Here is a 142,861-nt window from a genome sequence, read left to right as displayed (position 1 = left end):
TATATAAAAATAAATCTTACATAAGACAAATTATGTTACCGATTCATGGAAGTCATGACAATCTCAAAATAACTATCATATATATTAATCAGTATTACGAAAACAATGTTATTTTCGTTAAGCTTATGTGATTACTATTGTACTAAAATTAATTCTATTTTACCCTTAACAATTTATGTCTTTATGCAATTTGAATTATGCTTTCCTAAAACTATGTTGTAATGAATGTCTACTTAATGAAAGTATTTTGCTTTTTTTTTTTCAATTTAATGTGTTAATGCAATAATTTCTTTTTTAAATTTTATATAGCAAAGTGTAACTTGAAAAATTATCGGCGTAATGTTACGACTCGTGCGAATGCACGAGTCTATTACTAGTTCTAATGAAAGTGTGACAGACACAAAATATAGCTAACTCCCGCGGTCAGAATTCAAATTTAATTAGTCAATATTTATTTTTAATAGTGAGATGGAAATACTCCCTATTTCTCATTCTACATGCCGAGAAAGTATCTCTCTCTCTCTATTTCTATCTCCCCGCCATTTTAATTATAGTATTTTTTTAATGAATATCAAGTTTTTTAATGAATATCAACCTACTTTGATCTTGTTTTTATTCTCAGACTTTTTTTTTTAAAGTACCATACCACAAAGAAACGATCTCCGTACGTGAACGTCAAATGAGAAAATTTGAGGATCTCTACTCACATGGATAAATTAACATCTCTACAAAGGTTTGAATAATTAATGTTTATGAAATTTTTTATATAGGAATTGTAAAAAAAAAACATAGATTATAAAAAATTAAAATGAGATGTTTTCATCATCTCAAAATCTTCTATTTTGTTTTTGGTTCCTAACCAACATAATTTTGATATGATCAACAATATACTTTTTTCTTAAAAATTAAATTATTGTTGTCAATAAGATTTGAACAACGGGCCTTGTGCTAATAAGGTAGTTTCCTAAAAAAAATAAATAGATTTCCACATAATATTATAAAAATTGAATTATTGTTTTTTTTTTGACTAAAAATAAAGGATATTCATTCATTCAAACTGATAGAATACATCGATGTAATACAAATTCAAATTTGCTAAAAACAAAAAGGATGAATCTGCAAACAAACTCACAGCATCCATGTTAATAGAATAAAACGGCAAATTACATAAGCCTACATATATGACTATATTGAAGTGTCTGGAATGTCCATGCCCCCAGATCTGCAGCGTTAATGACACAAAAGTCGACATTGGATAGATTTGTACTTGATCAGATCTAATCCTTCAACCTGAAACAAATGAACACCGCACAAAGACGGGAAAACAAAATACACCGCACAGGGACGGCACAACAAAATACACCGCACAAGGACGGGATAACAAACAACCCAAAACCAAACAAATATGTGAAAAATCACACTTATTTAATAACGAGAAAGAAAAAACAATTTGGAGGGGTGATTTTAGGTCAAGATTTGACCTGAAATCACCCCTCTTTAATAAACTAAGAAGAAGAAAAAAGGTGACAAAAAATTGAATTATTGTTATCAATGAGATTCGAATAACAGACCTTATGCTAAAAGTTCCGCATAAGTAAAAGCTCTATAATAATGACGTAGGATTTTTCTTTTGAGAATGTTGAGAGAGCTCTGTGGTAATCTCGTAATGTATATTATAGAGATTATAGATATTTAGTTGTTAATAAAACATAGAACATATATATTTTGTATTTGCCCGCCTAATCCTTCCAACCTTTCAATTTCTATTTTTTTAATTAACTTCCAAAAATAAAACATTTCAGCCTCCTTAATCCTTAATTCTTATCCTTAATACTATTAAGACAAGAAACATCAAGGCGCCTAAATCATGTTTATTAGCCCGCCTAATCTCTCCAACCTTCCAATTTCTATTTTTTTAATTAACTTCCAAAAATAATTTCAATGCATCCTTAAAATATTAAGACAATAAACATTAAGGCGCCTAAATAATGTTTATTAGTCCGCCTAATCCTTCCAACCTTCATTCCAAAAAAAAAAAATCCTCCCAACCTTTCCATTTTTATTTTTTTTAATTAACTTCCAAAAAAAAGATTTTAATGCATCCTTAATCCTTATCCTTAATATATTAAGACAAGAAACATTAAGGTGCCTAAATCATGTTTATTAGCCCGCCTAATCTTTTCAACCTTTCAATTACTATTTTTTAATTAATTTCCATTTTTTTTCAACGCATTGATTTTCAACACATTCTTATTATCTTAAGGAGAATGTTAACATGTGCATATATGGCACATGTTAAGGTAGTAAAAGTAGAAATTATGTCTTAGAATTTGTGCATTTTAACTTTTCAAGCATTAAATGTCTTGTATCATTAAATGTTAAATTTCTATATTAAGATACTTTATCATGTGCCATATATGCACATGTTAACAAGACCCTTATCTTAATCCTTAATATATTAAGACAAGAAACATTAAGGCGCCTAAATCATGTTTATTAGCCCGCCTAATCTTTTCAACCTTTCAATTACTATTTTTTAATTAATTTCCATTTTTTTTTTCAACGCATTGATTTTCAACACATTCTTATTATTATCTTAATCAAGACAATAAACGTTAAGGCGCCTAAATCATGTTTATTAGCCCGCCTAATCTTTTCAACCTTTCAATTACTATCTTTTTAATTAATTTCCATTTTTTTTTTCAACGCATTGATTTTCAACACATTCTTATATATAACAAACAAACAGACCATATATCTCTTGAATTTGTTATGCACATACAACTTATATCTCTTTGAACATATGCTTTGCGTTCATAATTTTGTTTCTAGGTATAGTATATGAAAGGATTTTATATAGGGTCAGATCAATTGTCGCAAACTAGTTTGACACTAAATGTTACACCTCTCAATAACGTTTTAACCAATGTAAATTTTATAAAATTCACCATTAGATTGAAATTTTATATCATATAGATCATTTGTGTAAAATTTCAGATAAATCCAAAATTATTTCGTCTTTTTTTATATGCCGTTAATCTTTATATGTCGCAATAGCATATCAAATGATTTTGAATTTGTCTGAAATTTTACATAAATGATCTATATGATATAAACTTTCAATCCAACGGTGAATTTTATAAAAATTATATCGGTTAAAACGTTATTAAGATGTGTAATACTTGGCGTCAAACTAGTTGGTGTCAAAGATTATATCGAGTTATAATATGTATATCTTCATCTTTTACTTCAACGCATATCTAATTTACAATTTCAACTTATCTCATTATCATCGCAGAAAATAATAGTAACAGTAATTATATATAATTAACAATGGTGTTTGACGGAGAAGCGGCGGCGTCGTTGGTGAAGGAGCTGAGGTTGAACTTCAATTCCGGTAAGACAAAAAGTTATGAATGGAGAATATCACAGGTGAATGCTTTTTTGGAGATGGTTGTTGAACAAGAGGATCAAATTGTTGAAGCTCTTCGTTCTGATCTTGCTAGACCACCACTTGAAACTGTTGTCTATGAGGTACTAGTAAGTGATTAAATTTTAATTTAAATGTTCTCTTCATGCTCAAGTTACTTTCATGTTAATGTCTTCACGATAAACGTGAATGTATGTCACGAAAATCAAGATCTTCTAGAAAGGCCGTAACAAAGTAGCTGCTAACTTTTTTAACCGTATTCTCATCACCTAATTACTATCGAGATATTCTTGCATCGTCATGAGACCAAAACAATCACATTTGGTCACACATTCTAAAGTTTTTTTATTTTAGGTAAATTAAGAGCATTAAGAGACGAGTTGAGATCCTCTCCATTTCTTATGTTTTCCATTTCTTCCATTACCAAAGTTTTTAAATATTTTGGGGTGTATAAATGACATTTGGACCCACTTGATGTCATATTTTTGCATTTATATTCCCAAAACTATATAATAATGGAGGAAATGGAAAGAATTGGAAATGGAGAGGATCCTAACTCTTAAGAGACATCATAGAGACTAGTAGACATCAAAGAGACACTCTAAATGCAACAAATCTTATAAATTATTTAAATAATATATATTATTTAGTTATTATTTTTTCTAAATTTACTTTTTTTATATTTGTGAGACTAAAAAATGACCAAACTTTTGGGTCCATATAAAACTTATTCATTACTACCTCCATTCCAAAAAATATAAGATTTTTTTTTTTTTTGTAAATGTTTGATGTGATATTATATTCTTTTCAAAGTTTAAAGTGTATTAGTTGAATTTTTACAAAAATATAAAACCATCGACCAATCATTAGTTGGTTTGATGGTGATTGACGCTGAACTTGGTAGGGATGACCACAGTTCGATCCTTTGCAATTGCGATCGGGAGATGATTGTAATCACTTATGTCAGAACTGACCTCCGAACTAGATTATGCGGTCTAGTGGGCCAGATCCTGATAGTGAAAACCATTTTTTATTTATTTATCTCAGTTAATGATTAAAGGATAATTTTATAAAGAGAATACATATTATTGACAAATTTAATGCAAAACAATTTTTTTTTCTTAATTTTTGTATTTTTGTTGAAATCAAATACATGAATATAAATGAAAGAAACCATCCATATTTTACATACAAAGATCAGTTTTTTTTAAACTTATATTCCATCCAAAAACAGACTAATATAAAATTATTAATTTTGTCATCTACTATTGAGTTGGAAGAGGCCCAACAAATAGGGGGATTCTAGGGTGGGAGACCATCATAGGTCGCTCACCAATGAGCCATGTGTTTTGTGAACCGGATTGAATGTGTATATGATATTATGGTGTATTGTTAGTATTATATTATTTTTTATTTTTGAAAAAAAATTCTCGATTTTTTCGGAAAAAAAGTTTTTAATCTTTTTTGGGGAAAAATTTTTCGATTTTTTTTTCGGAAAAAAGTTCTCGATTTTTGGGGGAAAATTTTCGATTTTAGATAAAAACAATTCCGGAGGTTTTGTCTGAACAAAAAAGTTTCCGTTCTTTTTTCGGGAAAAAAGTTCCGATATTTTATTCGAAAAAAAGTTTCAGATATTTTCCGGAAAAAAAGTTTCCGATATTTTTCTGGAAAAGTTCTAATATTTTATTCGGAATTTTTTTAAAAAATATTTTCTGTTTTTTTCACTCTTTTTTGTATCAGCAATACTTTTTCAGATGAACATTTCGAAACTATTTTCCCCAAAAAATCGGAAACTTTTTTCCGGAAAACATCATAACTTTTTCCAGAAAAAATCGAAATCTTTTTTTCGGAAAAAATCCGAAACTTTTTTCCCGAAAAAAAACGGAAACTATTTTTCCAGAAAAACTCCGGAATTGTTTTTATCTGAAATCGAAACTTTTTCCCTAAAAAATCGGGAACTTTTTCCGGAAAAAAATCGATAATTTTTTCCCGAAAAAATATCAAAAAAAAAAATTTTCAAAAAAAAAAAAATTTAATACTGACGGTACACGATAATATCATGTACACATTCAATTTAGTCTAGAAAACACATGATTGTGAGAGAATAGAATCCGCCCAACAAATAAAGAAAATAGACAAATTTTAGTGAGTCATATGTGTCCCATCATATTTTATCTTATTTTTATTTTATTTCATTTCATTTCAAACAATCTAAATGATGAAACTCAGAATCACTTCGTCCCATTTCACTCAACTACATCACCATCCATGTATAAAATCCAAAATATCGAGTAACTGAACAGTTGTAATATTTGTAACTAAACTAAACAAACATATTATGGAATTTAAACCCTTAATTGATGCAATTTGTTTTGCAGATTGGTGTGTTTAAAAACTCATGTGAAGTCACGCTAAAGGAATTGAAACAATGGATGACACCAGAAAAGGTTTATTTTACTTTAATTTCTTCAGCATGAGAAAGAAAATTTTCATTTATATTGCTTATATTATATATAGTATATTTAATTTTCTCGCATGAAGTTCTTTTAATTATTTCAGGCTAAAACTTCCATCACAACTTTTCCTTCTTCAGCTGAAATAGTACCTGAACCACTTGGTGTTGTGTTAGTCATATCTGCATGGAACTATCCATTTTGTAAGTTCACCTTTCATCTCATTCGATTTTCTTATCTGAGCATATCTACTGACATAAACACTTGTTACACTGTTTGTGAGGCTGTTTGAGACAGTTTATAGAAACATCTTATGACATGTCTATAAGTAGTTTTCAATTTGTTTTCATATGCTTTCCCGAACAACTTTCGTATATGATAAATACTTGTTCTCTAAGCGCAACCCACTTGGGATGACCTAGCGGTGTTGGCTTGGGACTTTGGAGTGTGCTCCTCTCAATGTCTCATGGTTTGATTCTCTTTGGTGCCAATTTTGGTGGGGCGTCCATACAAAGTAAAAAAGGCATTGGCTTAAAATATTAGTCAATCCTCATGCCGACTACCGAGTTTTAAAAAAAAATAAAAACTTATTTTTTAAGTGCTTAATTAAGTTGTTTATCCATGTCCTGGGTTCCATGTTTTTGAGCTGATATTTTCAGCTTTTTGTTTATTTGATAATCTATGAAGACTATAATATCACTCTCTATATCTTTTCAGTGTTGTCCCTCGATCCAGTTGTTGGAGCTATAGCAGCTGGTAATGTTGTGGTTCTAAAACCATCAGAAATTGCTCCAGCCTCCTCTGCACTGCTGGCAAAATTGTTAGGGGAGTACATGGATAATTCATGTGTAAGAGTTGTGGAGGGTGCAATTGATGAAACTACTGCATTGTTGCAGCAAAAGTGGGACAAAATTTTATATACCGGTTTGTCTTGTTTCTCATTGTTCTGTTTTTCTTGGATAGTTATGAATATTTTTTTTTCTCATAGACAAAATTTATATGCAATTGGCATGCCTTTTCAAGTTATATAAATATTTCCTAGTATAAGTAATTCTTGAATTTTCAGGTAATGGAAAAGTGGGAAGGATAGTAATGGCTGCGGCTGCAAAACACCTTACACCAATTATTCTAGAGCTTGGAGGAAAATCTCCAACTGTTGTTGATTCAAATGTCAATTTAGAGGTATTGAATAAGGCTATGTTTGGATTTACTTATTTTAGTTTATCTACTGACATAAACATTTGTGGCTCGTGAGACTGTTTGAGAAAACTTATGAAAACAACTTATGACATATCCATAGACCATAGGTTGTTTTCAGCTTATTTCCATAAAGTTTTATGAAATAGCTTATGAAATCAATTTATAGATTATATGAAAACAATTTGATTTTATATGATAAACGTTTATATCATGAACGCTTAGTTAATAATTTATTCAAATAGGCTCCAAGCCTTAGCCTTTGTTTTTCTTTTTGAATTAGTGATTACTTGTTACATTACCATAACCTTCTTCCTTCAAACTCATTATTGACTTAAATTAATTTGTATTTAAAAGGTTACGGCTAGGCGGATAATTTCAGGTAAGTGGGGCTGCAACAATGGACAAGCCTGCATTTCTCCTGATTACATTATAACAACAAAAGACTTTGCTCCCAAATTGGTATGAATTTCCTATGTAGTTATCGATTAACAATTCTAAGTCTCTATCTTTGTGTATCTAATGTTTGGTGCCTCTCATTTCCAGGTAGACGCCTTAAAAATTGAATTAGAAAACTGCTTTGGAAAGAATCCATTAGAATCTGTTGATTTGTCGCGTATTGTGAGTTCTAACCACTTTGCTCGCTTGACAAAGTTCTTGGATGATGATAAGGTTTCTGGCAAGATTGTTTTTGGAGGCGAAAAGGATGAAAGCAAATTGTAAGCTCTCTTCTCGCTTCTCACTTAAGTTTAGTTGTTTTAGCTTGACTATAGTACAATGCAATGGATCTTGACACTATCAAATTACAGGAGGATTGCTCCGACTCTTTTATTAGACGTTCCTCGAGATTCTCTTATAATGAGCGAGGAGATCTTTGGTCCATTGCTCCCCATCATCACGGTAAGTTCTCAAATATTCATCGATAACTTCATCAGCTTGTGTCAAATTTAAAACAATGGAAGATGAATTATAATACTTGCTTTCTTGCTTGGAACAGGTGAATAAGCTGGAAGAAAGCTTCGATTTCATCAACGAAGGAACAAAGTCGCTTGCTGCATATTTATTTACAAACGACAACAAGTTCAAGGAGGAATTTGTGAAGAATGTTTCTGCCGGGGGTTTGCTTATCAATGACACTGTCTTACATGTAATATTTCTTATTTGATTTTCATGAATGCATAATTTAGTTCTTATATATGGAAGATTATTTATATCTGTTTTTTCCTTTTCCTTGTCCAGCTTGTGGTTCATACATTGCCATTTGGGGGAGTTGGTGAGAGTGGAATGGGTGCCTACCATGGAAAATTCTCTTTTGACGCTTTTACTCACAGAAAGGCAGTTCTTTATCGCGGTTTTACAGGCGATGGTTCGATAAGGTATCCACCTTACACTGATACAAAGCAGAAAACGATGAAGGCTCTAGTCGCGGGTGATGTTACTGGTGTAGTCCGTGCTCTTTTTGGATGGTCCTAGGCTGAAAATATATTTACAAATGTGGCCGCTCCCTGCTGCTACTGATGTATTATTCGTTCGGATTTTATTGTATTTTATTTTATTGTGCACATTGATTTCATTGTTACAATATTCGAAATAAACTTATTAAGCTAGGCTTGTGCTTGGTAACTGCAAGGTTGTTGATATTTGATACTTCTCCGTAGAGTTTCCACCATGGTTTTAAATTACAGTTGCATTGCGATCCTTGATATAACGTAGAAATGAAGTCAAATTTGGCCGATGCAACTTATACTCTATTCAACAACAAAAAGGCCATCATAGATAAAAAATGCTTTTATTAATCAATAAAAATTCTGTAAAATACTAAAAATATCACATTTTTGATTATCTGAGAGGTGTGTTGGAAACTCAACAATAAATTTAACTATCAACTTTCCTCTCTTCCCTGCCGCGCTAGAGATTGGCATACCTTGATCACTGGTAATCTTCTCATAGCCAGGGTATATAATATCATCTACTGTCAAATTCATATTCTCTCCACCCAACAATGGCACTGATATTGTACCACATGTAAGTGCCTTTAGTAAGGGAATTTCTACACATAATTCTAAATCATTTCCTTCTCTTCTAAATAATTGGTGTCCTTTCTCAGATATAGAACAAATGAAAACACAAACATATTCATAAGTCATGTCTAAAAAATCATAACGATTAAATGCGTTTTTAGTTTCTTAAAGTATGTCTATGGTCTTGGTCCAATAGCTAACTATGTCAATTAGAAAGCCTACATATAAAAGCTACGGAATCTTGTTGGCAGGATTCTTACTTATGACAATTAAGCACAAGTAGCATAGAAATTAGATCTCGGCAGCTGCAATATGGTGCTGCAACTGTATGGTGCTACGAGATACTCACCAGCAGCAACCTCTGCTGCGGTGCCTGCTGCACAATTCGAGCCCTTCAATTAATCCAACTTTTTATTTTATATCCCAATTGTTGGATTAATCGAAGACTCAAATTTAGCATCAGAGGTTGCCACTGCTGAAGATCCAAATTGATGATGGTGCTGTAACTTTCATTACCTGCAACATCTTTGGGTTAGGTCGTGCATTGCCATGTCATCGGTAGATCTCCCCAAAATCTGGTTGATTAGTTTCTTCATTTCACTTTTTTTCTGGTGGTCTCGGAGCACGTCACTCCTTCCTATAGCTTATTTGGCTTTTATGCGTCTGAGTTATTTGGAACGAAAGAAATTGGAACGAAAGAAATCAACGATTATTCCGAAACTCAGAGCAGTTCTTACCTCAATTGTTGGACAAGGTCAAACTTTATTCTTACTGGTGGTTGAAGACAACAAATTTCTATATAGTTTCCAACTATCATAGCTAATGGTCGAACCCGTTCACTTGTCTAGGCATGGTGTAACTTTGTTTCTCGATTGTTTTTTCGATTTTCCTATTATTGTATGCGTAAACTCTTGTAGTCTTTTTTGGCACACCTTGTGCCGAAGGGACTCTATTTGGTTGATTATTATTTACTCCCTCCGTGCAGTGGCGGATCCAGAAATTTTTTCTAGTGGGGGTTAGAAAGTATAGTGTATATATTTTGATTTAAAAAATTACGAACTTTTATAAAATACGGGAAGAAAAAAAATCAAAAGATATTAGGAGAAAAGATGGTTGATGCTTAGATGAATTAAGAAGGAAAAAGAGTAAAGTTAAGATAGAAATGAATTTGGATCCTCTAATGTTCTTTCTCTCATGCTTCCATTCAACATCAATTTCCACCATTCATTTGTTCTCTCTTTTCTAAATTATTATCTTTTCATTCTCTATCAATTATCACTCTTAGATGAGGAAAATGAGAGATGGTAGTACCAAAAAAGCATGAGAAGATCCAAACCCGATAGAATGTGTGTGGAAATTAAATAGTTGATGTAGTGAAAAGTTGAAAAATAAGAAGAAAAATTTATAGCGAGTAGATAATAACTTAGTCATGGGGGCTTATAAAATTTATATTACTAATATTAAAGGAAAATTAAATTTTTTGGTGAGGGCTTGAGCTCCCAATACCTATTACTTGCATCCGTCTCGTCTTCCGTGATACTTTATAAGCAAAAATGCACTTTCTAGGTTCATTGTATATTTAATGTATTAGACCAGATACATTAAATATAAAATGAACCTAAAAGTGTATTTTTGCTTATAAAGTATCACGAAGGGAGTATATCATTTTGACTTGTTAAGAAAAAAAGACTCTTTTAGTATACAACACAATCAAAATGATATAAGGCAAATGACTCCAGGAGTATTATACGATTTTGAATGCAAATGCTTAATTAGAAAGAAAAAAATTATATATTACTAACAAGTAATCTTTACGAATGTTACGTGATACTTTTGCAAATCATGAATACTAATATGTTATCCCGTGCTGTTCACAGGATTATTATTTTTTGTAATGTTATTTATTTTAAAATATTATTTGAGTAAATTGGTTTAAAACTCTGCGATAAAATTGAGATAATTTTTGCATCATATATGTTTAAGGATGTTACAAGATAGAGTGAGATGAAGAGTATTTCTTCGCTTCTCGTTCTGCACTATTAGAATATTCTTTCTTTCATCTTCATCTCTAGAACTATATAAGGACCCTATAAATTATAAATAAAAAATTTATAGATTTTAAAATATGGATATATTAATTTATAGATTTTAATATGGATATATTAATTATAAATAAAATTTGGTTTCTCATAGATTTCATCAAATGAAGATTTTTTTCCTCCTGTACCCCCACTTTTTAATTTTATTTCCGTAATACCCCCATTCTAAAAATAATTATGGTAATACCCCTGTTTGGGGACAAATCTGCTGCGCAGCAAGCACCTGCACATGGCGGAATTGAGAGTCTCGCCATGTCAGTGTGTATGGCGGAAATGGCAGGCTAGCCATTGACTAAGGATGGCGGAAATGGCAGCTTAGCCATTGACTAAGGATGGCGGAATTGGGAGGCTAGCCATTGACAAAGGATGGCGGAATTGGGAGTGATGCCATTGACTGGCATCGATTTCAGTGCCTTGTCTTTTCTTTTCTTTTTTTTTCACGTTTTTTACGCCCAAAAATGGGCTTTTTTTTTTTTTAAAATATAATTAATAAATTTAAACATTATTAATAAAAATTAAAATAAATATAATAATTGCGAAATATATTTTATTCGAATAGTAGTAATAATACACACTAATACTACATGTGTCCACCGGTGCCACAAGGGGGGACGATTACGAGGACGAAGTCCAAGTCCAAATTTTATTATGTCATTTTTTTATGTTTTATGTTTATGTAATTTTATTAACGATGTAATCCTAAATTTAGCAATTTAATTTTATTTACTGATTTCGTATGAATGTGGAAAATAATATATGTGTCTTTTGTTGTGAAATATTAAAATATAATATATTGATAATAGATAGAAAAACACATAGAAGTTACATAAAAAATAAAATTAACTACGATTAATTAGAGGGTCCGGCTGCATTAGGACATTCTCGATAGTTATGACCCGGCACTCGACATAAGCCACATCGGAACTCTCTTTTTTCAAAATCGTCCATTTCAGTGTGGATGCGTGTCTTTTTGGGACGTCCTCTCTTGGTTCTTTTCATATCGGCGCGAGGACAAACAACGTCACCTTCATAAATGGGCCATAAACTCTTGCGTCATACACAGCATTTACAGTGGTAACTCGGTACACGTCGTCAATGAATGCTTCATATGAAATGTTAGCATGATTACATGCAGCAATAACATGCGAACATGGCAAGTGTAACGCCTGAAACTTTCCACAGTCGCACATCTTTTCTCTCAAGTGTACCCAGAAATGATCCTTTGGTCGGCCTTCATGGGGATCCTCAATTTCCTCCACTGAGAAACTATAATTTCGCCGATCAAACTCAGTGACGATACATGAGTTTGACTTACCGAGTGCATCTAAAATCTTTTCTTGGCAAGCTTCAGTATATTGCTGACCAGAAGCTAATACAGCGGCCGACTGTTTTCCTCGTTTTGCAAAGAGTTTCGCCAGCCTATAGTAGGTTGCTTGGACCAAAGCTGTGATCGGTAGGCCGCGGATATCCTTAAAAACTGAGTTCATTGCCTTGGCAAGATTACTTGTCATGTGACCCCACCGAATACCTCCATCGTATGCTTGCGTCCATTTTTCTTTTGGGAGATTATCAACCCACTCTAAAGCCGCTGTATTTTTCTTCAAAATCCTATGCCGCCAGTACAGGAATGTAGCCTCGCTTGGTGCATACCCTATATTGAAAAGAAGAAAAAAAAAGTGTTTAGTTTAATATGGTATCGAAGTCCTTTTTTAAACGAACATGGAGTTGTTTGGTATGAAGAAAAAAAATTGCAATGCGATAATGATGTACGTAAAATGTTTGAAATTATCAAAAAATTTCAAACATTTATCGGGCCAATTGAGTTGTATGTTCAGTTTGTTCGATCGGTCGACGAAATTATAGAACTATGTCAAACACCATCTTCTGATAATTGTATGCAACATCTTTAATGTATATTTAAAAAAATTTAATCTATGTTGAATTGCCTCCTACTTGTGCCATTTCTTGCATGAATACTATTATGACAGATAAATTTGTAAACACTACTTTTATTCAAAAAAAATCTACTAACACTTACACTCCTTCACTACTAACAATTACAATTACTACTTTTATTCTCAACCACTATCAATCACTCCTTCACCACCACCCTCTCACTATAAATAAACTACCTTACTACACTAATTTTCCACACTTCTTCTTCACTACAACTTCTAAACTTACTACATTTAATCTCAACTCTTCTTCTTCACTACAACTTCTAAACTACATTTTAGGAAAGCAATCATGCGTGATTTCCAATAATCATAGTTGGAGACACCAACTAGAAGCGGTGGTCTGCTTACAAGCCCTCCTTCTTTGTCCATGTTGCCAGACATTCTCCCTGGAGCTCACCCTATAACCAGAAAGGGTGCCTGCTCTGATACCAATTGAAATCTGGCACGCAGTGAACACAATGCTGCACAGGATGCTATAGCATATGTTGCAGCAAGACAGTCGCAGAACACAGTAAATAAATAAATAAATTGCAGAACAATAAATAACGCAGATAATTGTTAACCCAGTTCAGTGCAACGTCACCTACTCTGGGGGATACCAATCCAGGAATGAATCCACTATAATAGCTCTAGTTCAAAGCCCTCGACCAACACCCGGTACTTGACTTATCACCTAGACACTACCCGTGCAATCCTACCTAAGAACCTCTTAGATAATGAGACCCCGTCCCAAATTCCCTCTAACAACACATACCATGTTGCTGTCAATAATAACGATCAAGATGGAGACACTCTCCTAGAAACTAGACCACACTCTTGCTTAAAAGCTCTTGAGTGAATCACACACACTAACTCCGTGCTTCAAAGCTTAGGAGCAGCTTACAATAAACAACACAAACACAGTCCTAAACTTGCATCAGATTGACACAAGAAAGGCTGACAAAAGACACAAACTCTAAACCCTAAAAACTCACACTTTGTAAAGAACACGGTTTAGAATACATGAGTAGAATAGCTTGAGGCTTCACATATTTATAGTCTTCAATTGTCTTGATGGGCAAGCTAGGTCTTCAGACAAATACAGCTGTAGGAATTGTGGCCAACCCTAAATTATTTCCAGAAATATAATTCATGTTGTACCAAACAAAAAAAACGCCAAAAATATAATATAATTATATTTTTGTTTTAAATAACATTCCTTCAGCCGACTTCAATAAAACTTGCTGAGCAAGGCTCGTTTTGCCTAGACGCACGTGCCTGAATATATAATTGAAGCAAATCTTGACTCAGATTTGAAATAAAAATTCTGCACGAAAACAGAGCTTCAGTATGCTGTACTATAATGCTACAACATCTCAGTCCAGCATCTGGCTGGTTGGCTTTTGCAAAATGTAGCCAATCAAAACACCAACACATATATCGCAGACCCACCATCATTTACCTTTAGCCAACAACAACAACATAACTCTACCCCACAACAACAACCATTCACCCAACATCCGATGTCGATGTCAATTAGTGATTCCGATTTTGTGACCCCAATCCCACAAACACGGAATTTCTTCACCTTCGACCACGACACCTTCGAATCACCAGGAACACAACGTTTCAATGATAATTTCAGAAATCTATACCAATCCGGTGATTCTACACAACCCCAACAAACCCAACAACCCCCTCACCATCAGGATACGTGGACACAATTTTCGGGCGATTATTTAAACTCGACGTGGGCTCAAGGTCAAGGTTCTGCATCGATTCCGGTTGAACCCCCCTCTCCAGCAACAACAGCTTTAGCTAGATCTTTTTTTGGAGTGCAGGAGGATAATGACGCCGATGATGAAGAACAATTTGGACTTGGACTTCGTCCTCGTAATCGTCCTCGTAATCGTCCTCATAATCGTCCCCCTTGTGGCACCGGTGGACACATGTAGTATTAGTGTGTATTATTACTACTATTCGAATAAAATATATTTCGCACCGGTGGACACATGTAGTATTAGTGTGTATTATTACTACTATTCGAATAAAATATATTTCGCAATTATTATATTTATTTTAATTTTTATTAATAATGTTTAAATTTATTAATTATATTTTAAAAAAAAAAAAAAAGCCCATTTTTGGGCGTAAAAAACGTGAAAAAAAAAGAAAAGAAAAGACAAGGCACTGAAATCGATGTCAGTCAATGGCATCACTCCCAATTCCGCCATCCTTTGTCAATGGCTAGCCTCCCAATTCCGCCATCCTTAGTCAATGGCTAAGCTGCCATTTCCGCCATCCTTAGTCAATGGCTAGCCTGCCATTTCCGCCATACACACTGACATGGCGAGACTCTCAATTCCGCCATGTGCAGGTGCCTGCTGCGCAGCAGATTTGTCCCCAAACAGGGGTATTACCATAATTATTTTTAGAATGGGGGTATTACGGAAATAAAATTAAAAAGTGGGGTAATTCTAATGAAAGTGTGACGGACACAAAATATGGTTAACTCCCGCGGTCGGAATTCAAATTTAATTAGTCAATATTTATTTTTAATAGTGAGATGGAAAGGCTCCCTATTTCTCATTCTATACGCCGAGAAAGTATCTATCTCTCTCTCTCTCTCTCTCTCTCTCTCTCTATTTCTATCTCCCCGCCATTTTAATTCTATTATTTTTTAATGAATATCAACCTACTTTGATCTTTTTTTATTCTCAGACTTTTTTTTACAGTACCATACCACAAAGAAACAATCTCCGTACGTGAACGTCAAATGAGAAAATTTGAGGATCTCCACTCACATGGATAAATTAACATCTCTACAAAGGTTTGAATAATTAATGTTTATGAAAATTTTTATATAGGAATTGTAAAAAAAAAAAAAATCATAGATTATAAAAAATTAAAATGAGATGTTTTCATCATCTCAAAATCTTCTATTTTGTTTTTGGTTCCTAACCAACATAATTTTGATATGATCAACAATATACTTTTTTCTTGAAAATTAAATTATTGTTGTCGATAAGATTTGAACAACGGGCCTTGTGCTAATAATAAGGTAGTTTCCTAAAAAAAATAAATAGATTTCCACATAATATTATAAAAATTGAATTATTGTTATCAATGAGATTCGAATAACATACCTTATGCTAAAAGTTCCGCATAAGTAAAAACTCTATAATAATGACACGTATGATTTTTCTTTTGAGAATGTTGAGAGAGCTCTGTGGTAATCTCGTAATGTATATTATAGAGATTTAGTTGTTAATAAAACATAGAACATATATATTTTGTATTAGCCCGCCTAATCCTTCCAACCTTTCAATTTCTATTTTTTTTTAATTAACTTCCAAAAATAAAACATTTCAGCATCCTTAATCCTTATCCTTAGAGTGTGTTTGGATGGGAGAATTTTTTGAGGTAAAGTAATGTTTTGAGGGAATTCAAATGATTTGAGGTGAATTCCATTGTTTGGATGAAAATTTGAAGAATTTTCAAAATGATGGAAATTTATGAAGTATTTTGTTCAAGTTATATTTAGAGAATTTCAAAATGACACATAAAACCAAAGAATTTGAAATTCCTTCTTCTTTATAAACTTTTAAAAATTACTAATTGATTGTAAAACCTAAAATTAGCCGAAAAACCTAAAATCGACGATAAACGCTAAATCGGCCGAAAATCCAAAAAATCGGCAGAAAAAACCTAAAATCGTCCAAGAGGCCAAAAATCGACTATAAACCCAAAAATCGGCAGAAAAACCTAAAATCGGCCAAAATTCAAAAAATTGACTATAAACCCTAATATCAGCTGAAAACCCAAAAAATCGGTCGAAAAACCAAAAATCGACCGAAAACCCAAAAAATCGGCCGAAAACCTAAAATCGGGCAAAATCCAAAAAATCGACTATAAACCCTAAAATCGGCCGGCAACCCGAAAAATCGGCAGAAAAACCTAAAATCGGCAAAAATTCCAAAAATCAACTATAAACCCTAAAATCGGCCGAAAAACCAAAAATCGACCGAAAACCCAAAAAATATGCCGAAACCTAAAATCGGCCGAAATCCAAAAAATCGACTATAAACCCTAAAATCGGCCGGCAACCCGAAAAATCGGCAGAAAAACCTAAAATCGGCCAAAATTCCAAAAATCGACTATAAACCCTAAATTCGGCCAAAAACCCAAAAAATCGACCGAAAAACCAAAAATCGACCGAAAACCCAAAATCGGCCAACATCCAAAAAATCGGCTGAAGAATATAAAATCGTCCCTAAACCCAAAAAACTCGGCCGAAAACCTAAAATTGACCCAAAATCCTGAAATCGGCTATAAACCCCAAAATCGGCCGAAAAACCTAAAATCGACTATAAACCCATTTTTCGGCCGATATTAGGGTTTATAGTCGATTTTTGGGTTTTTCGGTCGATTTTTCGTTTTTCGGTCGATTTTAGGGTTTATAGATGATTTTTGGGTTTTTTGCCGATTTTAGGTTTTTCGGCCGATTTTTTGGGTTTTGGGTCGATTTTTGGGTTTTCGATTAATTTTTTGGGTTTTCAGCCGATTTTAGAGTTTATAGTCGATTTTAGGGCTTTTGGTCGATTTTAGGTTTTTCACCCGATTTATGGTTTTTGACTGATTTTTGGTTTTTCCGCTGATTTTTTCGGTTTTCGGCCAATTTTTCGGTTTAGGCTCGATTTTATTAAAATAAATAAAATTAAATGAAGGAAATTCAATTACATTATTCAAACAAAGAATTTTACAATTGATGGAATTTCAATACTTTATCCAAACACTGGAATTTGAAAATCAAGGGAATTCAATTGAATCAATTGAATTACCTAGTATTTAAAATCCCTTGAATTTCTAGAATCCCTCATCCAAACACTTTAAATGGGTCCACAATGGAGAAATCCAATTTTGAGCACCTAAGTGGGTCCCGCGTATACACATCACTCATTTATAATTTTTTAATAATAGTACCTAATAAACACTTCATCTCTCCAACCCAGCACCTCTTAAAAAATTTTAAACATGTCCCACAAATAACTTCACATCTCATCAATAACTCTACATCTTTATAAATGAGTCCCACAAATTCTATTAGGTATTATGAGAGAGAGAGAATGCTGATTTGAGAAGTGGTACCTATTTGGTACTAAAATGTGTTGTGCTCCAATGGCAGTACCTAATAAGTACCATAAGTACCTAATAGGTACTACACCTTTGGAGATGTTCTTAATACTATTAAGACAAGAAACATCAAGGCACCTAAATCATGTTTATTATTAGCCCGCTTTCAATTTCTATTTTTTTAATTAACTTCCAAAAAAAATTTCAATGCATCCTTAAAATATTAAGACAATAAACATTAAGGCGCCTAAATCATGTTTATTAGTCCGCCTAATCCTTCCAACCGGGTGTGGTTATGGTGCATAAGCCCAAACTTATGCACCATGCATAAATTTGCTTCCTACACCCACCATATTTGCTTCCTATACCAAAAGTCAGCCCAAACCCAAAATTAGGCAATCCATTACTCGCGCCCCCCATATACTACCCCATTACTTGCGTGCCCCCCATTTGCTTAGCGCACCCTCCAGTTTTTTTTTTCTTTTTTTCCTAAATTTCTTGTGAGCCCCCCAATTTTTTTTTCCTCCTGTAGATTTCTAGCGCGTCCCCAATTTTTTTCCCTCCTCCAAACTTCTAGCGCACCCCCCCAAATTTCTAGCGCGCCCCCGTTTCCAATTAAATAATAACTTTTGTTCCTTTGAAGTATATATTATAAAAATCCATTTTTAATTAATTTTCGTCATACACCCCCTCGAAGCCCAACATAATAACGAATGGTTCATGTATATATAAAGCATACTTGTCAAACATACAATTTAATTTTAAGTTTTATCAATCATAATCACAATATAAATAAAATCTCATACATTAATTACACACATATATATATATATATATATCGATTTTTCTTTACAATAAAAAAATGATCAAATCCAATATCTCATGCATACTATCCAAATTTTTTTCAACTAAACTAACCCTAATTGCTTTATATGATTTTTTGCTTTATGTAGCATGGTTTTGTAAAATGGTTATGTGATGTTTTACTTAATAACAATGGTTTCAGTGTATAATATCTTGACACTAATGCCCATATGAAACCATTTAACTAAAATAATAGTTTCACTTTTTAACTCTCTGAAACCATTTAATCAGCATAATGGTTTCCAGGATTTTTAAAACCATAAAAACACAATATTGATTTCAATAAACACATAAAACCATTTTATAATACAAATGGTTTCACTTTTTAACTCTCTGAAACCATTTAATCAGCATAATGGTTTCCAGGATTTTTAAAACCATAAAAACACAATATTGATTTCAATAAACACATAAAACCATTTTATAATACAAATGGTTTCACTTTTTAACTCTCTGAAACCATTTAACCAGCATAATGGTTTCCAGAATAATTGTAACGAAAATTCAAACTTATGGTTTCACTGTTGTAACGAAAATTTATATTCTCGAGGAAAACATACAACCAGAGAGAGTGACTGGCCTCAAAGGGTCTCAAAATATTCAAATAATTTTGTATAAAATTCAGCGAATTTTTCAAGAAATATTAATATTTTTAATAACATTTCTTCCTCATTTAAATAATTCAAAATAGTTACAGGTGTCCAAAAATTCCCAAAGAGATACCCAAATTTCAAGAAAATTATGTATTATTTTTATATAAAATAAAATTAAAAAAACGGATTTCATAGGAGCCACACGCGCCTCCACGCGCCTCAGCTGCGACTAGGCGTAGATGACGCGCACTGTTCATCTCCATCTTCACCCGTTTCTGCAATTCGCGGGTCACGCGACCCGGTTCGTTCTATATTGTTTCTCAACGGGAGACGACGAACCTTATACCGTTTTGATCGTCGTTCGATTTTAGAGAGATACCTTATGTTATTTTCAAAAATAGATACCTCATGGGAGAGAACGGAGGGAGCGAACGCGCGAGAGAAAAGGTTGAAGAAAGGTTGAAGAAGAGTGACTAGGATTATTACATGTGTAAGGCTCATCTAATGGTTGGAAATGATTTATGCACCATGCATAAATTTGGACTTATGGATATTAACTTTTGCCCTTCCAACCTTCATTGCAAAAAAAAATAATCCTCCCAACCTTTCCATTTTTATTTTTTTTAATTAACTTCCAAAAAAAAGATTTTAATGCATCCTTAATCCTTATCCTTAATATATTAAGACAAGAAACATTAAGGCGCCTAAATCATGTTTATTAGCCCGCCTAATCTTTTCAACCTTTCAATTACTATTTTTTAATTAATTTCCAATTTTTTTTTCAACGCATTGATTTTCAACACATTCTTATATATAACAAACAAACAGACCATATATCTCTTGAATTTGTTATGCACATACAACTTATATCTCTTTGAACATATGCTTTGCGTTCATAATTTTGTTTCTAGGTATCTTATTATTATTTCGCTTCTCTTCATTTGCCATGCATGTATATCCCGCGCCTGGCAAGGGAAAAGGGACTTAGTATAGTATATGAAAGGATTTTATATAGTGTTAGATCAATTGACGCAAACTAGTTTGACACCAAATGTTACACCTCTCAATAACGTTTTAACCGATGTAAATTTTATAAAATTCATCATTAGATTGAAATTTTATATCATATAGATAATTTGTGTAAAATTTCAGACAAATCCAAAATTATTTCGTCTTTTTTTATATGCCGTTAATCTTTATACGTCGCAATAACATATCAAATGATTTTGAATTTGTCTGAAATTTTACATAAATGATCTATATGATATAAACTTTCAATCCAACGGTGAATTTTATAAAAATTATATCGGTTAAAACGTTATTGAGAGGTGTAATACTTGGTGTCAAACTAGTTGGTGTCAAAGGTTAATCGAGTTATAATATGTATATCTTCATCTTTTACTTCAACGCATATCTAATTTACAATTTCAACTTATCTCATTATCATCGCAGAAAATAATAGTAACAGTAATTATATATAATTAACAATGGTGTTTGACGGAGAAGCGGCGGCGTCGTTGGTGAAGGAGCTGAGGTTGAACTTCAATTCCGGTAAGACAAAAAGTTATGAATGGAGAATATCACATGTGAATGCTTTTTTGGAGATGGTTGTTGAACAAGAGGATCAAATTGTTGAAGCTCTTCGTTCTGATCTTGCTAGACCACCACTTGAAACTGTTGTCTATGAGGTACTAGTAAGTGATTAAATTTTAATTTAAATGTTCTCTTCATGCTCAAGTTACTTTCATGTTAATGTCTTCACGATAAACGTGAATGTATGTCACGAAAATCAAGATCTTCTAGAAAGGCCGTAACAAAGTAGCTGCTAATTTTTTTAACCGTATTCTCATCACCTAATTACTATCGAGATATTCTTGCATCGTCATGAGACCAAAACAATCACATTTAGTCACACATTCTAAAGTTTTTTTTATTTTAGGTAAATTAAGAGCATTAAGAGACATCATAGAGACTAGTAGACATCAAAAAGACACTCTAAATGCAACAAATCTTATAAATTATTTAAATAATATATATTATTTAGTTATTATTTTTTCTAAATTTACTTTTTTTATATTTGTGAGACTAAAAAATGACCAAACTTTTGGGTGCATATAAAACTTATTCATTACTACCTCCATTCCAAAAAATATAAGATTTTTTTTTTTTTTTTTGTAAATGTTTGATGTGATATTATATTCTTTTCAAAGTTTAAAGTGTATTAGTTGAATTTTTACAAAAATATAAAACCATCAACCAATCATTAGTTGGTTTGGTGGTGATTGACGCTGAACTTGGTAGGGATGACCACAGTTCGATCCTTTGCAATTGCGATCGGGAGATGATTGTAATCACTTATGTCAGAACTGACCTCCGAACTAGATTATGCGGTCTAGTGAGCCAGATCCTGATAGTGAAAACCATTTTTTATTTATTTATCTCAGTTAATGATTAAAGGATAATTTTATAAAGAGAATACATATTATTGACAAATTTAATGCAAAAACAATTTTTTTTTCTTAATTTTTGTATTTTTGTTGAAATCAAATACATGAATATAAATGAAAGAAACCATCCATATTTTACATACAAAGATCAGTTTTTTTTAAACTTATATTCCATCCAAAAACAGACTAATATAAAATTATTAATTTTGTCATCTACTATTGAGTTGGAAGAGGCCCAACAAATAGGGGGATTCTAGGGTGGGAGACCATCGTAGGTCTCTCACCAATGAGCCATGTGTTTTGTGAACCGGATTGAATGTGTATATGATATTATGGTGTATTGTTAGTATTATATTATTTTTTATTTTTGAAAAAAAATTCTCGATTTTTTCGGAAAAAAAGTTTTTGATCTTTTTTGGGGAAAAATTTTTCGATTTTTTTTTTCGGAAAAAAGTTCTCGATTTTTGGGGGAAAATTTTCGATTTTAGATAAAAACAATTCCGGAGGTTTTGTCTGAACAAAAAAGTTTCCGTTCTTTTTTCGGGAAAAAAGTTCTGATATTTTATTCGAAAAAAAGTTTCGGATATTTTCCGGAAAAAAGTTTCCGATATTTTTCTGGAAAAGTTCTAATATTTTATTCGGAATTTTTTTAAAAAATATTTTCTGTTTTTTTCACTCTTTTTTGTATCAGCAATACTTTTTCAGATGAACATTTCGAAACTATTTTCCCCAAAAAATCGGAAACTTTTTTCCGGAAAACATCATAACTTTTTCCAGAAAAAATCGAAATCTTTTTTTCGGAAAAAATCCGAAACTTTTTTCCCGAAAAAAGAACGGAAACTTTTTTTCCAGAAAAACTCCGGAATTGTTTTTATCTGAAATTGAAACTTTTTCCCTAAAAAATCGGGAACTTTTTCCGGAAAAAAATCGATAATTTTTTCCCGAAAAAATATCAAAAAAATTTTTTCAAAAAAAAAAAAAATTTAATACTGACAGTACACCATAATATCATGTACATATTCAATTTAGTCCAGAAAACACATGATTGTGAGACAGTAGAATCCGCCCAACAAATAAAGAAAATAGACAAATTTTAGTGAGTCATATGTGTCCCATCATATTTTATCTTATTTTTATTTTATTTCATTTCATTTCAAACAATCTAAATGATGAAACTCAGAATCACTTCGTCCCATTTTACTCAACTACATCACCATCCATGTATAAAATCCAAAATATCGAGTAACTGAACAGTTGTAATATTTGTAACTAAACTAAACAAACATATTATGGAATTTAAACCCTTAATTGATGCAATTTGTTTTGCAGATTGGTGTGTTTAAAAACTCATGTGAAGTCACGCTAAAGGAATTGAAACAATGGATGACACCAGAAAAGGTTTATTTTACTTTAATTTCTTCAGCATGAGAAAGAAAATTTTCATTTATATTGCTTATATTATATATAGTATATTTAATTTTCTCGCATGAAGTTCTTTTAATTATTTCAGGCTAAAACTTCCATCACAACTTTTCCTTCTTCAGCTGAAATAGTACCTGAACCACTTGGTGTTGTGTTAGTCATATCTGCATGGAACTATCCATTTTGTAAGTTCACCTTTCATCTCATTCGATTTTCTTATCTGAGCATATCTACCGACATAAACACTTGTTACACTGTTTGTGAGGCTGTTTGAGACAGTTTATAGAAACATCTTATGACATGTCTATAAGTAGTTTTCAATTTGTTTTCGTATGCTTTCCCGAACAACTTTCGTATATGATAAATACTTGTTCTCTAAGCGCAACCCACTTGGGATGACCTAGCGGTGTTGGCTTGAGACTTTGGAGTGTGCTCCTCTCAATGTCTCATGGTTTGATTCCTTTGGTGCCAATTTTGGTGGGGCGTCCATACAAAGTAAAAAAGGCATTGGCTTAAAATATTAGTCAATCCTCAGGCCGACTACCGAGTTTTAAAAAAAAAATAAAAACTTATTTTTTAAGTGCTTAATTAAGTTGTTTATCCATGTCCTGGGTTCCATGTTTTTGAGCTGATATTTTCAGCTTTTTGTTTATTTGATAATCTATGAAGACTATAATATCACTCTCTATATCTTTTCAGTGTTGTCCCTCGATCCAGTTGTTGGAGCTATAGCAGCTGGTAATGTTGTGGTTCTAAAACCATCAGAAATTGCTCCAGCCTCCTCTGCACTGCTGGCAAAATTGTTAGGGGAGTACATGGATAATTCATGTGTAAGAGTTGTGGAGGGTGCAATTGATGAAACTACTGCATTGTTGCAACAAAAGTGGGACAAAATTTTATATACCGGTTTGTCTTGTTTCTCATTGTTCTGTTTTTCTTGGATGGTTATGAATATTTTTTTTCTCATAGACAAAATTTATATGCAATTGGCATGCCTTTTCAAGTTATATAAATATTTCCTAGTATAAGTAATTCTTGAATTTTCAGGTAATGGAAAAGTGGGAAGGATAGTAATGGCTGCGGCTGCAAAACACCTTACACCAATTATTCTAGAGCTTGGAGGAAAATCTCCAACTGTTGTTGATTCAAATGTGAATTTAGAGGTATTGAATAAGGCTATGTTTGGATTTACTTATTTTAGTTTATCTACTGGCATAAACATTTGTGGCACGTGAGACTGTTTGAGAAAACTTATGAAAACAACTTATGACATATCCATAGACCATAGGTTGTTTTTAGCTTATTTCCATAAAGTTTTATGAAATAGCTTATGAAAACAACTTATAGATTATATGAAAACAATTTGATTTTATATGATAAACGTTTATGTCATGAACGCTTAGTTAAGTTGTTTATTCAAATAGGGTCCAAGACTTAGCCTTCGTTTTTCTTTTCTAATTAGTGATTACTTGTTACATTACCTTAACCTTCTTCCTTCAAAATCATTATTGACTTAAATTAATTTGTATTTAAAAGGTTACGGCTAGGCGGATAATTTCAGGCAAGTGGGGATGCAACAACGGACAAGCCTGCGTTGCTCCTGATTACATTATAACAACAAAAGACTTTGCTCCCAAATTGGTATGAATTTTTTCCCTATGTAGTTATCTGTTAACAATTCTAAGTCCTTATCTTTGTGTATCTAATGTTTAGTACCTCTCATTTCCAGGTAGATGCCTTAAAAACGGAATTAGAAAATTTCTTTGGAAAGAATCCATTAGAATCAGTTGATTTGTCGCGCATTGTGAGTTCTAACCATTTTGCTCGCTTGACAAAGCTCTTGGATGACAATAAGGTTTCTGGCAATATTGTTTGTGGAGGTCAAAAGGATGAAAGCAAATTGTAAGCTCTCTTCTTGCTTCTTACTTAAGTTTACTTCGTTTAGCTTTAATATAGTACAATGCAATGGATCTTGACACTATCAAATTACAGGAGGATTGCTCCGACTCTTTTATTAGATGTTCCACGAGATTCTCTTATAATGAGTGAGGAGATCTTTGGTCCATTGCTTATCAATGACACTGTCTTACATGTAATATTTCTTTTTTTATTTTATTTTCATGAATTTATAATTTAGTTCATATATTTTTGTCATGCAACATTATTTATATATGTTTTTTCCTTTTCCTTGTGCAGCTTGTGGTTCATACTTTCCCATTTGGGGGAGTTGGCGAGAGTGGAATGGGTGCATACCATGGAAAATTCTCCTTTGATGCTTTTACTCATAGAAAGGCAGTTCTTTATCGCGGTTTTACATGCGATGGATCAATAAGGTACCCACCTTATACTGATACAAAACAGAAAACGATGAAGACTCTAGTCGCGGGTGATGTTATTGGTGTAGTCCGTGCTCTTTTTGGATGGTCCTAGGCTGAAAATATATTTACAAATGTGGCACATTGATTCGTTCTGATTTTATTGTATTTTATTGTGCACATTGATTTCATTGTTACAATTTTTGAAATAAACTTATTAAGCTCGGCTTGTGCTTGGTAATAGCAAATTGGTTGTTAAATTACAGTTGCATTGCGTTCCATGATATAACGTAGAAATGAAGTCAAATTTGGCCGATGCAACTTATACATCAGTCATGTCGCAGTATCGAAGCCATCAATTTTTATTTTATTTTTTTTTAATTTGCAGTTCAAATCACGGTTGCAGACCTTTTTTAAAAATTGTGGTTTTTACATTAAATTTCTTCCGTCCCTAACTAGAAAGTGTTGTTCTCTTTTTGCGGCTTACCGTGCTCTAGAGGTTGAGAACTTCACTCTATTCAACAATCAAAAAGGCCATCATAGATAAAAAAAAAATGCTTTTATTAATCAACAAGAATTCTGTAAAATACTAAAAACATCACATCTTTGATTATCTGAGAGATGTGTTGGAAACTCAACAATAAATTTAACTATCAACTTTCCTCTCTTCCCTGCCGCGCTAGAGATTGGCATACCTTGATCACTGATAATCTTCTCATAGCCAGGGTATATAATATCATCTACTGTCAAATTCATATTCTCTCCACCCAACAATGGCACTGATATTGTACCACCAGTAAGTGCCTTTAGTAAGGGAATTTCTACACATAATTCTAAATCATTTCCTTCTCTTCTAAATAATTGGTGTCTTTTCTCAGATATAGAAAATATTATGTCTTCTGAGTATGCATTAGGTCTCTCATTTCCTTTTCCTACAAATTTAATCTTTGTTCCTTTTGTCCAACCTGGTTTTACATTTATTGTTAGTAGTTCCTCCTCTTGAACTATACCCCTGCATAAAACAAATGAAACAACAAACATATTCGTAAGTCATGTGTAAAAATCATAACGTTTAATAACACTAACGATCAATCAATCAAATGACGGGGATGAATATATACGAACCCGTTATCTGTGAGTACGTCTCTTCTGATCATGATCTTTTTCGTGCAACCATAACACAACTCTTCAAGGGTACATTCAATATTTTTCTCTATTGGTGGGGGTTTTAGCATCCCTGATGAATTAGAATACATGATTGGAGTACTCTTACGACTGCTACCATTTCTTGACTTCAAATGAGGAGGTTTTCTAAGACTTCTACTGCTGTTCAATGTACTAGGAGTATTATCAAAATTTTCCATGCTCTTGCTTTTGGCGTGATTCGTCCTTTTTCTGTTGGTTGTGTTGTTTCTTGACGTAGAAGCTATTGAATTGGAACGCGGATTGTCTATGCTTCTGTGCCTACCTAAACAACACGCTATTCCTAGTCTTGATCTTGATCTTGAACTTGTCATTTGATCATCGTCGCTCACATAATCTCCATTCATATTTTTACCCGATTTGTTATCTACAATAGTTTCCTGATGGATAAATAAATATCATTGTGAATACTTTTACTAGATTTGGAGAATTTCTATGGTTGAAAAAACCATTCTTAAAATTAAACGTAAAATGAAATCATATAACAATAATTTTTTGTTACTAACATCTATGCGCGATTTGCAAAAACAAATCATTATTAATGATGACATACATACATACATACATACACGGAAATATTTGACTCAAGAATGTGTTTGATTGGAAATAAAATGTATACCTCGGAAGTTTGGTAGCGGCGTCTCGGGTTATCATCGGTTGAGGATAACGATGATGATTTTTTACGACAAAACCTTGTTTTGATGAATGATTTGTATGCTTTGGAAGGATAACGAATTGGGATTTTGGCAAACACCATGAAAGAGATGCAATGTAAATTCAAGAGTAGTGACAATGTCCAAAAGGTGAATGCTTGGTGAACCAAATGTGGGGTATTTTCTAACATACCCTTTTATTAGTACTGTCTCTAATTAGGATTTAGGAACCAAATGTCGTTTTGATTTGTTTGAACGTATACCATTTCCTGAGTAGTTGTTTTAAGATAAGATTAAGTAGGTGGAATTTAAAAACTACTCTAGTTTGACCAACAAAATAATATTACTCCTGTAAAGTTACCCTTTTTTTTTTTTTTTTTTTTTAAGTTACCTTTAATCCTTTAAGTTTTATTTATTTATTTTCTATTTCGGTCCCTTAAATACAACGTTAGATGATTTGGTCTTCATTTTTTTTCTCTTGTTTTATTTTGGGTTTTAAAGTTATAAATGTTGGCTGATTTTAAAGATTTTTTGTTGTTAAATCGGTCTCTAAATGCGAGATTTCTAGTTGTGATTATTTTTACTTCGGTTGTGCTACAGGTTCACCAAATTCGTTTCTAGGTTCATATTCTTTAACCATAACAAAAGGCAAGGTGGAAGATCAAGCATCTTTATAAACCTAAATCCTAAGAAATCAAAGTATCACGGGTCGTCTTCTATTCTTTCTTTTATAATCACGATAATCAGAAGAAAAAGATGATCAAGAGTTGAATCCGGATTTTGAATTGAATAGAATACCGATATGAGAAAAAAAAAGGAAAAGGGAAATGAGATATGAGAAAGAAAGAGTAAAAAAGAGACTTTGGTTCAAAATTATTTTCAAACATTTTCGAATTCTTTTTTATTCTATTATTTATGAATTTATTTTTACAATATTTCTGTTACTAATCTATTCCTATTCACAGATTACATTGTAATATTCCAAATTTTTTTTTTAAGTGTTATGGTTTGAAATTTTAACTAAAAAAAAATTGTAAGAATGAAATCAAATGATAAAAACGGTAAATTCAAAAAGAACAAAAATTGTTTGTAGAGGTGAAAATAAATTTTCCACACAAGTTTGTTAGGGAAGGTTAATAGGCAATATTTATGTGGAACCCATATATCTCTTTCTTTCCTTTGCCACTTTATTTTGTTCCAAACAAAGGAAAATGTTTATTTCCTTCAACTTTCTCTTCCTCACACCATCTTTCAATAGAAACAAACATACTGTATGTATTTTAAGCGGGAAAACTAAAACCCAAGTTGGATCAGTGCCAGTGGCATCATTTTTTTTATTTTTTTTTTCTTTTCTAAATTAAAAAATAAATAAATTAGAACTGTGTGTAGCAGTGAGACAGAAAACAAAGCATAAACCAGAAAAGAGCTCTAGTAATTAGTTAGGGCATAATAACGATGGCAGAAGATACCTATCCTATGGAAATCGACATCGCCGATAAGGGCAAATCCGTCTTTCCCGCCGGAAACCCTTCCTACAGCGGCAAGGCTTCTCTCTGGGTCGAAAAGTACCGTCCTCAGTCCCTCGACGACGTCGCTGCTCACCGTGACATTGTCGACACCAGTAACTCTCTCTCTCTGTCTCTATAACTTTCCCTTTCATTTCTAGGGTTTATCGTTTTCGCGTATTATTTATTGTTTGTTCATTTATGTGTGTAGTTGATAGATTGACTACTGAGAATAGATTACCGCATCTTTTGTTGTATGGTCCTCCTGGAACGGGAAAAACTTCAACGATTCTGGCCGTGGCGCGGAAATTATACGGCGCGCAATATCATAATATGATTTTGGAGCTTAATGCTTCTGATGATAGAGGAATTGATGTTGTTAGACAGCAGATTCAAGATTTTGCTAGCACTCAGAGCTTATCATTTGGGTTCTCTTCTATAACTTTTTTGTTTTAAGTTTGTTATTCTTTGATTTGCTTTGTTGTTATGTGCTGATTGTTTAACAGTTTAAGCCATAGTGTTTAACTTTTTGTTGAATAAGGAGGAAATTAGTATAGTTCTTCACTTATCCTTGCCTTCTCTGTTCAGGTTTACTGAATTGTTAGGGTTCAGTAGTAATTAGTGAGTTCCTATTTTCTATATTGGTTCATTGTTCAATTCAGAGGTTCTATATTTATTTCCTTTCCAATGTTGCTAAATAGCCGCTATAGCGGCGCTGTATCAGTATAGTGTATTTGAATTTGGACAAACCACTATTGTTCTGTGATACTCCCTCCGGTCCTATATACAAGAAAAAAAATTAGTTTCTAGATTCATTGTAGAATTAATGTATCTAAACAATATTATAGTCTAGATACATCATTTCTACAATGAATCTAAAAAGTAAAAGTTTTCTTATATATAGGACTAGAGGGAGTATATAAATTGTTGTGAAATAGCTGCTATAGTGGCGCTATAACACTATTGCATAGCGGAATTTTAACAATCCGCTATTTTCCGCTATCCGCTTGACAACACTGCTCCTTTCTGAATACCGGATAACTGGGGCATTTGTAATGTAAACTATTTATCCCCGTTAACCTGATATCTACTCTTAAAAGTATAACACCACTAAAAACGATACAAGGATATTTATATGTTCCTTCCCGTCCATGTCAATTTTCAGTCATGATGGTTTTAATTTTTAAAAGCGTTGTATTTTTACATGGATAAAGTGTAACCCAGTCTCAGTGTAGTTAAATAACAGCTATAACTTAGCGGAATTTGAACCAATTGCTATTTTTCCGCAATATGTTATTTAGTACGAAATGTTGTCAAATAGTGGCGCTATGGTATTGCTGCACAGCAGGATTTGAAACTGCTATTTTCCGTGATCCATGATTGACAACACCGGTGTAACCAGGATTTGGGATTTCTGTTATTTTTGCAAGTGTACTGTAATTGCAACCATTATGCATCTAACTATGTAATATTTTCTTTTTGTTAAGTGTCAAGCCCTCTGTAAAACTGGTCTTGTTAGATGAAGCTGATGCCATGACTAAGGATGCTCAATTCGCATTACGTAGAGGTGTGCACTAAATATTATACTCAATCTAGCTTATGTATATAGCATGAATCCAGTACAGTTTCTTGACCTATAATACTCTTCATATTCTTTTGATGCAGTTATTGAGAAATATACAAAAAGCACTAGGTTTGCACTTATCTGTAATCATGTAAACAAGATTATCCCAGCATTGCAATCAAGATGCACCCGGTTTCGGTTTGCCCCTCTTGATACTGTCCATGTTACCGAAAGACTGAAACATGTTATCAATGCCGAAAGGTATGTTTCCTTCTCTATTATTATACAGTCTGCGGTTGTTAGTTTCAGTCAGAAGATGTCATTTGCTGTGTTACATTTATCTAGAAACTCTTCTGTGGGAATATCTGATTATTCCATTCTCATAGTTTATGTTAATGTTTTAACACCCATCGAATGTTTATCTTCCAAATGCTTGAAGATTGGGCTTTTTCTGACAGCTAACTTTTCTTAAAAGAAACTAAATTATGAGGCCCGTGCAAGAGAGCAAACTAAAAGAATCGAATATTATGTAAGCGAACAGAGTAAACCAGAGTAATTACATAGCATATCAAACTCATCGTGTCTTTCTTTTTAATCACACAGATCTTTTGGCTTTTAATCCATCATAATTCATAACATAATATTAAGTATCCTTAAATGATTGTAGTAATACTACTTAATAGAGCTTCTTTATTTATATGAATAGATATGAGTATTCAAAGCATAAAAGACACTATATTGTTGAATGCAAACCATAGTATGATATGAGCAGTTTGGGTCGAGGTTTCAGTTTATATTTTTTTAAATATATGCTGATTCTTACAATCATGTGTATTGATAACTGAATCATGGGTCCTCTATAGAGGAATGTGTATGAACAGAACTACTCCATGAAAAGGGTTATTATATGTTGGGAACCCAAGCTGAAAAACAGTAAAATGAGACAAGGAAAAGCAAATAACAGTATGAATTGTGTTTATTAATGATTAATGATGAATTGGGAAAATACAGAGAGGGAAATGACCCTGATTCCGACCAGAGCTGAGCTCCCATGGAAAGCTAGAGCTTTCCATTCATACCTAACAACTTAATTCTCAAAGATCATCCTCTCAACCCCTCCTCTATCCCTTATGGCTTATACAACGGAATGGATACACAATTCTCAATTCTCTCTCCTCAATCCAATCTAACAGAGTTATTCTATACTTCCCCTTTTTCCCCTTCTAGAATAAATCTCTAAATCTTGGCCCCATTGGATCTGTGGTAAATTGCCTCATCAGGATTCTCCCTTATGTGACCTCTATCATTAGATATGCCCTTTTATACTGATAATTGAATCATATGATCAGGGTTCTCTACAGTGGAACTGCAGGTGCAGTCAGAGAGATACATGGAACACATACTGAGGTGTTTTGTAGATTAGTCTGATTCTTTTTAGTTAGTTGATTAGTCTGATTGAATTTTTAAACTTATCTTACTAAGGAGTTTTGTAGATTTTTTAAAATGTTGTGAGGATTGAGGAACCAAAGTGATAGTGTGATACGTCCAGTAAAACTTACCATGTGAATCACATACTGTCTAATGTAAAATGGAGTCGTAATATTGGAAATTTGGAAGATTGTAATACATGCCGATCCTGTTTCTTTGAAATGTCTCACTTCTTTGCCCTTGCTATTAGATAACCATTCCACAATATTTTTATAACATTGAATATTCTTCGAAACATTGATGTTCCAATAACTTGCAATGTGTCGATGACTAATGTTTTGGAGTTTGACTAGGCTTGATGTTGAAGACAGTGGCTTATCTGCTCTTGTTCGGCTTAGCAATGGTGATATGAGAAAGGCATTGAATATTCTTCAGGTGGTTATTTTAAGCATTTTTTCTTACATTTAAATATAGTACAGCTTGTTCTTATGTTAATATCTTCGTATAAAGGAGTAGATGTATTTGTTGTGGAGAATCAAACTATTTTGTTGGAATGAGTACCAGTACTACTCAGTTTTAGTATCTAACCCCCTCTCGCTTACATTGACATTTGACACACTTGGGTATCATGGCTGAAACAAAATTAGGGAAGCTAGTTATACATGGAGAAATCTTGAGATGACAAGTGATAGAGACTTGACTGTGAAAGTGGGCCTTGACTTTGGCCCAAGACTAAGGTGTGATGAGGTGGCATGAGTGCATGGAGAGCATGAGAACTTACTCCACTATATAAGGAGTGTTATGCATAAGGAATAACTTAGCTAGAATTTCAGTTAGAATTAATGGGATCACTTTTAGTGATTTGGGGCACTTAGTGCTTTGGGGCTAGTAGACTCTCTCTACTAGTTTGTTACCTTTGTTATTTTCATTCTCCATTTTCATAAACTGTGTAATTGTTTAACTGTTTCAATCAATACAATTACATATTTCTCCATTTCAATCTTATTTTCATTATTTGAGATCTAGAGTTCCATCAATTGGTCCGACCTACCGGATCCGACGGAGAGCCAGTGATGGAGGACGTTTGGACTATGAAGAAGCAATTACCAGATTTTATGGGGACGGATCCTATTGGCTAGATCACTGCGGCTGAAAGGTTCTTTGAGAAGAATGAAGTTCCCTCTCGCGATAAGCTTCAGTGGGCTTTTATGAGCATGGAAGATAAAAAAGCGATGATGTGGTTTTATTATTGGTGTGAAGAGAATCCAGATGCAGACTGGAATTCATTTTCTATAGCTATGATTAGAGAATTTGGAGTACAAATGGTGCAAAATCAAGAATCAGAGCCGAAGGAAACAAAAGGTGCAAAGTTAGAGGAGAACGAGTTCAAATTCAGTGTTGAATCAGAAGCAAAAGATGACCAGACAAAAGCAATGAATGAGGTGCAAAGAGGAAAGGAGCAGGCATTTCTCTTTGAGCCACCGAATGCCGACCTTTATGTGGTGGCTAACGAGAACCAAAGAATCAAAGCAGTTGCCGTTGAACTCCGACCTCCACCAGAACCACCAAACGCCAATTTACATGCACGGATCTCTTCAAGCTCCGATCTGCAAGGAAGAAAGGAGAAGATGCTTGTTCTCAAACCACTGCCGGAGCCTCCAGATGCCGATTTGTTCGCGGCGGTCACGGAAATCAAACAGATCGGCGATGTGACGAACATAAAGAACGGAATCGCACAGATTCCGGTTGCTCCCAAACCACCTATAAAACCGCCGTACACGGGAGCCGGTATTGTGGTGACAAATCGGAACTCGCATGCGTCGACATCAGAGAAGCAAGTTGTGGGATGTCCGGACACGATCTCACCAAAACCACCAAATCATGTAGGCCTCACACAATGCAAAATTCTATCTACAACAGCAGATTCTCATCTTCACAAATCTGTGCCATCCGTTTTGCACGTTAATGATTTATTACACGTGTCATCATCAGGTCAGTGCACATCCCTCCTTCTCTCTCATGTGTCATCCAAGGGACACCCTTTACCACTTGCTACCTATCATGGTTACACGATGCAATCAGAGCTGTCCAACACAATAGAATGTGAATTGTGTCAATATTTTAATCCAATGAATCAGACCCAATATATTTTTGGTTTGAATTTTAAGGAAGTGGCAATATGGGCTGGAATAGAATTACTGGGCTTTAATAGCAACTGGGCCATAAGAAAGGATAATGGGAATTTGAAGCTTAGGAGGAAGGATCACGTTTCAGCTCTACATTATGAGAAAAAGGGGGTTTCATGTAGAGAACAATTATCAAATGCAGAAGACACTTCTTTATTTTTCAAGTTCATTGAAGATAATAACCTTGGCCATTTTTCAAAACCTCGAGTGGCAGCTGATAAAGAAAATTACAATTTTGTAATAAATCCCACCAATGGTTCATGTGAATTTTCAACTAACTCTTTGATGATTCGAATGGATGATCATGATGCACTCATAATTTGTGGGGGAGGAGTTGAAAGGTCCTCAAACATTGAAATATTGCTGAGAGGTGAGAATGTTCTTATGTTCATTAACAAGGAGAGTAGAGAAAGGATCATGGATAGGAGACATTTTTTCCGAGTAGCTCTTGCATCAAAAAATGTAACAATGGAAGTTATGAAGCTTGACTTAAACTGGCTTGTGCTTATTATGTTAAGTGTTGTAATTGGCTTGGCTTGGCTTGTTGTGACGCTAAAAATGTCGAGATGGAGGCGAGTCCAGCAACTAATGCATTTTTAAGCTTGCATTCATGTATTCAAGACAGGGCAGCAAAGGTACTAACATTCCTTATCATTCACAATGGGATCCTTGAAGGGGAATGTAGAAAGAAGATAGCCACACTGAATAGTCAAAACAACAAAAGGGAAGTCACATCACTGATGTCTACTCTTCAATTTGAGAATTGTACAATAGAGGATATAGTAAATGTTGGTGTGGTCTGGTTCTTGGGAATTGCAGAGGAAACAATATTTCATATATTGGATGCTGCAAATAAATTTGCTCTTGTTTCAATATTCAATGTATTAGATATATGGAATGATGTTTTGGTGACTGTTTTAGTTGAGATGCATATGAAACAGGGGTATATTTCTTGTGCACATGGGGTTGTGGTATGGAAGGCATTGATAGGAATGTATGGAAGGAAGGGAGAATGTGAGTATGCTTTTGAAATGATATTCTTCTACTCATCGGTGTTGACCAGACAATGGGATCCGGGGAAATTTAATGTTTTTTTGTCAAAGGCTGCTTATGAATTTTGTTGGAGAATTGTCTTCATTTCTCATGGGGCTTGTATCCATATTGTTGTAGAACCATATGATCTTGCTTTGTGGAATACAGTTATATGGGGGTATGTAAGTGAAAGAAACTTTGTACTTCCTTTCAACATGATGTCGTGGCATTATTTTTTTTTGGTGAAGCAACAATACTTGATAGAATTCAATTTTCCAATGGTAGTTGTTGCTGATACTGAAGTTTGCTGGAGAATGTTCTTCATCTTTCATAGATTGCTCAACTTTGTATTTGATAGAGGCAAGTTGGATGGATGCAAAATTTCAACCTTGAGGACAAGGTTGTTTGAAGGGGTGGGTATTGATAGAGACTTGACTGTGAAAGTGGGCCTTGACTTTGGCCCAAGACTAAGGTGTGATGAGGTGGCATGAGTGCATGGAGAGCATGAGAACTTACTCCACTATATAAGGAGTGTTATGCATAAGGAATAACTTAGCTAGAATTTCAGTTAGAATTAATGGGATCACTTTTAGTGATTTGGGGCACTTAGTGCTTTGGGGCTAGTAGACTCTCTCTACTAGTTTGTTACCTTTGTTATTTTCATTCTCCATTTTCATAAACTGTGTAATTGTTTAACTGTTTCAATCAATACAATTACATATTTCTCCATTTCAATCTTATTTTCATTATTTGAGATCTAGAGTTCCATCAACAAGTGCTAATTTCAATTTTTTCACTCAGATGAAATACATGATCTGAGACTGTTTAATTCTTGAATAACTTCTGTACTTTAGACTATTTAGAGTTATTTACTTCAATAACAAGCAATATATTTATTATATCCTGGATTCGATTTTTGGTACAATGATGTATTTTGTTGTTATTTTAAAAAAATATTTACATGCTGATGCACTGATGATTTTATATATGCCTTGTAAACTTATGTTTCTTGTGTCAACTAAGCCAAAATGATAAATGCTTATACTCCTATAAAATATCTTTCTTGGTTTGTTTTCCATCTATTATTGCTACAATTATTATTTTAGTTGGTTTCAAATGCGTTTGTATTCTTTGTTAAAGTTTGACTGTGGCTTGCATGTTTCTATATTATGCAAGTTTCCAGGACAACTACCAATTTATAGCTCTTAACTGCATAAAGTGTTATGAATTATTATATCCTGAATGATTGTGTCTGTGTCAGTGGATTCTAGATGACATTTGTTTTGCTTTGATATTTTTGCAGTCAACACATATGGCCTCTCCGAAGATAACAGAAGAAGCTGTTTACCTTTGCACGGGAAATCCATTGCCCAAAGACATTGAGCAAATATCTTACTGGCTTCTAAATGAACAATATTCAGATAGCTTTAAAAGTATTCATGATTGTTTTTAATCCTTTATAAATGGATTTAATATTTATAACCATTTTATGATTCTTATTTGCATTAATTTCAAATAGGAATACATGATATGAAAACGAGGAAAGGACTGGCTCTGATTGATATTGTAAGAGAAGTGACAATGTGAGTTTTATATATCATACTAATGTCCAACTTCCCGTTAATTCATTTTATTGATCTTATTTATGCTGTATTGTTGTCACAGGTTTGTCTTTAAGATTAAGATGCCTCCAGCCGTTCGAGTGCAGCTGGTGAATGATTTGGCTGACATAGAGTATGTTTTGTTGCCTACTCTTTTACGTGTCATTTTCCTTCCGCTTGATCTGACAAGCATATGTCTAACATCAGCATTTATCTATTTGTTAAAAAATTGTTATAACTATTTGTAAGGCTGAGAAGAAGATCTTATTGCTTGAAATGGGAAAGAATCCCTGTTGACTGCAAACAATGGCAGCATTTCAGGGTCTGCCTACCTCCCAATGCCAAAAGGCCCTAATTTTCTCAACTAACAAGAAAGATCACACTTTAAGGCTCCCCTGTTATTTATAGGCTACATGCCTTACCTTCTAATTTTCTAACTTTTATTAGGCTATGAGCACACATATCAAAGGCCTTTAAATAAGCTTTTAGGTGTAGTCAATCTTTTATACCTTTGCAAAATGAATAGGCTGAACCTGGAAACTGGAAACCCTGTCTTAGGTAACAAATCAGGCTAAGGCTGAAATTCGCAAAAAAGCTTGAGCTTATATTGACTATGTCTAAATTGGCATAGCCTGTTTCCTTCTTGCACAGTTAGAATTATTATGAAAGAACAGCAATAATTTGGCTAAGCTGATTTTTATTTTTTTTTTAATTTTAAATTTTTTGGCCTAGCTTATCTTGATAGAAGATAAAATACATTTTCCTTTGTTGTCTCCCCCTTGTTTTATGCAATTGGAAATCAGATTCTTATACAGAAAAATGTATATGAGCTGTGTAGCAAGACTAAATATTTTCACACATTGCATATCTTAAATTTGTATGGGAAGAGCTAGTCATAGTCGATATGATACTCAAATCTAGAGCTGTAAAAAGGGCCTTAAGGGGCCGGCCCTTTAAGGGGCGGACCCACTTATTCCTGATTATTAATTTTATTTAAATTTTAAACACAGTTTTTTTAGGGTGCCGATCGTGGACAGTGCTGATTGAAGAAAAAGAGAATAAGTTCACGACACTAGAAAAATTGTTTAAAATTTAAATAAAATTAATAATCAGGAATAAGTGGGTCCGCCCCTTAAAGGGCCGACCCCTTAAGGCCCTTTTTACAGCTCTACTCAAATCACACTATACATTCACACAGACAGCAAATCTCAAATGACCATTTGTACTCCTACTTGTATGCTTTGTCATTCTCATGCATCTATGCAGTAGATATGTAGTTTGGATCTATAGTAATTTATGAAAATGCCTGAAATATAGACATCTCCTGGCCCCTGTTATTTCCCTGTACCCCTCTTTATACTTATGGCCCCTGATATTTTGCTTTGACTAATTAGTCATTATGTATGCTAGACATCATCACATGATATTGAAACATAGATGTGTGAATATAATATGAAATTTTAATTATAAACATGGATCTAAGATGGTATGTTTTCTTTTTGGTTCTTAGAAATATATCCGTGCCTGTCATAATCAGAATGAAATTTCATTCTTGCAGGTACAGATTAAGTTTTGGGTGCAACGATAAGCTTCAGCTTGGATCAGTTGTTGCTTCATTTACACGTGCTAGATCTGCACTGGTTGCAGCTGCTGCATAACCTTCACCAGGATATGATGATGCACTGGTGTGTTATATTCTCAAATTAAAAGTAGATATATTCCTAATTTCTGTGCATCAAGATATTTCCCCATTCCCCTGTACATCGTAAGAGGCATCAGGATGATGCTGTACTGATGTAAAATCGTTTGGCACTGGTGACTGCTCTGATAGTGCATGTTTCGTCTTTTAACTTTTGGAGACCAAATTAAATTTTATAAAATCCAATTAAGGCCAATGGGACTAAATATGCACGGTAATGTGAAATACTAATGAGATGAATATCACAAACTCTAGGAATTACAGTACTTTATAACATTGGTCTGCTGGATGAAATAAGAGAGGATGAGTTGAGTGAAGAGATTAGTTGTTCATTCAAATAATCTAATTATTTCAACCAAATACTTTTTCCTGAAAAAGTTTCTTGTTGAAAAGACAAGCGTCTTCCTTTCGTATTCATAAAAACTACTACCTAAATCTCTCACCACTGCCACACGATGTTCATTTATTCTATTCCTCTAGTTTTGTGATAGTAATCGACCATACCAAACCTGGTGATTTTAAGGATTTTAAAGATTGTTTATTGGAAAAGTTAATTTTCGGTGCATTGAATATTTGAATGCACAATTTTTTCTATAAAAGTTTCCGTTTTGGCAATAAATAATTTAATTTCTATTTGTCACGTTCACCTACATAAAAACCAAAATTTCCAAAGTGAAATAATAACAACATTCGATAATTCCTGTCAAAGTTAAATTAACGTAGAACTTTCTGGCGTTTTCTGTCCAAGACATTAACTTGGAACATTACCACGTTTTCTGTCGAAGACAACACTTGTAATACATCCAAGAAGTATTTATAATGTTTGTTCTTATATAGAGAAAAGATACTAGTCATCTTTATCATCCGAAAATGCCTTATTCTGGCGGTAAAATGTCAAAAACAATATTACGGACAATGCTTTGTTCTGTTTGACTCCAGGAGAAACATGTTCACATGATTGAACATGGCTTACAATTACGACTAATGTCTTCTGTCTAATTGAAAGTTTTGAGGTTATAATATTTTCAATAATTCACCTTTTTAAATTATACAACATAACAATTCATTTGTACATAAAATAAATATAATGATCCACTTACTTCAAGACTGCAAATTTAACCATTATATCATCTTTTTAAAACCGTTTTGACTTTTTTTTTTTTTACAGTAATGTAGTTTTGACTATCAATGGCATTAATATAGTTTTGTTAAAAAGCCAAATATAAACCAGAAATAAAACAAATATAAAATTGAGGAGTATACAAAAAAGGTGTCACGATAAAAAGAAAAAAGGCCTACTAATACCATTTTTTTTACTGGACTGAAGTAGCATACAAGGAACGAGTACTAAATAACTACGTAATTTAGGATACTAATTATATACTATAGTAGAAGATGCATAGTGAGAGTATATTAATTTAGGATGTCAAAATTGACATTCTATCAACATGAACATGCTATATGCCCTACCTACATCCTACAATAACTATGAACATGCTAATCCTAGAGACAGATAAAACATGCACCTTTGGTCACATCCTTATCATACAGGGATGTACCAAACAATGCACAATAGTAACCCCAACACATGCATTTGCAGCTTCATTTGGTTTAATTTTTCCCTTCCCATATCTTCCTTTGGCTTAGGCTTAGGAAATTTACGCTCGCACAGGCACAGTCATTGACATTTTGGAATTTGATCTCCATGCAATCAACATTGTCACATTCACGAATTCAAAAACATCTTGAATTTGATCGAACCACTGATGTTTCAATGACGTAAATGCGGTGAATGTTGACTACAAATGATCTGAGTCCAACATTTTGTCTCGTGCTACCGTGCGATGCAGTGATTCCGATTGTGTGCCACCTAGGCTCATTGGTGTCACAAGTTTTTCAGTCTTTATCTTTCAAATGTTCAAAAGGATTTGGGTAGGTACATGAACATATCCTGCAAAGGAGACATCTGATTATTGGTCTGAAATTGGGATCCAAAACCACTGTTAAGAGTTGCATCCACGTAATTAAAAGGAAATTCAAGGTTCTTTTCCCACTCGTTCCACTTAGGCTCGCTTTGCACCTCACTAGCAAACTCCGGTGACACCACGTGTTCTGAGCAGCTCGAATCGGTGTGCAGCTTAGGGATAGAATCCGAATTGTCATAATACATGTAATCCCTAATTCCCGCTGTTGTTTGTGGTGGAGGATGCGGTGGAAGACCGCCTCCACGTTTCAGAATCTCCGGCTTCTTGTCTTCAAATTCCGAGTGTTCAATTTTCCGGCTAACAACACCGCTGCTTGGTTGTTTTTCGATAGTACCCTTCTTGTTGTAAATACGGCAAAGCACCCAATCATCCAACTGCAAAATCATATAATCGTTAGATTAATTTCGTTTCATTTTTTTTTCTGAAAAAAAGAAGTCCACATATTTTCTTATGAAATGCAGGTCAAAGAGATAAATAGAAACAAATTCTATAATTGGAAAGTAATAATTGATTTGTTTCGCTAAAAAAAGTAATAATAGTTGGTTGGGAAATCAATTTAAATACTATTTCAATTAATTATCTGATTCAATATGATGTTAATATCTAAGGATATGAAAAATCAATCAAGTGATCAACTAGTGAAGGTTCTTGGTGTTGTTATCACATGATATAAAAGGTTAACCACATTTCTTCCACCAATTGCATGTTTGTGTTGTGACCTTTAAAAGTAAGGGACCCAAGGGCCAAAATTGTAATTTCATTCAATATCACTAATCTTGATCTTAATTATAGAAATTAAAAAAGTTATATGTAGATATTTATATTTATACCCTTAAGCTGTTCTTTTTGCGAATGGATCGATCTACGTCAGCCAAACGATACTCATGCATAATCCAATTGGTTTTATCACCTTTTGGTGCTTTACCCGCGTAAAACACCAACGCTTTTTTGATCCCAACCGGTTTAGGATGACCTATCGGTTTATCTGCCCCGGTTGCCTTCCAATATCCAGACCCAGCCGCCCGGTTCGGCCTTGAACCGTTTGGATATTTTCTGTCTCGTGGCGAGAAAAAGTACCATTCCTTTTCTCCATAAGAAGCCATACCTATAAAAAAGAATAATAATAATAATAAGATAAGATAAAATTAATAAAATTAGCTTAAATTAAAATAAAAACTAAAACGTCCATAAATCCTAACTCAACTAATAGTCAAAATTGTCGGTGTCGAACGTTAGAATTGAGGTTCGAATCCTGGACGTTATAGAAAACTAGAACAATAAAAATAATCTAATTAGAAATTGAATTACCAGGAAGGTCCCAAGGATCATATTTATAGAGATCAATTTCGGCGATGATCGGAACGGCGATAGGTTGAGAAGTGCATTTCCGGCAGAGATAGTGCATCACGAGCTCCTCATCCGTAGGATGGAATCTGAAGCCCGGTGGCAATTGAAGCTCGGATGCCATTGTGTTTTTCAGTGTATGTGATTCCTAAAGATTTTGTACTAAGATCTATGATTTGGTAATTAATGAAATTTGTATATTGTATGGTTCTCCCTAGCTAGCTATATCGAAGAATACTAAGAAGAACAACGGTGGCGGCGCTTGAAACTTATCACATAAGGGAGAGACGTGTATTTATAGGAAAAAATAGAGTTGACACGTGCTGTAGTAGCTAGTCGTTTCTAGAATACATGTGAACGATAGTGCTGATATGATAAGCGTGAAAAATGTAGGGCCAAAAATATTTACATAAAGTTGTGAAATTAATCATTCCATGTGTTAGTTCATAGTTAAGGTAAAAAGAATTTCTCACTTGTACAAAAAAAGAAAAACAGAATTTGTCACTTTATTTCAACATTATATAATCTATAGTAAAAAATGTTAACATGTGTCCATAAACTTATGAAATTAACATAGTTGATAAAAACATTAGGTGACAACTTGGGTACCCATTCCTACAAAATGGGTAGAATAGCCCATCTGAGTTGGCAGCATCAAGACCATTCATTTATTTTTCATCATTTATGTTATAAAAAATTTATAATTTACAATACTAGTAACTCAAAATAGTTTAATTGCAAAAACACCCACTAAATTTTAACACTAAATTTTCATTCCATCCATCTTCATGTTTGCAGCAATCAACTTCTTCATTTTTTTCAACTATAAACAAAAACAATTCTTCTTCTTTTTCAAACTCCTGGGTTTTTTTTTTTTTAACTAGCAAAATTTTATTAAAAAGCACTTTGAGTACGAGCAATACACAACGGACACATGACAGGAACAATTAGAACCCATCAGAAAAACAAAAAAGCAGTAACAATGAACCACCACACCTCTCCCTAAACACAGCAACCTAACAACAAGAGAAGCAAAAAATGGGTAATTTTCGTTTTAATTGTTTGTCAAAATTTCGAATCTTGATATGCCATAAACTGAAGTGAAATATTAGAAAGGTTTTGTAGAGAATGATTTTACGAATCTAATGAAACAAATTTCGTGTTTTTTGGACAATCATAAAGGGAGAAATCTAAAAAAAACTTTTTCTTTCATGGAGTTCAAAGATTTACGAATTTCTCTGTAAACCTCACTTTTCTATGTTTAAGACTTGATTATTTTGTGTTAAGATTATTAGAAATGTTATTTCGGTCGAAACCCACAAAAAATCATACGAAACGGTGCTGAAAAACGGATTATACATGTGCTGGAGCGCTACCCGGATTTTGACCCGTTTCTGGTTCGTGGGTCAACCCGCTAGAGGTTGAAGATGATACTATTCATGAGTTTACCAAGCCTACTTGCGGATTAGAGAGAGTGCGAGAGAGTGTGATTGCTACGAGCGTCCATTTTTTATGCCGTTTTTTGCGTTAGGTTCGATTTAACGAGCTTTATTTTAGTAATATTTTTTCTAAATTTTTTGTTGCGTCGAAGATATTTTTATAAAATATAACACCTTATATTAGTTAATTAAATATTTTTTAAAAATAAATTATTATGAAAAAAATATGTTACAAATATAATACTCTCTCCGACAATTATTATAAACAAAAATTCAATTTTTATGTTCATTGAGTAAGTGATATATCTAATATAATATATGGATAATATACATTAGTTATTCAATTAATCAAAAATATAAAGTTTTACTTTTAATAGTAACTAGAGATTCAATTAGTTATGTTACGGGTTGTCTGGCTTTCAGGCCGGCCCGATTTTTTATTTTTACTTTTAGTGTTCAAACTCAACATTATAAATAACAAAAAAACAACTACACTATATTGTGCATACCAAAATTAGAAAATCAAATTAATGTAAATCATAGTAGAGCACATGAGAAATTATTAAACAACCTATTTTTTTTTTGTCACGAAGGAGTACGAGCAACAAACCGATCAAATCATATGATCAATAATTCCCGCGCCCTATTTTTACTCATCCGCTACCTATATGTTTTTCGCGCGTCCTATTTTTACTCATCCGCTAACTAAGAGTTTCTCGTGCGCCCTATTTTTACTCATCCGCTAACTACGAGTTTCTCGCGCGCCCTATTTTTACTCATCTCATACCTAGGAGTTTCTCGCGCGCCCTTATTTTACTCATCCGCTACCTACGCTCGTGCGCCGTATTTTTACTCATTCACTACCTACGAGTTTCTTGCGACCCTAATTTTACTCATTCGCTACTTACAAGTTTCTCGTGCGCCCTATTTTTTTTACTCATCCGCTACTTAAGTAGTAAAAATGAGAAATTTGAGGAAAATACACCGTTCGATACTCAAGTAGCGAATGATATTTGAAAAACTCGTACGGTGGCAAAAGAAACTCTTATAATATAAACTAAGTTCAAATCATCGAAAACAAGTTACTTATATTTATGTTTTAAGTTTTTTTATTAAAATTTATTTGGGCTTACGGGCCGCCCATGGCCCATCCGGGCTAGCCCATATTTTAACCGGACTTTATCGCGTCGGGCTAAAAAGCCCGAAAACAATTCGGGCTAGAATTTTCAAGGCCCAAACCCGAGGATAATCAGGCTAGACGGCCCGGCCCATTCGGGATAGCCCATTTTGCCAGCTCTAGGCTGTTAAAATTCTTAGAGATATATTTATTGGACTGGATGAGTTTCGTTAGCCTAATGGGCTCGGTACACCTAGCCTGTTTTGCAGACTTGCAGTAGAGTAACTTTGGCATAGAGAGAGTGTGTTTGTGAGAGGTGGTGGGTACTTAATGAATCTGAAACGTGTATAAAAATATAATAACTCCTCTCATTTTTTTCCCCTCCTAGTATCTCTCAATTTTTAGAATAAAAAATTTGATAAGTTTTTGACGGCTAAGGCCGCCAGTAAGTTTAAAGAAAAAAATTGATAAATTTTTGACGGCTAAGGCCGCCAGTAAGTTAAAGACTTTTTCTTAAATATTTTTTTTTTTAAAGTTTTTGGCGGTTTGTTTCATTTACTGGGGGCTTAGGCCGCCAGTAACTTACAGAGGGCCTAAACCGCCAATAAATTTTGTCGGTAAATTGATGTTTTCTTGTAGTGAAAACATGGGGCCAACAGGTAAGCCCTAAATTATAGGCCACATTAGGGATGTCAATTTGCATCCGTCAGAGCGGATCCCCACGGGGATTGCCCCGTTCGGAGTTTTACATAACCAATAATAAGTCACTTTACATTACCAAATTATAAGTCACTTTACATTACAAATAAAATATTTAATGTTATTTCCCCTCTTATATCCTTAACTATTTATTACTCTTTCTTTTTTCAATTCTTCAATTTATCTTTTCTATACCATTAATGAAGGACAACTTTGTAAACTAACTCATAATTTTTTATTTTCCATACAACATTAATTACATTTCTTAATTTGTACAATATGGTCAAAACGACATATTGTGGTAGCGATTTTGTGCACTTGCAGAAAAGTTCCATCAACTATCATAAGATTTTTTTTTCTTCGATGAAACGATCAAAGTTAGTAATTAGTCGTTAGTGTTATTTTTTTCTACTTCCATTAATTTGCAATAGAATTGGTTTTACGAGAATGTCATATACAATTTTATGTGGGAGCATTTGATAATATATATTACACTTCCTCTAGTCAACGTTAAAAGTAAAACTTTATATTTTCGATTTATTGAATAACTAATGTATATTATCCATATATTAGACTAGATATATCACTTACTCAATGAACATAAAAATTGAATTTTTGTTTATATTATTGTCGGAGAGAGTATTATATTTGTAGCATATTTTTTTCATAATAATTTATTTTTTAAAAATATTTAATTAACTAAATATAAGGTGTTATATTTTATAAAAATATCTTTGACGCAACAAAAAATTTAGAAAAAATATTACTAAAATAAAGCTCGTTAAATCGAACCTAACGCAAAAAACGGCATAAAAAACGGACGCTCGTAGCAATCACACTCTCTAGCACTCTCTCTAATCCGCAAGTAGGCTTGATAAACGCATGAATAGTATCATCTTCAACCTCTAGCGGGTCGACCCACGAACCATAAACGGGTCAAAATCCGGGTAGCGCTCCAGCACATGTATAATCCGTTTTTCAGCACCGTTTCGTATGATTTTTTGTGGGTTTCGACCGAAATAACATTTCTAATAATCTTAACACAAAATAATCAAGTCTTAAACATAAAAAAGTGAGGTTTACAGAGAAATTCGTAAATCTTTGAACTCCATGAAAGAAAAAGTTTTTTTTAGATTTCTTCCTCTATGATTGTCCAAAAAACACAAAATTTGTTTCATTAGATTCGTAAAATCATGCTCTACAAAACCTCTATAATATTTCACTTCAGTTTATGGCATATCAAGATTCGAAATTTTGACAAACAATTAAAACGAAAATTACCCATTTTTTGCTTCTCTTGTTGTTAGGTTGCTGTGTTTAGGGAGAGGTGTGGTGGTTCATTGTTACTGCTTTCTTTTTTGTTTTTCTGATGGGTTCTAATTGTTCCTATCATGTGTCCTTTGTGTATTGCTTGTACTCAAAGTGCTTTTTAATAAAATTTTGCTAGTTCAAAAAAAAAAAAACCCAGGAGTTTGAAGAAGTTGATTGCTGCAAACTTGAAGATGGATGGAATGAAAATTTAGTGTTAAAATTTATTGGGTGTTTTTGCAATTAAACTATTTTGAGTTACTAGTATTGTAAATTATAAAATTTTTATAACATAAATGATGAAAAATAAATGGATGGTCTTGATGCTGCCAACTCAGATGGGCTACTCTACCCATTTTACAGTGATGGGTAGATAAGAATTTGCCAAAACATTATCTTTTATATGTAGGGATTGAGTTTGAATTCAGACATCTTTATAGTTGAAATTTCTAGCTATTATATTAGTTGATAAAAAAATAATATTAACATATGTTTTAAAGAATGTGTCTAAGAAAAGTAAAAGAGAAACTATATTTTCGAACTTGTACATTTTTTTGGTTATTAAAGAATTTGTGCATTTAATTTTGTAAATGTTAAATTTTTTAATATTAAATATAAGTTTTCTATTTTTTAATATAGACATAATGAAAAACTATAAGAAACGCGCACACACATAGTGGAGGAATCAAAGTTCAAACTTCGATCATATTGTCCGATATAACAATTTCAATATTTTCACCTGTTAAACTAAAATTTGTGAACCAAATTTTCTATATTTAATAAGACCATAACATACCCTTTTATTTTTATTTTTTTATAATGGAATGTAATATGACCCTTTATTATATTCCATTCTGATTCCTTTTACATTATGTTTTTCTCGTTTTATTTTTCTTTTTAAATTCATTTTTTGAGGTCTATTTTATTTCATGGTAGGTTTTTAATAGTATTGATTTTTATTTTTATTTTTTAGATGAATTGAATTTGAACGATGAATGAATAATAAGAAAGTGGGTGGTGTGAGAGTGACAAGTGTCATGGTATGAAGATGATGCGTGCGTGTAGGGTGGGGCCCACGTGGATGATTTTGTCACTGCTTACGACATTAGTTTTGGATGGTGGTGTGAGACAGTCGATGGGGCCACCGTCGATCAAGTTGATGGAGTCGGCGCGTATTTTTGACTTTTTGTAGCAGCACAATTTTTAACTGTGGATTGAGTGTACACGTGGCATTGGAATGTGAATTTTCGTTGGATTATCTATTGGCGTGATTTATGATTTGTACATTTTCGTCGACTACATGTCCCCACCTAACCGCGTTAAATCTTGCGGCTCCTGTCCTTTCATTCTTTTCCCTCCAATTTTCACCATTTTAGTTTCACTCACTTGTAGTCTTGTACTACCAGATTTTTACTCTTTTTTACTACACACAATCAGATAAAAATACCACTAAAATTCATTAAAATTTATTGTAAAGAAATAATAATTTAAATTTGGATGTAGGTGTCAGTTTTAGGGTTCGTTTGGTATGAAAGAAAGTGAGAAGAAAGAAAATTACGTAAACCTATGAATGAATTTTAAGTTCATTCATTAGTTTGCGTAATTTTCTTTTCTCTCATTTTCTTTCCATCAAAACAATCAGACATTTAATGATATTGATATTGTAACAATGCAATCTATTTATATAATCTAATACTCCCTCCGGTCCTTTTTATAAGGAACACTTTGAAAAAATCACACAGACCAATGAAACACATTTAACATAGTTATTTTCATTTAATACTCTTACAAATTTAAATTTATTCCATGTATACCCTTAATTAATTACTCTTTAACTTACTTATTTTTAAATTCTCTCTCATAATAAATAAGGGCATAAGTGAAATTGAACATTTAAAACATTTGAAAATTGGTCAAAGTTTCTTATAAAAAGGACCAAATTTTTTTCCCAAAATGTTCCTTATAAAAAGGACCGGAGGGAGTATGAAGTACTAGTACATTTTTTACAAATTTAAATTATACAATGACATTATTTTACTATATTAATTTTATATATTTTCACAAATATTTATTTATAATTGATTCATATAAATATATTTTCATGTTACAATGTCAATAACATAAAATATTGGTTTCCTTCAAAAAAAAAAAAAAATATTGGTTCAATCGACAAGAAATTAATTTATTCTACAAAACGTAACTTTAATAAGAGTTTGAGATCTCTTTATAGTTAATGATCATTGATCGATATATATATTCTATGAATATTATTTTATTATTGTAATAATCTATATTTTGATTATGATGAGCTTGAAATTTCTTCAATCAAGTTTTATGTTTTTATTTTGGGTAATGCTAATCCGTATCTTCGGTGCACTGGTTAAAGAAACAAAAAAAAAAAAAAATAACATTTTTTAGATTTTTGAGGCGTTGACTGCATACACTCAATATCATATTACTATATTTGTTTCCTTAAACAATGCCCCCGCTCCTGGAGGCACTGTTTAACATTTTCCTTTTATTTTTTATGTTACAATCGCTCTCTCTGAGTAATCAAATATCAGCGGTCTTTGTTATATGAAAATGTTTTTTTTTTCATAGAATATTTGATATATAACTAGTCTAAATCATGGACCAAATACATCAAACATTCTATGAAATTGGTTATGCTAAACAGTACTCCCGTGACACTAGTTAAGTATACTAAAAATTGAAACAAATAATAAAGTTAATGATGAGAGATAACAACTTTTTATATCATTAAAGCATTGAATGCACAATTTACGAGATAAAATTTTCTTATTTGTATCCTTGACTAGTGTCTCTGGGACACTATTTAACATTTTCAAAGTAAATTTTAGGTAGAACTTCTCAGGGAGTCTTTTTTTTTTGGTTACAACTTCTCAAGGAGTCTATGAACCTAAAAATAAATTTTAGGGAGTTTATTAAACTTCTCACATAGTATGAAACTTAATTTACTTTAATGTAATTTATCCTTACAATTTATAGCATTCAAATTATAATTAACTATCCATTTAGACACCAAAACCTCACAAATTCGAACCAATGGTAAGCCTATTAATCGAAGAACCCAGACAGATTTAATCCAAGTCCTAGATATTGTCTATGTCTATTATGTTGAAGTGAAAATTATATACCTGTCAACAACCCCATACATATTCAATTTCGTTAAAAACTAATAAGGATGAATCTGTTTATTAGTTTTTAGCGAAATTGAATATGTATCTATTTTGGTTGATGTACTCTCTAAAGATTTGAATGAATATATTTTTTAGTATAAAAAAAACTTAAAATGGAACATTAAATTTAGAAAATTGATTACACGTGTAATTAGATTTGACGAAGGGTGGGAAAGTTAGGAGGAAAGTTCCCAAACCCAACCCTTTATTACTGTTTATTTTTTAATTCTTATACTATTTTGTTTTTTCTGAACATCTTTGTCCAGTGTCACAAAAGGTATAGTGATGTTTATTTTTGAGATAAAGGTGATAGGGGCAAGGGCTTGGGTGGATAGATCATAGATGTATCTATTGCCGCATGGCTTTCGGTTTTCGGTGCTTGATTGAACCAAAATCTTCAAATGCTGTTGCGTTTCACCTGGCCATGTTTTTCTTTTCTTTTTTGTCTCAGCCATTTATCTATTTTTATTTTGTTCTGACCGGCCTAAGGGCCATTCACTTCATGAAAACACGATTTAAACGTCAGAGTGTCCGTAAGTACAATCCCCCTTCAGAACAACTGTGCAATAAAGATAGACGCAAATTAAAAACTTATAGATATGTTAATATGATTCACTTATTAAAAAAGTTAAATATGTTTTTGGTTCCTATAGTTTTCCAGAATTTTCATTTTAATACCTAAAGATTTCTTTCACACTATATAGTCTTGAAAATTCTGAAAAACTATAGAAAGCAAAAACTTATTTAACCTTATTAAAAATGAACGAGAGTAAGATAGAGAGTAATAATGGAAGTCCTAATATTTTAAAATTTTCAACTAGTACTTCAGATATCGTATCAAATATTATTATTGATGCGTGTTTGATACTTCTAAATAAATATTAGCCAAGTATTCAGCGAATAAACCTTGTTTCTTTATGATAGGAATGGAAGAGTGAAAACCGAAACAATTAGCGTTAACTCTTAAGTTGCGAATATTAAACCAAAATGTTCTTTTTTGAATAGCAATAATGAATAATGAAGTCATTTCTTAAAAGCATATCCAATAAAAATATCATAGAAGTTTCTTAGCAATAAAATATTCACGTGAGATTTTAATTTCTATAAATTTAATCAAAATTACTTAGTATCTCGGAAATGAGAGATATGAAATATGTAAGGCTTATGTTATGGGTGTAGCTCTTTAAAAGTGGTAGGAGGGTCGATTTTGGGGATGAGGGTAATGAGGGTTTTAGATATGGAGGGATCAAATGAGCTTGATCCATCTCACAATTTGACTCAAAAGTTTAAATTAATTGCTTTTAGGTAAAAAAACTAAAAATCCATCTCACACATTTTGTATTTTTTTTGAGATTTAACGGAAAAACTGTTTTGAAATAATAAAAAAAATCAACTCAACCACATTTTATCCAAACATATTTTAGTTTTGAAATTGATTCTTAAAACCAAATACTAAAAGCTCACAAACATCCGAGCGAATTTTTAAGATTATCAAATTGTCTGAAGTGTTGTTTGTCAAGTGTGAGTGAGCTCAAAATTTTAAATTTGATGGAAAAATAGATGTTCATATATACGTATGGAAAATTAAATTTTAAATTTTAAATTTGATGGAAAATTAAAATTTGATGGTCGTTTGTTCCCACTGTAAAGTGTGCATATATACGTATGGAATGGAACTAGAGTATTTCTAGTTACATATTATTATTGGAATGAATTGAAGTTTTTAGTGTTACAAGTTTCATATATATATATATATATATGTGTGTGTTTTTGCTAACTTAGACTAATCTAAAAATATGAAGGTCTAAGTTAGCAAAATGCACATTTATTTATTTATTGTTTCGACAGAAACACACTTATGTCGTAGATTATTATTCAATAAAGTAGCAATACAAAATAACAATCATGTTAAAACTCAACTAATAAATCATAGAAAAAAAAATATACTTACAATCACTAATTTTAATTTTAAAAATTTTAAAACTAAAAAAACAGGAACCAACTTAAGAATTAAACCAACTCTAACAGAACTTACACCACTCATACATATTGAGAGGGACACGAGTGAAGTTATGTGCTTAACCAAGTGCTCTTTTGATAGATAGTGGGTAGGCTTGACTTTTCAAACTATTTTTTCCAGTCAAACTTTCCCCCTTTTACTGAGTTATGATAATTGTTTTATCTAAATAAAGAAAAACCATTGAAATGTTACAGTTGTAAAACAAGAACAGTTTGTGTTGTGTCTACATGAATTGAACACGTTTTGCTTATTTGTTTCATTTTCCTGCTTGTTGACATACGAGGGGCCGCAAGATTTGGACTCTCATTTGAGCCTCCTCAGTTTCTCCAGTATACTAAAATTTTCGATCTAATCCACATTGCGGTGCACCGGTTCTTCTCACGCTTAAATGAACATCTTAGTTTAAAAGTTTAACAAAAAATATATGACACAGTGTAAGGGCAAAACAATTTATGTACTCAAATGCTCTCGGATAAAATAAACTATTTTTTATTTTTTTAATATACAATATTAACAATGAAGATCGAACCTAAGACCTCATACATAATACCTAAAACCTTTACTATTAGACAAAATTTAATGGCTTTAACTATTTTTTTTTTATTTAAGCACCAAATAGTGTAAAAGGCGTCACATAAAATGTGATATTTTTATCATCATGTAATTATTTAGGGTGTATGCAATAGAATCTTAGTAATTTTTTTATCAAACACAATACTCCCTCCGTTCCAAATCTTTGGTCTTTTTTTAGTTTTTTAGATTTGTCCCAAAACTTTGATTCTTTTAAGAAACCAAGACACAATTAATGATATTTTGCCATTTATACCCTTAACAAAACTAAAACATTCATTAAATGCATTTTTTCTTTCTTAATAAAGTAAGGGCAAAAATGACTTAACTTATTAATCTTTATAATTTCTTAATCCACGTGCACAACTCTAAAAGGACCAAAGTTTTGGGACGGGGGGAGTAGTATTTTTAATTAAGGGTAAAAGTGGAATAAAAAATCATAAAATAAGAATTTTGTTCCACTCCATTGTAAACTACTCCCTCTGGTCTTGTATCTAAGACCATCTCCAATGGTAGTACCTATTCTTATAAGAATCGATACCTATTAGGTACTACCATTAGAGCAATATACTTTTGAGTACCTAATAGGTACTGAGTCTCAAATAGGTACATTCTCTCTCCTCTGACCCACATTAATTTAATATTATAAAATAGATAGTTATTACTCCCTCCGTCCCAAAAAGGATGACCTATTTGCTCATTTCACACATATTAAGAAAAGTGTAGGAGTGAATGAGAGATAATATTAGTTTTACCAAATTACCCTTGTTATATTTAATTTTTATACTAAAATCCAATTTTAAAAAGGAATGATTGTTTTTCTTGTTAAAATAAAGCATTGATAAAAAGCTGTCTTTTTGCTGCTGAAAAGTAACTTTAGCAGGATTATCTACAACCAATACAAAAAGCTACTATCACGTATTACTACTCCAACCAATTGAATTTAATGAGGATATAGAATGGAGAGTACATAGAGTAGTGGAAAGATTTTGCAAAGCAAAAAACAAGCTGAACAGGATTATCTACTGTTGCTACTTCAATGTCATCACCTTCATTTGCATCACTATCCAAAGAGTCTTCTACTCTTTCAACTTCAATGTCACCACCTTTATTTGCATCACTCTCCAAAGACATGATTTTGGAACGAGATTATTTTTCATACGGTAAACAAAGGAGGAAGTAGGTCTCATATATAAGAAGACTTGCCTCTTCATATTTCCATAGAGTAGTAGTAGCAGGTCTCATTTATGTTAAGAGTAGTAGTACCTATTGAGTATTACGGCTACTGGACTTAGAATGAAATTTCCAAAAAAAAAGTTTGCATGGATAGCAACAATTGTGATCTCAAAGACACTTTTCTGTCCAATAATGATTACAAAAAGTAGATTCTCCAAAAGCATTTATAAGGGGTAAAAATGGAAAAATAATATAAAAAGTTGAAATGGCTCAAGTATTATGGGACAAATTTTTTTTGCAAATGGGTCATCCTTTTTGGGACGGAGGGAGTAGTTATTGTAATGATATAGAGTTATTGGTGGGATCAATTTAGAACTTTTTAAGAGGTGCTGGATTGGAGGGACCGAGTACCTATTAAGTATTATTATTAAAAAATAATAAATAAGTGATGTGTACATGTGGAACCCAGTTAAGTACTGAAACTTGAGATTCTCCATTGTGGATGCTCTAATCAACAAAAAATAAAAGGCACTCCCTTTAAGAAAGTGGGTAGAGTGCATTGAATGATGAGAAAAAAATAATTCATTTTCAATTTTATCCTTATATTTTGTTTTTAATTAAATTTCTACATAAATATATGCACCAATAGGCATGCATGTGGAAGTGGAGTATAGTTTATTACTTTGGAATATGTAGAAAAAAGTAATGATTATAGGTTAATGATAATAATTGAAAAAATAATCAAAAGGTAAAGTTGGAATCTTGATAATAAATATAATAAGGTTATGCTAACTAGTGCCCCCGGGGCACTAGTTAAGGAACTAAAAAGGGAAAGAAAAGAAATAAAATTCATTGAAAAAACAAAAATTTAAATTTTTAAGATGTTGACTTCACAAGTTTCAAGATAATATTACTATATTTAGATAATATTACTATTTATAGTACACTTTTGCTTATATTTGAAACTCTAAATTTTTTTGTTTTGTTGCTTACATATGAAACCGAAGGGAGTATATCTAAACAATGGAACAAAAATTATATTCCATTTCATTCCTCCATTCCATTTCATTTTTCATGTTCTATCGATTCAAACATAGTCTAAGTGTGTAATTGCTAGCATTTCTGTGAGGTACAAGTTTTTTGTTGTTGTTATTAATCTTTTAATTCTTAAGAGAAAGAGGCTCTGGCTGAGGTAATTTCTTTTTTTGGTTGTTAACCTTTTAATTTTGAAGAGAAGAAGTTCCAATAATTCAGAGTTCACTCGTGAAGTTAGGAAAGTCTAAGTACAAGTAATTTTTTTGTTTATATAGTTATTTGACATCACATTGAGTATTCATTGAAAATTTCAGCCGTTATTTAAATGCATGCATGCTCAATGATCAATGTAATCTTTTTAAAATTAATCAATTTTTGTCATCATTTATTTAGAATTTCTAATTTTGTTCATTATATATTGACAACAATAAAGTAAAATGTTTCCACTTTATTCTCTCCGGGAACCTTCTTAATTACTATAATCATTATAGATAGATTATAGATTTTCCATTAAACCAACTATTGAAGTGACTCTAACGGTTGATGTTCTTTTCATTTTGCAACTATATAATATATGGACGTGTATGGAGAAATCTAGAGGTGGGACTTTTTACAACCTGACCTTATTTTATTTGTTTTTTTGTCTATTTGTTTCTTATGCTATAAATTTTCAATATTATCTATTGTCTTCAATCTATTAATGAATTGTTCAATGTTTTGTGACTAGGCAAACACATCGCATGCACTAAACTACAAAGTGTGGTATAAAAAATATACTTTTGCAAGTTGCGCATAGCCTGACAGCCACCAAAGAAATAGTAACAACGTTCACTTCTTACTGTTCCATTCACACATGCATATTTTGGAAGTTATTGATAACAATACTGAGATTAAGATTTAGATATGATATCCCAAATCTCTCATATTATTTGATGTAAGAAAGTAAAGATTGCAATCGTATTGTTTGTCATTTTAGTTTGAGGAAGGAATCTATACATTGTTTGAACTTTTTCTTGTTGGTGGGATAGTTATCAGAGAAAGGGGTTCAGTAATCAGAGTTCGGTCACGAGATAAGTAAAGTCTGGCTAACAATTATTCCTACTAGGAATCAAACTCGGTTTTTTTTAAACAATTCGTCTTAAGAAAAACTCGTTAACCACTTGAGTCAAATAACTTGGTTTATTTTGTTTGAACTTTGAACCTGGTTAAGAACGAGTTGTTTGAAAAAACTCGAGTTTGAATTCTGGTGAAAACAATTCTTAGCTAGATTTTACTTATTTTCCTGTCAAATTTAACCCCCTTCGGAGGATAACCGGAGGGTTAAGAAGAAAATGCTCTATAAATTAATTCTACATTTAGATGATGAAAAACAAAATATCAATTGAAGAAAACAAAGAAAATGGTATAAGAATACTTGAAACAACACTTTCATTTTCAGATTAATATAAATTATTCAAATCAATCTACAATTGGGAATTTTGTAGTACATGAGGAATTTTTAAATTTTCTAGTGATAATATTTGTACTTTATAAATCCAACTCTTCTATATTATTTATTTTTCAACTATAATTTTTCATTCAAATGAAGATTACAATAATTTGAATATACACATCAATTTTAAAATCCAAACACTTCATCAAGTGTTCTTAGCCTTGTTTGGAGTTGAAACTTCATTGCTACAAATTGGACAAACCCTCTTAATTTGAAGCCATTTGCTTATACAATCTGTATGATAAGGATGATCACAATGAAGTGCAACTAAGGCTTCACCATCTTCATATTCAATTTGACAAATCACACAACGATCAATTCCACTTTTTCTTTCAGCAATTTTGCAAGTATAAGGATATAAGCAAGAAGATATTTCATTAGGTGATAATCCTCTTTTTTCTTCTCCTATAAAATCTCCTAACTCAATCAACTCTTCATAAGATAATTCATCTGGATCAATTTCATCTTCTTCCATTTCATCGTAGTCATCGTCGTCGTCATCAATATTACTTCCTTCACCTTCAAGAAATTGAAGATCGGTTTCAAACTCTTGACTAAATGAAAAATCGGCATCACCAATATCATCATTGCTAAAAGATGACTCAGTTACATCTTCGTCGCTTTCACTTTCAATGGTTGCTAGGTTTGTGAATGTTGTTCTCTCTAACTCTTGTTCTTGCAAACCAATTGCTAGAATAAAATCGGAGCTAACTTCCTCAAGTTCTGTGTAAGGATTTTTTTGAGAAGATTGTTTTCCCTCCTCGCGTTCCATTGAAGAAATAAAAAGGTATTGCGGTACGATAGAGGGATTGAGAATAGAACTAGACACTTAGGTATTTGAGGGGATGATGAACATATAGAAGCATACTTTTTAAGAATTTCTTTTGGGATGAACAAAACTTCAATGTCAAGTAATGGAAATCCTTTTATTATGGATTCATTATATTCCACATTCTTGTCCATTCTAAGGTCCTACCTTAGCATTAACAATATACTGGTCATAAACTTTGGACTTTCTTTTTGGATAAGTTAAACTTTTGTGCAAAGCAATATAGCAAAACATTCTCCATAAGTAGCAATATACCTTACTCCAAAAGAGAACCTTCATTTTTGCATTACATTATAAGTCCATTTGATCTACAAAATGTAAGTACGGGACATAACAGCACAAGAGAAAAAGTAAGGTATTAAACAAATTTTGTCTTGTACGATATTTAGTGGACAAAAAGGTTATTTTGTCGAGTTCCTTGGCCCCCAATTTGTCCAGTCCCCATAATAGTTTTAAAACCAAACGCCCCTATTACTATATTTGTCAATTTCTTGAGACAGAAAAAAATATATACTGAAATACCATCTCTTCATTATTCATGTCAAGATCAAAGAATAAGAAGGAAACAGAAAAATGTGTTTTAATACACAAGCATATACTATATATAGTGGTTAACATATATAACCTTTTGAAATATTCTAATGTTTTTGCCTTCTAGTAACTTTTTTCCTATGATTCATACCCTTTCTAGCAAACTTTGATGTTTGTGTTACCTTAATGTCATGAATTGTGCCTTTGTAATTACCATGCTTAATATTTGCATTGCTTGTGTAACTTTGATCTCTAATACTAAGATTCCTTTTATTCTTATAACTAAGATTTCTACTAATTTCAACTTGAGTGTGACCCCTCTTAGGCTTCAAAGACTTTCTTAAATGACAACCTTTATAGTCTCTCCTTCGACGCGAAAACGATCGGCTTCTTTCTGATGTTGGAAAATGGTATGAAAGACTTTCATCAATGTATTCTTCTCCGGTTGTAGAGTCGAAGTTTTGATTTGTTCCCATTCTAACCTTTCTTCTTCTCCTCCTCTTGACATTGTGTAGTTTAATACATAAGAAAGTGCAACAATACTCCAAAATGTGGAAACATGAAGAGAAACATGCCCATGTAATTTTGCAAGCAGAATGACATAGACATCTAAATATGCCTAATTTATATAGCACATAGAAGAACAACAAAACTGTAAAAAAAAAACACAGAATACACACAAAATTTTAGAATTTTGTTTTAGGGCAAAAATTTTTAGAAATGTTAAATAAAGTTGCAACATATATTTGATGATGAAATAACAAAACAATTGAACTCACCAATGTACAATAGAACAAATACTAAGGCCAGCTTCAATAGATTAGCAACACAAAAATTTTCAATATAGCAAAAGAGATCCCATGTTGGTCCACATAGTGAGCTGAAAACATATATACCAAGTATGAAGTTAAGAATCCCACATTTACATGTAGTAAATTGTCTCGGCCGTTAATTTTAGATCAGATAAACAATTACGGACGTTAATTTAGATTGGTCGAGATTGAAAACTAGGCAACGTATAATACACTTTTTTTTTAAACAAACCCACAACAATACAAAATTACTCTCAAACTTATATAACTGCCCTCACTTAAAAAAACTTGAAATTTAAAATTCACACATATATGATTGAAGTTGTGTAGATAACATTATGCAATTCAAACATACCATCACACTACACATGCTATAAATTGTGAAAGGCAATAAAGTGTAGTATATATTGATAAATTTGAATGGTATAATATTACCTACAAGAGTTTCCTGAAAGAAATTCAAGTGGAGAAGTGAAAAAATTTCCAACAGAATTTCCGAATCCGGAAGCAAACGATTCAATGATGTTGCCCATGTAGAAAATTTTTAACATATAAAAATGTTAATTTTGCATATTCAATTGAGAGGTTAACAAAGCAATGATAACTGGTAATTAACCGCTCTTTGCCGAGAGATTGGGCCTCATAGCTCAATACTCAAATAATTCGGCCTCTATTTAACCCATTTCATTCGGGCTCTGTATGTGGGCTCGTGTGACCCTAACCCACAGATTTTAGAATTTTTCTCTTCCTAATCCCTGTTTCTTTTCTACCCTTTTTTTTTTTTTTTTCATTTTTGCCCTTGTATAAAAACTTTGGAACACGTTTTCTAAAGTTTTCCGAAGTTTTTCTAGTTCAAATTCGGGAAACACATCCCAAAATTTTTTTCCAAGGCAAAAGAAATTCCAAAAACGCGTTCGGAAATATTTATTTAAGGACAAAAATGAAAAAAACTAAGGTGGAAAAGAAACACGGGGTGGAGAGAGAAATCTTCCAAATGGATTCTGAATTAATTGGGGAGTGTCTAGGACTAATGGCTAGAAATTTCAAATTAAGCCTTTGTTTGGTATGAGAGAAATAGAGGAGAGAGATAGAGAAGAGAGAAAAAGAAGAGAAGTTAGTCATTTCTCTTGTTTGTCAATGAGAGAGATTGAGAAGAGAGAAGAATAATTGGTAGGTTCGATGTCTTTTTTCTTTTTCTCCACTTTTGGTGAGAAATGGAGGAGAGAATAGCAAAAAGACAATAATGTACATGGTGGGTCCCATATAACTAAATTAAAATAACTAAATTACATTAAAATAAAAATAAAGTGCAAGAATATTATTGTCTTTTTAAATATTAAACACATTTATCTCTCTCCTATTTATGTCTTCTTTCTCTTATACCAATCAATACCTCAAATTTACTATATTTCTCATCTTTTTCTCTCTTCTTACACTCTCTCTTACATATTTCTCTCTTCTCATTTTCTTCTCACAACCAAACACACTCTAAAGGTGAATAAGTCGAGTGTTTGGGGTTCGAACTCCGACTCCTGTACATATAGTAGGATGTCCCTAGCAACTGAACTAAGTTCACGAGGACAACTCATCATGATTAATTTATTACTTATTTTTTCACATAAATTTATTTTTCTACTTTAATGTTTTCATTTCATCAACCACTATTTTATGGGCTATCTCTACCAATAAGAGATTTCAAATGTATGATAATATTTGGGACAATAATAATAGAAAGAAAAGGGAAAAAGAGGAAGAACATAATGAGAGTACGAGGATTGAAGTTATCTTAAAATTGTTGTACAAATATGTTTTTGCATTTCAAATAGCTAGTGTTATGCATTAGACTTTTGGGCTGGACACTTGTTAAAGATTAAAACTTAATTTAACTATTTATTTAAAAAGTTAAATATTTTATTTTATAATACCTTATTGAAAAATGTTAATATGTACACAAAGATAAATGTTAAAGAAGTAAAAATAAAAATAATATATTAAAATTTGTGCATTTAACTTTTTAAACATTAAATCTTTTTCTAACATTAAATGCAATTTTCTATATTATTTTACATATTTTTTGTAAGAATTTCACAAACACTTCCTATTTAAAGTTTTTAAAGAGTGTAGCATTTTCCTTTGTCGGGGACATTTAAAACTAGTTAACCCAAAAATTTGGAGATTCCAACTTTCCAAAGAAATAGAATAGAAGAGAAGAGAAAGAGAACAACAGAATGGGGAAGGAGATGGAAGAGGTTGGAAAGCGGAACACAGTTGAGCTATTTTTCTTATCAACTCTCATTCTCTGGTTCGCCTCCGTTTCTTTCCAGATACTTCTCACAAACCGAACCCAACTTGTCTACATCATCGCCGGTTCCTTCTTCTACCAGTCTTCTAACTCCCTTATCCGTTTCTTCTCCACCGATCCTCTCTTCGTTAACACCTCCGTTTCTCTTATCCATTCCATGGTCACTTCCACTTCAGGTTCTCTCTTTTTTCACTTCATTTTTTAGGATGAATTTGATTTTGCTAAATTAGTTTTGAGTTTGAAAGAATTAGTGATTTATTTATCTTTTACAAGTAAATTTATAGGAAAAATTACATGAAAATTATAAATTCACATTGGAAACAAAAACGATTGAGGATTGTGGGTGAAGGAAGAAAGAATATTCCAATATGCTCAGAATAAGGTTATGTGTTATATATATATATATATATGAAATATAGTTTACTATTGAGTGATAGCTAGCAACTTGAATTATTTAGCCTTTGTTTGAAGTTTAATCTATTTCTTCATATATGTAAATGTACGCATCAGCTTTGTGGTTGATGATTAAAATTTTAGAATGGCCAGTTTCAGGATCTATGCTTGTTAGGCTGTAATTTATTCCCGTTGCAATTAAAAGGGTTTAGAAAAAGATTATGGTTTTTTATGTCTTTGAGACCTATGAAGCATGGACATCTCTATGGTTAGGCGTGTCGCGGCGTCCGACACTCCTATGACACTCGTACAACATGTGTCAGACAACTTAGACAGGTGTATAAAAAAATGATTTTTTCTTTTCTCCAACACTCCTTGGATCGGTGTCCGACATCTGTAAGACACTCGTACAACACGTGTCGAAGGATTGCGATGCGAACTTGATTTAAAACCTCTATTGCAATTGAGGTAGCATTGGACCGCAATTCTGCACAATATTAAAGGATTGCGACGCAAACTTGATTTAAAACCTCTATTGCAATTGTTCGGGTTAATAGAGAATCGGGGCCCTTGTTTGGATAATTTCATTTTGTCAAGGATATTCATCAAAGCCTCATTAAGTTTTGTTTTGCATTGGATTAGGAGGAGGAAATGGTTAGATTTGAGGAGGCTTGTATAAAAGGTTGTGTGTGTATCACTTTCTTCATAAATGTTCGTATATTTTTAATAGATTCTAACTTGGTTAATGCATGTAAAAGAGAGAAAGATGCCAAATTTTAATATGAATCTGTATAATCCCGTTTTTGTTTTTTGTCAAAACTAATTAACTGCCCCTTTGCTAAAACTATTTTCTGCTGGATTACACACAACTCTTGTAGACCTCATTTGCCCCTCACTTCTCATTGGGATCTTGCCATGTTCTATTATTTTTTGCAGTGATCTTCATCTTGTACAGACAATGGTTAAGTAATGGGTCGAGCGGAATGTTTGATCACTCGCAGTTGGTTGAAGGTACTTGGCCATGGGCATTTGAAGCATTGTGTTTTTCATGTGGTTACTTTGCATATGATCAATGGGATATGCTTCATTACCGCTTATATAATGGTTGGATACCTTCTATACTTGTGCATCATCTGGTTCTCCTTATTTGCTTCACGCTTGCTTTGTATCGAAATGTCACCATCAACTATCTTATTCTCACTCTTATCTGTGAGGTAACCATAAAATCTTCCTCTCTGCTGCATAATGCTTAGTAGTTTTTGTTCAGATTTTCGACTAAGTATGACTTCTTTGTGATGGTACAGCTGCATTCCATCTTTTTGCATGTCAGAAAGGTGAGACGAATGGCTGGGATTCGCAATGCAAGGAGCATTGTTGTTAAGCTAGAATGGTTTCTGAATTGGATCACCTTCTTTGTGGCAAGATGTGCATCTCATATTCTCATCACAGCCAAACTCATCAGGGATGCTCACAAATTTGGAAAGGGAGTGGAGTTACCAATGGCTCTGTTTGGCATGGCTGGGATGAATTTTCTGAACATTGGTCTCGGCATTGATCTCTTTAAAGCTTTTAAGAGAGAGAGGAAGCCTCAGCAGGTTAATCATCATCAACATCATGAATGATAGAAGAGAAAAGCGCAATATGTTGCACATATTTGTCTTTTTGTACTAGTACGAGCACAAAGTATCGCCTACTCCCTCTTTACTGAAAGAAAATCAAATTGTAAAAATGATGTAATATAACCTCATGCAGTAGATATGTCTATTATATATCTGTGCAAATTGTTGCGGCAAAAACTAAGCTTTTCACTGGTTTTGTATTTCAATTATTACATACTTGATGTAACGTATGGATTGGTTACCAATCGTTAGTTGGTTCAGTGGTGATTGATGCTGAACTTGGTAGGGAGGACCGCGGTTCGATCCCCCGCAACTGCGATCAGGAGGGGCTGAAACCACTTGATACCAGAACTGACCCCCGAACCAGATTTAACTGGTGGTAAAAGCAAAAAAAAAACGTATGGATTGGTTAAAACTTAAAAAGAGTTCTTTTTCAAAAAAGAAAAGAAAAAAGAGCAGTCCCTTAACCCTAACAGATGAAGGAGTAGTCACTTATAATAATGATGATCACATACTACTTCAATTACATTTAGACCATTTTTAAAACATTTTATTGTGTTCTTGATTTAAAAAATAAAAATAAAACCTTCCCATACTTTGTCACTAAAGACCAACTCGCAAACAAAGTTTTAAGGAAATTTTTAAAGAGTATTACAAATATATTTGGTGCAGAACTAGTACAACAAATTGCATGGTATTTAGTACTCCAAAAAAAAAAATATTGCATGGTATTTATGACGAAATTATTTTGTGCTAAAGTTGGGATTGGATCAAAAAAATTGCCATTGCTAAGTAGGTTGCGAACTGAGTTTGCTACATAAATAGTGAGATGGGAATTTTGATCATTTTAGGGGGTGCGTGAGAAACTTTGTTGAGCGCGAAAAAAACTCATTTAATATGAAGAGAAGCACGTATAAAACTCAAGAAATCATTATGTGTTACACTTTTTATTTGGTAAATGTTTAAACAGTCGATACTTTGGCGGAAAACATGAAGGATATATCAATTTTACCGAGATTTTATTTTTCACGATTAATCTCTCACTCGTATCAAATATATTTTCATTGGATCATAGTTCTCTCTTTAAAAAGTCATCTTTAATATACCTTGAAGGTACAAGTATTCGTCCTGGAAAACAAGTATCATCAAGGGGTGGTGGCGCAGTTGGCTAGCGCGTAGGTCTCATAGCTTCTGAGTTATCCTGAGGTCGAGAGTTCGAGCCTCTCTCACCCCAAAATCATTTTTATATTTTAAAGCCTGCTTTGTTTTTTCAGCTATAAACAAAAAGTCAGTCGCCTATGCTTACTAAGAAGTCTCTTTAAAGCCAACCTTACCTAGATGGGGAGTCGGCAATTCCCCTTATATTCCCAATAGAGACTCTTCATCTAAAAGGCTTTAGAGGTAAATTGTAAATAGATCTGGTGTGTTTCTTACCATGAGGAAATATTTGTTTCTTAGATTTCTTCCTTGCTTTATAAGTAACTACTTGAAAACCATCAGCAAAAGTACCTTCCAGTTGCATAGTTTCATCCATTAAAGCTAAATCTAAAGCTGAATGTTAATTTATGGTGATTTTGCCTCTCTCACAGAAATCCTGTTATTGTTAATATTGATTGATGATCAGTTAGTTTCTTTTCTTTTACTATTTTTGAGAATGGAGTGAATTTTGGTCAAACTGCTGTTTAAAGAGGCGGTTTCTTTGGACAAAGCTGCAAGGTCTTTTGTTTAGTAATCAAACCCCTTGGTGTTTTATAGGTGATTTTAACACTATCTTGGGTGCACATGAGCATAGAGCTGCTAACTCTCCCTTAGATTTGCCTATGCAGGATTTTTATAGTTAGACATGCTTTAATAATCTAGTTCATCTTCCTGCTAGAGGTGCAAAATTTACTTGGGCTAATGGAAGAAGAGGTTCTAGTTTCACATAAAGAATATTAGATAGAGCAATTTGTAATCAAAGTTGGTTGGATAGTTACAATGCAGTTACAAGATATTCAAAACCAATTGGCTATTCAAGGTCAATCAGATGATCTCATAAATAAAGAAAAGTTAACTCATGTTGAACTAGATTCTGCTTTGCAGAAAGAAGAAGTTTTCTGGAATGAAAAATCAAAAGTTAAATGGCATATAGATGAGGATAAAAATACCATCTATTTTCCCAGAATACCTAAAATTAAAACTTACATGTTAATATTAATAGCATAAAACGAAAAATCGCATAAATTTACATATTTGACTATATTGAAGTGTTCGGAATATTCATGTCTCCGGCTCTTTAACGTGATGCCACCAAAGTCATGAATTAAATCCGTACTAAATCGAATTTAATCCTTCAACCTGAAACAAATAAATACCGCACGAAGTCGGAAAAACAAAAACACCACACTAAGACGGAAAAACAAAATACACCGCACACTATGACCGGAAATCAAAACAAACAACGCCGCACTATAAGACGACCAAATCACAACAAATACAAAAAAATACTAAAAATATACGTTGAATTGTAGAAACCACAATTATTTAATTAAAATAGAAAGAAAACACATATTGGAAGAGTGATTATAGGCCTAAGTTGACCTTAAATCATCCATCTTTGATAGATCAAGAAGAAGAGAAAAGTTGTAATAGCTAGGGTTAGAAGAGGAGAGAGAGTAATAATATTTAATAAGTCAAAAGTTGATTTTGGACACGGCCTCTTTCTCATACTCATTATATTATATTACTCATTATATTTTTAATCTCTAGGTGTGATATATCAACATCAACTTGTGAGACAAAAATGCGACATCTTCTCTCTTCACTCACAAAACACATTTCGAGACATGCAAAAAATATTAAAAAAAACAAAAAGTTTATAAATGTTATATATTTGTATAATAGTTCATAATTGTGTTTTAATAACATGGCTTAACTATACATTTGGTCCCTTACATTTATTTTAGGTTTCAATTTGGTCCCTTACGTTTAAAAAGTATCAATTTGGTCCCTTACGTTTATTTTAGGTTTCAAGTTAGTCCTTTCCGTCAATTTTGTCACATGTGGCAGTCAATTTGCATACGTGGACTGACACGTGGCACTTTGACACGCTGACACGTGTACTGTTCAAACGGTGTTAGTGACAAAACTAACGGAAAGGACTAACTTGAAACCTAAAATAAACGTAAGGGACCAAATTGATACTTTTTAAACGTAAGGGACCAAATTAAAACCTAAAATAAACGTAAGGGACCAAATGTGTAGTTAAGCCTAATAACATTTTTGTTTTAATCTCTTCCCACCTAGGAAAAGAGGGCTAACGCCCATCTCTTTCCCCTTTTTACTTTATTGGTTTTGTTGCAAAACGAAAAAAAATGGACTGTGCCAAAATTTATTAAGTGTTGGTTGTTCAAATATCATTACTCCATACACAAAATGAAAGTTAATAGTAATTGTAGTATCCATTTCTGTCTCTAAATAAATAAAAAATTCAAAATATTGGTGTAATTATATTAAATTTACCATAAGTTTTAATCTCTTCATAAAACTTAAAAATCCAACATAAGGTATCAAACTCTTTATATGACACCATAATAATTCTTCACCGGATAATATCGTATTACAGAATTGACCGTTGGATTGAAATATAGTACTACATCCGTCCTTAATTATAAGACATTGTTTGACAAAAATATACTATTTATTTACCTTGTTTTGACCGTATTTTTTTAATATATAAATGTAAATATTAACATATAAGATCTTGCTCAATTTGTTTTGATGAGTATTTTCAAAATATTAAATTTTAATAATTTTTACTAGTAGACCGTTAAAAATATTAGTGATCAAAATTGTGCATTGATGTACATGCAGTAGTCAAATAGGACCTTATAATAAGGGACGGAGATAGTATAACATACTACCCCTGATCATATATATAAGAAACATTTCACTTTTTAAATTTATTGTATAATTGATGTATTTACACTATATTATTGTCTAGATACATTAATTCTACAATAAATCTTAAAAGTCAACTTTTTCTTATATATATATATATATACTCCCTCCGTCCTATAATATAAGGAAAAAAAATTATTTTAACACTTATTAAGAAAAGTAAAATATGATAATTTCAAGGATGACTTTTTGTGTTTTTATTGAAATAAGTTTCATGGGAAGATGTAAAAAAAGTTTTTATTGGTTATTGATTATGGGAAAAAAAGAGAGAGTAAATTAAATAAAAGTCTATCTTAAAAGTATGATAAAAATTAGTTTCTTTTACTTATAATTTAGAACATAATTTTTTTTTTTTTTTTCATAATATGAAACGAAAAAAGTATATAAAATAGGCAAATGTTAACATGTGCACCTAAGGCACATGTTAAGAATACAAATATAGGAATATTTTCTCGAAACATGTGTATTATACTCTTTTAAGCATTAAATTCGTTTATAATATTAAATGCAAATTTTTAATTATAGAAACCTTAACATGTGCCCTATATGCACATGTTAACGGCACCCTATAAAATAAGACATTAATTGAAAATTATTTAATAAATAAAATACATTAAAATTAAGGTCAAAGGATATCGACCATAACTGACCTCCGAACCAGTCGTTGGTGAATGAAAAAGAAAAACCTAGGGTATTGGCACCGCCCACCGCCTTGTCTTTGCTCTAGAGATGGCGAAGGATGCATTTGAAGATGATGTATCGGTTTGTTCGGATTCCGATATCGATGATGCATTGGATTCTAAAAAGGATGATGAATACATAAAAGAGTCATTCTCTTCTTCCTGGCGACCTAATGCTCATGGTGGCCACCATTCTTACTCTTCTGTCCTCCAACCTCTCTCCAATAGCTACCAGAATTTCACACCTCAGATCCGTGCTTCTCCATTAGAGGTTTCATTCTCATTTTTGATTTTTGTGGTTTAACTATTTTGCCTTAAAAACAAATTTGAGAAATTTTGAACTGTTTTCTGTGTGCGGTTATAGCTTTAAGCTAAGTCAGTTGTTATTGTCACTCGCAGGAATGGGAAGGAGGATTGAATATTGCCATGTCGAACACTGTCACGACAGCGATTCGTTCAAGTGTGAGAGGGATGGCCATTGGTAAAGCTAGAACCAATGATTAAGCAGACCGAGCCACAGTTGAGAATGTAAATAATAATTTTGCATTTGAATGCTTCACATTCCCTGTTTATGTTATCCATTTTCAATATGCAACTAACTCTAAAATTCCTCTAGGCAATTGATCCCAGAACTCGCATGATTTTATATAAGTTGCTGAGCAGAGGCGAGCTTGAAAATATACATGGATGCATTTCAACTGGAAAAGAAGCAAATGTTTATTATGCCACCAAATCAAATGGTCAAGAACTTGCCATTAAAACATACAGAACATCGGTTCTAGCATTTAAGTAAGTGCTATGGCCTATGAGTATTAGATTGTTCTAAGTTCTATCATTACATATCTTAAATGCTGAAAAATTACGAGATAAATTACACACTCTGCTAAACTATTTTATTTTATGATCTGATTGATTGATATTAGGGATAGAGTTAGATATGTGGATGGAGATCGCCGGTTTACAAATGACTACTGTGGGTCTAATCATGGCAAAATGGTAAAAACATGGGCAGAAAAGGAAATGAGGAATCTTTTGAGGTTTGCATATGCTCTTTTTATTTTCTCTTCTGTTAAGATAACGATGTTTGGTATACTAAATAACACCGTCAATCAACTGTTGTTAAATGGGCTCCTTTATGATGATCCATGAGCACTTTTTTTCCTTCATATTTTTCAAGTATGAAGAGTTTGATTACTCTTTTACCTATGCTTTTCTCTCTTTCTCCCTGTTATTGGAGTGCAGGGTAAAGGCAGAAGGAATTATGTGCCCTACTCCATATCTTCTGAAGCATCATGTCCTGGTTATGGAATTTATTGGTACTGATTTTATCTTGCATTTTGATACATTTTGATTTTCCAATTATAATCGACTGCTCTCAATTGTTTGTTATATTGAATACCAATGTATATATGTCTACATTTGATTAAAAAAGAAAGACGAAAAGTAAATCAATGCATGGTTAAATATTGATCAAATGCAGTCTTAGAAAATTCCATTGTCTTGCTGTAAGCATATCATCTCATTCTTGTAATACATATTGAAGTTTAGACATAAGAAATGCAATTAGGTGTTAAACTGAAGTTTTGTGGTTGTTTGATTCATGCAGGAATGGATGGTTGGGGCGCTCCACGTCTCAAAGATGCAAATTTATCTTTAGACAAGCTACGGAAAGGCTATGCTGAGGTCTGTCATGCTATAATCTAGTAATGTTAACATGGTTTAGAAGTTAGAAATTATCCTTTATATTGTTGACATACTTTAATATACAGTTCCTGTTTTAGTCCTCATAAGCCTTTCATCCAGAACTGTTACTAAAAGCTAGAGTTGTCAAATAGTGGCTATAGTTGCGCTATTACGGAATTTCAACATGGAAACACTTATCACGCCTTTCTTATACCTGACATTATAAGCATTTGTGTTTCAGATAATTGTTGCAATGCGGGTATTATATCAGAAATGCAGATTGGTGCATGGTGACCTCTGAATATAATATACTTTATTATGCGGTGAATACTCCTCTGGGTTTTTGTATTTTAGCGACTAAATGCCTCTCGTAAATAGCTTAATTATTTTCCTCTTTTTTTTAGGGTCACTTGTATATTATTGCCGTTTCTCAAGCGGTTGACCCTGACCATCCTCGTGCTCTTAAGTTTTTGATTGACGACTGTATTCATGTATCCGTAAGTTCTCTTAGGCACTATCTGTAAATTACATATTTCTTGTCGCGTCTTCCTCATGTGTTGTGGAGCTAAAAATTTGATTTTAAGTACTTGTTTTATTTGCAGGATTTCTTTAAAAGGCATGGTGTGGGTGTCATGACAATAATAGAACTCTTTGTTTTTATTTTTGATGCATCGATTGTCGATTCTGCTGTTGCTAATTATTTGGAAGAGGTATTTTTCATTTTGTCATTGTTTACATTCTCTGAACAACTTTAAACATATGTTTATTGTCTTCCAACATTTTCCAGGTGCAACAAAAAATTTTGGACAGAGGAGATGTATCAATAGAGGATGAGATTGCAGACCGTACATTTGCGAAGGTAACTTGCTTTTTAAGTTACTTTTTGTTTTTATGTGAAGGGGAATGCAAGAAAATGAAGATAAAACTTAAATTTAGGGAGTATAATCTTTAGATATTTGTATTTGATGTGGTAAAGATCAAACACTGAAGCTTATTTATATTGATGCTAGAAGCTTTCATAAGTACTAGATAAAATGATCTATGCTGAAAGGTAACATAAGATTGCAATTTTAATAACATTAACTCATTGAGTATAAAGCATAACAACTATTCTAACTCTTCTATTTACAACTGATTCTAAATCTATGTATTCCCAGTTAATTAAAAAAAATGCTAATATAGTAAAATAGGTTTGGAACTTGTATAGTTTTTTTTTTTAAAAAAAATAAAATATAAAACATTCTCTTTTCAATATAAAATTTACTTTTTTTAGTTTCCTTAGTTTAGTGCCTCCGGGACACTGATTAGCATTACCCTTTAGTGTGTGTGTGTGTGGATATATAAATTTAGCCCTACAACATTGTAATGTCCACAATGTCTTTCTAAAACGGACCAGGATTCCATGCGGTCAATAACTGCTGCAGTCACTGCATTGCACACCATTAGATTAAACTTTGGTGGGTTCAGATTCAAAGATGGATGGCTGTGATTAGCCTGCAGTCAAATGGTGACTGCAGGGAATCCATTTCCATTTGAGTTTGATTTTGATAAAAAATTTAAATTTATTTTGAAGAACGAATAGCACTGTCATATTGGTTTATCTATTTAGCACATCAATTTTTTCTCCCCATTTTGACATGTTTATTTTCTTGAACTCTTGTTACAGGATTACATTGCAAAGAAACTAGTTGATGTTAAGATAATGAGCGGCGAAGACATTTTAGATTTATATTATCGGATGATTCCTGGACTTAAAGATCAGCCAAAGCAGAAATTAAATACTACTGAAGATTCATGTGTCATCTCTGATGGTGAGTATGACCTCTTAGAAGGTGATGCTGAGTCTCAATCCTGTGAGAAAGAAGATAACGAAAGTGATTCCGAAGAGATTTCATCTTCTGAAAGTGACACAGATACCATAGAACATTCACAAGTAATCTTTGATGGTGAATCTAACCTCTTAAAAGTTAATGCTGAGTCTCAATCCGATGAGGACGAAGATAACGTAAGCGATTCTAAAGAGATTTCATCTTATGAAAGTGACCAAGATACTCCTCTTATGAAGAAAGCTGCTAGAAAAGAAGCTAGGAAAGAAAATAAAAAGAAGGTGAAAGAGGAGAAAAGACAAGCAAGGAAAACTAAAGTCCCCAAGGCTGTGAAGAAAAGAAAATTAAAAAAGTCGAAAGCCCCGAAGACCAGATAGACAGTAGCGCGTTATCTGTAATGGCTATGTTTGTAGGTTATGCAGACTTCCTCTGCTTGAGATTCTACACATATCTGTTTGATCGATTTGGTGTTAATTTAGTTGAATTTTAAGTTATGGAGAAACAAAAACTTTATATTTTGGATTAGAGAAAAGACACTTTAGGTTTTCAGTGTTTATTTAAGGATTATGGTGAACTTCCACAGTATCATATTTAAGTAAATTTTTTTAACATTGGTGGTCTTGGCATTAAGGATTTACTTTTTTTTTTTGGACAAGCGGCATTAAGGATTTACTTTGTTCCCAAAAGTTTAAAACCTTTTGAGCTTTTTAACTTCTTTCAATTAATTGGGAGATAATGGTGAGAAAATATGTTAGTTTAAAACTTGAAAGACTTGTAGTTGGACAAAGCAAAATATATTCCCTCTATGTGATTATTATGGATATTATTATCAATACAGGGTAATGTGATTATTTACAATATTTAGCTAAATAACATGATGGCTTCAATTTTTATTCTTGCCTTACCTTTAGAAATGAATCTTAAAAAAGACACAATAATCTAAAAACGAAATGAGTACCGCTATTTTAGTACAAAGAGAAGGACATATAAAATTCATGAAATTATTGTTTATTACACTTTTTATTTGATAAATGTTTAAAACAGATGATACCTTGGTGAAAAACATAGAGGGTATATCGATTTTACCAAGTTTTTTTTTTATAAATAAAGGATAATATATTTTCATTGCCAAAAACTAACTAGATTGTATGTATTATTGGATTTATTTATAGTTATCTCTTGAAAAATCCATCTATTCCAACATCCCCAATCCCTGATAAAGAAATATGTTTGCCATTTACATAATGCTAGTATTTGTAACTTACTGGTAAACAAGTATCATCAAGGGGTGGTGGCGCAGTTGGCTAGCGCGTAGGTCTCATAGCTTCTGAGTTATCCTGAGGTCGAGAGTTCGAGCCTCTCTCACCCCAAATTCTTTTTTATTTTAAAGCCTGCTTTGTTTTTTTCCCCAATTATTTTAAATCTGAAAAATAATCTGAAGTTGGAGGACGTGTTAAACGACGATTTGTTAAGAGGAGATTTCCCTATCGAATCCTCCTATCAACAGGGAGCCCATCAAACTTGTCTTTAATACACTTTGGACTGACTTAACTAAAGCCTAAAGCCTAGTCTCATATAGGGACACGTATCCCTTGTACTAACTCCCAAGCACCATACGTCAATATTCCATTGTACGACTACAAACTACAAGGTACAAACATTGCTTACGTACACACAAATTAGCAGAATATGGATATGATGAATTGTAAATGTTTGTACTAAAGACTTAGGTTTATGATGAATATGGATATGATCGAGCATGAATAATTACACTTAAAAATTAGCAGATACTGGAACATCGACCCGTGCACTGCACGGGTCTGATTAGCTGTAAGATATTTAATGATTAAATAAGATATGATAATTCCAATAATGTAAAGTATACGAAAAAAGTTGAATAACTTTAAACGATAGTTCAACAATAATTTTGGATAAATATTCGTATAAAGAAAATTATGTTATATTACGGAAGATTTTCTTATAGACCACATTCGAAGTCTTAGTCGTATCTTCACCGTCGTCATCGATGATCAATATTTTTTATCCTTTTCTAGAAGTAACTCTTGAAATTGCAACATACAACTAACCATGTGAAAACACTGACGACGGAAGATATATATCCCAACATGCTTTAAAGATTGTCCCTGACTCTTATTAATAGTCATCGCAAAAGAAATCATTATAGGAAATTGTCTCCGTTGAAATTTAAAAAGAATTCTCACGTCAGATGGTGTCAGAGAAAATCTAGGTATGAAAACCTGATCACCAATATTACTTCCTGAAATAATTTTTCTTTCAAGAGCACGTTTTCCCAATCTCGTAATAATAAGTCTTGTTCCATTGCATAATCCTAATTTTTTATTCAAATTCCTTAATAGCATAACTGGAACTCCAACTTTAAGTCTCAACTTGTGATTTGGAAGTCCCGACATAGAAATCATGTTCAAAAATTCGGGAGTATGAACATCATCCACTGTTTGACCGTCTACATTTTGTGTGAGTAGAGTATCATAACTCAAATATATTTTTTCTTCACCAGGAATTAAATCCAACATATAATCATTTATTGTGTCGAATATTGAATTTTTAGGAGCTATTATAGCTCTATTTTTGAAATACGTTATATCGTTCATGTTTTGTAAAAGTTGAAGATATGTGCTTTCAACGATAGAAGCAAAAGGATCATCTGAATTTGGAATCAATAAATCTAATGGAATGTCAAGTTCTAAATCATCGTCGTTGTCATCTCCAATTTCTCCATCGCCAACACCCAAAACTCATTCAGAAAACAATCTTCTTTGTTCAACGTCTGCACTCGAAGCACCACCGAGAAGCCTCATGTTTTTACTCAATGTTAAAACTTCACAAAAATTCCAAAGAACCGAAGAATTAATAGTAGCATGAACAACTTATGGCCTTGTACCTTTGGGTATTACTGGTAGAATTTTTCTAAAATCTCCGACAAAAACAACAACTTTTCCACCGAAGGGAATGTGTTTATTTTTTTCATCAACGGACTTGAGAATATCTTTTAAAGTTCGATCAACAGCTTCGAAACAGTGTTTGTGCATCATTGGTACTTCACCCTATATAATGAGCTTTGCTTTTTGTATTAATAGCGCCAAAGGGATTTTAGGAACTATGATACATGTTGAAAACTCGTCAACATTTAGAGGAATGCAAAACCTTGAATGTGCTGTTCTACCGCCAGGTATAAGCAATGCAACGATCCCACTTGAGGCAACTGAGCGTAATGCGGCTGACATGGCCCTCCAGATAAATGTCTTCCCTGTACCGCCATAACCATAAAGAAAAAACACACCAGGTTTGTTTTTGTTAACTCTTGTCACGATTGTGTCATATACTTTACGTTGCTCTGAAGTCATAGTTGACATCAATCTAACATGTTCCTCAGCTAATGATTGTTTGTTATAATTCAATTCGTCGTATATTAAACTATTTTGTATATCAGGAACTAATGATGTGTCTGCTCTAGGCATTGGAGGATAATCTTTTAAACTCTTCCCACAACTACGTAACATCATCTCAATATTTGCTAGTACATATTGTATCAATTGATCATCGGTTAATATTAAATCTGCAATGTTAAAATCAAAATAATGAATGTGATTAGTGACATGACAATGGTTGTGCTTGGTTGTATTGCAAAAAAAAATTGATTTAGCAGAATTGAGTTTGATAGATTTGATTTTGGTTAAAAGTGAGTTAAACAGAATTGATTTATGTTTGGATACATTAACATAAAAATAAAGGGTATTTATAAAAAATATCAATTCTTTTTCCATTTTTTTTTTTGACAAAATTCTTTTTCCAATTTTAAAAAACTACAATTTAATAAATTGAATAATAAATAATTTAAAAAGTGATATAAGCATTACATGAGACATTGAAATGTGAAAGATGTTTTTTTTTTAATAGATTTCAATATTGTTGAAGGTGTCATAGTATGAGAATATATATATAACTTTCTAAATCACACATGATAATAACTTTTCAAATCTCACATGATAATTATTCTCTAAATTTATGATCCGGTAGAAAAAAATCATTGATCACGAAAGACATAAAAATATTTCGTGATGAATAATATAGTCAACAATAATTTTGTTATGATATACTTTTAAAATTGATGGTGTTTATCAATTATTGCACATAATTTTAATCATAATTGGTATATTTGTCATAGTGGTTGTAAATATTGCCTTGCACTTAAGGGTTGCGTGTTCGAATCCTAGTCAAGACAAAATTATATTACTTTTTAATAAAAATTGCATGATAAAATGGAGGGAAAACATGGAAAACAAATTAGGGTTTAGAGTTTGCTTGTGTATACAAACTTATAATATAAAAGATTGGTACATGTACTTTAAATCTTAAATACCTATGCCATGCCACCTATAACCGCATAAAAATACATGTATATCTTAGACAAAAGAAGTATGTTTAAGAATATATGCAGATGTTTTTGTTTTAAGATTAATTTCTACGTCAACTATAAATAAGAAGAATGTTTGATTTATAATAGAGGTAATCCATTAACCTAATGTCTTAAGATATTGTGATCCTTGAAACATTTAGCTTGATGTTTCTTCCGAGCTTCCCCAGACTCTCAACTAATGGTATCATAGTCATGGTTGAGAACACACACTAGAGGGGAGAATGTTATGTTTCAAGTGTGAGTAAGTCTCTCATCGATTATGAATGAGAAAAATGTTAGATTTATAAGAGATTTGACCCATTAACTTAATGCTTTAAAGTTTTAGGTGAAGATGCCACGTCTTCCTCTCTTATGATCCCGAAGCATTTGACCCGACATTTTTCCAGAGTTTCATCGAATTTCCCAACCGTATATGTATATCCTAGACAAAAAAATGAACAGCTACAGATACAAGTATACATTCTTTATATATTGATATTATAGTTAGCTTGTAAGGTGATACTTGTATATACTTATAATTCATGGGTATGAATAGTGAGTGGTCTGATATGATAGAGAAAACCAGATAACATATGATCTGACAAATTTTGAATTAAGCTATCATACCATCTTAAAATTTGGATCGAACATAACTCAAGTCTACAAAATGACTAACAAGATGAACATTGTCTCTCTTTTTTTTTGTTTTGGTTTTCACCACTAGTATCCGGCGCACTGGACCGTCTAATTTGGTTCGGAGGTCAGTTCTAACATCAAGTGGTTCCAGCCCCCTCCCGATCACAGTTGCGGGGAATTGAACCGTCCTATCAAGTTCAGCACCAATCACCATTGTACCAACTAATAATTGATATATGAACATTGTCTCTACTTATAAATAAACTTATGTCGACAATTTTACATTTAATGTGACTCTTATTCATATAAAGACTAAATAATTTATTTCTCTAAAGTAAATGTGTCAAAATAAATATTTCATAAGTTATCTCTTCACTTGAGGCAGAGAAGAAAAAGGACCCCAAATAAAACACAGTGCCTCAAATGAAAACATTATCATAAAAACCACATATAGTACTAAACGAGACGTGGGCACATAGTTGCCTATCATTGAGCATTTCTTTCATACACACCACATCCACACACCTTATTATTAAAGATAATATTTCCATTCTACTATGTTTTAGTAAAATCTTGCAATCACATTTCATACCACAAACACATTTCATAGTTCATACCATAACTCAACATAGTATAGTAATGGCACAAACTATGTTACTCATGTCTAGTGTCTCTAGTACTTATTCCGTGGAATTGAAGAAAGATCCTTTGCTTCAATTACAGTGCCAAAGATTGAGGCCTAGAATCTCTGATGTTTCATTCAACCCACTTTCTTCAAATTCTAAGCGTTTATCATCTCGTACATTCACAACTCTTGCTCTATTCAAATCAAAAACCAAAGCCCCTGCTAAGGTAGTACTAGTATATACTCATTTTCAATATTTATATTTTTAATGTCAAATAAACCATTTTTATAATCTAAAGTTTGTTTGGTTTGATGAGATATATTTAGGTTGTAAAGCCAAAACCAAAGGTTGAAGATGGTATCTTTGGAACTTCTGGAGGATTTGGTTTCACTAAGCAGAATGAACTATTTGTGGGTCGTGTTGCTATGATTGGTTTTGCAGTGAGTAAATCTTAGCTCTCCACATTGCCATGTCAATTTCTCTTATTTTCATTGCAATTGAGACTTGTTTTTCTCTCCTCTCACAGTCAATGTTTAAAATCAGAATATACAGAACTTTTTGAATTGACTTATTTGAGTTTTTTTTTTTTTAATAGAAACGACTTATAACATGTACATAAATTGTTTTCAACTTAAATCTATAAAACAACTTACGGTTTTTACTAGTTACTAGATAAATGCTTATATTATAAGTGTTCCGGTACACTTAAAAAGTCTCACATCGTTTGGAAATCGAAATTAAGAGTAGTTTATATAGAACACTCACACACCCTAACTTACCGAGGCGCCTTTTACAAGGGACAAAATCGTGAGGCTCACATGTGATGCGGCCCAAAGTGGACAATACCTCAGAACGTGGTGTGACACACTTGAGGGTGAAACGGAATATTGGCGCTAGAAGGCCTCTATCCCCTTAGCCTCGACCGGAAGGCAACTGTTTCAGTACACTATAAAAAGTCCCACGTCACTTGAGAATCGAGGCTAAGGGTAGTTTATATACAACACTCACACACCTTAACCCACCAATGAATCTTTTACAAGGAACAAAACCGTGAAGCTCACATGCGACCCAAAGCGGAAAATATCTCGAAACACACTTTAAGTCAAATGTGGTCATAGAAATATTTAAAAAGAAAAATGATGATTTGCGTATTGATATTTAAAAAACAATACTCAAAATACAGAAGTCATCTTTGATAGAGAAGTCATCTTTGATAGACCAATATTAATTAATTAGAAATTGAGTTAGATATATTATGGCATGAATTGTTTCATTTGCATTGCAGGCATCAATATTGGGTGAAGCATTAACTGGCAAAGGAATTCTAGCACAATTGAATTTGGAAACTGGAATTCCAATTTATGAAGCAGAGCCACTTCTCCTTTTTTTCATTATCTTCACTCTTCTAGGAGCCATTGGAGCTCTTGGTGACCGTGGTAAATTTGTTGATGATGAACCAACTACTGGTGGTGTTATTCCTCCTGGAAAAGGCTTTAGAGCTGCTCTTGGTCTCAGAGAAGGAGGTAATTAACTTTTACTATTAATTCATGCTTAATTTCTAATATTTTCGAGTAAATAAGCATTTTGGAGGGCCTGGACAAGACAATTTCAGTTGTATGGTTTTTGATTTTAAAATGGTTCCTAGAATTGGAGAAACTGGGGGCTAAAGCACTGAACAAAAACTAAAACATTTGTCCTTCATTGAATCACATGATAACTTTCTGCACCGAACATAACCTTCTGTGTTGTTTTGTCATTTGTTACATCATGTACTTATATTTTTTAGAACAAATTATATCTGAGTTTTGTGGTTAGGCTATTTCAATACAAGTAGTATCACAAGGCAGGCCTTAGGCTAAATTAAATTGGTTACAATATAATTCATATACTAATTAATTTGTTTTGTGAATAATGATCAGGTCCTTTATTTGGATTCACAAAATCCAATGAATTGTTTGTTGGAAGATTGGCTCAATTGGGTTTTGTTTTCTCATTGATTGGAGAAATTATTACTGGGAAGGGAGCTCTAGCTCAGCTCAACATTGAAACTGGGGTACCAATTACTGAAATTGAACCACTAGTCTTGTTCAATGTTATTTTCTTCTTCGTTGCTGCTTTGAATCCTGGAACTGGAACATTTGTAAAAGATGAAGACGAAGATTAGATTAGACATTAATTAATTAATTAATTAAACACTTTGTTTGTACTTCAACAAAAACTTGTACGTTTTGTTCATCTATCATTAATGCATTGAGTTTCTTCTAAACTGGTTACTTAATTACACATTGCTCCTCATTGTTGTTTACTTTAGGATATCATATGATACTTCGACTACAGATTATGGTATCAAATCGAAACTTATAATACAGATTCCTTCATCAAATGCACACTCTTTAAGCGATTTCTGAGTTTTGAGGCATGTCTTGGGTGGGTGATGTTTGAAACCAAACACACCTAAATTCCGAAGCCCGAGCAAGTGCCTGCGGGCTATGGATCCACCCTTGGCGTTGTGACCATAATCGTCACATAAAAAAGCAGGTCAAGTGGTTATCCGACGATGAGGAACCACAATCGTCACATTGAGAATGTTAAAGAAAAGATTGGACCATTAACCTAGTTGGTTGATAAAATATAAGTGAGTTTAAATATATAATGAATCAAGAGAAAGGATCAAGTCACTTTTGGCTCAAACCACTTTTAAATTAGAATTTTTGAACGAGTCTGGTTCGTAGGTTTATGGGTTTGAAATTGTAAGCTCGCTTTTCGAACATAACTTGTCCGGACACTAGAATTAAACATATAAATTGGTTCAAGGTAAAAAAAAAATTGGTTTAAATCACCGAATTGAACGAATCACTTGAAAAAAGAGGTGAGGCTAGAAGAAAGAAAATTCTTTAGTACACTCGAATATATAATAAGGTCGTCTACACGGAACAAGCAAGTCATGCCCACACCAGTACAAGGAATAACAGAAGAAACACAACAGAAGAAAAAACATAAATAGCTAGAAAAATAAGATGAATTCATGGAACACATATTTATCCCTTTTTCAATTCCTGCACCATGAATTGAATTCATGGGAAATATTTTTGTGGCCTTCTTATAGTGTATCTTGTTTAGACGGTGGTTGTGCACTCCACTCCTTGTTCTTTTCCACTTGTTTTAATAAAATCATTTATTGATTAAAAAAAAACACAAATATACTACAAAGAATTTCTAATTGTTGTTTCACTCCCTTTGCAGGTATATCTTGCTGCAACTTCTCAATAATATTTCTAAAACTGCAAAATATACTTTGATAATAATTTATCACCATTTCGAAAAGTAATTTCCAAATTATGATAAAAAATGTGCATTTTGATAAAAAATGTGGATTCTAGGAAACGAAAATAAATGTTTTTGGAATATATTTTCTGAAACAAAATGTATTTCGGATTGTATAATCCAAAGTATTATGGCCCAAAATGAAGAGTATTTTGGGATTTTTGGCCTAAATTGCAAAAAATCACACATGAATTGTTTCAAAGTGTATATGTGATTAATTTGAATAGTCAAACTTGAGAGATAGATAAGAGAAATGATCTCATTAAAAAAAAAAATGAAGATGAATAATGAAAATAAACCAATTCTATTTGAATATCTCCCTATAAATAAAACTCATAATATATTTTCAGTCATTATGTATTCAACTAATCAAACCCTTAGAGTTGCTGAAACTAGTCAAATATCACTTTGTTTTTTATCCAAACTATACTCCGGTTTAAATTTATTATATGCTCTCTCTTTTTCCCTTTTTTTCCTTCAGAATTTGAAATAGTAGTCAAAAAAATAAAATATATGAAATCTTGGGTCATGAGAAAGCAGTCAAGGGATCTTTTACATTGGGTTTAAGAACAACACCGCACTTTAATCCAAAATCTTAAGGTATTTATGAGTTTTTTCACTTATAAAGCGTTCAACCTTCACTTTTCTAAGCAATGTGAGACTTAACTCACCTCACACTTGCTACAACCTCCACTTTTCTAAAAAATGTGGGACTTAACTCACCTCACACTTGCCACAAAAATCTCCCCCTCAAATATGAGTCATTCAATTCATCATGCTCCCCCTCAAGCGGAAGCTTTCGCCATTCATACACTTGCACCGCTGTTGGCCACACGCAAGGGGACACGCCACCTGACCACCTTTGTTAGGAAGACTTTCGATACAAGGAGTCGATCAAACCCTTCTTCGAACCATCGACTCTGATACCGATCATCTACATTGGATTAAAAACAACCATACAAGTGAGTTTGACATCATACTTTAACCCAAAATCTTAATGCGTTAGATTTATGGGTTCTTTCACTTATAAAGTTCAATCTCTACTTTTCTAAACAATGTGAGACTTAACTCACCGCACACTTACTACAATCTCCACTTTATTAAACAATGTGAAACTTAACTCACCCCACACTTGAACTTTCTAATTTCTCCACTTAAAAAGTAATTTAAAATTGAGTTAGACAGAGAACTAATAAGAGATCAACGTGTATCAAACGTTTTATTCAAAGTACCTTTCAATTGTGTTATATTTATTTTTGAGAAAGCAATCGATACACTTAGAAAGTAATTTAAAATTGAGTTTGATAGAGAACAAATAATAAATGATTAATGTGTATCAAACATTTTATTCAAAGTACCTTTCAATTGTATTATATTATTTTTTTAAGCAATTGTATTATATTTCATAGAATATTTATTTAAGCCACTAAATTTAGTCTAATGATAAGAGATTTGGGTAGTACGCAGAACGGCAGAAGATCATATAGGTTCGATCTGTTAAATATAATAAACACCAGAAAAAAATAAATTAGATGTAGACACTGACCCAATTCCTCCTAATGGCATAGGAGTGCCATCGGCAGTCATGACTGACATAGGTGATGTAGGATTTAAAGACAAAAAAGACTTATAATCATATGACATATGATGTGATGCTCCAGAATCAAGAACCCATATGGAAGATGTACCTGACAAATTAGACGGGGTCAAACCTTTAATAGAGGAGACAGACGTGGCATGAGGCTGAGTGGCGAGAAACTTTTGGAATTGCTCAGCAAGATCAAACACTCGTGAAGTAGTCTCTTGTGGGTATACATGACCAATACTAGAGCTAATGGGAGAAGGAGCGGCAGCAACAACATTAGCCATAACAAACAATCGGAGTAACAAAGTAAGTGGTAGCCTATCAGCGGAAGACAAATTTCAGAACCAAACACAGAAGCACCAATCACCAAATCAATAGACAGAACACCAACAACAAAGCTCGTAATAAAACAAAAGTGTACCAAATAATCCCCAAACTGCCGTTAAAAATAACAAGCCAAAATGTGCCGAAAAACCAGAACCACAATGTGCCAAAATACAAACTTTATGCTTGCAACAAGCAAGAAATAAACCCAATGATATAAGATCCTATAAACACCATTCACGTGGCAGCGGCAGCACACAAATAGGAATATCAATCCTATTAATTCCTTCAAAGTATATAGGTATATGATTTCTCAAATTCAAGGTGGGTAGAGAATCAATGCCAATTCAAGGATTCAAAGAATTTAAAATTGAACAAATGGAAAGAATTGAATAGATGAGATCGCAACACCAAAGAATAAACTCAAATGCCAAATTGATTCAAGAAACCCCAAATTTTACTAAATCAAAACCGATTTTTTTTCTTTTTCATAAAACCAACTAACCATATCATTCTCCCTTTCTTTGTTGTGTTTCTTCAAAGTGATGAGTAGAAAGAACCATGCTCTATGATACCATGTTTGGATCTCATTGAGCGCTACAAAGCACGCCTTGTTGCTAGGGGATTTTCTCAACAATATGGTATGGATTATGAAGAAACATTTGCTCCAGTAGCCAAGATGACAACTATTCGTACTCTTATTGCAGTTGCATCTGTTCGCCAGTGGCATATTTCTCAAATGGATGTTAAAAATGCATTTCTTAATGGTGATCTTCACGAGGAAGTTTATATGGTACCTCCACCAGGTGTTTCTCATAATCAGGGGGAAGTGTGTAAGTTGAAGAAGACCCTATATGGTTTGAAACAAGCTCCACGAGCTTGGTTTGAGAAGTTTAGCACTGTGATTACATCTCTTGGCTTCCGCTCTAGTGATTATGATTCGGCTTTGTTTGTTAGAACCACTTCTCATGGTCGTATTTTACTCTCATTATATGTTGATGATATGGTTATTATAGGTGATGATGTTGATGGGATTGTTGATTTGAAATTACAGTTAGCCAAACAGTTTGAGATGAAAGACTTAGGCTCTCTTCGTTACTTCTTGGGTCTTGAAGTTGCCTACTCTCCTAGAGGCTACCTTCTCTCTCAATCCAAGTACATTGCAAACATTCTTGAACAAGCTCATCTTTCGGATACAAGAACAGTAGATAGTCCTCTTGAGTTGAATGTGAAATATGTTCCCTCTGATGGTGTTCCTTTACCAAATCTCACTTTGTATCGTACTTTGGTTGGCAGTCTGGTGTACCTTACAATTACCAGACCTGATATTGCTTATGCTGTTCATGTTATTAGTCAGTTTGTTGTCTCTCCCACTACAGTTCATTGGGCAGCTGTTCTTCGCATTCTTCGCTATCTTCAAGGGACACGGTTTCAGAGCATTCTATTTCCCTCATCCTCTGCATTGGAGTTACGTGCTTATTCTGCCGCTGATTGGGCTGGTGACCCAACTGATCGTAAGTCTACCACCGGTTTTTGTATTTTTCTTGGAGACTCTCTTATTTCTTGGAAGAGTAAGAAACAAGATATTGTCTCTCGCTCCTCTACAGAAGTCGAGTATCGTGCTATGGCATCCACTACTACTGAAATAGTTTGGTTGCGTTGGTTACTTTCTGATATGGGTATTCCTCTTTCTGAACCAACTCCCATGTATTGTGATAATAAGAGTGCCATTCAAATTGCCTACAACTCGGTATTTCATGAACGCACAAAGCATATTGAGATTGATTGCCATTTCACTCGTCATCATCTTCAGCAGAGAACGATTACTCTACCGTTTGTCTCCTCCTCCTTGCAGATTGCTGACTTGTTTACGAAAACGCTTTCCTCTAAACGTTTTTGTTTATTGATTGACAAACTCTCGATGCTACCTGTTAATGCATCGTGAGTTTGAGAGGAGATGTTAGATATTAATTATTTATGTTTTTATTATATCTTGTATTGGTAAGGGTAGTTTAGTCTTTTTCTAGTATCTAATATTTATACTCTATTGTAACCTTTACTCTTCAAGTTTTATTCATTGTATTGAAACCCTAAATCAAATTGTCTTTCTCTTATGTATGGTTATCATTCTTAACATGGTATCAGAGTCGGGTTAAGGACTGCAATGTGGGCATTTGACCCAGGACCACGCTAGGCGTGAGGGTGGGTGTTGAATATGTTGTTGTGTTGTTGGAGTTTGTTTGAAGTCCCACATTGCTTAGGTTCCCGGACGGTTAAGTGTATAAATATGTGAGGGCAACCTTACTCTTTGAGCTAGCTTTTGGGGATGAGAATCCAAGCATATTTAACACGATCTTCTCTGACTCCATTGTAACAAAAAAAAATTCAGACAATTGATCGATTGATTTTATTAGGTTTTTTTTTTATATACGATTTTATTAGTTTTCAATTCCAACAAGAATCAGGATTTTTTTTTATAAAACAAGAATCACGATTTAAGATCTTAATTAATTTTTTTTTAGTAAACCAAAGGTATCCTCCGTACGCAACTACAAAGACTAATCCTCTCGATGTAACTGAGATCCATTTAAGGGGTTAACCTCTCCCAACAAATGTTTCTCCATACACACCGGTCGGGGATCGAACTAGATCTTAATCTATATTTATACTGTATATAAAGATGATACATGAGTTTTGGTGTAGACTTTTCATAATCTATACTATATATAAAGATGATACATGAGTTTTGGTGTGAACTTTTCATAATACCAATAATATCCTTGATTTTTTTAGTAGCAACAACAAACTGACCATAACATAAGACATATACATATTTTTTTTTGGATATAAGTTAGACAGAGGTAGGCGCGGAACCTAACCCGTTAATTATAAATACTAACATTAAACAATATTTTATAAATAATAATTACTAATAACTGTTGAACAATATTTTATGATAAGGAGTAATATTTAAGGTGTGATGTGATGTGGAAATGGGGTAGAGTCAAAGTCGTCGTCTTATGGTGGGCCACGTTCGTTTCCAAACAACACAACAATAACAACCTTGTCTTGTCAGTTTCCTCTTTTTTCACTTCTTCTTCTTCTTCTTGTTATTCTTTCTCAATTCTCAATCATCATCATCATCATCATCATCATCATGGACAATTCGATTCTTCAAAATAATCACACTCCAACTCCAACTCACTCCTCCCGTTCCACTTCTTCCAGGAGTCTAAGAGATGTTCGCTACAGGTTCTCTCTCTCTCTCTCTCTCTCTCTCTCTCTCTCTCTCTCTCTCTCTCTCTCTCTCTCTCTCTCTCTCTCTCTCTCTCTCTCTCTCTCTCTCTTCGTTGCTGATTAACTTCTTAATTATGAATGAATACATGCGAATGCTACTTTCTTAGATGTTAATTTTTTCCAATCCAAATCCGTTTCATGTTTATATGGGATCGAATCGTGATACTCCCTACCAAGTTCAGCGTTAATCACCACTGAACCAAACCAACTATCGATTAGTTATTTGATTCAATTTTACTAACATCTAAAGGAGCCATAGCCTAATCATACATTCATTTTTCTTTTTTGCATTATAGACATATTTTCATATAGTCTCATATTCTGTTTCCAAATGCATTCTAGCTACCAAATTTAAGATTAATCAATTTCAATCAAATTTTATGCGAAAAATAAAATTGCGCTCTCTAGTACTTTTGTGATCGTGGTTGTTCTACAACTCAAACACATATCTTAGAAAAGAAAAAAAAGTATTATTTGAAACACCTTAAAAATGTGTCGAAAGAGTGGAGTGGTGATTAACAAGAGAGATTAAAGATAGTAATTTTGATTACATCATATTTTTTACTTTTTGGTAGCAAATGGATGAATGAAAGTGAAACATTATTGGAATATGTTTTTGACACTCATAGTAATTTTGATTACATCACATAATTTACATTCAATTGCTACTTAATTATTCTAATCTTGATTTACTCATTACATAATTTATATGTACTATGATTTTTGCAGCTGTGGTTCTTGCGGATATGACCTTAACCTATCTTCGTCCAACCGAAACACATCATCAATAGATTCAAAATATGGAAAATCAATAAAGCGAGGTATGATATCATTCTTCAATATTGATGATAGCAGGTTTACACAAGTTGATGAAATTGAATGTGCTCCACATTTTTCCAAGCATTTGTGGGGTTTGTTTCGCCGAAAAACAAAGCTTCTTTGTCGCAAATGTTGCAACCATATAGGTTATGCATACAATGGTTACAACTCATCATCACCATCTTTTATTCTAGTATCATCAAATGGAGCACAACCATCACCTTCGACTAAAACACCGACTCGTGTGAAATATAGCATTCGTATTCGTGCCTTGCAGCCTTCCTCTTCCCAAGAATCTGGAAATGGAATCTCTGTCTTGGCTTGAAAATTTTACATACGTGGTAGATATTGCATTGTTTCTTCCTATATAGTACATAATGATAATCACCAGCAATAAGGATGTATGGAGTTCATTATTGATAAGTAAATACACAAAACTCTGTTTTAGCTAGGATTTTTGTGTTCATTCTTCCAATCTTCCCCTGTTTGTCTCAAGTGCTTTAATATTTTTCATTTTGAATTCTATGTTGCAAATGTTTGTTAAATGTGTAAATTTAGTGGGAAGAGATTGATTTTATTCCATTTAAAGACGTGTAAAATGACAAGTTTCCTAATGTTAAATCTAGTGTTTTGTTTGGCAAAAAAAATACTACCTCCGTCCTTAATTATAAGACTCTTTTGAGATTTTTCTTTGTCCCTTTTTATAAAACTCCTTTCAAATTTTCAAGGGTATTAAATATTTTTTTACCAACATATGCCCCTAATTATAGTGCATCTTTTTCTACAATCTCTAATAAATACACTAAAAACATTAACTCATTTTCACTCTTAAGGATAAAATTGTAAAAGCAATACCAATTATCAACAAATTTAATATCACAATCAACTTTCTTAGTCTCCGTGTTTTTCTTAAAAGGGTCTTATATTTAGGGACGAGGGTAGCACTAGTGCAGAAAGGGGATTCCACTACCGGCCAAATAGGGATTCCACTACTGGCCGCGGCCGGTAGTAAACACACTCGTCGTTGTAAGTCAATACTTTCCACGACGGGTCTTTTTATACCCGTCGTGGTATGTCAGGTTTCTACTGTATTATTAATTAAATTTATGAGGATTCCACGACGGTTTTTACAAATACCGGTAGTGGTATGTATGAGATTCCACTACGGGTATTTTCAATATCCGTAGTGGTATGTATGGTTTTCATTTTTTTTTTTTAGAGTCTGGGATTCCACTACCGGTATTTGTAAATACCGGTAGTGGTATGTATAGTTTTCATTTTTTTTTTTTTAGAGTCTGGGATTCCACTACCGGTATTTACAAATACCGGTAGTGGTATGTATGGTTTTCATTTTTTTTTTTTTTAGAATCTGGGATTCCACTACCGGTATTTGTAAATACCGGTAGTGGTATGTATGCTATTCCATTTTTTTTTTTAGAATTGAGGATTCCACTACGGGTAATTACAAATACCCGTAGTGGTATGTTAGTTTTCACTACTGATTGTTATAAATATCAGTAGTGGTATGTTAGTTTTTTTTTTTTTTTTTTTTTCGTTTTTTTGTAGCTTCCTGTGCCTGCATATTAATATGAAAAATCAAAACTCTAGAACAGTAGTGGTATGTATGGTTTCAAATTTTTTTAATATAAATCATGGGGATTCCACTACGGGTAAGAAATTTGGCATTCACTTAAAATGTCTATATAGAGCAGATACAACTACAAAACATAATTTAAACGCCAGCCTAAAAGGAACGGTACAACTTGAGTAGAATCAAGTGTTAAAATACTGGAAAATTATGGGTTACAACTTACAACAATAAAAAGTCACAAGGTTTTCATATAATCAACTATAATTTTCATGTTACTTAAGGCTAGTTACCTAACAAGGCTTTCTTAAACTCATATAAACATAGGAATAGAGAGGAGAAGAGAAGATGCAATGAAGAAAGCAACCATACTTGTATCATGAGCTTGTGTGTGCGAGAATGATGCGTGATTTGTTTTCAATAATAGGTCGCAGCTGTCTTCTTTCTGCCTCCAAAAATAAGTGACGATGAAACTGATCCTGTAACAGAAATAGAGACATAAGATAAATAATAAGCATAACAAACACACTAAACTATACCAAATCCGTCCGAGCTTATGCATGGATATCATTGTCATTAAGAAATGTATATGTGGTATCAAATTGTAAATGCTCACTAAGAAAGAAGAAGCCCAAAAAGATCAGCAGGATCAATTAAACTTGTGCGTGCCCCTTTCTCAATTTTGTTGGACTAAAGAATAAATATATTTAACACTGGTGAATAAAGAATGTGCAGGCAACTTATAAGTTATATCTAGTGCAGCACAAATAAGCTTATAAAGATTTGAGTATACAAACTCGCAGCAGATCACTAGCACATATTCTTTAAATTGAACAAACTATATATATATATATATATATATATATATATATATATATATCACGAATGAGAATAAATGCTAAGCATGAGAAATACCAGTACTCGGGAAGAATTTACCTGCAAAACATTCTCAAAGAACTTATTCAAAGCCTACAAAAAGGAGGACGATGATTTAGAATTGGAACAGTCATGTTATAGAATTCATTCACAGCAGTATGTAACTATTATCATTTTAAAAGAGAGGCAGACAGAGAGAACATACTTTCTCAAAACCAGCAATTGCAGCCCCATGCTTGCGAGGAATTGAAGCTTTTATCCGTGAACGAGTAACAGTCATACTGTTATGTCAGTCATAAGATGATGAATAAATACATCAACAAGAAGAACCAGTATTTAATATACATGTGGTATGTGGTTCCACACAGAAATCAAACACACCCGACACCAACAATCCTACTACTCTATCGAATGGTCATCTTAATCTTAATATAAAAATGATAAGTGAAACCTATTTAATGAATGTTACTAATATAGTACCTTCTACCAACAAGGAGGATATGGGCTAATCCTTCTTGCATTAACACCACGGCTAGATCAGCACTTGCAGCAGGATCTGCAAAATAAACATGGAATATTGTTTACCATATTGACATTATTTACACCAACAATCATATTACAAGCCGACCAGATGAAGAACATGACTTCCATTTTGCTTAATGAATATGAATGTGATTCTACATGAAACATTTACTTAATTACTTCACTTTTGCACATTTTTCCCTACTTTAAATGGGTGCAGGGTTAAAGATATATTACATAAACTAGCAGATCCATTATTTCCCATGGTTCCCACAAACACATATTAGTAAAAACGCCTATTATAGAATTGACAGATTCATCAAATAAACGATAACATACCAGAGGCCTGCTGGAGTACCAAATATGCTTCTTTTCAAACGCTTGAGTTATGTAGCACCGATACTTTATATTGAAGATGTATCTAGTGTCCGTATTTATGTCACATTCGGCGTTCATGTTTGTGTCGGCGCTTTATAGCTTGAGTTTCAATAACTATTATTTAAATGCAATAGAATAAACAAAATCTTTCATTCATTAAACTCTACAATTGACTAAAAAAGAATCTACAAAAGAATCAATTTAATCATATAAAACCCTAGTATAAAAAAAACCTATACAAACAAGTTTGTACACTATGGATTATCACCACCATTGATGAACAAGAACACCAATATCTCTAAGTTCAGTAAACAAATCCAAACAATCAGAATAACTTTTCTGAAACTTAGAACTTCTCTGACCAGAACAACATCTCTGCCATCTATTATAATGACACTCAAGAAAAAGCTCATCAATCAAACAAATAGCACCAGTTTGAATCAACTTAGGTATCAAATGAAACTCAGTACCTTCAACATCCATTTTCACAACAACAAAATCTTTACTTGTAACAACAATCTTTAACCAATAAGCAAAATCAATACCTTGAATCTTATCCTTATCACCCATATGACTTGAAATTGTTTGAACAGGATTAATCCTATTCATACCCATTCCTCTACCTTTCATCATCATTTTCTTACTCGGGTCTCTCGTAATCTCGAAAAATGATGTCTAACCCAAGCGAATGAAAACGAATGAACAAGAATGAAAACGAATGAAAACGAAAACGAATGAAATTTGGAGGAAGTTTGATTTATTCATACCTTTACCGAATAAAAACGAAGAAATTTGGAGGCGATTCAAGCATTCTAGGGTTTGGAGAATGAAACCGAATGAAATTGGAGAGATTGGAGAATGGAGAATGGAGAATGGAGAATGGAGAGATTGGAGAATGATTGGGAAATTGGAGTGTTTGATTTGAAGAACTTGGGACGATTTGGAAGAACTTGGGACGATTGAGAATGGAGAGTTTGCAGTGGGAGGGAGATTGAACGCGTATGAAAATTGGGAATGAAAATGACAATATGAAAAATATTATAACACTATTAGGATTCCACTACCGGTGAATCCTAGATCGGTAGTGAAAAGTGGGAATATGAAAAAAATAATAACACTATTAGGATTCCACTACCGTTGAATCCTAGATCGGTAGTGGAAGATAATTAAAACAAATTTGTACGTAATTACGACATTGCCACCGTGTCTACTTTCCACTACGGATTTAGCAAAGCCGGTAGTGAAATCCCTTGTCTCTGAACTTTCCACTACCGTTTTAAAAATATCAGTAGTGGAATCCTTTGGTCAAATGTATTTCACTACTGGTATTCACATACCGGTAGTGGTATCTCCAAACCAAAAGTCATTTTTCTACTAGTGTAGTAGTAGAAAACTGGTAATAAGTTAGCTTATAGCGTGCGAACTTATAGTCAATAAGTTTATTGAATTTGTAGTGTTTGGCAAAAACTAATCTCTTATTGACATGTATTAAGTTTATTGAATTTGTATTATTTAAAGACCACCTTGCTTTGGACCTATTAGAAAACACAAATACTTACGTAAAGAGACTCAACTATTATCATGATATTGAATTTGTATAATAGTTGAGTCTCTTTGCGTAAGTATTTGTGTTTTCTAATAGGTCCAAAGCAAGGTGGTCTTTAAATAATAATAATAATAATAAGGGGTTCGATTCCTGCCTCATGCGTATCGAGAGAGAATTCGATTGGGAGGGGAGAACCCACCTCGTGTGCCTCATAGGTTCCTCGACGGGGATTAATCATCGCTAACGACGGTGAAACTTCGTACCAATATCATGGTAACAAAAAAAATTAATTAGAGGGGTTTAAAGTGCAATATATTAGGAGATATATTAACAATTGTTTTTTTTTTTAAAGTTCAAAGGGTTCAGTTCAATTTAACCCCCTTAAATGGGCTCGATCGACCCCTGCATCAAAGGAAATTTTCTCATCTTACCCACTCACTTTCTTACTTACTCCTCCAGCGTGCAAAAAAATTCGGAAAATACGTTCCGAACTATTTTTCTAGTGTAAAATTTACACTATAAAAAATTCGGAAAACGTTTTCCAAATTACTAGGGGGTAGGGGAGAAAGTGAGTGGGTGGGATGAGAAAATTTCGCACCAAAGTGGTGGGGGTGGTAGGCTTCTTTGATTGTGGTAATGAGAATTGTACATTATTTAGAATAAAAAACTTATTCCTTTAAAAAAAAATTTAAACCAAAAAATACTAGCTAAGTGCTAGATATCCAAAAAATATATACTCCATTAAAAAAAAGGCAAAGAAATACAAATGGAGGGACAAAGAACCAAAACTCCATTAAGAGGTGTATATACGAAAACTAAACAAACCTAGTTGATTCTTAACGAAACTATCTATAATAAACAGAGGAGTCTCATTCCAATAAGCAATATCAGTTAATGTTAAATCAAAGTTTGCAAGAGAATCTGTTACTTGGTTTCCCTCTCTGAAAATATGTGTAACAAAATAATTCGTTTGCTTCATAAGTGCCATAACATTCTTCCATTTATTTTATAGAGACCAAGTCACATGTCTAGAAGGGTTATTCCTTTAATTAATTCTTAAGAGAATGAGTTTTAGTTATTTGAAATTTAGTAGATAAAAAATATATATTAAATATTGTTTAAATTAGAGATCAAACTTATATATTCATAATCGATAATTTAATTTTAAACTTAATCTAAACTTAAAAACTTCTTTTTCTTATTTAAAAATTTAAGTGTTATGAATATTAATTACAAAAATAGAAAATAATTAATATATTTTTAATTTAAATTCAAAAATCAATTTGAATATCTGATAATTCATACTCAATTGATTTTTTTCTCATTCTCATGAATTAAATATGACTATGGTCAGTTTGACCACAAAAATAAATGACTATAGTCATGCATTTCAATAAAAAATAACACCAACAACTATATAACCATCAATATATCTTGTAAAATTGACAAGAGTGTACATAACTAAATTGGGAAACATTAATTTTTCATTACATATCGTCTGAATACATAAATAGGATTACAAAATCCAAAAGATTACTACAAAATTGAGCTAACAACTGAAAACATAAAGAAACTAAATCTTATAGAAAATATAAGATAACATGACATCAACTCAACTAGCATAATCCAAGTATTTGAACTTCATGCTTGCAGGCCATGATATCTCGATCAACCTGCTTATCTGAAATCAATAAGTGGGGGATGAGAATAGTCACTTCGTCTCAGTGGATTCCTACTACCCAATATTATTTTTTAATATATTAAATACGACTCTTTGATCGAAATGCAAACTGATCGTAAACTTTAACCCCTATTATTTTATTTTAATTTTACGAAACTCCTATTAAATTTATGTTTATATTATTTATCAAATAACTTATTATTTTAAATAATCGCATAAAATTTTGTAATACTCTATTATTTTATCGTAAAATAATTACTTATTTATTTTGTCTCTAATTAACTTGTTATCTCTCTAACTATTAATGTACTTCTCCATTCTTATACTTCCATAAGAAGAAGAAAACCACATCTTATGATCATTAAATAATTCATATATTTGGTCTATAATATAGATCAGATACATTGGTTATTTTTCAATAAATTGAAAAATGAATTTTTGCTGATAAAAAGAAATAGGGATCTTGGGTGTCACGGGTGTCAAAAATTGTTATCTCATTAATCATTAACAGTGTTTTAAAAACCAGACCAATGAAACAATCATGATAACACCTGAGCTATATCTTAAAAAAAACTCGCAGAAGAAAAAGAAACCCAAAGCTCCTCCTCTTCCTCGGGAATTATATGCCAAGAAGATGGTTTCTTCCATTCATCCCTCTTCTTATGTTTCTGATGATTCAACAGACTGTTATTTAGCTAGAATCTTTGGTTCGGTACTGCTTGTTTAGCTGGGTAATGTGATCTTTGAAAATAGTTGGAAATACAATTGCTTTATTGTCCTAATGTGATTTAGTAATTAGGAGGTCTGTTTAGAAATTTAATCCTGTACACGTAGTACTCGGGTTAATGCGTATCAATATCAATATATTTAAAAGTTAAAAAAAAAAATGTGATTTTGATAGAAATCTAGCACACTTAAGTGTATGAAATTCATATTGAAGCCTTTGTTGTAAGTCTGCAAACAATTTAGTTGGTTTAGGTTGCTGCACTTTTTTTGTTTTAGTTTTCTTAATATTAATAATGTGGATCCGATTTAACTAATCAAAGTTGTTTGATTTGGCAATTATATGTTGTGTTGATGAAAATCTGTTGAAATTTGTGATGATTTCTTTGTATGATGTGTGTGCATTGCTTAGTGGTTGACTTAACAATTGTATTTGGTTGATAATCTGCTTTATGTTCTTAAAAATTGGTTTTGTGAACTTTGAAAATAGTTGGAAATACATTTTCTTTACTATCCTAATGTTGTTTAGGAATTATGAGTTATGTTTAGAAGTTTAATCTTGTACACGTTGTACTCGGGTTAATGTGCATCAATATATTTAGAAGTTTAAAAATATATGATTTTGATAGAAATGTAGCACACTTAAATTTATGAACTTCATATTGAAGCATTTGTTGGAAGACTTCAAATATTTTAATTGGTTTAGACTACTGCACTCTTTATGTTTGTGTTGATGAAAATTTGTTGAACTTTGTGATGATTTGTTTGTAAGATGGTGAAATAGGTTTTCATTATATGATGTGCGTGCATTGCTTAGTGGTTGACTGAACAGTTGTCTTTAGTTGATAATTTGCTGTATATTCTTAAAAATTGGTTTTGTGAACATTGAAAATAGTTGGAAATGCAATTGCTTTATTGTCCTGATGTTATTTAGGAATTATGAGTTATGTTTAGAAATTGAAGTGTTATGTTTAGAATTTTAATCTTGTACACGTTGTACTTGGGTAATGTGTATCAATATATTTAGAAGTTAAAAAAAAGTGATTTTGATAGAAATCTAGCACACATAAGTGTATGAAATTAATATTGAAGCATTTAAATTAAATATTGTTTAAATTAGAGATCAAACTTATATATTCATAATCGATAATTTAATTTTAAACTTAATCTAAACTTAAAAACTTCTTTTTCTTATTTAAAAATTTAAGTGTTATGAATAGTAATTACAAAAATAGAAAATAATTAATATATTTTTAATTTAAATTCAAAAATCAATTTGAATATCTGATAATTCATACTCAATTGATTTTTTCTCATTCTCATGAATTAAATATGACTATGGTCAGTTTGACCACAAAAATAAATGACTATAGTCATGCATTTCAATAAAAAATAACACCAACAACTATATAACCATCAATATATCTTGTAAAATTGACAAGAGTGTACATAACTAAATTGGGAAACATTAATTTTTCATTACATATCGTCTGAATACATAAATAAGATTATAAAATCCAAAAGATTACTACAAAATTGAGCTAACAACTGAAAACATAAAGAAACTAAATCTTATAGAAAATATAAGATAACATGACATCAACTCAACTAGCATAATCCAAGTATTTGAACATCATGCTTGCAGGCCATGATATCTCGATCAACCTGCTTATCTGAAATCAATAAGTGGGGGATGAGAACAGTCACTTCGTCTCAGTGGATTCCTACTACCCAATATTATTTTTTAATATATTAAATACGACTCTTTGATCGAAATGCAAACTGATCGTAAACTTTAACCCCTATTATTTTATTTTAATTTTACGAAACTCCTATTAAATTTATGTTTATATTATTTATCAAATAACTTATTATTTTAAATAATCGCATAAAATTTTGTAATACTCTATTATTTTATCGTAAAATAATTACTTATTTATTTTGTCTCTAATTAACTTGTTATCTCTCTAACTATTAATGTACTTCTCCATTCTTATATTTCCATAAGAAGAAGAAAACCACATCTTATGATCATTAAATAATTCATATATTTGGTCTATAATATAGATCAGATACATTGGTTATTTTTCAATAAATTGAAAAATGAATTTTTGCTGATAAAAAGAAATAGGGATCTTGGGTGTCACGGGTGTCAAAAATTGTTATCTCATTAATCATTAACAGTGTTTTAAAAACCGGACCGGACCAATGAAAGAATCATGATAACACCTGAGCTATATCTTAACAAAAACTCGCAGAAGAAAAAGAAACCCAAAGCTCCTCCTCTTCCTCGGGAATTATATGCCAAGAAGATGGTTTCTTCCATTCATCCCTCTTCTTATGTTTCTGATGATTCAACAGACTATTATTTATCTAGAATTTTTGGTTCGGTACTGCTTGTTTAGCTGGGTAATGTGATCTTTGAAAATAGTTGGAAATACAATTGTTTTATTGTCCTAATGTGATTTAGTAATTAGGAGGTCTGTTTAGAAATTTAATCCTGTACACGTAATACTCGGGTTAATGCGTATCAATATCAATATATTTAAAAGTTAAAAAAAATAATGTGATTTTGATAGAAATCTAGCACACTTAAGTGTATGAAATTCATATTGAAGCTTTTGTTGTAAGTCTGCAAACAATTTAGTTGGTTTAGGTTGCTGCACTTTTTTAGTTTTAGTTTTCTTAATATTAATAATGTGGATCCGATTTAACTAATCAAAGTTGTTTGATTTGGCAATTATATGTTGTGTTGATGAAAATCTGTTGAAATTTGTGATGATTTCTTTGTATGATGTGTGTGCATTGCTTAGTGGTTGACTTAACAATTGTATTTGGTTGATAATCTGCTTTATGTTCTTAAAAATTGGTTTTGTGAACTTTGAAAATAGTTGGAAATACATTTTCTTTACTGTCCTAATGTTGTTTAGGAATTATGAGTTATGTTTAGAAGTTTAATCTTGTACACGTTGTACTCGGGTTAATGTGCATCAATATATTTAGAAGTTTAAAAATATATGATTTTGATAGAAATGTAGCACACTTAAATTTATGAACTTCATATTGAAGCATTTTTTGGAAGACTTCAAACATTTTAATTGGTTTAGACTACTGCACTCTTTATGTTTGTGTTGATGAAAATTTGTTGAACTTTGTGATGATTTGTTTGTAAGATGGTGAATTTTCATTATATGATGTGCGTGCATTGCTTAGTGGTTGACTGAACAGTTGTCTTTAGTTGATAATTTGCTGTATATTCTTAAAAATTAGTTTTGTGAACTTTAAAAATAGTTGGAAATGCAATTGCTTTATTGTCCTAATGTTATTTAGGAATTATGAGTTTTGTTTAGAAATTGAAGTGTTATGTTTAGAATTTTAATCTTGTACACGTTGTACTTGGGTAATGTGTATCAATATATTTAGAAGTTAAAAAAAAGTGATTTTGATAGAAATCTAGCACACATAAGTGTATGAAATTAATATTGAAGCATTTGTTGTAAAGCTGCAATCAATTTGTTTCTTGTGTTTTTGTTTGTTCGACTAATTTTTTATTTTTGTAACAGAGATCAAATTATCATGGCTGATACTCAAGAAGAGATCAAATTAACACTGGAAACTATACCCAATTGTGTTCTGGCTCTTATTATGAATCTTTTGCCCCCAAAGGATTGCCTTAATTTGAGAGCCGCTTCTATTCCTTTAAGAAACAACATTAAGGAACTTATCGGTAAAGATATTTGGCGTCCTTCACTTGAGTTGCCTCTTGTTTTACTTGACCTATCAAAATGTTTTGAACCTCCTAAAAAAGAAGCATCTGAGTGTTTTTTTAGCTTAAGCACAAATGAAGTTCACCACCTTGATGCTAATCTGTTGGAGTCCACTCAAACCATCACTGGTTCATTTGATGGTTGGTTCATAGTAGCCGACTATTGTAAAAAGAAAGTGGTGGGTTTTTTCTTCTTTAATCCATTGACCAATGAAAGAATCATGATAACACCTGAGCTATATCTTAACAAAAACTCGCAGAAGAAAAAGAAACCCAAAGCTCCTCCTCTTCCTCGGGAATTATATGCCAAGAAGATGGTTTCTTCCATTCATCCCTCTTCTTATGTTTTTGATGATTCAACAGACTGTTATTTAGCTGGAATCTTTGGTTCGGTACTGCTTGTTTAGCTGGGTAATGTGATCTTTGAAAATAGTTGGAAATACAATTGCTTTATTGTCCTAATGTGATTTAGTAATTAGGAGGTCTGTTTAGAAATTTAATCATGTACACGTAGTACTCGGGTTAATGCGTATCAATATCAATATATTTAAAAGTTAAAAAAAAATAATGTGATTTTGATAGAAATCTAGCACACTTAAGTGTATGAAATTCATATTGAAGCCTTTGTTGTAAGTCTGCAAACAATTTAGTTGGTTTAGGTTGCTGCACTTTTTTTGTTTTAGTTTTCTTAATATTAATAATGTGGATCCGATTTAACTAATCAAAGTTGTTTGATTTGGCAATTATATGTTGTGTTGATGAAAATCTGTTGAAATTTGTGATGATTTCTTTGTATGATGTGTGTGCATTGCTTAGTGGTTGAGTTAACAATTGTATTTGGTTGATAATCTGCTTTATGTTCTTAAAAATTGGTTTTGTGAACTTTGAAAATAGTTGGAAATACATTTTATTTACTGTCCTAATGTTGTTTAGGAATTATGAGTTATGTTTAGAAGTTTAATCTTGTACACGTTGTACTCGGGTTAATGTGCATCAATATATTTAGAAGTTTAAAAATATATGATTTTGATAGAAATGTAGCACACTTAAATTTATGAACTTCATATTGAAGCATTTGTTGGAAGACTTCAAACATTTTAATTGGTTTAGACTACTGCACTCTTTATGTTTGTGTTGATGAAAATTTGTTGAACTTTGTGATGATTTGTTTGTAAGATGGTGAAATAGGTTTTCATTATATGATGTGCGTGCATTGCTTAGTGGTTGACTGAACAGTTGTCTTTAGTTGATAATTTGCTGTATATTCTTAAAAATTGGTTTTGTGAACTTTGAAAATAGTTGGAAATGCAATTGCTTTATTGTCCTAATGTTATTTAGGAATTATGAGTTATGTTTAGAAATTGAAGTGTTATGTTTAGAATTTTAATCTTGTACACGTTGTACTTGGGTAATGTGTATCAATATATTTAGAAGTTAAAAAAAAGTGATTTTGATAGAAATCTAGCACACATAAGTGTATGAAATTAATATTGAAGCATTTGTTGTAAAGCTGCAATCAATTTGTTTCTTGTGTTTTTGTTTGTTCGACTAATATTTTTTTTTGTAACAGAGATCAAATTATCATGGCTGATACTCAAGAAGAGATCAAATTAACACTGAAAACTATACTCAATTGTGTTTTGGCTCTTATTATGAATCTTTTGCCCCCAAAGGATTGCCTTAATTTGAGAGCCGCTTCTATTCCTTTAAGAAACAACATTAAGGAACTTATCGGTAAAGATATTTGGCGTCCTTCACCTGAGTTGCCTCTTGTTTTACTTGACCTATCAAAATATTTTGAACCTCCTAAAAAAGAATCATCTGACAAAATAAATTACATTAAACCAAGAACCAAATTACTTTAAATTAAAAAAACACTAACAATCAATATGAAAACCCCCTAAATTCAAAAAAAGACTAACGTCGTTATCTTTATCTTTCTTATATCTAATCTGATCTAATCTAATATACATAAAGAGCATCAGGCTCAACCATAATTCCCTTATAACAAGGGCGGGAAACCATAATTAGTGGAAAAATTTACTAATATAAATAATAAATAAATGATGTCACCAATGCATAAGCGTATTCCAATAAACATATTCCAAATTTGCTAATAAATGCTAACACCAACTGCATAAGCGCATTCCAATACTTTTTTCTACATTCTAGATCTTATAAGCGTATTCCAATGCTATTTTTCTACATCATAATTAATTTTGGTGGCTGTGTGTTTGGCATGATCAAGGCTGACATAACTGATCATATATATATATATATATATATATAATCTAATCTAATCTAATCTAATATCTAATATACATAAAGAGCATCAGGCTCAACCCTAATTCCTCATAACAAGGGCGGGAAACCATAATTAGTGGAAAGATTTGCTAATATAAATAATAAATAAATGATGTCACCAATGCATAAGCGTATTCCAATAAGCATATTCCAAATTTGCTAATAAATGCTACCACCAACTGCATAAGCGCATTCCAATACTTTTTCTACATTCTACATCCTATAAGCGTATTCAAATGCTATTTTTCTACATCATAATTAATTTTGGTGGCTGTGTGTTTGGCATGATCAAGGCTGACATAACTGATCATATATATATGTTGATTTCTATCAGGCTTCACCAACCATCGCCTCTCTTTTCTAATCCTAATTGTAATAGTTTCAACACTTCCTTTTCTCCTCTGCATATTACGAAAAATGGCTTCTCTTAACAATTTTACTAACCTTGCTTTAGTTTTGTTGAGATCTATGTTGAAATTCTAATTATGCTGTTATTTGTTGTTAAATTTGTTTGCTTCAAATTTATTTCTTCATTCTGTTACAACCATTAAATTTGAGTCTAACTTCAAAATCTTCAAGTGGGAAACGAATGGTGGCTGCGCGGAGAATTGTTGTTGGCGATGTTATTGAACTTTTGGGACTAACAAATACAAAGAGTGAATCTCTCTACTTAATTTTGCATCACTGGTTATTTAGAGTTTGTAGATTTCTGATCAAAAGCAATTAGACTGTTTGCAACACAATTGTCGTTTGTTACATTTCAGCAATAATCAAGAAGAGGAAGTGTGATAGAGGGTCACCCTGTCTCAAACCTTTACCAACGCTAAAATCCGCCGTAGGAATCCCATTTACTAAAACAAACATTGAACTTTGAAACACACAAGCTCGAATCCACTTCCTCCATCCTTCCGTAAAGCCCATTCTAACCATCATGTAATCTAAGAAATTCTAATTCACCGTATCATAAGCCCTTTCAAAATCTAATTTAAAGAATAAACAATTGTCCCTCCTTCTCTTGTTTAACTGATGTGATTGAATTTTTGTTTTTTTATGCCAATTTTCATTACTCATTTGCTTTGTATTTTCTTTACTTTGGGATACTCCTCTCAAATTTGGAAATAAAAATATGTATTGCCAACTCGAGCTTGTTTCAATTGGTTATAGGTAGTCGCAAATTGATAAGAATTAGTTGCAAGTTTGTTAAGATTAGTTATCATATATAAGAGAATCACTATATATAAAATGTACTATCATATATCCATTGCAATCAATTTTTCTCATTAATTCTATCAATTTCAAATAATAAATTCTTCTCTATTTACTCTTTTTTGGGCTCTAGCGCCAATATGGCCTAACAATGATCCTAAACTAAAAAAATAACCAAACTTTGACTAGGGATGATAATGAATAGAGTATGGATAAAGTACTTGAAGGGAAATCGAGTTATCAAAGAGCAGCGGGAGTTAAGATTTTTGATTTCCGTTCCTTGGATCATTATGAATGTAACAAGAATCAGTGATTGAATGATTATCTTTTGAAGTGCCGAAAGGAGTTTCGATCACAAGTTGAGCAACCTAGCAAAGCCTCTACTCATCCACACCGAACGGTTCTCCTCTGGTTCCCGACACTACAACATTTTCATTCTACAAGAACGCCAAAAAATTGTTCTGTAATGTAAAAAAAAAAAACCGTTGCCATAGGCTATGAGAACAGTTTTCGGGGGTTCTACACCGATGGGTTCTCTTAGCCTTTCGCAACAATTTGTTTTTCCAACGGCAACGCCATGAAGACAACCATTTTCTTAGAGTCCCTAACAGAACGGTTATCAAAGTTTTCAACAGAAACATTTCTATCTGTTCTCAGATAATAATCGTTGCCATTGGTTGAATTTAGAGAACGCTTTGCTATGGTCTATCGCAACTGTTATGCACTGTTGCTCAATCAAGCCGGCAGACTCTTTACTAACAACGATTTTCTGCAACAACAACGCTTTTTCACGGTTGCCAATTTAAAAAACGTTCTTGTAAACCCTTTGCTTGCAGCTACGACAACAATAAAAAACCGTTTCTGTTGACTATAACATTTAAAAAAAATCATAAATTTATGGCGAGGCCCATTTCATTGATGCGTGATACAAAAAAGATTAGATGATTATTTGTTGGGTAATATCACTCACACAAATGAACAGTCATAAGGAGAACCATAAGTAAGACTTATGAATAAGGTGCGGTTAGTAAAATTTGCTAATTAGTTAGCAAAGGTTAGTAGCTTAAGGAAGCCCACTATCACTTGACTTGGGAGCACACAAAGAAGTTCTATAAATAGAACCCTTGTGCTATAGTCACAGGTTAGACTTTCGTTTTGAGAAAACAAAAGGCATTCCATTCTCTCTAACCTCTAATTGCTTGGCTAGTTCCAAATCAGGCTTCAAATATTATTACACAGAATGACCATGTAATTAATGACGCGAGTTTATAAGGCAACAATGTAAATACATATTATTACATATAATGACAATTAACTAGAAATATATGCAAGCTGTACATTTGAGAGTTTGACAGAATCCGCTACTTAAGTAGCAGGAGTTATAAAAATCTTGGTATGGTGTTTTTTCCTCAAAAATCTCATTTTTATAACGTCCGCTACTTAAGTAGCGGATGTTATAAAACACTCTCCTATGTAGAATCTGCTACTTAAATAATATATAGATGAAATGCACTGGACACAAAAAAAAAATGAAGTATCATTACCCTAAAAAATGTAGTGGGATGTCAAACCAAAACAGTTGTGGATATGGATTTTTATGTTGTATATCGATGACGATAATGCATATTATTGAGTGTGCACATTTTTTTCTTTTTTGAAAATCATTTGAGGGTGAACATCAATTTTGATATCAACTATTAAAAACACAATTTAAAATTCAAAAATCATATAGTAAAAATAAATATAGTACTCCGTAGTGTTTTATATTTATGTAAAATAAAACATTTCTCAAAACAAGATCCAGGAAATCAGCACTCAAAATATCAACAGTAGGGACAGAATGAATGCAATGAACAGATTCCTAGCTAAGCCTAGCATGGAGGTATGTGGTGTGTGTGACAAACAAAACACTATTCATCTTTTTATTAATTTCCTTACAAAAAAATCATTTTATCAATTTCAGAATTTTTTCCCTGTGGTGTGGATAAATAAACAAAACATGAATAGTTCACCCAAAAAAAAAAAAAAAAAAGAGTAAGATTCAAGATTTTAGGCCTTATAAATGATTTGTATAATTAGAATATTTTAAGGGTTAATATAAAATGGAATCATTAAAAGAAAATTACATTTGAATAAAAAAGGAATAGTATGTCATCGAACTTCTAACCACTTGTATAAAATATCTAAATTTCTTACAACTTTAGACTATTAATCTATTGATTGTTTAATTGGTTTATTTTAAGATGCTCTTTCTTATTTAGTTTACCAATTATAGATAAATTTAGATTTGTTTATAATTATTTAATAAAGAAAGGAAATTAAAACAAAAACTAAGGAACGAGACAAGTGAAAGAGACTCATCTCATTAGAAAACAATAAAAATAATAAAGGCTAAATTGCACTTTTAGCCCCCTAAGTTTCAGAAACTTGCAATTTTGGCCCCTTATGTTTCAAAATAGCACTTCTAGCTCCCTAAGTTTCAAAAAGTTGCGATTTTGGCCCCCTATATTTCAAAATAGCAATTTTGGCCCCCTAAGTTTCAGTAGTTGCGATTTTGGCCACCTATGTTTCAAAATAGCACTTTTGACCCCTATCTTTACCCCTTTTGCAAAAGGTCAATTTTGATCGAGTCAAAATTGATGTGGCAAGTCACTTAAGTGACTCAGCTGCCACGTCAACATTTTTTTGTCATCTTATAATTAAAAAAACTAAAAGAATAAAAAAATAAAAGGAAGAAGTCACATGCTTTAAATTTATTCTTTCACTAACACACATATATAATCTCAAATCCTAAAGAATTAACCAAATACTTCGTGACGTTTATTCAAAAGGATTTTTCACTATACGTAAAAAAAAAAAAAAAAAAACCTAATTCCAAATCCAAAAATAGGAAACAATGAAAATTGAAAACTCTTCGTGCTTTTTGTTATGTCTTTTTAATTATGTAATGACTTCATATATGTAATGACTTGATTTGTTATATCATTTTGATTTAGAAAAGTGTCTTGAACTTCCATTTAGAAAAGTGTCTTGAACTTCCATTTTGCAAAAGGGGTAAACATGGCCAAAATTGCTATTTTGAAATATAGGAGGTCAAAATCGCAACTTTTTGAAATTTAGGGGGCCAAAAGTGCTATTTTGAAACATATGGGGTCAAAATTGCAACTTCCTGAAACTTAGGGGGCCAAAAGTGCTATTTTGAAATATAGGGGACCAAAATCGCAACTTTCTGAAACTTAAGGGGCCAAAAGTACAATTTAGCCAATAATAAAAGATAAGAACACTATCAAATCAAACTTTCTACTATGAATGATCAAGATTAGCAAGACAATCAACACAACGAATATAACTTCTCAATAAATATATTTAATCTCATTGTCGGTCTAACCGATCCACGAGTCATGAGAGATAAAATTTCTTGAAGGAGGAGGAGCAAATGGATACTACGAGCCTTCTGAGACATGATCATATTAACAATGAAGAAGAGAGAAACTCAATCTACTTTTCCTTCTCAAAGCATGAACAAGGCCTCAAAATTTAGATTTTTTAGTTCAAATGGAAATGCTTTATTTATTTTTGATGATTTGAATGGAAATAGTTGTGAATTTTTTTTTCCACCCCAACATTTAACCCTTTACCCTTACAAACAAATCAATATTCCTATTTTACTCCTTCCAAAAAACTTAAAAAATGAAAATTTAACATTTAGCCACGTTTTAACCATGGCTAAACGTAACATTTATTGGTACACTTTTCCTAAGTCTTCCGGTAACAAGTGTAAACCAGAACAGTTGAAAAAAAAGTATTTTGAAAAGAGTTAGCCACGGTTAAACCGTGGCAAAACTTAGAATCTGAAAAGAAAAAAAAGGTATGAAACCTCAAATCTGAAAACGCAGAAACGCTACCGGATCATGAAAAGACTTAGGAAAGGTGGCTAACTATTTTAGGAATACTTTTTTCAACTGTTCAGGTTTACACTTGTTACCGGAAGATTTAGGAAAAGTGTACCGATAAATGTGTTACGTTTAGCCACGGTTAAACCGTGGCTAAATGTTAAAATTTCATTTTTTAAGTTTTTTGGAAGTGGTAAAATAGGAATATTGATTTGTTTGTAAGGGTAAAGGGTTAAATGCTGGGTGGAAAAAAATTCAATAGTTGTTTGATTGCAAGGAAAATTTCTCATCCCACCTACCCACTTTCTCACCCACCCCCTGTTTTTCCATTTTTGCCCTTGGTCAAAAAATTCGGAACGCGTTTTCCGAATTTTTTTTCCTTTAAAAACAACTTCGGAATGTGTTTTCCGAATTTTTTTCCAAATTAAAGGCAAAAAAAATTCGGAAAACGCGTTTCGAATTTTTTGACCAAGGGCAAAAATGGAATTTCCAGGGGGTGGGTGAGAAAGTGGGTAGGTGGGATGAGAAATTTTTGATTGCAAGTATCTCAGCCCAGGATAAAGTTACTCATTCCATGATTGGGCCAGGACCCTTGTATATTCTAAATGTTAGTTATTCTTCTGACTTTTTAATCCCATTCCCTCGTAACGTATGATGCGAGTGTGTAAATAGAAAAAAAAATGGGAAACAAAACAGTTCGCATTCATTTGCCTCCTATTTTATAAGGTTCACATCCTGGAGTTCGGATTCTAGGATGCGAAATGTATTTTTTTTTTTTTAGATTGTGCACCCCCTTAGTTCACTACTTAAGTGGCGAGGGTATTTTTGAAATTTCTGGAGACGAACGAGGACTTCCAAAAAACGCTAAAAGAAAAAGTGTAGTCATAAAGCAAAAAATATATCTTTGTAGCCTCATACAATTTTAATTTTCCAATCATATAGTAATTTCTTATATATGATCCAAGGGGTGCCACATTTTCTCCATATCCCTAATCCATTGCACCTATTGATTTTTGTTAGTTGGAGATTCGATTATATCTTGTCATTTTCGACTATTCCGAATAAATTTTTTAACCATCAGCACCTTTCACGGTGGTCCTAATGTTGTAAACTCATGTCCCTACCCTCAAATGTCATCCTTAACTTAGGGACAAAAAAATTGCCATGTGAATATTTTGTGTGAGGAAATGGGCATGTGTAGGACACCAATAAAACCATTAAGCAAATTACAAAAGTCCTAATCGGACAAGCACACATGCATGCAAACATATAATTGGGGTTTAATCATTGATGATTATTGGACAAATAATTAGCAATCTAGTGTATTTTTTTCCTTAAACTTGTTAACACCTTTTTCATATTTAAAAAGAATAAACATAAACCTCAATTGAGTGTTAATTTGAAAATTGGAAACAAAACATTCTATTCCACTAAGACAACTATAAGACAAGTTCTATAGCATTATTCATTAGGGACCCTTTTGCTTCATTGTTTCCCACTACATATACCTAACATGGGAAGTTTTTTGGCTTTGTTCATTCTTTCAGTATGGAAGGAATTAATACTCAAATATATATATTCATTCCATTTATTTATTTATTTTATACAAACCCTTTTACAGACTGTATTGTCCTTCTATGAAAAAAATCATAAAAAGAAAAATAAAGCAAAAAGAAAATTACAAAAAGAACCTCATTCCTCCAAAAGAAAATACTCAAAGCATGCAAAGCACTAACAACCCTAATCTTTTTCTTTTTCCTATTTTTTTTTAGTAATCTAAAGCACATTTTTGAGATGATAACAAAGCTATTTTTTATTTCTTTTTGTTGATAAAAAGTAACAAAGCTATCTTTGACTGTACCATATGTCAATATGAATATAACTTTAGTCACACTCCATTGCAAAGTGATGAATTTTGCATGTTTAAATTTCGAGTATGTTTTGCAGAATCACGATAAATCATTATAATCATCGTAATTTTGCAAAAACCTACGTACATTTTAAAACTTCAACTAAATTATAGTAACACCGTAATTTTTTCAAATCCAACGTGATTTCAAACATACACGCGCGAAGACTAAAGACAAACAAATAGTAAGTAATAGTAATGATTTTGAACCTTTAATTTTCTTGAATTCAAAGACCAAATTAATTGGTGTCACTTTCTTTTAAGTCTACTAAAACTTTATTCCATGGTCTTCTTCTTCCTCTTTGTCAGAGTCCTCATCCAACCTTTTCTGACTTTAACTGTACCACCATCAACCTTGTTGCCTACGTGGCAAACACTACCACCTGTTTTTTTCCACCTAATGAGCTGGAACATGTGACCAATCCTCTTCTTCCACCTAAATATGTCACGTGACTTACTATGCTCAATCACACTCTTGGTCTCTAATTTGTCCTTCAAGCTTTGATGGTTCCATGATACTTTGTTGTTGGAGTTGGAGGTATTGTTATTGCAATTCTCTAGGGATACCTTTGAGACCGTGCTCTTTTCCCACGAGGCTACCCCATTTTCTTCAAACTTGATTGATATGAATGAGTCTTCTGCAAAAGTTATATAATTAAAGTCATTCTCATTTCTCATTCCTAGGTACCCTACCCACATAAAAGTATATCAAATGTAATCAAATTTCTTGCAAAAAATTAAAAGTAGAGAAAAAAGAATAAAATACCTTTAATTTTACTTTTTGGTTACTCCTATCTACCCTTTAATTTACTATGTACTCTTCTTCTTTAAAACAAAAATTTCGTATTACTATACTAGTTTTTACTTGTACAACATGGACACAAACATCAGACACATCAATATCGATAATAATTTGAGAAATAATAATCATTAATGTTAGCATCGTATTGGTGTATTGGTGTCTGACATTGACGCGTGTCTTATATCAAAACACAGTTAATCTAAAAAGTGTATGTGCTAGCTTCTTAGATTTTTCCCATCATATGATGAGAGAAATCATATTTGTGACACTATTGTGTTAACTTTAAACATGGACATCCCTATCAAATGAAATTTGAACCTAAACTACAAATTTATTTGATTTAGATATATTGAAGAATAAATTATGTTTTATATTTTTTGAAAAAAATTAAGGTAATTAATTAATACACAACCTAACATTTCTATGTAGCTACTTACTATGCTGCCGACGGATTTAATTAAATGTTGACACTTTTTTATCCATATACTGTATATTAGACATTGACACAAGGATATAAAAGTAAAATTATAGAGATATAAATTTAATAATGGCATCTTATAGTAACTTTTTTCATAAACATGAATGACATTTTGCCAAATTAGTTGTGTACCCCCTAATTCCCTACCAAATCAAATGACCATAAATAAACTTGCATTATAATTTTTCAGTGTACTAATAAATAAGGCTCTTGGCGTTTGTATCTGACACTCATAGGACACGCCAAGAAGAAAACAATGACCCAACAGAAAGCTTTATTTCTCTTCCTTATATATGTCTTAGTAGTTACTCTTTTTTTGACCTTAATTTTGTCATCATCACAACCTAATCTTACACATGAAGACACACAAACATGTACTCATAATTCATAATTCTTCTCCAATAATGAAAGAAATTGATGGACACCAAACCATGAAAATATCCCTCAACTAATTCTAACAATTATAATCACACATACAATAGGAAAATCTTTCATTTTTAATTAATTTTAAAATGGAAAAGATTAATTATATATATGAACATTTTTTTCATAAGCAATAATTATAATTATGAGTATTTAACATTTTTGTTTTAGTGGTAAAATATTTGATTAGTATATATACATGAGGTCTCATGTTCAAATTTTACTTCGAATTGGGTATGATGATAATAGCTAAAAAAAAATTAATTTTTCAAGAATTTTAATGCCGTATAATATTCTTAGAGCTAAATTTGAATCTTAGAACCTCTAATAAAGATTTCGATAATTTAAAATTCGGCGATTAAATATAAAGAAAGTGTGACTAAAGATTATTTCAGTCATAATTTCAACTCAGACATTTCAGTTAGAATTTAAATTCGGATTCTCTGAATGATTAGTCGAAGCTCATTAATTAAGAACTAATTAAGAACCAAAGTATGAATTAATCACTTGTTTGAGTATTACTAGTACTTAACATTATAATTATACTAGTATTAGCGAATAAAATAACCGATATCTACACAAGACGAAATGAGGCGGGGAAAAACGAATAAAATAATTAATATTAACAATTTTACCTTCTGGACTTGGAGAGACATCATCATAATCATAGTTGCCATTAGATTTGCAGTGACGAGATTCAAGACGAGTGAAGAGAGAACCAAAAGCAAAGATCTTATGAATAGAAGAAGAATTGGGTGGTTTTGTTTGTACTGAATTTTGAATCTTTTGTGAAGTAGAACCTTTTTTGGAGGAAGAAGAACAAGAACGGTGGTTTTGATGGTGGCGCCGCCCTTGTTTTGCAGCCAATAAAAGAAGCCTTTCATTCAAACACAAAGGACATACACCAACAACTACTTGTTTTGGATGAAAATAGCAACATGATTTTTCATCTCTATAACCATTTCTATTCATGTTTGTTGATTAAGGTTTTGGTTTTTGTTGGTACTATGAATATTGAAGAAGGTGAATTGTGAAAATGGAAAAGAAGTTTGAAATTAAATTAAAAAAATGTGTGTGAAGTAATTTAAAATGGATGAAAGATTGGAAGGTATATTATTGAGAATATATATGTTGGGAAAGTGTGAAACTAAAATGGAAGATCATGGGTATGGACCCACAAGCTCAAGATGTATGAGTCAGAAGAATGTGTATGTACAATTTTGTGTTGTGTAGTGTAGGGCAATTTAATAAAGTTTTGGATTATGGATTTATACAGCACAACGTTTCAAAGGTTTTAATTCACATAAATCTTGCAATAAATGTAGCATAGTGATATTTGACTAACAATAAATCCATCAAAATGTAAAAGTTTTGGACCTCAGTTTAATTTTTTACGTTTTTCCTATGAAAAAAATTTGATTGAAAAAAGAGAATGCACTTTGAGTATTTTATAGTTTTTCGATAAAGATTAGTAATCACTAATGATGGTAGATAAAAATATACATTGTGTATTCCACTTATTTTCTAGACTTGCATTTTATGGTTTGGACAAAAAAATGTGTTGAAGGGATAAAAATGTCATTAGACTTTCTACTAACAAAGTACTAATATATTTTTGTCTTACTAACAACGTATTAATATCTTCTTTGGAAGCGAAGATTTTGGGTTCCTAAAGTTCTGAGTTTAAGCATCTTTAATACTCCCTCCGGTCCTTTTTATAAGGAACAATTTAAGGAAAAAAATTGGTCCTTTTTATAAGAAACAATCATTAAATTTATTCTTACAATTCCATTTCTACCCTTATTAAATTGTATCCATTCCAAAGTTATGCATTAACTAGAGTGACATATTCCCTAAGAATAAATTAATACACCAAGGTTAGTTTTGGAATAGATTGTAAAATTTTAGAATTTTTATTAAGAAAGATAAGGTTTCTTGGTATGTGTGTTTTTACCAAATTGTTCCTTATAATAAGGACCGGACGGAGTACTTTTGAAGAGAGATAATTATAGATATTTTTGTAGATGTTAAACTTTAAAATTTGTAATTCCTAGATTGAAGCATCATCCTTTTAAGGTAAATTTTATTTGATAAAAAAATAACAACTAAGATTTTTCATATTTTTAAATGATAAATATGTACTTTTCAAAAAAAAAAAAAGTATGTATCCTAAGAGACTTTTTTGAGATTTTTAAAATGTATTTATGAAAAAAGTTATGATTTTTAAAAGTCCCTTTTAAAATATACTCTCTCCATGCGTGGAAGCTACTCCAGACTTAATTTAGCACAAACAGGTACCCTTGAAGATCTCTATTCTGGCTTGGAGGCTATTTCGTAACAAGTTGCCGACTAAAGACAATTTGGTTACGTGTAACATCATTTCTCATTACACTCATTTTTGTGTGACTGGATGCTGGGATTGGAAACAACTCATCATTTGTTCCTCTATTGCCCTATTTTCGCACCCTTGTGGTGTTTGGTTAGATCCTGAGTTGATATATCCTCAGTTGATCCGATTTTGCTACAGGATCATTTTGTTTAGTTTATTCATTCTTCTGGAGGATTGCGAGCTCGCCGCTCCTCTTGCAGCTTATTTGGTTATGTTGCATTTGAGTCATGCGGAATGAGCGGAATAATAAAGTTTTCAGGGCTAAGGAAACTACGATTCACCAGATATTATATAAAGTTAAATTACATTCGTTTTGGTGGTTGAAAGTCTATAATGGCAATCTTGGTTTAAACTCTCACATGTAGTAGTCGAGCCCTTTTGGTTTAAGCTTTTTGTTTTTGTTGTATTTGGTCTCTTGTTGAATGTAAACTTTTGAGGTTCTTTCTAGCCCATCTTGTGCTAGTCAGGACTTGTCGTTGGTGCTAATATATTTCATTGCTTGTTAAAAAAAATATAAAAAATGTAGTTAAGTAAGAGTATTTTAGTCAATTAGATATCAGCAAATTAATTAATTCCCCAACAAATCATCCCTATAAAACAAAAACTTGGAGCACCTCATGTTGTTTTTTGTTCACCTCGATAGTTGTTCATTTACTGTTTTTTGGTCTAAAACTCTAATTCAATTAACTCATGACTAGAATTCTGATACACTATACCTCATGACTAGTACTCCTATATTTGTGGCTAAAGTAAGGTCAAAATTTGCGACTGCCAATTAATTTGGGTTTCCAGAAGTTAGAAAATATCAAAACTAAGTGAAACAAGCATTGAAGTGAGATTTTGGGCTATGGCCCGTCTCATTAACACATCAAAGACCAAGAACCGTAATTTCACCAACTTTCTCCATCCATAAATAACGGTCAACTATTATAAGAAATATTTGACAATTCCACACTTATATTAAAAAAATTAAGTTTTACTAGTAAAAAACAATTAAGTGAATTAATTAGTAAAAAAAAATAAAAAATTAAGTGAATTAAATTTTTCTATTTGTTGAAAGATGTTTGAAAAATCACCATTTGGCTTTAATTAATTTTACTTAAAAGTCACATTAAAAGATACTACTACTAGTTTTGTGAGTTTAGCTCGGTTAGTAGGAATATCGCATATATTATGCAGAGTCGGGGTTCGAATCCAAAACACTTCAATTATTCATCTTTAAGATAAATTTCTAACCACTAAACCATTAGGAAAAAAAATACTACTACTAATAAATAAACTAATAATTAGAGATATTTTTTCTGAAATAGTTAATGCATCTATCTAATAGTTTAAACTTGAACTTATATTTGGGAAACATTTTTTCAAATGAAGCTTATATATATTTTATTCCAAATTAATACTAACGGATTTGGTTTCTTTTCCTGCTTTCTCTTTTTTGTGCAAACTTCTATTCATTCATCAAATCAATGACACTAACTAGTGGTGTTAACATGATATATATGGGATAAGAACATTGTTGATACTACAATATCCATAAAGAGCAAAGCATTAAATAAGAAAGTTCCTTGGATTGAAAAAGTTGTTTGGCAGAATGCGTTTGACACATTCTAGATTATGGAATGAAGGTAAGTATATTAGTCATCATATATATATTAAGCGAGGGCAATCCTCAAGTTGAGTTTAACTTAATCCTACAAAACAAGCTTGTATGGTGAAAATTACCTCCACTTATAAAGTGTTTAACCTTCACTTTTCTAAGTAATGTGAAACTTAACTCACTCACACTTGTCAGTTGTCACAACATGGCCTCCCAAGACCATGAAGAGCTCCGGTATCCATGTATTTAAAGTCTTGTGTATTTACTGGTAAAATTATTCTTTAAATATATAGTATTAAAATTCTTAAAGAAATTTAGTCACTTATTTAAATCCCACAAGATTCGAAGATTACTTGATTTACACCCCAAAATTTTAAATAATAATCTAGTAGTAAAATCATTTTTTTTTGGTATAAAAAAACATGATAATACCCAAAAATTCTAGAATGATAAATAATATAAAACAAATAAATAGTCAAAAAGTGGCACTTAATTATTTTTACATAAACCCAAATTTACCTTGACTTAAAGGTGGAAAGTATGTCCCACGTAGAATAGTTTGGTTACATAAACCCAAATTTTTTAATCTTTCGTAAGATTGTGAATTTAACATAAAGTATTAAAAAATTTCATGACTTAGTAACTCATCTAAATTTTTTATTTATTAATTTTTGAAAAGTAAGGGCAGTAGTCAAATGATGATCAAATTTTTTAAGTAGAACTTGCAAAAACATTAGGTAAGAACATTAGTATTCAATTATTCATAACAAATAGTAATAAATAAAGGAAAATGCTAGCAGTCAAGCTAATACTTGTGGATATTTGGAACTACTATTTCATTTAATTAATTCTGTCACCAATAAGTAACGTCACTCATCTTTTAACTTTTATTACAACAAGTAGTTCCAATTTTCTTCAAAGCCATGTGCCATAAGTCAAAAATATTGGAGAGGCCTTGAGGAAATATCAAGAATTTTCTTCTAATTATCTCTCAATTTGTCAAGCATGTGATAAACGGAAGACTCAAGGACTTCCTCGTAGGAAATATAATAACATTTAATCAACTCCCATTAAAACTAATTGTCCGAGAGAATCTAAATTCGATTCCTAGTAAAAATAATTTTTAGTCAAACTTTACTTATTTTGTGGTTGAACTCAAATTATGAATCCACCTTTTCATGAGAGATAGAGAATTAACACAAAATAAATAAATAATAATAATAACGTGATTTTGTCAAAATTATGATATAATTCACCATGATTTTCTTAAATTTTAATCCAAACATTGTTTGTTCTAGTATGTTATAGGTCTGGGTTCGATCCCAGCTCATTGTAAAAAAAAAAAAATAATACTACATACCGTTGTCTAATAGTATACAATAATAATACTAATTTTTTTTCCGGTACATTATGATAATACTATTCTACTAAACAAATAAAAAATAGATAAATGTTATTTTGTACGACAATTTTGTTGTCCAACAACGTAATTATATAAGATTTAGTTTTTTATTAGTTTTTTCTTCTTCTTTCTGTGTTTTAATAAATGGGTATAAGTGATGTATTTTTATATGTTGTCAATTTATTTTTATGTTCAAATAACACTAAACATTCAAAATAAATTATGAGATAAAGAAAGCATTCAGTTTCAAACTTATATTTTCACATTCCATTTATCAAATGCAACATGTATGTAGTGGGTAAACAACGTAACCTTTTTTTTTTATGGGTACTTTGTGGAAAGGAGGGAAAAGTATAGGCATTAAATTACATTGAAGAAAAGGGAAAAGTAGCATTGGATAGACACTATATGGAGTGTCTCCATGAAACATCTTAAAAGGGTTAAAGGTGATGGAAACAAACAAACTAATGTGCACATGGGAAGAGGTGGGAATTGTTTCTTCTTATTTGGTTGGCTTCAACTTCAAGTCATCCTCACATCATGGACCAAATTTAGATGTGGTTCTCCTTCATTCTCCATTCCTCTCATTAATTTTAAGTCTAATCCAATTCAACATGTGTCTCACACCTAACTATAAAGTTTAATTAAACACTTTGAATTCCAACACTAAACATAACTTATCTAAATCCATAATCTTTTATTGATGAATTGCTTATCCTTAATTGTTCTACTTCAAAATATCCTATGTATAATTGAATGCATGGTTAGATTGACACAAATCTTGTTAGAATCAATGTGTGCTATTATAATGTTGACAAAAACTATTAGGATGTCAATGGAGTGAGAATACTTCACCACTCCATTTTTTAACATCTAAAATGTTTTCCATCCGCATTCTCATTCTCCGTTTTGGGAAGTATTCTTCACAATCTTCGCGGAAATCCATCAACCTTAAAAAAATATCCCCATTTAAAGATCAAATTGACATCCCAAAAAACTAGATTTTATGACTTCACTAAAATTGTGCCGCTGCAGTGATTTCATCAAACTCACAACATATTAATGACTGAAAATTCAGTTTTGTACATCTAAATCAAGTTTTGTTGTTACCGGAGTTAAAAAACCGAAACCGTGTTTTATCTTCCAACAAGTTCAGTTCTTTAGTTTTATTGACAATAACAAGTTAAACTTTAAGTACCCTTGAACTATTAAATAAATGTCCATATTCCCCAAAGGACAAACAGAATACAGACAACTAATATGGTGGGTGTGTGTATTCATCACATCTAATCAGTTCCCTTCATTGATTTAACCACAGTCAAGGAAATTGAGTTAAATAATAGAAGGGGTAAAAATTATACATGCAATCAAAGTTGGATGATATATATGTATAATAAGAGGCACATCAAGTGTAGTCAATTTCTTGGTAGGATGGTGGTAAGCATGGTAGGGGCGTGCCACCCTTTGGAGTGGCATATGTTGTTTCTAAGATGGTCAATTCATTACCAACCAAATTTCAGTAAACATTATTTAATTTATGATGGAAAAATTGATAAACATAGTAAAAAGGTTTGATAAAGTTACATATGCAAACTCTAGTTATTATTCAACAATTTGGTAACCTAATCAATTGGTGTCACTACTATGCATGATATATAAAATTTTAAATGGAAAAAATGAAGCAAAAATACAGAACCCTCCTAGAGGAAAAACTAAAAGTAGCTTTTTTCACTGGGATGAGTAACCATTCCAAGTTTGGTCATATGTCTATTTGCCATATAACTTTGAGAGTTCTTCTTGAAAAGTCTTTCTAATGATATCTCTCTTGATCTTAAGAGCTGCAGTGACTAGACCAGTCTCGGGAGTCCACGGGTCGGAAAGTAATTTAATTTTTGCAGGAATCTCAAATTTTTCCAGACGAGCCTTTTTTGCTTCCTGCAAATGATTTCATAAAATTATCACAGTTAGAAAAGGAGTAATAATGCATCACTTGCAACGGAAATACTTCTGTTAAGTTTAGATTTACAAGACAATGAACCAAAGTTATCATACTAGCGTCGACATGCAGGTATATTATGAATTTGGATCCACTATATTAAGTTAATGATAATGCGAGAATGTGAAAAATGGAAGACGCGAAATAGGGAGAGCATTTAATAAAATTGAATGGAAACCAAGCTTCTGAATGAAATATAACTTTCAACATTTTTTTTTTTTTTGAGGATAAACTTTCAACATTGAAATACAAATATACCTTCTAATAACAGAGTTTTACTCCAAAATCATTACAACAAAGTTCTAAACGGACTTCAATATAAAAGGCATACCTTTACAAGTGATGCATGCACCTCCTTCACTGCTTCTTCTTTTCCGCACAGTTCTGAAATATCAGAATAAGCAATCCCTTGCTTTGATGCCCATTCTTCCAATGCGGGACGAGAAACAGCCACAAGTGCCACACAGTAACTTTGAAAAGAATCAGCATATAACATAATGTTGTCTACGAAGGGGCTTCCAAGAATAGCTGCCTCAACCTGTATTTAATTAAATTAGTCTACAGGTATTGAGAATTGGAAATACCACAAATCAACGTTCATACCTTTCCTAAGGACACATATTCTCCATGTTGCAGTTTAACTATGTCCTTTTTCCTATCAATGATCTCAAGGCAACCATCTGCATGAAATCTCCCTACGTCACCAGTGTAGAACCACCTTATTCCCCGTTCATCAACCTTTACAGCAAAAGATGCAAGAGTGAATAATTTTATTTTTAAAAAAAATAAAAAATGAGCAAACTATTTCAATATCCCTGAGTAGAATTTCATGTAGAATCATCCGGACCCCTTGGTAGGGTAAAAACTCATATACAAAGCAAGAATAAATGAATAATCTCCTTTGGGCACAGTACTCCCTTAATAAATGTAGCATGCTTCTCTTAACTCAAGTTTTAGATACACTCTAAAGAAGTGAACATTAAATATTATTAATTATCCAAAATTCTAAATTACATAAGGCACCTAAAGAGTATTTATAACCCCCATACAATATACTCATCCAGAGACTTTATGCAAGAAGGCTGCTATATCTTCTCATTTCCAATTTGAAAAAAAGCAGCAAATAAAATTATTGAAATCCTTGACAGGTATAAAAATCCATGTGGTGAATGGAGCGTAGTGGTGAAATTGAGAGCCAAAAAAGTGGATGGAACATGTAAGTGAATCAAAATTAATCTTTGATAACATCAAATTTTTAGGCGGGTTTATGAAAATAGCTTATGACATTTCTATAATTATTTTCAGCTTATATCAATAAGTTTTCTAGGATAGCTTACAAAAAACACTTACAAGTTACAACTTATATGTTGAAACAACTTAACTACATTACTTCTTTGGTTATAGAAATAGCATGTACGTAAGAACTTAAGTTGTTAAACTAAATCATGAAGTTATCAGTTATGATGATAAAAGAGGATAAAGAAGAACACATATTGAAGAGAAATGAAGAGAAAATATCTTTTGTTATTGAAGAAGTAAATTGGATTGTGATACAAGCTACTATATATACATGAAGCAGAAGCTCTAACTGCTTCTAACAAACTATGCCAGCTAAGCTAACTGACTCTATAGGCTATGCTAATCTACATAATCCACACCATAGTTACAATACACCAATGACTTGCTGCACAAGTAATCTGCTAGTAACTAACGTTCAACACTAAATGCACCCTTGATATAAAGCAATCTAATGGTACTTCTTTTAACAATGCACTGCTATGTCTAGAATACTCATCTAGGGGTGAATTGCTCCTACAGTTCAAATATAGACACTCTGAATGAAGAAAAGACAATATAAAAAGTAACCATACACACCTCAAATGTTCTCACTAAAGGTCTATTTATGGGACAAAAAAAAGTCAAACACCCTAATAAGATATTTGTGTTCCAAGTTGGAATAAGATAATCCAAAATAGAATAAAATGTCTAAATAACAACAATAAATAATCCCCAAAAATACCATAATTATGAAATTAAAATCCTAAATAAAATAAACAATCCAATCTATATCAAGAATTAACTGTCAAAAGCCAAACCAAAATTGTTCTAAGAAATAAACTTGTTACAATAAGGATTGTGAATGATTTTATATCTGACAACCGGGTTGGGTTAATGCACTATGTCATCTAACATTGTGATAAAATTTGATTTTCGCTTCAAAGATAGTGGCGGTGAGAAGAAAACTTCCGACTACTTGTTTATAGAGGCTTTGATATCATGTCAAGGACCAACTCTCCTAAAAGCTTAAGCTATTCAGTGAAAATTCATTTAATGACTTTAATATCTAACAAAACTATCAACACAATGTAAATGGAAGAATGTCATAAGTTATATCTTGACGCACATTGCCTTTTGCTCCACAAGAAAAATAAGAAAAAAAGGAACATGTAACTATACCTTGTAAGATTCTCTTGTCTTTTCTTCATTTTTGAAATACCCAAGAGTGATATTTGGACCACCAATTACTATTTCACCACGAGGCATCGGTGAGTCAGTAGTTGAATATCCACCTTCAGGCCAGTCGATTAGCTGAGAAAAGAGTAATAAATCTTTCCATAAGAAATATTTCTCAAAATGCAAATAGGGAAAGTAAACCACCATTATAAAACATCAAAGTAGAGATTATGACTTGATCTTGAGGTCCTTATTACATTATACTATTATATAAGGAAACAAGACAGCAATCATTGTTTCGCACCAAGCATAATTCCGAAGGATCAAGAGGAGGAGTGTAGGTTGGTGCAGAGGGAGAGTGTTGACGTGGCAGGGAGTGAGGGAGCATAAGAATTGTATGATGTTTCTGTTATATGGGGACATGAGGGAGTGTGAAGGGCCTTTTTTTAGGAAAGAATGAGTTTCTTAGGGCAATAGTAGGCTTCATGCCTCTGGAGGAGCTTGGCTCTATGGACAGTAGGATATTCATACTGCTGAATTGTCCTTTCATTTAAAAAATAATACACTCTTTAATCTCCATTATTGATGTGTTTTTCTCTATTATTTGCCAGTGATTTTGGGTCGCATCAGATTGGCAGAACTCAATATCACCATTTAAAAAAAATAATATATTAGGACTTAAGAACTGCATAAGAAAATTCTTCCTCATTAACAAAGTCCGGATGAATTTTGAGAAAGCCAAGAAATTGAGCATGACATGATTTTATTGTTTTTGTTGAAGATTGGTATTTACAGCAAAATACAGAACACTGCTGAATCACTATCATGCACAATTGACACCCAGGCAAATGAAATAGGATTCAAGTTGACATTGTATAGCAAATTAGCAATACTTAGTTAATCAGCATGTCTCGGTTGTGAGAAATGACAGTAAATTTTGGATTTGCATTAGAATGTAAAAAATGAAATTATAATAAATAAATTTAGGTATCACGACTAAACATCTATCACTGATACTAGCAGCTACTTTAAAATCCTAAATAAAATAGAGCACCGCATTTTTGTAATTAATCAGGTTCAGGTGTAAGTTCATTGAAAAAATTTAGTGTGAAATGCATATTAGTTGTGCCTATAAGTGCAATGATATAAACTGCATGAAATAACTGCTCCATATCTATTAGAGTACTGTGATTCCATTAAACGGCAAAAAGTAAAAGAAAGTAGATAAAATATGTAGCACTTGTGTTTGAAAAATAATCCTTGTAAGATGTGTGAAGGTGAAATAGATCAATTACTACCTTAATATATGAACAAGGAATAGGTGGTCCAACACGGCCAACAGATGTATCGTCAAAATCAGAGAATGACCCACCAGCACAAGTCTCCGTGAGACCATATCCTTGACCTATTGGAGCACTGAAAATAACAACTAGATATAAATGTGAAAGAAAAAAGAATACAGGACATATGAAAGCAAAATAGAAAAATAAGTACACGACTAAAGTTAGTAAGTAGTAGATTATTAATATTTCCTTCCGCAGAGACCATTCCTGAGTGAATCTAGTATTACTTTTTTTCAGAAGGCCAATCTACCGGCAACAGGTATTTGTGTTGAATTTTTCAAGAGAAATAAGCAAAACCATAGAAAGTGAGATTGATTGTTTAATATCAACTATTAAGGCCAATCAAAACATATTATTCACATGTCTTAACAGGGAAAACGTTTCCACTTGAATGTCGCAACTCACAAGTTCCATTATCTTGAATTATACTAGACTGCTATTACAAAATTGTACAATATTGAATTCCTAGGACTCGGACAACGAATTGAGTGTAAATATGGTATAGTAAATATGACTCGTGAAATTTCTTTGTGATCAAAGGCAAAATTACGCCTTCAGTCCTTTAAGTTTGACGGTTTATGGATTGGTCCCGTAAGTTTTTTTCACCATATTGGTTGTTAGGTCTCAAAACATGCATGTTGTAGTCCTTTTTAAAATTTTTCATTTAACTCCTAAAAAAAAGCCCATGTTGCTGTAAAGAATAGATTTTAATTAATTTTTATTAAATAATTAAGGCTTAACTACACATTTGGTCCCTTACGTTTATTTTAGGTTTCAATTTGGTCCCTTACGTTTAAAAAGTATCAATTTGGTCCCTTACGTTTATTTTATGTTTCAAGTTAGTCCTTTCCGTTAGTTTTGTCACTAACACCGTTTGAACAGTACACATGTCAGCGTGTCGAAGTGCCACGTGTCAGTCCACATATGCAAATTGACTGCCACATGTGACAAAATTGACGGAAAGGACTAACTTGAAACCTAAAATAAACGTAAGGGACCAAATTGATACTTTTTAAACGTAAGGGACCAAATTGAAACCTAAAATAAACGCAAGGGACCAAATGTATAGTTAAGCCAATAATTAAAATCCTATATTAAAATTGTTACGAATCATCCTCTTCTTCACCATCTTCATCAACCAAGAAATTGAAACCCTGACCTTATATACTATTGAAAATAGACCTGATTTTTCAAGGGAATATCTTATGTACCACTACCATGTTTTACTCCTACTCTCGCCTGATGACACTTCTTTATTTTTTTACTAAAAGATGCTTTTAGCTTTTAGAAGGCCATCTATAATGAATATCAAGTAAAAGATACAATGAATATAAAAATTAGGATTTGCAATACTTACCCAAGACAAATATTGATGAATCTTTGTGTATCACCAGAAAGGGGTGCACCGCCGCATAGTATAAAACGAATACGACCACCGAGAATTGCTTGGATCTTTTTGAAAACAAGAAAATTCCATAGAAACTTTTCCAAGCCCCAAGCACCAAACCAGCTACCATTGATCGCCTTCAACCTTCGTGTATAGGCTAAATCAAACAACTGCTTTGATAATCCTCCCTTTGCATTTACCTGTACAACCAGAGAAGGTGTGTTCAACAACCTCACTCATGCTGTCACATTGTTGCATAATATGTAGGTACAGGTTTTTCAAATGTGTCAAAATGAAATACCTTCTTGAAAACTCCATCGCGTACACGATCAAGAATTGCTGGTACAGCTGCCATCACAGTTGGACTCAATGCACTGGCATCCCCCTTTGTCCCCTTTTTTACCTTGTTTGATGTATCAGTTAGAGTCAAAGGAGTTCCGTATCCTATACAGCCTCCAACAGATGCAATCAAATTCTGAAACAAGTAGTGGAGTTTATCAAAACATGTAAGATATGAAAACAGAGGAAAATAAAATGCAAACGACGTGCCCTTTAGGGTGAAAATTTTCTTCAATTCATTTGTGTTACTAGATACACATACCTCAGCTATTAATTCAAGGATATGAGCCATTGGTAAGTATGCTAGATATACATCCTTTGGCCCAAGGTTAGGAACAATTGTCATTACAGCAGACACTGTTGCTAAGATATTGCCATGAGTCATCATCACACCCTGTACGAAAGAAAAGATATTCAAGAAACAGTTAAATGAAGGAAAAAGGATTGCAAAAAGAAGAAAAATATATCACAGTCTCGTCAAGACTCTAGACCGCAGTTGTTAAATAGCAGCTATAGCCGCGCTATACCGCTGTAGTGTAGTGGAATTTGATCAAACCACTGTTGTTCCACCACGATACACTTTTTAATACAAAATGTTGTCAAATAGCTGTTATAGTAGCGCTATAGTCTAGACTACTAGTATTTAGGAAAGTCAATCCTGTGGAAGTATAGAAAGAAAAGTTGCTGCTAGAATAACTGTATATCTCAAAGATGCTTCTAACCTTAGGCAAGCCTGTACTTCCGCTTGTGTACATTATAACTGCAACATCAGCAGAAAGGGGTAAATCAGCCTCAATGGGATTTTCTCTACCAAGCTTCTCGACATCAGAAAAGGAAGTGATTGTCCATCTATGCTGAGCAGATGAGGCATCAGATGGGACATCATTGTCAATACATATCACACGTTTCACAGAGTCCAGTTGTCCGGCAATATTTACAAGTGATTTCAATTCTTTGCGCCCACAAATCACAGTCGCAACCTCTGTCTGGCACAGATTTCACAAGTAAGGTAATTAAAAAAAAATAAAAATAATAGGAGCAAATGAACTAAATGATGGTAAAGAAGAACACGAAACAATTATTGTATTTCAAACCATAAACACAAGTCTGAAAGTAGATCTTAAAAATGCTAGCAATTTACAGGTAAATTAAAAACAATACGAAATAAAATTAACTTTGTTACAAGAAAATGAGATGATAACTAAGTTCAAGAACTTGTTAGAGAGCAAATGGAAAAGAAATAAAGCCGTAGTGTACCTATGAACAATATCACTAGTTATTATTTTTTGCTACAAAACATGCAAACTCAATGATAATACTGCCCTCAAGAGATTTCTGCTGGTCATTCATAGAATCATATTATACTATCTTAAGAGGTGTCAATAGCATTTATTTTCAAAAGAAATGAAAGGAATCTTAATTTCATCTTTTCCTTCTTCTTTTCAACATACCAGTAGGATGTGTCTATTTTCATTATTCACATTCAATTCAATGTTTTAAAATTCTAGTTTCTTCTCCATTTTGTGTTAAAAAATTACACACAACAGCTCTCTGTTTCGGATGAGTTACATATTTTTTTTTTTTGAAAACTCAGAATCCGGCCCTAGGACCGACTAATCCAACGGGTTCTGATGAGTTACATTTTTTTTTTAACTCAGTATCCGGCCCTAGGACCGACTAATCCAAGGGGTTCTGATGAGTTATATATATATTTAAAAATAAAAAAAACTCAGTATCCGGCCCTAGGACCGACTAATCCAAGGGGTTCCGATGAGTTACAAAAACCGAGAGCAAACCTCATTCAATGAGTGACACAAAGCTTCCTCTCCCAACGAAGCATATATTGTCACAACAGTCACATTTCTCCTGAAACAAGCCTGAAAAAAACAAACAAAAAAAGGTTAAAAAAAACCATTCTCTTCCATCTACGTTCAAAATTTTGTTAGAAGCATAAAAACAAACACCTGCAATGCAATAAACCATTCTTCTCTAGTTTCAGCAAAAATAGCAGCACGTTCTTCTCTAACATGACCAAGTTTAGCCAAACCAGAAGCAAAACTAGTAACAGATTCAAAAACCGTTCCATACGTAATCCATTTATATTCTCCAAGATGAAGCTTCTCGAAGCTTCTTCCATCGGAAGAAGTTTCAATCTCTCTCGAAATCAATTCACGCGTTCCTAGTAACAATCTATGATGATGCTCTCTGCATGCACGCTCGAAAAGCTCTACGAGAGTCGTTACCCCTTCCCAGGCAGATATCATTGGAGAAGTGACACGGTGGTTGCGGACCGCGAAACCGGGATCGCCGGCGACGTCGGCGGGTAAACCACGGCGTTTACGAGATTTGGCATTTTTGAAAAGGTATATGACGAGTGGAACAACGAAACCGATAATGTAAGCGTTCATTGTTAATCTGAATGATTCAGATCAAAGCAATGTAGGTAACGTTGTTGTTGTTTTTATAGTAATGAGAATTATAAAGGAGAAAACGAGGAAGGTGTTTGGTTTTTGTTATAATGCAGATGCAGGATTTGATTTTTTTTTTTTTTGTTGTTGTTAGAATGAGATGGGAGTGAAGAAGAAATGATGTGAATGGAGTTAGTTGTATTTAGATGAAAGCAATGTAGAAATTGAGGAGTGTTGTGTTGGTGGCGGAAAGAACAAGAGAATCATGTTTGGGATTTCAGAACTCAATACTTAAATCAAACCATAGTTTAATTGGTTTTATCATTAGTCCATAATTAGTTACTAGTAGTATTTTATTTATTTTTGGTACAATTAGTAGTATTATTTTATTTTTACAAAATTAGTAGTATTATTTAATTAAAGCTTGTTCGGTAAAAAATAGATAAGTCGATAATTTAGTTTATAGCGGACAATTGATAAACTAATAGATAAGTCGATAATTTAGTTTATAGCGGACACATGAGATTTGGATTTAATGTTGTAGAGAAAGCAACTACTAAAAATCTGATTTGTTGAATCGTGATTGAACGGTCATGATATAGTACTACGTGAAACCGTGTGGTTTTTCTACACCAGTAAATTCAAATTTCACATTCCCTAGGTCTACGGATCCGCAGAGTGACAAGTCTGCTAGTGACCAAGCATCGAGTCAAGATAAGAGCAATCCCCCTTCAAATCAACCTATAAAACAAGTTTTCACTAGGTTTTGGAAGGTGGGAAGCTCTATTGGAGCATTTGGGCGGGAATAACTTCAGTAATGGGATTTGTTACTTGACTTGTGAAGCCTTGTGCTCGAAACAAAAGGTGCAGAACGTTACAGGAGTTCCTGGAAGTCAGGAAACTCTTGCCAATATGTGAAAATGAGTTTGAAACTATGGTTCACTGTTTAATTTAATTGTAATTGAAAAAAGGTCATTTGAAACTTGATTTTTTCATAATTTCGATCTCCTTAAAGAAGACAATTCAATAGTGTGTAGAATAATTGTAATGTCACTAGATGTGAACAAAGATGATTTCATATCTCAAGAAAATGATGAGTTTTTGGATTAGTCTTGAAGTATCATATTTTAGTTCAGTTGAGAACACTATTGTAGTTTGCTAATTATATATGTTATGGTATTTCATTCTTGTCCAATATCAATAAAATCAAAAATATTTGAACAAAGCTAAACATATAATTTGTATCTTAGAAATACAACAATATCCTCCAATTAGGTGTGGAAGTTGTAGCACTACATCAAGAAGGTTGACAATATGATTTTGTTGAGGTTTATGATTCTACACATACAAGAAATTTGAAGAAGATAATATCACATCAATTAAAATAAGAATATATTAAATGAGATAAAACAGATCTTTCTACAAAGCCAATCTCAAATAAAACTTCTGATCAACTATATAGATGATTATCTTCTTTCTATAAAGTCACCGTCAAATAAAACTTATCATCAACTATATAAATGATTATCTTCTCACCAAATATATAGAAGATTAATTGGCCTCTTTTATGGTGAATAACTCAGACTATTTTTTTTTCTTCTATTTTGTTCATCTATATTATTGCTCTTGATTTGATCGGTTTATAATATGACTTTAATAGTAACTTTTTAGTGAAAAAACAAACACAATAATAGATAAGTTCTTAAATTTTAAAATTTGTCATGGGTCCGAACAAAATACTTGTGTCGTAGTATGGATAGCTTCTCTTCCCACCTTACATTTTTTTTTCCTCGGATTTTCTTTTTTGTACTTCAATAAAAATTTCAAACACGTTTTTCTATTTTTTTTCTTTCAAAAAAACTTTGGAATTTCTGAATTTTTTGAATTTGAATTAAAAAAACTTGGGAAAACGCGTTTCGAATTTTTTTCAAAGATAAAATTAGATTTTCGGGAGAAAAAAAGTAACGAGGGTGGGGAAGAGAAGCTATCTGTAGTATGTGGTCCAGCTGCCATGTTCTTTTACATGTTCTTAGTTTCCCTCCCACTCCGGCACTCCCAAAAATTCTAAAACATAATGCAACAAGTCCAAAAGAGGAGTAGACTAAGAATGGAAATGGGACCATCCACTCTCTTCTATTCAGTGAATCATAACATGTGTATAAGCCGTGATGAATTTCGAGGGTTGAAAAATAGAAAGATGAGCTCATGTGTTTCATCACTAAGATCCAACAAGTGTTTCATGTACACTTCTAGTAATGGTAACGAAATTGACAATTATTAATGCTCGTAAGTCACTTTTAAAACGGTATCCAAATTTTAAGATAAGTTTTGTAAGAAGATTAGCATATTTTGTCGTTCATATTTTAGCAAGAGCGTCGAAATTGTATGCTAGTTATTAAGTGTTTGAGTCTACACCATTTTATAGTTTACCTATTATGTTATACGGGACGGGAGTATGATATTGATTTTGGAAGTGGATTACATACTGAAACTGCGTTAATGCACTTATCGTTATGAACTGTCTGATTAACAATGAACGGTGGAGATCAAAAATGTATTTTTTTTTGTTTTCACCACCAGTTGAATCTGGTTCGGGGGTCAATTCTGACATCAAATGGTTCTAGCCCCCTCCCGATCGTAGTTGCGGGGGATCGAACCGCGGTCCTCTCTACCAAGTTCAGCGTTAATCACCACTAAACCAACTGAAAATTGGTATAAATAAAAAATGTATTCAAACTAACTATATGGTCGCTTTTGAACGCTGAGAGGACTACTTAGGAATTTTTACCTCTTCATGGACAGAGATGTTTTGGACCAGAAAAAGGGCAGAGTTTTTGTCCTCTCATCTCATGTTGTCAAATGCACTAAAGGGCATGTGTTTTTTGGTACAAATTAACTACTAGTAATTATTAATTACAAATTAACTACTATTATTAATTAATGTATTAATGTATGCCATATTTGAAAATAACTGTTTCACTTGTATTTTGAGATAGCCTATTTTCAGTGGCATCTATAAAATCAATCATTGAAAATTTAAACAAATACAAATATGATACTCCTAATAGACCTTTAATATTTTTCTTATGATATGCAAATTTTTAGTTCACTGAAGAGATGAATTACTCACTATTTTTCTAGATTAATAATACGGCCATCTCAACATATATGCATCCTTAAACATTTTCACATGTATTAAAAAAAATAGAGATTCTCTCTGTTTCAAACATTATACTCCTCCGATCCTTTTTTATAAGGAACACTTTAGAAATTTTATTTGGTCCTTTTTTATAAGAAAGACTCTTTAAATTTATTATTTCTTAAATGCACAATTTCATTTATACCCTTATTAAATAAAATCAAATACTTCATTCCAATGCACTAGCATTAATTAGAGGGATATATTCCTCATGTTAGTCCAAGGTTACTTTTGGAATACAATATAAAACTCTAGAATTATTAATGAGAAAATTAGCTTCCTTGATTCGTGTGTTTTTTTCAAAGTGTTCCTTATAAAAAAGACCGGAGGGAGTAATTACTAAAATTTTGATGTATAAATATTCAAATAGTAATATCAACAATTTTCAAAAAATGTGCATTTATATCATTCATTTAATGTGTTTATTTAGTGCATGATGCTATTAATATATTTTTTGTGCATTTATAAGGAACACTTTGGAGAAAAAAATTGGCTTTTTTATAAGAAATTTTGATCAATTTTCAAATGTTTTAAATGTTCAATTTCACTTATGTCCCTATTTATTACTCCCTCTGATTCTTAATATAAGAGAAAAACTACTTTTTAGATTCATTGGGAATCTAATGCATCTAGTCCATTATATAGACTAAATATATTAGATTCTCAATGAATCTAAAAAGTAATTTTCCTCTTATATTAAGGACGGGAGGGAGTATGAGAGAGAATTTAAAAATAAGTAAATTAGTTGAATAAAGAGTAATTAAATAAGGGTATACATGAAATAAATTTAAATTTATAAGAGTGTTAAATGAAAATAACTATGTTAAATATGTTTCATTGGTCTGTGTAGTTTTTTCAAAGTATTCCTTATAAAAATAACCGGATGGAGTATAAAATTTGTCTTTGGAAGAAGTGAAGAACATTTCATGAAACTCATACACAACTGTGAGTCCCAGATTTAAAACTTAGTGAAGATGTTAGGCCTAATAATATCAGTATTGTCAGTTAATTTAGACTTTAAAAACGATAATAAAATACTCTCTCCGTTCCAAAATATAAGCAAAAATGAGTAAAAGAAACTTGATGTATTTGCTTAAAAATTTGGACAGTATATAGTTTTAAAATACACTTTATAATTAAAGACAGGGAAAGTATTAGTATAAATGTCTTTGTGTTCCCACATATTCCATTCTGGCGTCCTAACTCCTTGGTTTGGCCTGCAATCACAGCTTACACTCTGTCTCGCCCTTCTCTATCAACACAGGTCTGCAATCTTACTAATTTCATTTTCTATATCTAATACATGTTCATCTATTCTTTATTGCCATAATTTGATCATATTATTATTGTTATCATACTATTTTTCTTTAAAATTGTACTATTCTATGATTACTATTTTCACAATGAACCTGAAATTCATAATTCATATAATTTCTATACATATTGCGATGATGATGCCTTGATATATCAATATGGTTGCAGCTATGTTACTAAGGCATACCATTGCATGCCTCCTCTTTGTTTCCAATTTGGTCTATGCTTCAAGCCTTAATCACACAAAAACAAGAAATGAAGTAATCATTGCTCATCATGGAGCTGTTGCGACAGATGATCGTCGATGCTCTAAGATTGGAATGGAAGTTATCCGTGAAGGAGGACATGCAGTGGATGCAGCTGTGGCTGCTGCTCTTTGTTTGGGGGTAGTTAGTCCAGCTTCAAGTGGTCTTGGTGGTGGTGCCTTTATGGTTCTAAGTTTAGCTAATGGGGTAGCAAAGGCCTTTGATATGAGAGAAACTGCTCCTCTTCTTGCTTCCAAGGTACCTAATTTCAATCATAGACTATAAATTATTCCTAATTTTCATATTGTTTTCATTTATTTGTATTGTATTGTATGGCGTAGCATGGTTTTAAATAGAGGTCGCGGATTGTCATGTTAGGATATTTGGTACAACCTCGATTGCAGTTGCGTTGTTGTCTCTGATACATAAAAACACTTGATATTATAGTCTAGATTGCGGTAAACATTTTTGAAAAAACAATGCGGCGTAGACCGTAGAGAAATTAAAAGAACAAGGGTTCAAGGATAATATTCTAAATTGGGCCATAGTATTTAAACACAAGTTGTACGATGTAAACTCTAAGCTTTCAGTGATAATACCAGCCCTCAAAGTTGCTTCAAGCAAAGTGGCCAAACATGAGAAAGCGTGCTATGACAATCAATATGTTTTTATACCATTTGCATTTGACACTTTTGGCTTCCTAGCACGAGAGGCTGTGGATCTTCTGAAAAGAGTTCCAAGGGTTATGCATAGCAATGTCATATTGTCTAAGTCTCTGAACATATTTATATTTATTGTTCTAGATTGGTTTTCATTTCAGACCTAATTTTATCTTTTCATTCATTTTAGAACAAAATTCAATGCTATGGTGTAAATTGTTGAAATCACTCTTCTATGTCATATAATGCATCCACTTTTTTCAGGATATGTATGGTGGCAACACTACTTTGAAGGCAACAGGTGGCCTCTCAGTAGGAGTTCCAGGAGAACTTGCAGGTCTTCACAAAGCATGGAAACAATATGGAAAGCTTCCATGGGAAAGACTTGTAAAACCAGCTGAGATTCTTGCCTTTAGAGGGTTTAAAATATCACCATACCTTCATATGCAGATGGAATCAACAGAGTCAGATATATTGAATGACAATGGTCTTAGTAGTGTATTTGCACCTCATGGAAAACTCTTGAAGGTAGGTGAAATATGTTACAATAAGAAACTAGCAGAGACTCTCAGAGAAATTTCAAAGTTTGGCCCACAAGCTTTCTATGGTGGAAAAATTGGCATTAATTTTGTTAAAGATGTTCAAAATGCTGGAGGGATATTGACCTTGAAAGATCTCAAAAGATACACTGTTAAACAAAAGGAACCTATATCTATAGATTTTCTTGGATTAAAGATCCTTGGTATGCCTCCTCCTTCAGGTGGCCCTCCAATGATGCTGGTAAGTCTATATGTGGCGTTCTTTTTTATGTAATGAGTTACTTTTTTCCCAAATACAAAAATAGACGGAGACGCTGTCATGTGGTACAATGTGGATAAGCGAACTGTGTTTTATTAATAGTATATATCATAGTTATATCATGTTTTAAAAATCAAACTGGAGATCGAGCCAGTGGAACTTTTGTATCATGGTTCAATCGATTCAACCAAAGTTGAATCGGATGACAAATAAGGGCTTAACCAATCTCATCCTTATGTTACAGCTGTTGAACATTCTAGCACAATATGAGCTTCCTTTAGGGCTTTCTGGTACACTTGGGATCCATAGAGAAATCGAGGCATTGAAACATGTATTTGCTGTGAGAATGAATCTTGGAGATCCTGATTTTGTAAACATCACTGCAGTTCTTTCAGATATGCTTTCTACTAAGTTTGCTAAAGTGTTGAAAAAAGACATCAATGATAATATGACTTATAATTCAAGTCATTATGGTGGCAAGTAAGTTTCTGCATTCACTTAATTAACTACAAATTAGTTACAATAACCTATGAAGTATGGATACAGACACGGACACTGACACGTCGACACCGATAATAATTTGAGATAATGACATAATTCAATGTAATCATATGTGTCGGTGTTGGACACCGACGCATGTCCGACACTGAGACACACATAATCCGATGAGTGTCCGTGCTTCATAGACAATAATCATATATAGCAATTTAATTGCAGCAAATTTCATATAGGTGGAATCAGATAAATGATCATGGTACAAGTCATTTAAGCATAATAGATTTTGAGAGAAATGCTGTTTCCATGACTACAACAGTAAATGGATATTTTGGTGCAAAGATTCTTTCATCAAGTACAGGAATAGTATTGAACAATGAGATGAATGATTTTTCCATGCCTATAAAAAATGTTTCAAAGGATGTTCCACCACCTGCTCCTGCCAATTTCATCGTGCCGGGGAAAAGACCATTATCATCCATGTCACCAACTATTGCCCTCAAGGTTCAACCACATTATAAAATAATAGATGAATTTAATTCTTATACACTGATAGTATAAAGACTAAACAGTTCTTATGCTGTAAGTCAATCATAATCGTTCGATCATTAAAAAAGTTTGACTTTTTTCATAACGAACTTAAAAGTCATACAAATGATCGTTTGTGATTAGTTGACTGTAAAAAACTTATTCTCATAATTGATTATGAAATTCTATTGTCATTTGTTGAAGGTATTTTGTGTTATTGCAGAATGGTGAAGTGAAAGCAGTAGTAGGTGCAAGTGGAGGGGCTATGATTATTGCAGCAACTTCAGAAGTTCTTTTGAATCACTTTGTCAAAGGATTGGATCCCTTTTCTTCTGTAACTGCTCCAAGGTTCTATCATCAGGTATATGATCTTGCATTTATTCTGCTTGCATTTAGTTTTGAGTCTGTTTTCGTAAACTTTGATTCAGAGCTCTGATATAACTGATGTATCTGGTCCATACTATGAACCAGATACATCGGTTATTCAATGAACCTGGAAAAAGAATTTTTGCTTATATATATGAGACCAGAGGGAGTATTAATTGTACCACAGATGTAATATGACAACATTATAACCTGGGAAAACTCAAAATGTTATCTACTACTGATAGTTTCTCCTTGGACATTGATGAGAAATTAACTCTATATTGTTGAGCTGTGCAGCTGATACCTAATGTGGTATATTATGAGAATTGGACAACTGTGAATGGTGACCACTTTGAGCTTTCTGCTGATATAAGGGCAGCACTTAGAAGTAAGGGCCATGTCCTTCAGGGACTTGCTGGTGGGACAATATGTCAGTTTATAGTTTCAGACACTTATGAACATTCTGGAAGAAATAAAGGTAGTGGAAAGCTTGTGGCAGTGAGTGATCCAAGAAAGGGTGGTTTTCCTGCAGGCTTTTGATTGAGACAGTTCATTGACATTGTAATCTTATATCCCATTTACAACAAGTTTCATTTTTCATATACTCCCTCTTGTCCTTATTATAAGAAAAAATTTGTTTTTTAGATTCATGGAATATTTTATGTATCTATACCATATTATAAACTAGATACATCAAACATTCTATGAATCTAGAAAATAATATTTTTCTTATAATAAGGACCGGAGGGAGTATACTATAGTCCCACTAGCTGTATTTTAAGAATAGGAATAAATGTGGCCTCGGTACATTGAATAGAAACTCGTTTCGTAAGTACAATTCAGGTGGTAGCTGCAAGGACGTTGATTTATACAGGCTTAGGTTTGAACCTGAGTCTAGCCACTAGGCTATTTGACAAAAAAAAAAAAAAACTCAAGCATATGTCAATGTAATGTAAAATGGAAAGTAAACTATGTCCGCAATGAGAGACTATTTATATTTCAAAAACACAACTCTTATAGTTATAATATTATATGCATTTTACAAGACCAACTTTCACACAGAATTGCATATTCTAAACCAAAATTATAATTTATTTACATACTCCTATGTTGCATAAAATGAGCAGTCATATTCACATCTTCTCCATAACACAAGACTGCAGGAAAAATTTGAGCAGCCTAAACCACACATTGTACATGGTTTTGACGCTTGCGGTCAATGAAAATGGCCATACTCATTCATATATCACGTTTCGTATTACAAAGTTTACATGATTGTAGTCTTGTTACAAGACTAAGCAGGTTCACGGGGTCGATTAGACCATAGTGAGCTTAAAGCCCTTAGGCGTTGGAAATATTCTCCTAAAGCAAGTAAGCATCGAGCTGACTGACGGATTGTAAGTATTCGCGACATTTGCTGCAAGGTTTCCTGCCGAAGATGGTCAGCCTGTTGTACACGAGTCACAATTAAATTTGTAGGAAAGTTTTATTAAATTGAGAAGTAAAAGCTATCAAGAAAGCTTGGTACAATACCTGATTCACAAAGCACACAAGAGCTTCTAACTTCTCCATTGCAGTGGCCATCTGCGGAATATACGTTCCTTCAATGAATTGTCCAGCTGCTACACTATCAGCGAGTGTTTGCCGGAGTTTTTCCATACCTTGTGAAAGAGCATCTTCTGCTTGTTGACATGATTGTCCGAGGTTATCAATATCCAATCGTTGCTGCTCTGTCAAGGGTTCAATCATTGGACCAAGAATCTGCAATTAAATAAAGTTATAGACTTCCCACACACATTACAAATTTTTCATGCCATAGTTGAAATCACATTATGAACCATCATCACCTTGAGAAGCTCAGAGGGACGAAAACCACCGATCCACAAGAAAAACCGTTCAGCTGTTGTTTTCCACATGCCGGACATAACATAAAATACATCGGCTTTTGCAGCCGCAGACTTCATCCGATAGATTTCAGCATAGTGATTCATCATACCATCAACCAGAATCCTGAGCTCTATGTCACTAATATGCGAGTTTAAAGCACTTCTCATTTCCGAGATTTGCCTGTTTTGCTCATCAACCCAATGTCCATACTCCATCTCAAAGGCTGCAATTCCTACATATTAGGGTGTCCTTAGAACGCAATGCAAATGCTAATTGGAAAAATTAAATGCAATACAAAAATATATAGCAATAGTAGCATTAACACAAACCAACCTGAATTCATAGGTCCTGCAAAACACATATTATTCGAATCCAATCCACCATTCATATACATTCCCTGCATTTTGTTACCTCAATGTTAATGGAGATAGGAAAAAGAAAAGATTCCGGTAACATAGCATGATCCGAAAGAGTAACTACACGTAAAATAATAACTCATCTTCCCCGTACCTGCTGTCTTACGCGTTCAAGCTCTTGCTCCAACTGCACCAACTTCAAACGACTTGATTCTAACTGCTGCACATAAGCCTGTAATGCAATGTCAGAAATGACTTGATCAGTATATCTACACTAAAAATTACTCGTCCGACATATTCATCGATGTGTAAACAAACATTCAAACCTTTTTCCTCAGACGGCTCTTACGAGCAGCCTCTCGATTTTGTGCAAGCCGTCTTTGTATCTGCATAATTAATATCAGAAATTTTTTCCACCATATACAGACATAAAAAGAGTACGATTACAGGTACGATATCCGAAATTAGGAAGCATCGTATCTGTTAATGACTTAATGTGCACTAAATACCGATTTTTCATGGTCGTCTTACCTTATCAATAGGTCTACTAGCTTCTTGATCATACTTATTAGATGTTCCGAGTATACCATGAGAAGCATCTTCTGACTAAGCAATACACAACATGAACGCAATTTGGTTAATAATCCGAATAAGCATTCGCGCATTTACCAACAAAACAAAACACAAGTTCTGTAAACATTTACCTGACTACTATCAAACTTCAAGTCCACCTCATCAATTAACGGTATGGATGCGCTTAAATTTCCGTTACTTTTGAAACCTTCTCCCCACATATTAATCTGGTGAATAGGATCATACACACTCATCCTTCTCGAGGAAACAAACTGCGCGGATGGTGAATTCATACTCGATAGACTTATCCGCGCGCCAATTAAATCACCCTTCAATACACCTCTATAGCAAACTGCAGTTAAGGGATAAGAAAAATGCATCAAAAAAGTAATAATAATTTCAATCTCAAAAAACCAGAAAATAAAAGGACAAAATAGGCATCATTTTTCTATTAACTAACTCATTCCTTAATTAACACCTACGCAATAAATTAGACTCTAGAGTACAATTTTTTTCATCAAATTAAGAAACAAACCAATAGACCAAATTTAGTACACAAATAGGAAAACAAAACCAAATCCTTAATAGAAACCTTTTTTTCTTTCTTCATTCTTTGACAACAAAAGTTGTAACAAATAGAAACCTTGTACACATGAAAGACAAAAAACAAAAGTATCTATCTATTTATCTATCTATTGATGTCATCATAACTATATGGTTTTGCCAATTATTACTACTACAACAAAACTTAATATATTTCCTCTAATTAGAATTATTAATCATTTTTTCATAAAATTCATAAAATGAAATATAAAAAAACTAAAATGGAAGTTTGAAAGAAAAAAATAGAACCAAACCTTTAGAAAGCTACCTTGAGAAATAAGCAGAAGCTATAGCTATCTTTTTTTTTTTTGTTCCCTCTTAAATCTTGTTGGTAATATGTTGATGATGACTGATACACCAAAATTGCAGAACTAATGAGTGTTGTTCCATTTTGAGAGAGAAACTCATAGTTCAATTTGTATTATAGTAAGTATATGATAAAATATAAGAATATATTTATAAAATGGAAATGAAATGAAAGGTAGTGTCTTATAGTATACTATATTATATTAATGAATATAATAATATAAAAAGAGGGAATGGGGAAGAGTGTTTTGTTATTGGAAAATGGAGAGTGGTGGTTGTAATTGGATTTTTGTGCTTGGTTGTGTTGAGCTACAGAGAGTCAAATATAGTATTTTCATTTCATTTCATTCATTTTTTTTACACAATAAGATATATATGTATATGTATATGTATATTATGTATGTATGATTGGTACTAAATGAATGTCTTAGTCATGGTCATGTTTCCACTACTACCACTAATGTGCGCACCAGGTAGACCACAAACTATGTGTTTCACTATTCCACCCCTTACCACAAAGGAACATTTAATTTAACTCTGTTTTTCATTCTTATTGTTTCGTTATTTATGGCAATGACTTTGTTTTCACACTTATTATAAGGAAAATATTGTATTAAATGTAAGAACATAATGGTTTTTATTTTAATTATTAGTAAAAACCCACATTAAGTATGGTCCATATGTTTTAGGAGTTATGGTTTTAGAGCATCTCAATTTTTAATGGTCATTATTTGGGTGGTAATGGCTCATGATTTCTTGATGGTAGAATCAAGCATATAAAGTAGCCTTTGGTCCCTAAGCTCTCTCTTAATTCACTATTCAGAAAATATACACCATCTATATAGTTGAGAGTAAGAGCTTGGAAGACTAAAAGAGCCTCAACAACTTCAAGCAAGATCAATCCTCAACAGGAACAACCTTTAAACAATAGCAATGGCGAGAGGTATTTCAGCTATTTAAATTCAATTTAGTTTCCGCTGTTTAAGGTTGAATTTCATTTATGAATTTGTAGAAATTCTTACATTTGGTATCAGAGCCCTATTTGCCTCTGTCTTGCAATTTCGTATTCCGATTATTGTGTTTTTAATCCATTCTAAATTTTTTGATTTCATATGTTTGTAACTGTTTAATTTATACACTGAGATTCTTTTAAACCATATAGAAATAATTTCGATTCATGTGATTTAGAGTTAAAAATAGTTATGAAATCAAAAGCTTTAGTAATCTGGGTTTTGCTTGAATTTTTCATAAATTTCGATTTCAGATTAAGAGCGTTTTAGATGCAGAAAAATATTGAATCATATGGAAATATTTTAGATTCATGATTCTGTGTTTAAAACATGAATTTTCGGTGTTATTTTGGCTTGAAATCGAGTTTTCCAGTTTCGGGTCGCGTGGGTTTTTCAACCAGGTCGTTCTGACCCGTCTGAAGGTTGAAGATGATAATTAAGTTTAATCAATGGTATTGTTATAAATAATACGTAACGCATTTCATTAACAAACGTTCCACTTTGGTCGTAGTGGTTGGTTCGGCTGTTTGTAACTGCGAAGACGCGGGTTCGATTCCGTTTTTTGTGTGTTTTGCGAAATTTTATTTTTATGAACAGCATTGATTAAAAAAAAAAAAAAAAAAAAAATTAAATAAATAAAGTACCAAAACTCAGGTGGCCGGCAGTTTCGAACCAGGGACCTTGATATTGCGTTTAATCCGAGTAACCGCTAGGCTGCAAGTAATGTTTTGATATTTAATTGCATTGAACGAATATTTATTCTGTGATTAAGTTCTGTAACCAAGTAAAGCATGACATTTAAGTTTTGATCATGTAATTATGTATATTAAATTTAATTGGTTACATTTTATGCAATATTATGAATTAAATGTCAAAATGATTTATATGATTTTATTTGATTAAGAGTAGCCACAGCATCTTTAATCGAGTGAAATTATATATTAAGAGTTTAAAATCATGTTAGTGACATTGGTTGTAATTGACTATATTGAACGTAGTAAATTTTATCCCACAGGAATTTTTATTATGTTTATGTATGGTTAATTAGGATAAAATACTAAATTATATTTTCTAATTTACCCACAGGGATTAGAAAAGGGAAAATAATTTGATAGTTTTATCATTAAGTTATATGAATCTAATTGAATAAAACTTTAGCCCACAGGTAAGTTTTATGTCACTAGGTTCATAGTTTGAAACATGATTTACATTGGTAAAACATGATACTATTTGTTTGGTAGTCTCGATTTAATTATAAGCATGTAAATTTAATTTTACAGCTATGCAGCCTATAAATTTCTCTCACTTTAAGTGTGAAATTCCCGAACTAAAGGATGAAAATAATAAGGTGTAGAAGGAGAGAGTTCTTCTTCATTTAGGATGTATGAATATTTGATTATGCTATTCGGAAAGTCGAACCATCTCCTACTACAGATGTTAGCCTTCAGGAAGATGTCGATCTTTATGAAATGTGGGAGCGATCTGATCGTCTCCGAATGATGTTCATAAAGACCAACATTTATGCTAACTTTCGTGGTTGAGTTGATCAGCATAATAATGTACAAGCATTGCTTAAGGTCAATGATGAACAATTTAAAACATCATATAAGGCACTAGCGTTATCACCTTAATTATGAAGTTTTCATCCATGAAGCTCATCATTATGAAAGGTGTGCATTAGCACATCATGCAAATGAGGGATATAGCAGCACAATTAAAGACTCTTGAGATTAACATGTCTGAATATTTCCTTGTGCATTATATTTCGAGTACTCTTCCATCTCTATATCAACCGTTCATAAATTTCTTTTAACACACATAAGGATTAATGGTCAGCCAATGAACTCTTGACCATGTGTGTTCAAGAAGAAGAAAGATTTGTGATGGAAATAGATAAAGATGTTATAATGGCAAATATGGTTGATGTTATTTATAACACATGGTGGGTTGATTTTGGTTCTACAATCTATGTTATTGAATACCTTATAGTGTATAACCAACTAAATGAAACCACTTCCAAGTGAGCAAGACATCTATTCAGGAAGTAAGGTGCGTTCACATATAGATGTTGTTGGAACATGCAATTTAATTTTTCAGTAGTGGATTTGTTTTTTAAATTTGGAAAAATATTTTTTTTTATATTCCAAAATTTTTCTAGAAATTTAATTTCTATATCAAGGCTTGAACCATTGGGATATTCCTTTATTTTTTATAAAACGTCTTTCAGTTTGTTTTATAAATCTAAATTTGTTGGAAATGATGTATTACCCAATGGTCTCTTTTCTCAATTAATTTTTCAAATTGATGCCACTAATAATGTTATGCATGTTCAAGCTAAAACTAATTGATGTGTTATGAATAAGGAATCCTCTATTCTATGGCACCGGAGATTAAGACATTTCTCCATTCAGAAAATCAAAACACTAGCGAATGATGAAGTACTTGATACTTTGGATTTCACTAATTTGAGACTTGTGTAAATTGCATTCAGGAAAAGCAAATTAACACACATTAGAAAGGTGCTAAGAGGAAATCTGAAATATTAGAAATCATACATTCAGATATATGTTATGCGTTCAGACATGGACATATAAGGTCCGAAATACTTCATCTCCTTCATTGATGATTAATCACGATATATGTATGTCTACTTGCTTCATAATAATTACGAAGCGTTGGAAGCCTATAAAGTTTTAAGGCTGAAGTAGAAAATAATGCGAAAAGCAAATTAAGATCGTGAGAAATTATAGAGGTGAAAAATATTATTATATATATATACTGAGAATGGACATAGTTAGGAGTATGCGTAGCAACTTCGGACTTTCAAAGTCATTGTGGAGCAAAACTCTTAAAACGGTAGTGTATATATTGAACCGTGTTCCAACTAAGGTTGTCCCAAAGACACCTTTTGAGTTATTTAAAGGTTGGAAACCGAGTTTGTGTCATATACGCATTTGGGGATACCCATCTGAAGTAAGAGTTTACAACTCACAAGAAAAGAAACTAGACCTTATGATTATAAGTGGGTATTTCATTTGATATGCCGAAAAAAAAAAAAAAATCTAAGGGTATTAAGTTATATTGTCCATCTCATAGCACTAGAATTGTGGAATCGAGAAATGCAAAGTTTCTTGAAAATGACTTGATTAGTGGGAGCAATCAATTCCAAGACATTAGTTCTGATAAAACTAATATTGATGTTGATTGTCATTCGTAGTACCCTTCAAGTTCAAACGGGTATTAGACAATCAATTATTGAAGTTCCACAAGCGGCAGATAATAATCTAGTAAATGAAGATGTTCAAGAATTTCATGAAATTATTGAACAAAACGTTGAACCAACGTTATGAAAGATTACTAGAAAAAGAGAACCAACTATAGCTAGTGATCTTGAGGTATATTTACAAGAGTCGGACTATAATATGTGTGCTGAAAATGATTCTGAAACGTTCTCACTTGGATGTGAAAACTGCATTCTGAATGGAAATCTAGAAGAAAAGGTTTACATGAAATAAACCGAAGGAATTTCTTCTAGTGGTGATAAACTTTTGGTATGCAAGCTTAAGAAATCCGTATATGGACTCAAACAAGCTTCCCTTTAGTGGTATTTAAACTTTTCATGATGTCATCTCTTCATTTGGATTTGTAGAGAACATTATGGATTAATGTATATATTAGAAGATCAGTGGGAGTAGAATTTGTTTCCTTATTTTGTTAATGGTTGATATTTTATTTGCTACCGATGATAAAGATTTGCTATATGAGGTGAAATAATTTCTCTCTAAGAGTTTTAATATGTAGGATATGGGTGACGCTTCTTATGTCATTGACATTAAGATTCAAAGAGTCTGAATTCGTAGAATTTCAGGTTTGTCACAAGAGGCTTACATCAATAAGGTCTTAGAGAGGTTTCAGAGGAAATATTGTTCACCAAATATAGCACCCATCGTGGTTCTATTTGGACCAATGCTCGAAGAATGATTTTGAAAGGGAACAAATGCTTAATATTCTATATGCTTCCACTGGTAGAAGCCTAATGTATTCTCAGGTTCGCACACGGCCCGACATTGCATTTACAATTGGAATATTAAACAAATATTAGAGAATCCAGATATGGAACACTGGAAAGCTGCAAATAAAGTAACTAGGTACCTTAAAGTACCAAATACTACATGCTTATGTGGACTGGGCAATGGGCTTAAGAAAATATCCAATAAGCCCAATTAAAGTAAAAAGGATGATAAGCCCAAAGCAAGTAAAACACAAACAGGCGATTAGAAGCTAGGGCGTGACCATCAATTCCACGACAACGCCAAAAAAGGTTGGATTCTGCGTTACTGAAAATATCTTCTCCTTCCTTGTATCAACCGCTAACTTAAGAAGGAAGAAATAAACTTCTCGCAACTGCCATAGCTTGGAGACCAAGGTTCTCATCCCTATTTTCACGCCATACCACCGAAGAAGATGCTAAGGACCGGTTTTTTAGGAACCCTTGCTTGGAGAAGAAGACTAGAAGCTCTATAAATAGCTCCATACTTCCATTTGTAAAGGGATCGAATTCTGACTTATAAAAACTCCCAGGGTTGTTGGGATTGAACTGAGTGTAATCACCCCATTTGATCAATAATACAAACCCCCTTGTTTTTTACCAGAACATTTTGGCGCCCACCGTGGGGCTGCGGTAAAATCATTTGATCCCAGCCTACCACATGAAACTAGACAAATATCATATATTATTTTAGAACACCTTCAATTTTCCAACGGAGAAGTATTGATTCGGTGCCGCCAGTACTGATGCATCTTCACTCTTTCAGTGAATTTTTCCAAACAGAGTTTGAATTTGTTAAACACAATCACTCTGGCTACAGAATCGAAAATACGTAGTAAAACTGCGTTCGCCATCATCAATTCCTTTGGTTCATGCAATCTCGGTGGCGAACAAACAATCATCTCCAACCCGGCGGAACGGTGACAACTACTCGTGTTCCTCTGTTCGCCGCCTTCCCCAAATTCGGAGTTTTGAAGATTCCATTCATCACCTAAGCCTCCAGGAAGAGCTGCGACACCGTTGTTGACAATCACGATTGAAAGCACAAGTTACGGCAATGGAATTCAGTCTCGCCGCGCCAAAACATGTACTTATAGTCACTAACCATTATCGGATCATTTGCTAGCTTGAATGATCGCAATCCAGGTGCTGTCAATCCTTTATTTTTGTTTTCTTAGAACTATACTATTCTGACATATGTTTGCATTTGTTTGACCTCAATTTATGATTTTGATCAAGGGAGTAATGATAATCTGAAACGCAAATCATCAAACTGCTGATGAACATCTAATGATCCATTTACTTTAGATAGATATTTATTTATTATTTGAATAAGAGGTGTACAATGAATGTCACAATGTCCAAAAGTTTGCACGGAAATTGAGATTATATGTTACAATCTATCAGTGAGGACGAGTAGTTGAATTGAGACAAGGGAATAAATTTGAACATTTTTAGGCACTATTTGGTAGAAGTTGATAAAAATTTGATTTTGAGTGATATCTAATTTGATTTCCTGTGCAGTCTTTCAATTGAACTCATAATGGTTGGGTTACATAGTGTATATGCTTAGAGGTAGAAATTATGCTTTTCAAAATGCACTTGCAGGACCTTTGAGTGGTAAACCGAGAGCTAGAACAACGAATACTTAAATGGGGGATGATTATGATGAAGTAGTATCAGCCAGCTATGTCTAGAGAGCATAACAAAGCTCTATCCGTAGAATTCAAGAAATTAAAAAGATGACACCTGTTCTTACCTTTCAGATTTTTTTTGACATAAGATTTGTGCATAGCACCTTTGACTTATATTTTTGTTTGAAGAAATCATCCCTTTCTTAAAGATGTTTTACTTTGGTTTGCATTGCTTATCTATCATAGATCGATGATTCTGTTTTGAACCTTTAGCATTTTTAAGTAATAAAAATAATTGAATACACATAAAGTAAAAATCATAGAGAATGCCTGCATAAGATTTGCTCATGTGGTAAATTTGGGTTATTCTTTTTGTTTGTGTTTAACATAGCAAAAACGGTTAAAGTAAGTGTTAGCACATGTACTTTAAAGCTACTCTTCCTGTGCTGTAGAAATTTTTGTTCACTGATTCCTTCAGGACAATGTGATAAGTTTAAGAATATATTCAAATGATTTACTCTACTGCATTTTATTTTATGAGAAATCACAAATATCTCCTCTCTTCTAGTTGTGCTACCAAGTCCTACATATGATTTATTCTTATCCCTATTTTCTAATGTCTGCAATTGGTTTTGTTAACAAGTATGAGTATTGCATTGACATATTGGTTTAGTTGTCTGTGAATTGTCTACCAGGACTGCAGATGGATATGATAAAGAGGGATCTAATATACAACCAGGTTAAAGCAGCAAAGAAAAAATTATTAAAGGTCAACTTAGAGGAGAGCGCTGAACCAGCAAAAAAAAAAAAAAAAAAAAAAAAATGGTTATCTCAAACTTGAGCTCTGAATCTTTATTAAAGATCAACTCAGATGTGAGCGCTGAACCAAGTGTAAGGTTGCAAGGCCTTGGCGTTACCTGTAAGTCTTACGAGTTGGGTACGTCAGAAAAAGAAAAATTAAACAAGGTTGCAAGGCCTTGGCGTTACCTGTAAGTCTTACGAGTTGGGTACGTCAGAAAAAGAAAAATTAAACAAGGTTGCAAGGCCTTGGCGTTACCTGTAAGTCTTACGAGTTGGGTACGTCAGAAAAAGAAAAATTAAACAAGGTTGCAAGGCCTTGGCGTTACCTGTAAGTCTTACGAGTTGGGTACGTCAGAAAAAGAAAAATTAAACAAGGTTGCAAGGCCTTGGCGTTACCTGTAAGTCTTACGAGTTGGGTACGTCAGAAAAAGAAAAATTAAACAAGGTTGCAAGGCCTTGGCGTTACCTGTAAGTCTTACGAGTTGGGTACGTCAGAAAAAGAAAAATTAAACAAGGTTGCAAGACCTTGGCGTTACCTGTAAGTCTTACGAGTTGGGTACGTCAGAAAAAGAAAAATTAAACAAGGTTGCGAGGCCTTGGCGTTACCTGTAAGTCTTACGAGTTGGGTGCGTCAGAAAAAGAAAAATTAAACAAGGTTGCAAGGCCTTGGCGTTACCTGTAAGTCTTACGAGTTGGGTACGTCAGAAAAAGAAAAATTAAACAAGGTTGCGAGGCCTTGGCGTTACCTGTAAGTCTTACGAGTTGGGTGCGTCAGAAAAAGATACAGCAAAGAAAG

General features: G+C 32.5%; 15 protein-coding genes, 2 non-coding genes and 2 pseudogenes across 23 annotated transcripts; 11 read left to right on the top strand and 8 right to left on the bottom strand.

The window, feature by feature from the left end:
• The first annotated feature begins 5,577 nt into the window (after positions 1 to 5,577).
• On the top strand, positions 5,578 to 8,703 carry LOC123903922 (aldehyde dehydrogenase family 3 member H1-like). 3 transcript variants are annotated; one of them, XM_045953609.1, is made up of 10 exons: positions 5,656 to 5,700; positions 5,809 to 5,877; positions 5,990 to 6,086; positions 6,601 to 6,807; positions 6,950 to 7,065; positions 7,438 to 7,542; positions 7,627 to 7,799; positions 7,890 to 7,980; positions 8,078 to 8,227; positions 8,320 to 8,703. In XM_045953609.1, exons 2-10 carry the CDS (start codon positions 5,863 to 5,865, stop codon positions 8,551 to 8,553), a joined length of 1,188 nt encoding a protein of 395 aa, XP_045809565.1. In that variant the 5' UTR covers positions 5,656 to 5,700; positions 5,809 to 5,862; the 3' UTR covers positions 8,554 to 8,703. The 3 variants fall into 3 exon arrangements, with proteins under 3 accessions (XP_045809564.1, XP_045809565.1, XP_045809566.1); XM_045953608.1 differs by having other exon boundaries at positions 5,578 to 5,877; XM_045953610.1 differs by lacking the exon at positions 5,656 to 5,700 and having other exon boundaries at positions 5,737 to 5,877; positions 6,024 to 6,086.
• A 12,511-nt stretch (positions 8,704 to 21,214) lies between these two features.
• LOC123903921 (aldehyde dehydrogenase family 3 member H1-like) lies at positions 21,215 to 26,103 on the top strand. The gene is made up of 9 exons (XM_045953607.1): positions 21,215 to 21,415; positions 23,504 to 23,572; positions 23,685 to 23,795; positions 24,295 to 24,502; positions 24,644 to 24,759; positions 25,133 to 25,237; positions 25,326 to 25,498; positions 25,589 to 25,688; positions 25,793 to 26,103. Exons 1-9 carry the CDS (start codon positions 21,215 to 21,217, stop codon positions 26,024 to 26,026), a joined length of 1,317 nt encoding a protein of 438 aa, XP_045809563.1. The 3' UTR covers positions 26,027 to 26,103.
• A 375-nt stretch (positions 26,104 to 26,478) lies between these two features.
• LOC123904969 (dnaJ homolog subfamily B member 13-like) lies at positions 26,479 to 27,461 on the bottom strand. The gene is made up of 2 exons (XM_045954570.1): positions 27,037 to 27,461; positions 26,479 to 26,923 (listed from the first exon to the last, which is right to left on the bottom strand). The coding sequence occupies exons 1-2, from the start codon at positions 27,459 to 27,461 to the stop codon at positions 26,479 to 26,481; spliced, it is 870 nt and encodes a 289-aa protein (XP_045810526.1).
• A 1,588-nt stretch (positions 27,462 to 29,049) lies between these two features.
• LOC123903923 (replication factor C subunit 3-like) lies at positions 29,050 to 38,978 on the top strand. Its single transcript, XM_045953612.1, has 9 exons — positions 29,050 to 29,388; positions 29,484 to 29,700; positions 30,760 to 30,839; positions 30,938 to 31,097; positions 32,618 to 32,699; positions 36,786 to 36,915; positions 37,002 to 37,065; positions 37,148 to 37,216; positions 38,642 to 38,978. Exons 1-9 carry the CDS (start codon positions 29,223 to 29,225, stop codon positions 38,739 to 38,741), a joined length of 1,068 nt encoding a protein of 355 aa, XP_045809568.1. The 5' UTR covers positions 29,050 to 29,222; the 3' UTR covers positions 38,742 to 38,978.
• A 1,077-nt stretch (positions 38,979 to 40,055) lies between these two features.
• LOC123903924 (NAC domain-containing protein 2-like) lies at positions 40,056 to 42,440 on the bottom strand. Its single transcript, XM_045953613.1, has 3 exons — positions 42,076 to 42,440; positions 41,598 to 41,872; positions 40,056 to 41,141 (listed from the first exon to the last, which is right to left on the bottom strand). The coding sequence occupies exons 1-3, from the start codon at positions 42,233 to 42,235 to the stop codon at positions 40,701 to 40,703; spliced, it is 876 nt and encodes a 291-aa protein (XP_045809569.1). The 5' UTR covers positions 42,236 to 42,440; the 3' UTR covers positions 40,056 to 40,700.
• Positions 42,441 to 56,201: 13,761 nt separating this feature from the next.
• Positions 56,202 to 57,202, bottom strand: LOC123903927 (E3 ubiquitin ligase BIG BROTHER-related-like). Its single transcript, XM_045953616.1, has one exon. It carries the CDS (start codon positions 56,937 to 56,939, stop codon positions 56,313 to 56,315), a length of 627 nt encoding a protein of 208 aa, XP_045809572.1. The 5' UTR covers positions 56,940 to 57,202; the 3' UTR covers positions 56,202 to 56,312.
• Positions 57,203 to 60,443: 3,241 nt separating this feature from the next.
• LOC123903925 (TLC domain-containing protein 2-like) lies at positions 60,444 to 62,834 on the top strand. Its single transcript, XM_045953614.1, has 3 exons — positions 60,444 to 60,817; positions 61,971 to 62,248; positions 62,339 to 62,834. The coding sequence occupies exons 1-3, from the start codon at positions 60,568 to 60,570 to the stop codon at positions 62,654 to 62,656; spliced, it is 846 nt and encodes a 281-aa protein (XP_045809570.1). The 5' UTR covers positions 60,444 to 60,567; the 3' UTR covers positions 62,657 to 62,834.
• A 968-nt stretch (positions 62,835 to 63,802) lies between these two features.
• On the top strand, positions 63,803 to 63,887 carry TRNAM-CAU. The gene is given in 2 exon segments: positions 63,803 to 63,840; positions 63,852 to 63,887. It is a non-coding gene; the product is annotated as a tRNA-Met (tRNA).
• A 3,347-nt stretch (positions 63,888 to 67,234) lies between these two features.
• On the top strand, positions 67,235 to 71,411 carry LOC123903919 (annotated as a pseudogene).
• Positions 71,412 to 72,066: 655 nt separating this feature from the next.
• TRNAM-CAU lies at positions 72,067 to 72,151 on the top strand. The gene is given in 2 exon segments: positions 72,067 to 72,104; positions 72,116 to 72,151. It is a non-coding gene; the product is annotated as a tRNA-Met (tRNA).
• Positions 72,152 to 72,746: 595 nt separating this feature from the next.
• Positions 72,747 to 82,900, bottom strand: LOC123904967 (annotated as a pseudogene).
• Positions 76,239 to 78,747, top strand: LOC123903926 (photosystem II 22 kDa protein, chloroplastic-like). Its single transcript, XM_045953615.1, has 4 exons — positions 76,239 to 76,707; positions 76,808 to 76,921; positions 77,767 to 78,004; positions 78,401 to 78,747. Exons 1-4 carry the CDS (start codon positions 76,495 to 76,497, stop codon positions 78,643 to 78,645), a joined length of 810 nt encoding a protein of 269 aa, XP_045809571.1. The 5' UTR covers positions 76,239 to 76,494; the 3' UTR covers positions 78,646 to 78,747.
• Positions 82,901 to 82,961: 61 nt separating the features above from the next.
• On the top strand, positions 82,962 to 83,659 carry LOC123904966 (secreted RxLR effector protein 161-like). Its single transcript, XM_045954569.1, has 2 exons — positions 82,962 to 82,966; positions 83,011 to 83,659. Exons 1-2 carry the CDS (start codon positions 82,962 to 82,964, stop codon positions 83,657 to 83,659), a joined length of 654 nt encoding a protein of 217 aa, XP_045810525.1.
• Positions 83,660 to 84,799: 1,140 nt separating this feature from the next.
• LOC123903918 (uncharacterized protein At4g08330, chloroplastic-like) lies at positions 84,800 to 86,451 on the top strand. Of its 2 annotated transcripts, XM_045953606.1 has the most exons (3): positions 84,800 to 84,966; positions 85,741 to 85,832; positions 86,025 to 86,451. In XM_045953606.1, exons 1-3 carry the CDS (start codon positions 84,872 to 84,874, stop codon positions 86,153 to 86,155), a joined length of 318 nt encoding a protein of 105 aa, XP_045809562.1. In that variant the 5' UTR covers positions 84,800 to 84,871; the 3' UTR covers positions 86,156 to 86,451. The 2 variants fall into 2 exon arrangements, with proteins under 2 accessions (XP_045809562.1, XP_045809561.1); XM_045953605.1 differs by having other exon boundaries at positions 84,804 to 84,966; positions 85,741 to 86,451.
• A 1,123-nt stretch (positions 86,452 to 87,574) lies between these two features.
• LOC123903917 (protein PELOTA 1-like) lies at positions 87,575 to 89,789 on the bottom strand. Its single transcript, XM_045953604.1, has 5 exons — positions 89,156 to 89,789; positions 88,775 to 88,850; positions 88,500 to 88,575; positions 88,355 to 88,387; positions 87,575 to 87,897 (listed from the first exon to the last, which is right to left on the bottom strand). Exons 2-5 carry the CDS (start codon positions 88,813 to 88,815, stop codon positions 87,796 to 87,798), a joined length of 252 nt encoding a protein of 83 aa, XP_045809560.1. The 5' UTR covers positions 88,816 to 88,850; positions 89,156 to 89,789; the 3' UTR covers positions 87,575 to 87,795.
• A 16,319-nt stretch (positions 89,790 to 106,108) lies between these two features.
• Positions 106,109 to 109,189, bottom strand: LOC123903916. The gene is made up of 2 exons (XM_045953603.1): positions 108,561 to 109,189; positions 106,109 to 106,860 (listed from the first exon to the last, which is right to left on the bottom strand). Exons 1-2 carry the CDS (start codon positions 108,895 to 108,897, stop codon positions 106,499 to 106,501), a joined length of 699 nt encoding a protein of 232 aa, XP_045809559.1. The 5' UTR covers positions 108,898 to 109,189; the 3' UTR covers positions 106,109 to 106,498.
• A 5,641-nt stretch (positions 109,190 to 114,830) lies between these two features.
• LOC123903915 (long chain acyl-CoA synthetase 9, chloroplastic-like) lies at positions 114,831 to 123,536 on the bottom strand. Its single transcript, XM_045953602.1, has 11 exons — positions 122,800 to 123,536; positions 122,632 to 122,712; positions 121,558 to 121,821; positions 121,098 to 121,229; positions 120,798 to 120,971; positions 120,467 to 120,696; positions 119,065 to 119,182; positions 117,770 to 117,901; positions 115,916 to 116,050; positions 115,644 to 115,850; positions 114,831 to 115,251 (listed from the first exon to the last, which is right to left on the bottom strand). Exons 1-11 carry the CDS (start codon positions 123,241 to 123,243, stop codon positions 115,084 to 115,086), a joined length of 2,085 nt encoding a protein of 694 aa, XP_045809558.1. The 5' UTR covers positions 123,244 to 123,536; the 3' UTR covers positions 114,831 to 115,083.
• Positions 123,537 to 127,586: 4,050 nt separating this feature from the next.
• Positions 127,587 to 131,679, top strand: LOC123903913 (glutathione hydrolase 1-like). Of its 2 annotated transcripts, XM_045953597.1 has the most exons (7): positions 127,587 to 127,706; positions 127,925 to 128,259; positions 128,925 to 129,440; positions 129,703 to 129,938; positions 130,190 to 130,457; positions 130,705 to 130,842; positions 131,145 to 131,679. In XM_045953597.1, exons 2-7 carry the CDS (start codon positions 127,927 to 127,929, stop codon positions 131,385 to 131,387), a joined length of 1,734 nt encoding a protein of 577 aa, XP_045809553.1. In that variant the 5' UTR covers positions 127,587 to 127,706; positions 127,925 to 127,926; the 3' UTR covers positions 131,388 to 131,679. The 2 variants fall into 2 exon arrangements, with proteins under 2 accessions (XP_045809553.1, XP_045809552.1); XM_045953596.1 differs by lacking the exon at positions 127,587 to 127,706 and having other exon boundaries at positions 127,915 to 128,259.
• Positions 131,680 to 131,844: 165 nt separating this feature from the next.
• LOC123903914 (transcription factor TGA1-like) lies at positions 131,845 to 134,920 on the bottom strand. 3 transcript variants are annotated; one of them, XM_045953599.1, is made up of 9 exons: positions 134,521 to 134,920; positions 133,795 to 134,015; positions 133,622 to 133,696; positions 133,417 to 133,476; positions 133,245 to 133,322; positions 133,068 to 133,131; positions 132,695 to 132,966; positions 132,381 to 132,608; positions 131,845 to 132,294 (listed from the first exon to the last, which is right to left on the bottom strand). In XM_045953599.1, exons 2-9 carry the CDS (start codon positions 133,954 to 133,956, stop codon positions 132,142 to 132,144), a joined length of 1,092 nt encoding a protein of 363 aa, XP_045809555.1. In that variant the 5' UTR covers positions 133,957 to 134,015; positions 134,521 to 134,920; the 3' UTR covers positions 131,845 to 132,141. The 3 variants fall into 3 exon arrangements, with proteins under 3 accessions (XP_045809555.1, XP_045809554.1, XP_045809557.1); XM_045953598.1 differs by having other exon boundaries at positions 134,535 to 134,920; XM_045953601.1 differs by having other exon boundaries at positions 132,695 to 132,957; positions 134,535 to 134,920.
• Positions 134,921 to 142,861: the final 7,941 nt, after the last annotated feature.

The sequence above is a fragment of the Trifolium pratense genome, linkage group LG2, assembly GCF_020283565.1.
Source record: "Trifolium pratense cultivar HEN17-A07 linkage group LG2, ARS_RC_1.1, whole genome shotgun sequence".
Classification (NCBI taxonomy): domain Eukaryota; kingdom Viridiplantae; phylum Streptophyta; class Magnoliopsida; order Fabales; family Fabaceae; genus Trifolium; species Trifolium pratense.
Note: the sequence above shows the minus strand (reverse complement) of the source record. Positions and strands in the feature narration are given on the sequence as shown.

Bases quoted from the DNA above. Each gene is read 5' to 3' on its own strand.
- LOC123903922 (XM_045953608.1), top strand. From the start codon at position 5,791: ATGCAATTTGTTTTGCAGATTGGTGTGTTTAAAAACTCATGTGAAGTC. The intron at 6,087-6,600 runs GTAAGTTCACCT...ATATCTTTTCAG, and splicing joins TGCATGGAACTATCCATTTT to TGTTGTCCCTCGATCCAGTT. The intron at 7,981-8,077 runs GTAAGTTCTCAA...TGCTTGGAACAG, and splicing joins CATTGCTCCCCATCATCACG to GTGAATAAGCTGGAAGAAAG.
- LOC123903921 (XM_045953607.1), top strand. From the start codon at position 21,215: ATGGTGTTTGACGGAGAAGCGGCGGCGTCGTTGGTGAAGGAGCTGAGG. The intron at 21,416-23,503 runs GTACTAGTAAGT...TTTGTTTTGCAG, and splicing joins TTGAAACTGTTGTCTATGAG to ATTGGTGTGTTTAAAAACTC. The intron at 23,573-23,684 runs GTTTATTTTACT...TAATTATTTCAG, and splicing joins AATGGATGACACCAGAAAAG to GCTAAAACTTCCATCACAAC.
- LOC123904969 (XM_045954570.1), bottom strand. From the start codon at position 27,461: ATGAATGGAGATTATGTGAGCGACGATGATCAAATGACAAGTTCAAGA. The intron at 26,924-27,036 runs GTTCGTATATAT...TGTTTTATGCAG, and splicing joins GACGTACTCACAGATAACGG to GGGTATAGTTCAAGAGGAGG.
- LOC123903923 (XM_045953612.1), top strand. From the start codon at position 29,223: ATGGCAGAAGATACCTATCCTATGGAAATCGACATCGCCGATAAGGGC. The intron at 32,700-36,785 runs GTGGTTATTTTA...ATATTTTTGCAG, and splicing joins AGGCATTGAATATTCTTCAG to TCAACACATATGGCCTCTCC. The intron at 36,916-37,001 runs GTATTCATGATT...AATTTCAAATAG, and splicing joins ATATTCAGATAGCTTTAAAA to GAATACATGATATGAAAACG.
- LOC123903924 (XM_045953613.1), bottom strand. From the start codon at position 42,235: ATGGCATCCGAGCTTCAATTGCCACCGGGCTTCAGATTCCATCCTACG. The intron at 41,873-42,075 runs GTAATTCAATTT...TCTTTTTTATAG, and splicing joins TGATCCTTGGGACCTTCCTG to GTATGGCTTCTTATGGAGAA. The intron at 41,142-41,597 runs GTATAAATATAA...ATGATTTTGCAG, and splicing joins GCAAAAAGAACAGCTTAAGG to TTGGATGATTGGGTGCTTTG.
- LOC123903927 (XM_045953616.1), bottom strand. From the start codon at position 56,939: ATGGAACGCGAGGAGGGAAAACAATCTTCTCAAAAAAATCCTTACACA.
- LOC123903925 (XM_045953614.1), top strand. From the start codon at position 60,568: ATGGGGAAGGAGATGGAAGAGGTTGGAAAGCGGAACACAGTTGAGCTA. The intron at 60,818-61,970 runs GTTCTCTCTTTT...TATTTTTTGCAG, and splicing joins CATGGTCACTTCCACTTCAG to TGATCTTCATCTTGTACAGA. The intron at 62,249-62,338 runs GTAACCATAAAA...GTGATGGTACAG, and splicing joins TTCTCACTCTTATCTGTGAG to CTGCATTCCATCTTTTTGCA.
- LOC123903926 (XM_045953615.1), top strand. From the start codon at position 76,495: ATGGCACAAACTATGTTACTCATGTCTAGTGTCTCTAGTACTTATTCC. The intron at 76,708-76,807 runs GTAGTACTAGTA...AGATATATTTAG, and splicing joins AAACCAAAGCCCCTGCTAAG to GTTGTAAAGCCAAAACCAAA. The intron at 78,005-78,400 runs GTAATTAACTTT...AATAATGATCAG, and splicing joins TCTTGGTCTCAGAGAAGGAG to GTCCTTTATTTGGATTCACA.
- LOC123903918 (XM_045953605.1), top strand. From the start codon at position 84,872: ATGGACAATTCGATTCTTCAAAATAATCACACTCCAACTCCAACTCAC. The intron at 84,967-85,740 runs GTTCTCTCTCTC...TGATTTTTGCAG, and splicing joins CTAAGAGATGTTCGCTACAG to CTGTGGTTCTTGCGGATATG.
- LOC123903917 (XM_045953604.1), bottom strand. From the start codon at position 88,815: ATGCAAGAAGGATTAGCCCATATCCTCCTTGTTGGTAGAAG. The intron at 88,576-88,774 runs GTACTATATTAG...CTGACATAACAG, and splicing joins ATCCTCCTTGTTGGTAGAAG to TATGACTGTTACTCGTTCAC. The intron at 88,388-88,499 runs GTATGTTCTCTC...TCCTTTTTGTAG, and splicing joins CAATTGCTGGTTTTGAGAAA to GCTTTGAATAAGTTCTTTGA.
- LOC123903916 (XM_045953603.1), bottom strand. From the start codon at position 108,897: ATGAATAGAAATGGTTATAGAGATGAAAAATCATGTTGCTATTTTCAT. The intron at 106,861-108,560 runs GTAAAATTGTTA...TAACTTTTGCAG, and splicing joins TGTCTCTCCAAGTCCAGAAG to AAGACTCATTCATATCAATC.
- LOC123903915 (XM_045953602.1), bottom strand. From the start codon at position 123,243: ATGAACGCTTACATTATCGGTTTCGTTGTTCCACTCGTCATATACCTT. The intron at 120,697-120,797 runs GTATTTCATTTT...CTGGTTGTACAG, and splicing joins GCGATGGAGTTTTCAAGAAG to GTAAATGCAAAGGGAGGATT. The intron at 115,252-115,643 runs GTATGCCTTTTA...AATCATTTGCAG, and splicing joins TGCATGCATCACTTGTAAAG to GAAGCAAAAAAGGCTCGTCT.
- LOC123903913 (XM_045953596.1), top strand. From the start codon at position 127,915: ATGGTTGCAGCTATGTTACTAAGGCATACCATTGCATGCCTCCTCTTT. The intron at 129,441-129,702 runs GTAAGTCTATAT...CTTATGTTACAG, and splicing joins GTGGCCCTCCAATGATGCTG to CTGTTGAACATTCTAGCACA. The intron at 129,939-130,189 runs GTAAGTTTCTGC...AATTTCATATAG, and splicing joins TCAAGTCATTATGGTGGCAA to GTGGAATCAGATAAATGATC.
- LOC123903914 (XM_045953599.1), bottom strand. From the start codon at position 133,956: ATGAATTCACCATCCGCGCAGTTTGTTTCCTCGAGAAGGATGAGTGTG. The intron at 133,477-133,621 runs GTAAGACGACCA...TTAATTATGCAG, and splicing joins CTAGTAGACCTATTGATAAG to ATACAAAGACGGCTTGCACA. The intron at 132,609-132,694 runs GTGATGATGGTT...ATTTAATTGCAG, and splicing joins GTCCCTCTGAGCTTCTCAAG to ATTCTTGGTCCAATGATTGA.